The sequence below is a fragment of the Xenopus laevis genome, chromosome 8S, assembly GCF_017654675.1.
Source record: "Xenopus laevis strain J_2021 chromosome 8S, Xenopus_laevis_v10.1, whole genome shotgun sequence".
Lineage (NCBI taxonomy): Eukaryota > Metazoa > Chordata > Amphibia > Anura > Pipidae > Xenopus > Xenopus laevis.
Window position 1 is genome coordinate 2,746,092 of NC_054386.1, and position 144,179 is coordinate 2,890,270.

The 144,179-nt window shown below is 40.7% G+C and overlaps 3 protein-coding genes across 8 annotated transcripts; all 3 read left to right on the top strand.

The window, feature by feature from the left end:
- The first annotated feature begins 935 nt into the window (after nt 1–935).
- Nucleotides 936–74,409, top strand: actn1.S (actinin alpha 1 S homeolog). Of its 4 annotated transcripts, XM_018231947.2 has the most exons (22): nt 936–1,194; nt 32,932–33,046; nt 34,501–34,620; nt 35,817–35,903; nt 37,877–37,964; nt 38,096–38,174; nt 39,048–39,129; nt 41,918–42,003; nt 54,052–54,144; nt 54,522–54,752; nt 55,453–55,600; nt 57,929–58,079; nt 58,349–58,457; nt 60,432–60,572; nt 62,829–63,011; nt 64,510–64,644; nt 65,087–65,266; nt 65,411–65,557; nt 68,639–68,719; nt 69,049–69,114; nt 71,613–71,771; nt 73,451–74,409. In XM_018231947.2, the coding sequence occupies exons 1-22, from the start codon at nt 1,096–1,098 to the stop codon at nt 73,607–73,609; spliced, it is 2,739 nt and encodes a 912-aa protein (XP_018087436.1). In that variant the 5' UTR covers nt 936–1,095; the 3' UTR covers nt 73,610–74,409.
- A 3,544-nt stretch (nt 74,410–77,953) lies between these two features.
- srsf5a.S (serine/arginine-rich splicing factor 5 alpha S homeolog) lies at nt 77,954–98,525 on the top strand. 3 transcript variants are annotated; one of them, XM_041575260.1, is made up of 8 exons: nt 77,954–78,111; nt 83,060–83,196; nt 85,288–85,358; nt 86,755–86,868; nt 88,799–88,871; nt 93,427–93,500; nt 95,539–95,649; nt 98,181–98,525. In XM_041575260.1, the coding sequence occupies exons 2-8, from the start codon at nt 83,071–83,073 to the stop codon at nt 98,392–98,394; spliced, it is 783 nt and encodes a 260-aa protein (XP_041431194.1). In that variant the 5' UTR covers nt 77,954–78,111; nt 83,060–83,070; the 3' UTR covers nt 98,395–98,525. The 3 variants fall into 3 exon arrangements, with proteins under 3 accessions (XP_041431194.1, XP_041431193.1, XP_041431192.1); XM_041575259.1 differs by having other exon boundaries at nt 88,802–88,871; nt 98,178–98,525; XM_041575258.1 differs by having other exon boundaries at nt 77,955–78,111; nt 98,178–98,525.
- Nucleotides 98,526–124,014: 25,489 nt separating this feature from the next.
- nfkbia.S (NFKB inhibitor alpha S homeolog) lies at nt 124,015–131,275 on the top strand (the record flags this gene model as incomplete). Its single annotated transcript, NM_001095781.1, is given in 6 exon segments — nt 124,015–124,322; nt 126,768–126,876; nt 127,498–127,705; nt 127,813–127,901; nt 129,559–129,819; nt 130,833–131,275. Coding segments are annotated over 6 exon segments (939 nt in total). The 3' UTR covers nt 130,878–131,275.
- Between the last annotated feature and the right edge of the window lie 12,904 nt (nt 131,276–144,179).

Consider the following 144,179-nt stretch of genomic DNA (forward strand, 5'->3'; position numbering starts at 1 on the left):
CACTTGCAAAGATCACTCCTCCAAGCAGACTTGTCAAAAATTAGGCAACTTTATTCTGGTATACAAGGTGTCAGCCTTACTTGTTTCATATCACACTGATACTTAATAATAGGCACAGGTTTTGTAGCCGATTTAGGCTGGTTGTGTAGCCGACTTGGACTGGTTTTGACTTCGACTGGTTTTGTAGCCGACTTGGGCTGGTTGTGTAGCCGACTTGGGCTGGTTTGTAGCCGACTTGGGCTGGTTTTGTAGCCGACTTGGGCTGGTTTGTAGCCGACTTGGGCTGGTTTGTAGCCGACTTGGGCTGGTTTTGACTTCGACTGGTTTTGTAGCCGACTTGGGCTGGTTTTGTAGCCGACTTGTGCTGGTTTGTAGCCGACTTGGGCTGGTTTTGACTTGGGCTGGTTTTGTAGCCGACTTGGGCTGGTTTTGACTTGGGCTGGTTTTGGCTTCTTTTGAAAACTAGACCTGACAGCCCTGCAGTAAGTTTACCACACGCAGGTAATACAGTAGCAGTGACACGCCCCCAGCCTCGCTTTGGATTTCCATAAACTCTGACGAGGCCGAACAGAATGTCGCTGTGGAGCCGGTAACTAATATTTACCTGAGTGTGTGGGAAAAAAACGTATCTAATTGGCAATGGAAAGACTTAATAAAGGTGAATTGTAGAGAGAGGAAGCGATTGCGTTGATATAATTCTCACACGTGTAAATACCGATAAGTTATCTCATTAAAGATCCTTTGAATGAAGCCGATGCCGCTGAAGGCCACGTTTCTGTCTAATAAACGAATCCGACACCTCAGGCTCAGACTCGGCTTCGCCCTCCCCACGGGCGCGAACTGTAAGTTGTTAGTGATTGACGGCTCCCACAGCCAATAGCTGAACTCACAGCCATTCTGGGGCCGCAGCCAATCGGGTTAATGGTTGAGATGGGCGGGACCGTCCCTTCCCCAGTCAGTGAGCGATTTCTCGCTGGTTCCACTGTAGCGTTCTGCCCGCTCGGCTCTTACACTCTGCTGCTCTGGGCGACACTGGGGGACTCACAGCTACAAGGAGAGCGATTGCGGCGGGAATAAGACGGGCAGCAGCGGAGGATGGATCATTATGAGGAGCACAATAAGTATATGCCGCAGGAGGATGATTGGGACAGGGACCTCCTACTGGATCCAGCCTGGGAGAAACAGCAGAGAAAGGTAAGATCTGGATTCAGCAGCCACTTACTATCACCTCTCACACTTCAGCATCAGGTGGGGCACACCCAGCAGCTAAAGGGTCACACTGCTTGCGACAGACGCACAGACTCAGCGACAAACGCACAGGGGTCAGGGGGAGCCTCATTTGCTTCTTGCCAAATCCTGCTACAGATGTAACCTGAATGCTACAAAGTAAAAACAAATAAATACTATTACTGTGGTTCTACCTTGGGGCAATGGCCATGAATCCAGTTAAAAGTCCAAAAATGTTCCTCAATTAAGTCAAAATTGTACTCCGTGATCCTATCCCAGAAAAGCCCCAGTCCAAGGCTTATTCAGCATTTGGTAGTCGGTAGAGACCTACAGTTTGGTGAAAAAGTAGCCCAAGTATTTTTTAGGGCAGAGACAGGGAGATTAGTCACCCAGGGACAAATCTCTTCTTCTTTGGGGCGACTAATCTCCCCGAACTGCAAATTTACATTCTTGGCTTGATAAAGGGCCCAGGTGGCCCGAAACTTTGCCCTTTTTGAATGATACAATAAACTTCACATTATCTTCAAATCGCCAGTGTGCTGCCGATATCTGTCTTATCTCCCCGAACTGTCTCCCCTCGGCTAAAATGTAAATCATTGGCGGGTACGCACGGCACTCGGAGCGATTTGTTTTCTGTTGCCTCACAAGGAAACTTCGGACAACAAATCGCGCAAAGTGCCATCCTGCTGGTGATTTACATTTTAGCGGCAGTAGGCAGTTCAGGGATATTAAGTCGCCCCGAAAGAGAGATTTGTCACCGGGCAACTAATCTCCTTGAATCTGCCTGCGGGCCCTGACCCTTAAGGGCAGAGACACACTCAGATTCGGGGAGATTTAGTTTCCCAGTGAAAAATCGCCTCTTCTTTGGGGCAACTAATCTCCCCGAACTGCCTCCTGCCCGCTAGAATTGAAATTGCCAGCGGGATGGCACTTGGATCGCTTGGTTTTCTCGTGAGGCGACTTTGGAAAATGAAACACACCGATTGCTATCCCGCCAGCGATTTACAAAAAAAAAAAATCGTTATTAGGACATGTATTAGCCTAACGCTTTTCATGCCAAGGTGGGCACTTGCTCATAGGCTGTCGGGTCTCCCCTCCATACAGCTGTGTGGAGAAACGCGTTAGGCTAATGCATGTCCTGATAACAATTTTGTACTTTTAAAAAATACTTTGGCTAATTTTTTGCCAAACCGTAGGTCTTTCCCGAATTTTGATTTGCCTACCAAAGTAAAGAAACGCTCTCCCTACCTGACCCATTTCTACCTATGCATCACAACGCACGCTCCGTATAAAGCTTCTTGTCAGGCTTGTGCTCGTTCAGCTGGAAACTCTTAGGACAGACGCCAAGATTCAAGGAGATTTAGTCGCCCGGCGATAAATTGCCTCTTCTTTGGGGCGACTAATCTCCCCGAACTTCCTCCTACCGGCTAGAATCTAAATCGCCTGCGAAATGGCACTTGGAGTGCTTCGTTTTTCGAAGTCGCCAGAAATTTCCTCGTGATGCGACTTCGGACAATGAAGCTCTGTGAGTGCCATTCCTCCAGCAATTTACATTCTAGAGTTCGGGGAGATTAGTCGCCCCGAAGAAGAGGAGATTTGTCGATGGGCGACTGATCTCCCCGAATCTGAGCGTGTCTCCGCCCTTAACATCTTTTGGCAGCTTTAGGGTTGGGCAACCAATTCTACAAATCGATTTTGTTCATAGCAGCTGTGGAAAGGTATTACAAGACCTGGCCTATTGAGTGTAGCAGCAGAACTAGTTGCCTTGATTCTCCTCATTCGTTACATTGTATCTTTTTATTTCATTCTGAATAACCACTGAAAGTATATGTTGTGGTTCTGAAAGATATAGAAATTGTCACTGGCAGCTCCAAAGTACAGCTACAAGGTTTTACTGACACAAATGCATTCATTCCTATAAACTAGTCAGTCTAACAGGCACTAGACTCGGGAAAAACACATTTCTGGGCCTTCTGCTGTTGTTGAATATAAGCCAATATCTGAATGGTGTTGGGGAGCCCTGAGAACCCCTACAATGGCTTCAGGGCTGTAGGTTGGACTCTAGACTGACTAGTCCTTGACTATAGGTTATTGCCCTTCGGTGCTTTTTCACCTGTGTCAGGTAACCAGCCTCAGAGTCTATTAAGCAGACAACTGAGACAATCAAACCTTGGTGTGCAAAGACTTGTCTCCAGTCAGTCCCACTCTAGGCAGGTTATTAAGGACACGCTGGCTTACACCTACTGACTGGTGGCTTAAGCCTTTAAGCTGGTTGCCAGCGCTCAGTTAGTGATGAACTTTAACCCTACACTGTTAAGGCTGCTGAATGAGGCTGGGTGGGTGGATGAGATGTAGTTACCTGGAACTGTACCTTGGAACAACTTCACTGCAGCAAGATTAACTCTGTGTGTCGCATGTATGACTTAATCTATTATTCATATCTCCTGTGTATTAGTGCTGTGTGTATATAGGGTGCCTTATATATAGATTTGTTACTGAGACTGTGCAGTGTGTGAGATACAAGCCCAGGGGCCAAATACAGCTCACGAGAGCCACGCCTTGCTTGTAGCACTGGGGTAATTGAATTAAACAGTGAAATGAGCCCTGAGGGCAGCCATTAATATATTAAACTGATTAGTTGCAATTCAGCACACACGTTACCAGAAAAAAGTTGCCATGATCAGGGGCTAGAAGCGGCAGGCCCGGACTGGCAATCTGTGGCTTCAGGGGCTGCTATAAGGTCCCATAGAAAGTCACTATTTTGTGGGCTGTTTGGGCCTCTATGTGGGCTGATTGGGCCTCTATGTACCTGAAATGCCAGGGCCTATTTTAATTCTCAGTCCAGCCCTGAGGAGGGGTGCTCCAGTCTCTTCTATCATTGCATCGCCCCAGTTCCTGATGGTTTTGCATTTAACATTATGTGATGTATTTGTAATTAAAGCAGCAGCCCATGCCTGTTATTACATTGGAGTAAAAACGACTTGGCTATCTCTTTCCTGATATGCGAGTGCAACTTACAAATCCTATTTCACTATTGCTTGTAGGAAGCTCCGTATAATCCATTGGAATGTTAATGAAAGATGCAAGGAACCAATCAGAATTCATGTGTATTTAAAAGACAAAATAACGTAACAACCCTGTCCGTTTAGAAAGTAATAAGGGCGTCCCTGCCAAGGTAGTTAAATAAAGTTGTTACAGGACTGCCCGGCTTGTTCACCTGTGGGAAATGCACGGGACAGGGTGTGTCTGTGTTAATTCACTAACAAAGAATACAAAGAAGTCTAGAGAAGCATTAGGGCCATCAGGGGACAATACAAATCCCCACAATATTCACATCTTGTCCACAGGCCTCCAGTAGCACAACACTGATTTAATCCTATTTACATAGGAAATGCACAGTAGAAGAACAGTCCCCGTCTGTGCAGAGATCCCATGTGATACTAATGAAAACCAGAATGAGCTTTATTACTTATATGCCTGCAGGTTGGAACGTTGCTTATATCATATAATATCGACTGGGGTACAGCACTTTATACGGCCTGGCTGGGAAAGTAGGAATTGGCACCATTCTGTCCTTAAAGGAGAACTAAAGCCTAACTAAAGAAGTAGCTAGAAATGTTGTACGTGGTGTTTTGTGCTTCTGTATCAGCCCAAGGCAACCACAGCCCTTTAGCAGTAAAGATTTGTGTCTCCAAAGATGCCCCAGTAGCTCCCCATCTTCTTTTCTGCTGATTCACTGCACATGCTCTGTGCTGCTGTCACTTACTGAGCTTAGGGAGCCACTCACAATATACAGTACACATAGAATAGAAATGTCACAATATAAGGCTGATTAGTAATTAATACACATAATTACTACATGGCAGCACAGAAACCAGTGCAATTAGCATCAGAATTGAATAATCAGCAAACCTGTAGCATCAGCTTATATTACAGCCAGGGAAGCTCATTTTCTGCTGGATAATTAGTGACGAGCCCTAAGCTTAGCTTCTCAACAGCCAATCAGAGCCCACTGAGCATGTGAGTGTCACAGACACTTTCCAAGATGGTGACCCCCTGTGTGACAAGTTTGAAGCCCTGGATCATTGCTGCTATTGACAAGCTCAAACTTTAGCCTCCTGCAATAAGTTCACTATAGAAAATAGGCCATTTTAAGCCACATTCATTTTTAGGCTTTAGTTCTCCTTTGAAGGGGTTGCTCACCTTCAAATACTTTTTCCAATTACTTTCTAATTTCTTCTTCTGTTATTGAAGTGTAAAGTTTAATTTCTCGCCTTCTAAAGCAGCTCTGTTAGGGAGGGGTCACCGACTCTCTAATTGTTTTAAATTGATACATTTAGCTGTTAGAATTGATACAATAGTTGCTAATACTCCACAGATACTGCTGAGAAATGTATCGACTAAATGTATCAACTAATTGTATCGACTAATTGTATGAAATTGTAACAGTTCAGATGCTCCTGGATCACAGAACTGCCAGACTGAGACACTAGAGGCAGGAACATTAAACTTTAAACGTAAATTTTGGGAATACGGTGAAAAAATTAAAAGATGGAAATCAATTGTAAAAAGTCTTTGTTTATGGTGAACAATCTGAAAACAACTAAACTAAAGTGATCTTTTTAAACTACAGCTCTGAGTCCCCCCATGGCATGATTTTAAACCAACAGAACCCAACATTCCTTCCAAAACTTTTTGTCTTGCTACAAACTACTTACAATAATACGATTTAAATGCAAACGTATGAAACTATATACAAATCTGGGAAATAAATGAGTCGGAATTTAAAACTTAAGGAGGGTCTCCCTATCACCCTTTATTAAATTGAAATATCCTATTACAATGGAAAATAGTAACTAGAATAAGACATTGGATCACAAAGCCGACTTCAAGGGGTTTATTTATCAAAGAGTGAAGTTAGAGATCTCCACAGTCCGCAGAGTAAAATACCGTCTCTCTCTCTCCATTCATTTCTATGGGATTTTTAAAGGCGTATTTATCAAATGGTGAACTTTCACTATCACCCTTTGATAAATACGCCTTTTAAAAATCCCATAGAAATGAATGGAGAGAAAGACGGTATTTCATTCTGCGGACCGTGGAGATCTCTAACTTCACTCTTTGATAAATATACCCCCAAGACTTTAACATGTAAACTCTTGTGAGTGGAACCTTCTGGTTAATCTGTAACTCTAGTTTGTTAAAATACTGTAAGACCCCTATTTGTTAAACAGGAGCGCTGCTGCCTTGAGGTAAGTTGAAAAACAGCAGCTCACAAGTTACCAGGGGTGGCCAAAAACTGCTCCTGGTAACTTTAAGAGCCAAACTTCTGGGATCTCCGCTCTTCTAGTGTAGAAAGCACAATTTCTGTAGGGCCCCTTTACTCACAGAAGCTCAAAACATTCGGTGCGGGAGGCTGGCTTTGCAAATTTTGGCTGAACGAGTCACCCCTGGTTATAAATTCATGTAGGAGCAGCATAACTTTCTGATGTTGTATAAATAAATGACTATAATCATCACATCTTTTCCCCTGATAAATGTAATGGTTTTAGTCCATGAACTGTTGTGTAGTAAGCACAGGGACCACCAGGGGGCAACCTTTTTCATGATGGATCAAAGATTGCATTATTTTACAGAAGGGTAGCTGTATATTTGAATATCTGAAATGAGTGGTTGGTTAGCAAGGGTACCTATTAGAGAAGAGAGGTTTGGCTTAAACAAGAGTAAAGGTGGCCATAGAAGTGCAGATTTACCTTCATATTGGACGAACTATAATTGCCCATTAGTTGTCTATTTATATTTGTGGTGGAACAGCTATGAGGGGTGATAGGCTTACAAGCAGTTTGGTTTCATGCTGAACCCTGGTCAGATCCAAGAAACTGAATGTTTTGTGTCTGAGCAATACATAGGCAGATAAAGGAACTACAAGTCCCAGAATCCTATTGGTAGTCAAGGGTTGCTAGCAGTTCTAATTTTGCAGTATCTGGTGGACCAACACTTGTCTGTTTTTGTTAGAAGGTTCTCCAAAGTTGCACGCTGAAGATCGTACCGCTCAACATTCAAAAGATAAAAAGAGGGACAAAAAGTTGTGCTGCGTGCATTGTGGCATTGTGACCACGCCCTTTTTATAGCCACACCCCCTAATTACCATGTCTGTTTTACAAAATGTGGCAGTTTATGACAGTTTAAACAATTTATGGGAGTTTTAGTGCAATGTTTTATGTGTTATAACAGTTTTGCTAATGAAAGTGAATTGCCCTTTAAACTGTGAGTCTCAGTTCTCCCAAGAGGCCTGCTTATCTTAAATAATTGTATATTTGCTTATCTTAAATTGTTACAAAAGTATCTAAGTGCGGGTGCTGAGTGTTCTAGGCTCTATTTTAATTAAGTTTCAGAAACTTTTTCTGCAGCCAATGCAGGAGATCAGAGGGAAAGTCGGGACATTTCAGTTACATTTCAGGGACTTCGGGCTGTCAAAATCGGGACTGTCCTGCAGAAAACAGGAGAGTTGGGAGGGATGGAAGATTATGGTTCCTATTGTGTGATGTTTATGTGATTAATGTTGAGTAAACTTCTATGCTTTATTCACTATTTATAACTGAGCCGTAAAATGTCCATTGTAAATCGATCATAGTTGTGACAGGAAGTGATGTCAGCTTCTAACATGTGATAGACAGGAAGTAATGCATAGTGAGGATTTAGTGTGTAATGTACTTGTGTTGTTAGCAGGGTGCGTTAGGTAATATTTATTCTTGACATGGAATGAAAAGCATTAAATGAAAAACTATGACCGAAGTATAGACGCCCCTATGTTATTTGTACAAAGGCGTCGGTTTTCTGGGCATCTGAAGTGCATGTGATGCGTCACACCCCGAGGCTCGACATTATACGCTGCTATTGGGGAAGGTTGTGTGAAAGTAGCACAAAGCTAACTGGGACAGAGGGTGTCCATGGAAAACAATCGTGGCTCTATTTGTGGGAAGCCCCTTCTGACTGTAAAGGGCTACAGAATGCAGCATATGGCTGTGAATTTGTCTTATGATGTGCAGCAGTCTGAGCAGGATGGCTACTAAATTCAGTCACTGATATGGCTATATATTGGGCTACTGACAGGGTCGGACTGGGGGGCCCAGGGCTGCTGTCCCAGTCCCCCACCGCTGCTTTGCACCACTAGGGTTGTCACCTTTAATGAAAAAAATAACCGGCCGATGGGGGGCGGGTACAAAAAGGAGGTGGTCCATGATACAAAAGGGGCGGGGCTATGCAGTGTGCCGCAAAAATGGACGGAGCAACATTGCGGCGATGCGAAGAAGACTACAAAAAAGGTAAGTTCTGCGCAAATGGGGGCAGGCCGAGGGCTTTTTTTTTTAAAGGATATTACAAATTACCGGCAAATGCATTACCCGTAAATTTGTAATACCGGCCCCGGCCTTGGCAGGTGTTTTACCGGCTAGGCCGGTAAAATACCGGCCGGGTGGCAACCCTATGCACCACGCATGTGCACATGCGAGTGTTGTTTGGATACTTGTTATTCACCCACAACCAGTTCATTGCACCCACCATTCTACTGCCAGTTGCTAAAGGTCCTGAGCAGGAGACACAGAAGTCCGTTAGAATGAGGTGACCCTGTTCCTGCTCATAGTCAGTCTCTCTTGTTACTGGTGGCCCAGGCCCTCCCCATCCACTTTCCAGAGGCGCTAACTTACTTCTGTCTGCACATGCACAATAAATTCTCTTGGGCAGGCTGGGAGGACATTGCGTCCAGGACCAGGAGGTCAGACGCAGAACACGCTGGCGCCACACACATATCTGGCCGGGTGACCTGTGTGAGTGAAGAGGAGAGTGGATGGGCAGGCTGGCAACTGGGCGAATGGGATCCAAGGTAGTGGGCCCACTGGTATTCACAGACTGGCTGGCTGTGCCGCCAATGTAATTAGAGGGACTTGGGCCCACCAGTGCTGGGGCCCACTGGGTTCTTACCCGGTGCCCCGGCAAGCCAGTCCGACCCTGGCTACTGTCATACCAAGAGTTTCTCTGTCAGTCTGTATTTCCGCAAAGAAATGCCTGAAACTGCCCTTCAAGAAAAGAAGAATGCCAATACCTGTACTTGCAGCAAACGGGGTGATCCCAAATTTATTCAATTGTATAGCACCATTGAATAAATTTGGGATCACCCCATTTGCTGCAAGTACAGGTATTGGCATTCTTCTTTACTTGGATTTACTACTGGCGAGTGGCTAGGCCAGTGCCATATATACCTGTATCCCCTGAATTGACTTTGTCTGAAACTGCCCTTTCCACCTGACATTGCAGTCACCGCTGGAGCAGTCAGCCAGACAAACATCCATTTTTGAAACCAAAAAAAACCAACTGTACCAGGTAATTTCTATTAAGCTCAATGACATGTAGCAAAGTCAGGTTTGGACATTCCCTGCTATTATAGAGAAACCGGCCAATCTGACATTAGCTTTATTTAAAGAGAAGAGTTTTCCTTTAATGCAGGTGTTAATGTGTAATCTCCTAGGGCCAAGGACAAATGGTTCAGCTTATAATAGTATCTTTAACATCTGCTTATCTGTGTGCAATGTATCCTGGCAACTGAACTGTTAAGTCTATTGCTGTTGTTATCATGGGGCAGGGAAAGGGTAATGAAACATGAATCACTTTCTGTATGTGCTAATTCCATAGGTCAGAGAAACACTGCAGGGCCAGTATATGGCTCTCCCTATCTTCTAACACAACAGTCATCTCTGTTCTGCTGATATCAATGTGAGAGGCAGAGGAGAACAGAGTCTGTGAGTTGTTTACGACACACTGAGGAGGATGGGGTGCAGCTTGTCACCCTAGAGGTAGCGCCGTCCTTTTTTCAATTATGACATTTATATAAAGAAGTGCTTATTGTGCGCCTACGTTTCTGGAGTGTATTGTGAATGCACGAGGAACCTTACAGCATTTAATCCTTCATAAATTAAAGAAAATTGCAGTCTGTTAACATTCAATAGGTGCAGTGAATAAGGTTTTATACGTCCCATTAATCATTTCTAATAATGCCTCGAGTTTTAGGGTGGTAGATGTTTACTGGATAGCATTACACACTGGTATTACATAGGTCTACATAGGAGTTGAAGAAATCCTACTAGAAATTATATACAGGTATGGGACCTGTTATCCAGAATGCTTGGGACCTGGGGTTTTCCGGATAACGGATCTTTCCGTAATTTGGGTCTTCATGCCTTAAGTCTACTAGAAATTCATTTAAACATTGAATAAACCCAATAGGCTGGTTTTGCTTCCAATAAGGATTAATTATATCTTAGTTGGGATCAAGTACACACTACTGTTATATTATTACAGAAAAAGGAAATCATTTTTAAAATTTGGATTTGGATAAAATGGAGTCTATGGGAGACAGCCATTCCGTAATTCGGGGCATTCTGGATATCGGGTTTCCGGATAAGGGATCTTATACCTGTATCTGTAGTTTGTAAATGGTTTAATGTGTAATATGAGTGGCTCTTTGTTGCTAAACAATCAGGCTCAGCCCTTGTGGTGTTTGAGTCTAGGTGGCAACCAAGTACATGGAGCCACCAATTGATTCCTTTTTCATCCTATATGTACAGTTGAAACACACAGTGCTAGGCCTGTTTAGATTGGTCCCTAGGGATCGATACCTTACAGTAAAGTGGTTATCATATAGATATAGTACTTAATTAGGCAGTAATGATAGTAGCATGTGTCATTTAGTTGTAGGTTCAAGAAATAAAATACTGGAAAGCTTTGTCTACACCCTCTGTTTTCACTTATCATTTTGGTTTTTAAGACATAAATAGGCTATAGACTATAATCATTTTTACAGCTACTTAAACATCCTACCAGTGCCAACTTGCATGTTGGCATTAGGGTTGCCACCCTAGCCGGTAAAACACCTGCCGGGGCCGGTATTACAAATTTACCGGCAATGTAACTGCAAAATTTGTAATACCCTTAAAAAGACCCCCTCGGCCAGCCCCCAATCCCCTTTGCGGCATAACTGCGCCCCTTTGACGTCACATCCACTTTTTGTACACGCCCCCCACCTGCCGGAATTTTTTTTGGGAAAAGGTGGCAACCCTAGTTGGCATTTACATTTCCCAGCTGCTCCTGGTCATGTGACTTGTGCCTGCACTTTAGGAGAGAAATGCTTTCTGGCAGGCTGCTGTTTTTCCTTCTCAATGTAACTGAATGTGTCTCAGTGGGACCTGGATTTTACTATTGAGTGTTGTTCTTAGATCTACCAGGCAGCTGTTATCTTGTGTTAGGGAGCTGCTATCTGGTTACCTTCCCATTGTTCTGTTGTTTGGCTGCTGGGGGGGAAAGGGAGGGGGCTGATATCAGTCCAACTTGCAGTACAGCAGTAAAGAGTGATTGAAGTTTATCAGAGCACAAGTCACATGACTGGGGGCAGCTGGGAAATTGACAATAAGTCTAGCCCCATGTCAGATTTCAAAATTGAATATAAAAAAATCAGTTTGCTCTTTTGAGAAATGGATTTCACTGCAGAATTCTTCTGGAGCAGCACTATTAACTGATTCATTTTGAAAAAAAATTTTTTTTTCCCATGACAGTATCCCTTTAAGTTGATGTCAGCTCTATGTAGCTTCAATTTGATAAGGATTAAATAAAGTTACCCGTATGCTTTAGGTGTGTGTGGCAGGAAAGCGCAGTACCTAGAGAAAACCTACACCAATGTTCAGATCATCTTATAAGTGTTTGCTGCAGTGCAGTTGTATTTGTAGAAAGGTATTGCTTTAAGGAGAGACCAAGCACTACATTCATATAGAGCAGATACAAACAGTCTTGGCTTTGCCAGATGTTGTTCAACTACCAGCATCCGCCTTACAGTTAGTATGTGTTATGCAACATGAGTCTGTGCCAATACCCAATAGAGTTACAGTGCCGGAGCATTCATTGCTTCTCATCTCTCCGCTTCATTTCATACCTCTTCCACCTCCCCTTTTATTACTTCCTTTTAGCTGATCACAGCAGCCTTGTGGGTTCTGTCCCTGTCTGAGTCTGTGGTTTAGGGCAGGACTTCAGCAGCTCCCTTATGTCCAAATATGGAAATCTTCGACTTTTTTCTTCGTCTATTCAACTTTAGGGGAGGGAGTTATAGGAGGAGTGTTCTACTTACAAAGCCAAAGGAATCCTGTATTAGATCACTCTTTGGAATTCTAAGCCCTGAAACGCAATGCCTTGAGTCACAATATTCAACAATTCATTCTTACATTGCAGTGTACAAACGCCATGAGTGCTAGTTCAAACATACGTACTTCATGCGGATCAAAGGCAGCTTTGTAGCTTAGGGTTTTTTAAGAGACTGCTGGAAAAAGTTGATTTTTTTGACTGAATAACGAGATTAAACTATTTTCTCTTTGAGGCTTTTTTTTTTTATCTCATTAAGATGTTTTTCTAGAATTTTGTATGGGATACAAAAATATACAATAGACAAAGAAAAACGAAACACAGAGTGAAATAGATTACACTATGTCATGATGTCAGTGTTACTCATATGACTTTGGTTCAATTGACCGTTTAGGCTATTTTAATTATAGTAATCCACACCCTGTACATTAATATTGTCATGGAATTCCTCGATGGCTTCCCGTATACTTCCATTATTTCCCACAGTTTTAATTCGTCCGTTCCCAAATTATAAGGTTACATTAGGACAATGGTAAAATTAGCCAATGGTGCTGATTTCAGCAGTACTGTCCTCAAATCTTGCACCCAAAAAGGGCATGATACTAATGGCTTTTGGCTGAAGCTGCTTTACGGAACATTTATCTGCAACCAAACCCTGAATGCAGCATCTTCCAGAAATATCATCCCTTATTTTGTATCTGCTGCTATAGCTCCATAGAATATCTGCCTCTTCTCTGTTGGGTATGACCAGTGAATAGGGATTGTGTTTGAATTTATGTTCTGCACAGTTTTCATACAGCTGCAATATTGCATTTTTTAGCAGTGACAGAGCTGCAATTTGCCTTCATAAATGAGCTGTACGTTTGTAGCTTGACCACGCTCCCAAGTGCAATTTAAGGTGGCCATACACGGATAGATCCGCTCGTTTGGCGATGTCGCCAAACGAGCGGATCTCCCTCCGATATGCCCACCTTGAGGTGGGCAATATCGGGCTGATCCGATCGTGGGCCCTAGGGCCCAACGATCGGATCCTAGCGTTCGCCAAACGGGCGGTCGGATCGCGGGACCGCATCACCAACAGATGCGGCCGCGATCCGACGGGATTTTTAACCCCATCCGATCGAGATCTGGCCAACTTTCGGCCAGATCTCGATCGGGGAAGCCCGTCGGGGGCCCCCATACACGGGCCAATAAGCTGCCGACTCGGTCTGTCGGCAGCTTTTATCGGCCCGTGTATGGCCACCTTAAGTGTCTGAGAGCTCAGGCAGTACAGAAGGGTAGTGATGGGCGAATAAATTCACCAGCAGGGCCGGATTCACACAGTAGGTGCCCCTAGGCCCACTGTCGTTCTTCGCCCCTGTCCCCTCCCCTTTTATCATCTGGACCTGAGCAATGGGGATTGGCGCATGGGAAACTTAAAAAAAAAATGGTTGTATCTCCAGTGCATCCCCACTGTTTTTGAACCAATGTGGGTGTGGTTGGGCAGCATGCCGCCCCCCTAAAACCCTGCCCCCCTAGGCCCGGGCCTAGGTGGCCTTTACACAAATACGGGACTGTTCGCCAGGCGCGAATTCATGGCCAATTTACACGTTTTGGCGCTGGCGAATAAATTTGCAAAACTCCTGCAAAAATTCGCCAGCATCAAAATATTTTGGAAGCACATCGGAAAAGTAGCTCACATCAAAACCATCGTGCGGCAACACTATTCGGATGCCCATTGACTTTAACGCTGCAGTCAAAATTGATGTGGGCGGCAATTTTCGATTTGTGCAAATCTTCTGCCGTTTCGGGGGTTTCAAGGGAGAAATTCGCCCGTCAATGCTATTTGCACTGGGAAAGACCGTTGAAATCCATGCCCAATGTTCAAATTACACAAATGATTTGTTAAAAAAAAAAAACCCCCATACATTCCTTTATAATCCATCTTTAACATTCCGTATAAATCTATACTGGCTTCTAAATTTGTGATTGCCACACTGTGGTTCTAAGCAGCCCAAGTCTGGTAGACTTACTAAGTCTGAGGGAGAGAGAGAAATCTGGTTAGTTTTTTAGAACAAATAACATATTTGGGTTTAAGCAGAAAAAAATGGGTTCCAGTTAGGGTTGCCACCTTTTCTTGAAAAAAATACCGGCCTTCCTATATATTGCTTTTTTCCCTATTAATAACATTGGGATCGACCATTATTTTTACCAGCCAGGTCAGTAAAATACTGGCCAGGTGGCAACCGTAGTTCTAGTGGTAAAATGTTGTGTCCTGTAACTGTAGTTGCCATGGCAGCATTTATTAAAGTGGTCCATAGAAGGCGGTATATCGATTCCAAACACTATATCGTCACTAGGACGCAGGCATAATATAGTGAATAAAGTACCCCCTCTTGTAAAATATAAGGATATTATAAGTTACCGAGGAGTTTCATGACCATATAAAAGTACGAGGCCGAAGGCTGAATGTTTTTATACAGGTCATGGAACTCCGAGGTAACTTCTAATATCCTCATATTTTGCAACTGGGGGTACTTTATTTATTATAATACACAAGTTTCAGTGAGTCATGTGACAGAAATGACATCAGAACTCACCGTTTATAACTGATGACATCAGAACTCACCGTTTATAACTGATGACATCAGAACTCACCGTTTATAAGGATATCATTTACAAGATATTCATGGCTTTTGTGTATTATAAGGTTTTATTGCACGTGAGCCCATATCATATAGTCCTGCTGCAGTCCTGGACTCCGTATACAAAGCAAGAACTGATCTGTATATTAAAGCCGTTAATATTCCGCTAGCAGCTTTATTCAGCGCCCACGCTTTCAGTAAATATCATGAGTTCCGTTGGTTTGACCCGATAAATTCCCTAAAGGAAAACATGGTCATTAATAAGAGTGCGTGTGACATTGGGAATTCTCTTGTTTACACTTGTTTCTTTTTCAATTCCCGCCAGTACAAATGTAAAGTTTAGATTGCAGCGATGTGGAGGGGTCATGAGATAAACACAGGATAAAGGAGTCTGGTCGCTGCTTTTAGGACGTCCTTCCTTGGGTGACCTTGGAATTTACAAATTGAGGGAAAATAGCTTTTTTTTAAAAAAATTTTTTAGGCACTAGCCCAAATTTGGATAATCTTCTTGTTGTTGGGGTCATTTCTCTTTGACAGTCATGTAGTACTCCGTTAGTAACTACAACCCTACAGGTCCAGGGCCAAAAGTTTTTTACCCACACCAGCATTCTCTCATATCAGGTTGTACAGTGTAACTCGCTATCTTTCACAGGCCCCATTATTATTTATAAAACACTTTTTTATTTTATTTACTATGTTCAAGGCACTTGGCAAAGCCAGAATGCTCGGGACCTGGGGTTTTCTGGATAACGGATCTTTCCGTAATTTGGATCTTCATACCTTAAAGGGATACTGTCATGGGGAAAAAAATTTTTTCCAAAATGAATTAGTTAATAGTGCTGCTCCAGCAGAATTCTGCACTGAAATCCATTTCTCAAAAGAGCAAACAGATTTTTTTATATTCAATTTTGAAATCTGACACGAGGCTAGACATTTTGTCAATTTCCCAGCTGCCCAAAGTCATGTGACTTGTGCTCTGATAAACTTCAATCACTCTTTACTGCTGTACTGCAAGTTGGAGTGATATCACCCCCCTTCCTTTTTCCCCCAGCAGCCAAACAAAAGAACAATGGGAAGGTAACCAGATAGCAGCTCCCTAACACAAGATAACAGCTGCCTGGTAGATCTAAGAACAACACTCAATAGTAAAATCCAGGTCCCACTGAGACACATTCAGTTACATTGAGAAGGAAAAACAGCAACCTGCCAGAAAGCATTTCTCTCCTAAAGTGCAGGCACAAGTCACATGACCAGGGGCAGCTGGGAAATTGACAATATGTCTAGCCCCATGTCAGATTTCAAAATTGAATAAAAAAAAATCTGTTTGCTCTTTTGAGAAATGGATTTCAGTGCAGAATTCTGCTGGAGCAGCACTATTAACTGATGTGTTTTGAAAAAAACATGTTTTCCGATGACAGGATCCCTTTAAGTCTACTAGAAAATCATATAAACATGAAATAAACCCAATAGGCTGGTTTTGCTTCCAATAAGGATTAATTATGTCTTAGTTGGGATCAAGTACAAGCGACTATTTTATTATTAAAGAGAAAAAAGGAACACATTTTTTAAAAATATTTGATTAATTAGATAAAATGGAGTCTATGGGAGACAGCCTTTCGGTAATTAAGAGCTTTCTGGTTAACAGATCCCATAGCTGTACAAAGAATTGGCACAATCCACTATGCTTGGGTGGGATGTATGTAGACATTCCCATCCCTTATTGATCACCTTACACATATACACACACACACCCCTTTTAATTTATTAATATTAAAGCTCCAGATACTTTCTAAGATACTGTCCCTTTAATGGTTAGCAACAGCTGGACAGATATATATATAAATATATTTGCAGAACCATGTCATAAATGATCAGCTCAGATGATGTTTGTCTTTCCTTGGTTGAGTTTGGGGTCACATGCTTAATAATATAACCAGAGCACTCAATAAAAATACAGCTGTTGGCCTGTTTGCTGTAGTTCAACTGTAGCACATCTTTTATTGTATGCTGTATATTGTATACTCCAGTATCATTAGGAATTCCAAACTGGGCTCTCTTTAATAGTGTTGGTCCCTGGCAGTGTTCCCTCTAAGCTGTGTGCTAGTGCATATGCACAAAATTTAGGACACCCGCTTACACAAATTTTGCAGTGCCCAGAATATTTTTTATGCCCATTCAGTACTTAGATGGACCTGAACCCTGCACATACTGTGTTTATATTTGCACACAACCTACAAGAAATAGTAGAAACATTAGTCACTTTGTGGAACCCCATTATTTATGTGAAGTAGGACAGATATCTAGATGTCCTTGCAAGAAAGCATGACAATGGAAATATCTGGTGTGACCAATCCGTATACCTATCCACTCTTAAGCCAGTATCATACCTCCCAAATGTCCCGTTTTTCGAGGGACAGTCCCGATTTTGACAGCTCAATCCGTAGTCCTGGATTGTTACTGTCCCGACTTTCTCTTTGATCCACCTGCACTGAATGGCCAGAAAAAGATACAATGTTTCTAACTTAATTGGCTTTTGGCAGAGAGCCCAGAATAGATACTTGATACTCTAACAATTTAAGCTAAGCAAAGAATCTATTGTAACAATTTAAGATAAGCAGGTTTCTTGGGGAAACACTGACATGCAGCATAAAGAGCAATTCCCTTCATTAGCAAAACTGTAATAACAGATAATAAGCACAGAAATGTGTTCAGACTTTCATAACCTGCCAAATTTTGTAAAATGGACATGGTAATTAGGGGGTGTGGCCACATATGGGCGTGGTCAAAGAAATTTGCCGCACGCCAAGGGGCCCATTTGCTTAGCTCGAGTGAAGGAATAGAGGAAAAAAACTTTGAATTTCGAATGTTTTTTTTGGCTACTTCTACCATCGAATGGGCTACTTCGACTCCGAATCGAACGATTCAAACTAAAAATCTTTCGACCATTCGATAGTCGAAGTACTGTCTCTTTAAGAAAAAACTTCGACCCCCTAGTTCGCCACCTAAAAGCTACCGAAGTCAATGTTAGCCTATGGGAAAGGTCCCCATAAGCTTTCTAAGTATTTTTTGGTCGAAGGATTTAATCATTCGATCGATTGATTTTTCCTCGAATATCGCTAAATCCTTCGACTTCGATATTTGAAGTCGAAGGATTTAACTTCGACAGTCGAATATCGAGGGTTAATTAACCCTCGATATTCAACCCTATGTAATTCTGCCCCCAAATCTTTTTGTCCCTCTTTCTATTTCCAAAATGTTGGGAGGGATGGCCAGTATACCTATTCAGTTTGACTACCCAGATATTTAGCTGTTAATCAAAAGGAAGAACATTTCAAAAACAAAATCCATTCCTTAATTTGGGTGGAGGAAAAGGAATTCTAAAATGGAGACATGGCGATCCGATATTATCCCTGGATCAGCGTTCCTCTTCGTTAATTATCCCTGGATCAGTGGGTTTCTTTGTTTAATTATACATCATAATCCTAAATGATTTCCAGCCTCTCTTTAAAGAGCAGTACTAAATGCCTTGGCAGTGCATTGTACTCTATGTAACGAGTATATGTTGTCACTGATGAGGCACATGGGGCTAAATGTCTTCTTTTTTAATGAAATTCTCTGCACTTACCTTATTGAAATGCAATTGCAATGAATGCTAAGAAATTATTATATTTTATTTTAAGTGCATACGCTGAACATCGGACTGATCTGGGCAATGGTTTCTTCATGTGTGGGTGCTGACTTATTTGGCCAATCAAACTAGAGCAGATTTATAGAATTAGCCAATCCACTACTGGGAACTTTTTTTTTTTTCCTTGCATGTTTGGGATCTACCATTGTCCTGCAGTTGTAGGTGTAGTTTGCTTGAATGGATCTGTGTTATCTGATATTTGTCCCTGAGGAATCTGGCAGAGTATGGGCCACCTCTCGTTTCCTACATTCTAACATCAGTCTGTACTTTGGGCCTTGCTATAGTGACTCAAAAGGATGCAGGAAAGCAAAATCCCTGGTCTATAATAAGCTGGATGATGCAGCTGGCTCTATCCACAGGAATACAATTATATTTTCCTATTATGACATTGCAGCTGGACTGGTATTGGAGAGGATTTAAAGGGACACTACATCAATCAACTGTCCTATCCAGCCAGCCTAACTGCAATCAAATATGTGTTAAGTTGAGCGGCTCGATCCAATCATGCATGGACAGTTTTGCAGGATAGTCTATGCCCCACAAAATTGCATGTGCCAACATTATCAACAAATGAAAGGGTTCAGGCATTTGTAAACAACCCAAGGGATTTCTGGCTGGTTGGATCAAAATGGGCAGCTACGTCTTGCTTGCACATGGCCTTAGGGCAGAGACAGACATGGAGATTCGGGGAGATTTAGTTGCCAAATCGCCTCTTCTTCGGTCCGACTAATCTCCCCGAAAAGCCTTCCCACCGGCTAGAATCTAAATCACCGACGGGATGGCACTCCTGCCTCATGAGGAAACTTCGGGCAACTTCGGAAAACGAAGCGATCCAATTGCCATCCCGCTGGTGATTTAGATTCTATCCGGCAGGAAGGCTTTTCCCCAGAAGAAGAGTTGATTAGTCGCCGTGTGACTTCGCGCGTGTCCTTACCCTAAAAGTGACTATAAAGTAAAAGTAGTCATAATTAATGTTCCCTTGACATTTCTTGAATAATATGTAATTTGTTATTGAGAAGCTGAGGTCCAGGGACCATTGGCTAGAGTCCTGCGCAGGTCCATTTTTTTGGAACCCTGACCTGTACCTGCAATCAACAAACTGGACCCGCAACCCTCATTCTTACCCGCTTGGCCCCGTTACCCGACCCACAAGTACCTGACCATCAAGAATCAGGAAGTGCTGTCATTGTAAACCGGAAGTGACATCATCGGCAGTAGGCGTGATCAGAAAAAAAGGAGTAAAAATCGCTATTGAGAAGACAGAACCGCCGACCCATGTCTATACCCGCACCCAGAACTTCAACCCGCAGGGTACCCGACCCGGTGCAGGACTCTACCATTGGCTGCCCAATACATCTGCTGTCTCTGTGTCTTCCAGGATCTTTATCTTATGTTAATACCCCACTGAAACCGTAATACAGGTTACACCCAACTTTCTGAGTGGTCTGGTGTGGTTAAATGGAAGTCTAACAAAAACAGAAGCCATAACATGAGCGGCATTGTGTGCTGTCATTTTTTGCGCTCTGTGTGTGGGTGAAATAACTTTAGTCTGCTTTTGGAATTGTTCAAAAGAATATTTGCTTTACTCACATTTCTTGTACAAACTGACACTAGGACCAGTTTGGAGGATGGGGGCACATCTGTTTGTGAGCAAGGTTGAGTCCATGTTACACATGGGGGACGGCTGCTTCTGGGACACATCTTTGTTTTATTTGGAGAATCGGTGGGGGTTATTTGTTAGGGAGGCTCACCTTTTTAAAAATGTGCAAAAATCCTTTGACTGTAGCATTCTTCAGAAAGGTGCTGGAAGTATTTAGAGTATTGTTTGTCAAGCACGTTCATGATGTAATGCAATGGTTGTTGCATTACAGTCAAACATTTTGTATGGTTCTCCCCTTTGATTATAACAAGATTCCATATCTATGAAAACATTACTGTATCAGCCATGAATATCTAGAACAGGAATGCTTTACCGAAAATCCCATGCTATGTCACCCTCAGGCTGGGCTTTCAAGACTATCTAGGAGAGTAAACGGGCATTGTCCCCAAACCTTACCCAAAATAACCTTTAGGCATATCCCAAGCCAGCCTTTACTACAGACCTTCCAGAGGGGGCAGGCCTCACAGTTTGGGTACAACTATTGTAATTGGATGTGTAAAGCTGGCCATACACATGCAGATTTTACTCTTGTATGGACGTCACAAGCAAACGACCAATTGCTATGGTATGAAAAATGTTGGGACGATACACACGCGGTCCAAAAATCGTACAATACTTTGATTCGTACAACTTTGACTTTGTGTCTATGTCCAGCTTAAAGGGATACTGTCATGGGGAAAAAAAAATTTCAAAATGAATCAGTTAATAGTGCTGCTCCAGCAGAATTCTGCACTGAAATCCATTTCTCAAAAGAGCAAACAGATTTTTTTTATATTCAATTTTGAAATCTGACATGGGGCTAGACATTTTGTCAGTTTCCCAGCTGCCCCAAGTCATGTGACTTGTGCTCTGATAAATTTCAATCACTCTTTACTGCTGTACTGCAAGTTGGAGTGATATCACCCCCTCCCTTTCCCCCCCCCCAGCAGCTAAACAAAAAGAACAATGGGAAGGTAACCAGATAGCAGCTCCCTAACACAAGATAACAGCTGCCTGGTAGATTTAAGAACAACACTCAATAGTAAAATCCAGGTCCCACTGAGACACATTCAGTTACATTGAGAAGGAAAAACAGCAGCCTGCCAGAAAGCATTTCTCTCCTAAAGTGCAGGCACAAGTCACATGACCAGAGGCAGCTGGGAAATTGACTATGTCTAGCCCCATGTCAGATTTCAAAATTGAATATAAAAAAATCTGTTTGCTCTTTTGAGAAATGGATTTCAGTGCAGAATTCTGCTGGAGTAACACTATTAACTGATGTGTTTTGAAAAAAACATGTTTTCCGATGACAGGATCCCTTTAACATTGTTCTGATGCACATATTCATTGCACTCCTGTTGAATAAGGGTTGTTCATTTTGGATGAACCACAATAGTCTGTTTAACCTAAATAACTATACAAGTATGTGACACGTCCTGGCAGATCCAATTACTCACATCCGTTATTGACGTCCATTCCATGAGTGATATCAGCCTGTGCTTTGGAAGGGAAACCTCTAACCTCCAGTCAGTTGCACAAATGTAAATCCCATCTCTTTGCCATAACTGGGTTACTTTAGATTAATTGCCTATAGGCTTCTCTCTGCCTGTATATTCTCTGAAACTGACCTTTGTGTGTGTTAATGTAAAAGGCATGTTAGTTGGTTAGTCCCCTGGTAAAAGTACTCAAGTGGTGCTATATAAACATTTGGCGTCATTCAAATATGTCAAAATTGCACTTTTCCATATGTGTTGTTAAAGACAGTTTTCCATATGGCCCATACACAGGGAATGGCTTGAATGGCTAAGAAATGAGTCGTTAAGAGAATCAGAATGATCTGTCCCTTTATAAAAAGCAATAGTTTGGTCGTGAAAAATGAATGAATCAAGAACCTGCTCTGTCTTTTAATTTCTAAAAGGGTATGGAGAATAGATGTGCATAATACCCAAAAAAAAAAATTCTTTAAAATGGTTGTTGGTAGAAGATTAAAAGCATTTTGTTTTGGGGCAAGTAACTTTTACAATGACCATCCATCAGTGTACAGGTGGCCATACACGGAGAGATCCGATCGTTTGGCGATGTCGCCAAATGAGTGGATCTCTCCCCGATATGCCCACCTTGAGGTGGGCAATATCGGGCTGATCCGATCGTGGGCCCTAGGGCCCAACGATCGGATCCTAACGAATAGCAATGGCTGGTCGGATCGCGGGACCGCATCAACAAATAGATACGGCCGCGATCCGATGGGATTTTTCGTCCCATCCAATCGAGATATGGCCGACTTTCGGCCAGATCTCGATCGGTGAAGCCCGTTGGGGGGCCCCATACATGGTCTGTCGGCAGCTTTTATCGGCCCGTGTACGGCCACCGACCTTACCATAGTTGTTAAATCCAGATATTGTAGTGCCACCCACTGTAACCTGCAGCACATACATAGTAGTCTCCTGTGTGTATCTATATGTTATCCTCCCACTTAGATAGTAAGCTCCTAATCTTTAATGCATCTGTACTTTGTATTTACTATAGTGCCAACCCCTGTTTGTGCCATTAAATGGTAATGTGAAATAATGTGATGCACAAGAGTGTATCATTATTGCCCTAATGACATAGGGTTGATACTTTTCTGTGTAGTTTGTAATATGCTGTTGCTAGTAGGAAGCATTTTATACAAGAATGTGTCGTTTATAACGGTGTAACATGGCTTTTGCAGTGCCAACATACAGTAGAAGCTGGAAGATAATGTAGTGTGAAATTTTGTTGGTAGAACCCAGATTTACTACAGATGATGCTCTCCAAGCAGCTCCATAGTAAATATTTGTCAACATATATGCCCATAGTTTATTAAAGTGAAAAATGCCACAGCTTTATATTGTGACTTCTGCTGTCATCCATATCATCCATATCATCCATATCATCCATATCATCCATATCATCCATATCATCCATATCATCCATATCATCCATATCCAGTACCGCCGTGTGTCTGCACATGAAATGCTATGGCAGGTTAAAGTCCTTGTAGTAATATTGTGCAGTAACAAAAGCTACATATGATGGTGGGAACGCATTACGAGATAGATTAGGGACATGCAGTAGAAGAGACAAAAGCAAAGACATAGGATGGGGCATCATGGATTGTACTAAGTGGCATTTTTTTCAGAGGAGGGGAATCGTATATAGACGAACAGTTGAAGAAAATAAAATATATAAAGACCACACACACCGTTCAGTCTAAAAAGAGCTCCAGACCAAACTGGTTATAATTTCATTCTATACACAACATAAAGCTGTCTAAGTGAATAGAAGCCCAAACTGTACAGACCCCATTGTTTAGACGTAAGTCAAACAATTTATTCAGTGGTGGCCGCATGCGAAATAGCTGGAGGATTACGACATGCATAAGATCATCAGTTGAGCACAATATGGAGCTAACAGAATTATATGCGAATTTTGCTAACATATATATAAATATCGTTATTAACCAATCTCATAAATGTCATTTCTGCCAGCAGTCAATATTGCTGGAACGTTTGTACTAGGAAATGTACTTTTATGAAAAGATGGTTCTTCCAAGTACATTGCCAAAATGTTAGGAGAATGTATAAAGCTAATAAAACATGGTCATATGCAAGGCTGATCAAATCATTTGGCCCTGGGGCCAAAATTTAAATAGCATGGGGGCCTGTCTGCTGAGGACTTTATCCACTACCCTATGGCTGGAAAGATTCTCCACCTAGACTTAAGCTGGTCTTCCATACAGAGATCTGCTCGTTTGGCGACCTTTGGGTGGGCGATATCAGACCGATGCGATCGTGGGTCCAACGATGGGCTCACAATGAGGAGAATACCGACAGTATCCAGTTGGAACGAGGACCTCATCAGTTTGTTGATGCAGTCCTCGATTCGACTGGAATTGCTGTAAGTGGGCCCTATACACTGCCCAATAAGCTGCCCATTTAGTCTGTCGGCAGTTTATATCGGCCCGTGTTTGGGGAACTTTATATGTATCGGATATTTGTTGTGACAGGTTTTGGAGCCATCACAATACAATAATCTGACAGCTAGGTCAAATGTGTTTGTGAGTCTAGAGCAGTGATCCCCAACCAGTAGCTCGTGAGTAACATGTTGCTCTCCAACCCCTTGGATGTTGCTCTCAGTGGCCTCAAACAGGAGATTATTTTTGAATTCCAGGCTTGGAGGCAAGTTTTGGTTGTATTAAAACCAAATGCACTGCCAAACAGAGCCTCAATGTAGGCTGACAATTCACATAGGGGCTACTAAATGGCCAATGGCCAATCACATCCCTAATTTGGCACCCCAATAACATTTTTAATGCTAGTGTTGCTCCCCAACTCCTTTTACTACTGAATGTTGCTCACAGGTTCTAAAGGTTGGGGATCCCTGGTCTATAGCCAAGATCTGCCAGTTTATGGGTGCAGATACAGTAGATTGTTCAGCTTTTCTCCCCAGACCATATAACTGGAGCATTGGCCATTTTTTTTTTTTGTAGGCCATCAATCATTCCTCCCATGTCAACACCTGGAACCATCCACATTATATGGCAATTTCTTAAAGATCAGTGTACTTATATGCATGTTGGCTGTCCTGCCTGCAGAACCTACACCACCAACGTACCTTCACTCCACTGGTGCTAGTTGCAGTTTTGCAACATTAAAATAAATCTGCTTCTTTGCAATATTTATCATCAAATCTAAAGCCTCCCTGTGGCTGGGGATCCAGGAAGTTTTTGTTCAAAGAAGCTGGAGGGCGACGGTGTTGATATCTCTGACCTGATAGGAATAAATGCAGGAATAAATGCAGGAATAAATGCAGGAATAAATGCAGGAATAAATGCAGGAATAAAAGGTGCATTTCCGTGAATGGCATGTTGGAACATTCCTGAATGTGTTGTAACAGATTAGCTTGTAAATGAGCCAATGAGGGGATATTTCAGTCCCAAGAATTACCTTACAAGGAAGAGCTTCCTGGAATAGTAAAAAGATGTGATAATACTTTTATGATCATGGTGCAAAAGTACTGGGCAGGGGATTGGTATTTCCCTTAGTGATATATTAGAGTAAAGGTTCTTTAGATTACTGTCTATTGGGCCGATTGTTCTGCTTCTTGCTGTTTAGTTGCTTGTGCCAATTGAATCCAATGCCACGGCCACGATTGATATCTGCTGTCCTGCCCTAATGCACATACAGGGGCCTTATTGGGTGGACAGACTTCTTTAAACCCCACTGCATCACAGTTGGTCTGTCTGGACAAATTATTTGATTTACTTTATTTGATTCAGTAATTGGGTAGACGCAGGGGCAATCTATTAGATTAGGAGGCATGAAGTTAAAGGCTTGCCTTGTCCTTTAAGCATAAAGTTGGCCATAGACGCAAAGATCTGATCGTACGAATCGAGGATTTGTATGATTTTCAGACCGGGTGTGGAGAGTCCCGACATTTTTAGTCCGGTGGAGATCGGTCTTTAAAAGATTTCTGTCGGCTGCGGATAATATCTCTGTATGTATTGCCGATCGTACGTTTTTCAGTGGGTGACTGTCACTAGATTTGGTCGGACATAACTTTCCTACGATTGCTGTCGGGCAGAACATCGGCTCATCTGTTCTTTTGTACTTTATTTAATCGGAATGATTAGTGGCAGGTCGGGAGATGGGAAAGTCCAATCGTACGATGATTCTTCAGCTTTTACTGTTCCTTTAAATGTTCAGTGTTCTTTTACTTTGCTCTCAGTAATACCGTGTTGGGCAGAATTAAGGCTTTGTAGCCATGACATTGTTCTGTTGCATTTCATATTATCTACAGGTCTTTGTAAAACAAACATTTGTGGTTCCTTTCCCCTCACCCTGGAGTTTATGATGAAGTGTACACATGGAATATAGTTATGTAAATATCATAGTTATAGTGGGAATATATAAGTTAGGAAGCTAGGGACTTGCCCTTTGGTATATTTTTATAGTAATAAATGTACTGAATGCAGATCTTTTATAGACCGTGTGCTCAGAGTGAAATCCAGCCGGTGGAGCACATGGATTGCACAATCTTCTGAATTTCAGCTCCCAGTAGCCCCAGATCATTATAATAATAATAAATAAAGCACAACTCCCATATAACACAGCCCTCCGTATTGTCTGCAGTGTGAACTCTTGTTAGAACAGTGTTTCATTAAAAGGTATTGCTCACCTTCCAAACACTTTGTTTTAGTTCAGTTGTTTTCATATTGTTCACCAGAAACAGACTTTTCTCATTTACTTTCCATCTTTTAATTTTACGAAAAATCTAAAGTTTTAAGTTGAATTTTCCTGTCTCTTGTGTCTGTCTGTCTGGCAGCTCAGTGATCCAGGAGCATCTGAACTGTTACAATTTACAAAATTGAGTTGATACGTTGAGTACTTATAACCACTGAGTTGGTTATAAGAGGAGATTGTAAATACTCAACTGTGGCAACCCCCGTAATACAGTAATGTCCGATATCTCAGAGGACCAGTATTAAATTCAGTTATTAACTAGGGATGCATCTAATCCAGGATTCGGTTCGGGATTCGGCCTTTTTCAGCAGGATTCGTCTGAACTGAATCTGAATCCTAATTTGCATATGCAAATTAGGGGCAGGAATGAAATCGTTGGACTTTTTGTCACAAGACAAGGAAGTAAAAAATGTTTTCCCCTTCCCAGCCCTAATCGTACATATGCAAATTAGGATTCGGAATTCGGTTCAGTATTCGGCCTAATCTTTTGAGAAGGATTCGGGGGTTCAGCCGAATCCAAAATCCCTACTATTAACACAATTGCTGGATATACACACCACTAAATTCCACAGTTTATTTTTTTGGGGCACAAAGTGCATAATATATACTGATATATACAGCAGCACCAATGCTCTCATCACTAGGCACTCATATAAACTTTGGTATCTATAACACATCATATTATATCCCCATTCATTTAAATATAAATGGCAACAATCAGTCTACTTACAAAAACTCTCCGTACACTCATGGGACAGATTTCAGCCATGCAAATGTGCATTTTCAGACCAAAAGATGTCCTGTGTGCAAGGGGGACAGACAGTTGTCATTTAAGTAAATGAGGAAGTTCAACAGAGCACAAGTAACATGACCAGGGGCAGCTGGGAAACTGACAAAATGTCTAGCCCCATGTCAGATTTCAAAATTGAATATAAAAAAATCTGTTTGCTCTTTTGAGAAATGGATTTCAGTGCAGAATTCTGCTGGAGCAGCACTATTAACTGATGTGTTTTTTTTTACCATGACCGTATACCTTTAAAAGTCCCAAGGTTATGTGTCCGAGATACATCTGAGCTTCCATAGCAGGTATGCCAAAACAGAAAAAGCAAAAAAGGGTTTATTCATAATACAACATGCTTGGGAAGCCCCGTGTAAGCACTTAGCACTGCCCTAGTAGCACATCATTGGGCCCATTGAGTGTGAAATTATTTGGAGAAAGGCCAAAGATATATTTTTATGACAGATCTTAAATTATTTTATTATGCAAATAACAGTAAACTGTAGCCTGTACATTAGGGAGGTTTGTCTTTCACCTTTGCCTCTTTTAGAGAGAAAAGCTACTGCATCCCTCGCCATTTCTAGGCATTTTCTGTAGAATGTTAATCGCTTGTGTTTGTATTATTTTTTGTTTTTTTTGTCTGCTTGCCAAGAGCAGGAACCACATATACTGATCCTTTATTCCAAAAAATCCCATTTTTTTACATTTTATTTTCAAATGCAGATTTTGCCGACCTAGATGATGCAATTGGTCTTCTTGTGCTCTAAATTGCTGTGGTCACATTTCTCTCTCTCTCTCTCTCTCTCTCTCTCTCTCTCTCTCTCTCTCTCTCTCGCCCTTCTTCCTTGTGCTGTTGAGCAGTTGGCACCCTAATCTTTAAGTATTTTGATGACTCTGGCATATTTACAAGGCAGCAGTGAAGCTTCTGGCTGTAGCTCGGAGCTATTGTTCTCACTATGTAACACAAATTGTTTTATTTCAATTTATTAGATATTTGCTTCTCACTGCAAAGTGAGCCTAGTTCAGAGCTGGAGGATCCCCGTGCCTCAGCCAATTGTTCCACCTAAAAATGACAAGACATTAAAATATTCTCCTATTTCATATTCAGTTACTGCAATTTTTACTTTGCAGTAAAATGTGATCTTGCACGTCCATTTCTAAAGGATTCTCAAAATCTGATTTTTATTTCTTTTTTTATTTATGAGGCTGAAAATACCTGTTATTGTATGAGGTGAAGCAACATTCTCTCGTGCTCAGTTTATACTTAAACCACTTACTTGTTTAGGCTGATGGTTCTTTGTATCTGGCTAAAAATAGCCCAAAAAAGAATATTTTGATCAGAGAGTTTTCTGGGTTAGAAGCATTCAGCATAGTCAGTGTTTATCTTTCAAGTCAAGGGAACATGAAACCGGATGATACCAGGTCCTTCTTTTACCATTCGCCCTTATTTACCCATGTTTTTCTCCAGCATTTCCTTTTCTATAAACCTTATCCAGGCAACCGTCAGCTCTCCACATTTTGATTTACAACTCACCTTATCTGACTAGTGGTCAAAGACTGTCAATACAATGCTGGAGTTAGTTCAACATGATCATTAATATTAGAAATGATTTGTATAGTGCTGACCTATTCTGCAGCAATTTACACAGTTTATGCATCATTCACATCAGTCTCTGCCCCAGTAAGGCTTGCAATCTAATTCCCTCAGCGCAGACATGAGGAGAACATACAAACTTTCAGAGAGTACCCGTGTTAGATTAAATATATGACCCCAGAACTGCAAGTACCAACATTTGCAGGGTCTTCTGTAACTAGAAGATGGCGTCCCAATTTGAGTCTAGAGGTAGGGCACTCTAAACGTATTGACTGGGTCGCTAAAAAGTTTGTTCTAATTACTGAGACAATTTTTTAGAGAAATGGCACAGAAAGCATTGCCGGTATGTTACTAAAACCTTGTGGGCATACCTCCCAACTGTCCCTTTTTCGGAGGGACAGTCCCTCTTTTGACAGCTCAACCCGCAGTCCCTCATTTGTACTGGAAAGTCCCTCTTTTCTCTGCACTGAACAGCCAGAAAAAGAAACAAAGTTTGTCACTTAATTGGCTTTTAGCAGAGAGCCCAGAACAGCTAACAGGTGCAAATAAGATACTTTGTAACAATTTTGAGACACAAAAACACAGTTTAGATAAGGAGAAATATTTTCAAACTTTTGTAACCTGCCAAATTTTGTAAAACAAACATGGTAATTAGGGGGTGTGGCCACAAAAAGGGGTGTGGTCAAAAATTGCTGCACTACGTGCGGGAAAAAATTTTTTGTCCCTCTTTTTACTTCCAAAATGTTGGGAGTTATGTTGTGGGTATATTACTAAAACATTGTCGGTATGTTACTAAAACATTGTGGGTATGTTACTAAAGAGACGGTTGCACATGTACAGGAAATGTGGTCAACTGTAACTGTTACAAACAAGGGTTTTCGTGGTTGAACATCATCTTTATTTCTAGACTGAAAATGTACCTTTACGTTTACAGCTTTCTCAGTTTCAATGCAATAAACATATATTTGTGCAGCAAATCGACACTAAAAGTAATATTGTGTGACTTTTGTGCCATCGTTTTTGCGCTACATTTAACAAAGGAATTAGTAATAATAATATAATTAAATTGTAGCTACAAAGAGTGTCTGGAGGAAATGAGATTTCACCATTGGCACAGCATGTTTCTTTACTATATTGTCTGTGCATTTACGTAATCCCCAGCTAATGGCCATACACAGAGAGAAGTCGCCAAATGAACGCATCTCTCCCTGATATGCCTACATTGAGGTGGCCGATATTGGGCTGATCTGATCGTGGGCTCTAGGGCCCAACAACTGGATCATAGTGAAAGGTATACGGGCAGTCGGATTGCGGGACCTCAACGAACTGATGCGGTCCGCGATCCGATGAGATTTTTACCCCTGTCCGATCGATATCTGGTCGACTCTCAGCCAGATATTGATAGGGAAGCCCGTTGGAGGGCCCCATACATGGGCCAATAAACCTTGACTGTCTGTCTGCAGCTTTTATTGGCCCGTGTATGGCCACACAGATAATGAGTGATTGGTTTGCAGGGTTCATAATAGATTGCATTTGTTTATTTCCATATGCTGACCGTGGACTCTACCAGAGATTGCAGAGAACTAGTGAGTGAATTAAACCGCTAGATTCCCAATCAAGTGTTGCAGCTGACTCATAGCGTAGAACTCTGCAAGCGTTTTTCATCGGATCAAAGCCCGGCGACAAGCCGGAAGGAGAAGCACGCGTCAAGATATAATTGGACTGAATGAAAAGTCGGAGGCAAAAACTACACAGTTCGACTGTCAGATGAAGACGCTGCTTTCTGCAGCCACATCCGACAGTTGTCGGGTCAGATGTAACGTAGTTTTTACCTGTGACTTTTCATTCAGACCAATTAGAATCTTGACGACTGCGTCTCCATCCGACTTGTCGCGTACGTTTTGTCGGCGGCCCTAGGGCCTACGATCGGATCAGCCTTAGATCGCCCACCTAAAGATGGGCATGTCGTGGAGAGATCCGCTCGTATGGCGACATCGCTAAACGAGCAGATCTCCCCGTGTATGGCCACCTTTAAGAAATATTGATAGAACAAGACACATTGTAATTACAGAGACCTTCTCTGTAGTTGGAATGTATTATTGTCTGTGTATTCTCCCCTATGCATATCTATAACATTTTATTTATATTTCAATACCCTTTTAAAGCACTATGTAAGTTTTGTCAAACCATCTACCTGCAGATTATATGTGGCCAGTACAAGATCTCTAGAGTTTTGAATAAAGCCTTTTTCTTCCCATTAAATTCTTTCTTATTGGCCTATAACAAACCTTTGTCACTTGACGGACACTTTTTATTTTTTTTGTGGCCAACTTAAATAGCTGTCTATGTAAACCGTCTCTAGGGATCTTGGTATTGATCCGTTTTAATAGTATTTACCAATGGCTGTTTTTGGATTGAAATCAAAACAAGATTACATTTTCTTTAGCCATGATACAACGAGAGTCGGCAAGTTAAATGTAAATAATATATAAATGTATGAAGTAATACCGTTGTAATTGACTGAGGCTGTAAGAGAACGTATAGATGGTGTATGGGAGGAAAAACAGAAATATCCATTGGCGAGAGAAAGAAAACAGGTTTATGAGATAAAGGCTGAAAGACTACTTTGTAAGGGTTGCCATGTTTTCTGGATAAAATTCCTGCGTTCATATGTTTAACCTTCTTCCTTGTTAATAACTATGGAATCATTCATAACTTTTACTGGCTGGGCCGGTTCAATTCTGGTCAGGTGGCAACACTGTGTTCTGTATATAGAGTTGAAAGAGTTGGAGGTCCAGAAATTAAATGGTAGTCACCTAAATAGCCTCCCCTCTCCGCGCTGCCAGTGGTCTCATAGACTTTTTACTTTATACTTAAAGGAAAACTATACCCCCCAAGCAATGTAGGTCTCTATAAAAAGATATTGCATAAAACAGTTCATATGTAAAACCCTGTTTCATGTAAAAAAAAAAAAACTATTTTCATAATAATATAATTTTCTAGTTGTATGTGCCATTGGATAATCATAAATAGAAAATTGCCATTCTAAAAAACAAGGGCTGCCCCCTGGGATCATACGATTCACTGTGCACACAAACATACCAACAAACCATACATGTTAGGTCACATGAGCCAATTAACAGACAGAGAGTCTTTTGCTTCCACACTTCTTTCTGTTACAGTTAGAGCTGCAGTATTTCTGGTCAGGTGATCTCTTCCTGTTACAGTTAGAGCTGCAGTATTTCTGGTCAGGTGATCTCTTCCTGTTACAGTTAGAGCTGCAGTATTTCTGGTCAGGTGATCTCTTCCTGTTATAGTTAGAGCTGCAGTATTTCTGGTCAGGTGATCTCTTCCTGTTACAGTTAGAGCTGCAGTATTTCGGGTCAGGTGATCTCTTCCTGTTACAGTTAGAGCTGCAGTATTTCTGGTCAGGTGATCTCTTCCTGTTACAGTTAGAGCTGCAGTGTTTCTGGTCAGGTGATCTCTTCCTGTTACAGTTAGAGCTGCAGTATTTCTGGTCAGGTGATCTCTTCCTGTTACAGTTAGAGCTGCAGTATTTCTGGTCAGGTGATCTCTGAGGCAGCACAGAGACCATCACGAAATGGTGGCTCACTGGGGGTCTGACTGGGGGTCTGGGTCCACCAGCGTTCCCCCATGGGCCGACCTGTTTTTTTCTTATTATGTTTTGGTCAGAGGCTGGTGGGGGAAATCCGTGTGCAGAGCATAGGGTCACCAGTGGGGTGTGGGTCTGGGTTGGCAGAGTCCACAAGGGCCGGGGCCCACCATATTTTTCCCGGTGTCCCACCAGCCCAGTCCGATCCTGCTCACTAATGACAGTTTACTGTGTATGTTGTGTCATACCCTTTGCAGACCAGGCTGCCTGGCAAACCTGAGTGTGAACTGTCACTCATAACAACTCCTTATTTCTCTCCTGCAGACTTTCACAGCATGGTGCAACTCACATCTCCGGAAAGCTGGGACACAGATTGAGAACATAGATGAGGATTTCAGAGATGGCCTTAAACTCATGTTATTACTTGAAGTCATTTCAGGTGAGCAGCAACAGCGTAAATAAAATAATCACCAATTATGTCAATTATAGTCAAAGGAACATTAACACAAAAAAATGGAAGTGTTTTAAGGTAATGAAAATATCATGTACTGTTGCCCAGCACTGGTAAAACTGATGTTTGTTTCAGAAACTATACTATAGTTTAGTTTATATAAACAAGCTGCTGTGTAGCCATGGGGGCAGCCATTCAAGCACAGGATACACAGTAGATAACAGATAAGTACTACTATAGTTTATATAAACAAGCTGCTGTGTAGCCATGGGGGCAGCCATTCAAGCACAGAATACACAGTAGATAACAGATAAGAACTACTATAGTTTATATAAACAAGCTGCTGTGTAGCCATGGGGGCAGCCATTCAAGCACAGGATACACAGTAGATAACAGATAAGTACTACTATAGTTTATATAAACAAGCTGCTGTGTAGCCATGGGGGAAGCCATTCAAGCACAGGATACACAGTAGATAACAGATAAGTACTACTATAGTTTATATAAACAAGCTGCTGTGTAGCCATGGGGGCAGCCATTCAAGCACAGAATACACAGTAGATAACAGATAAGAACTACTATAGTTTATATAAACAAGCTGCTGTGTAGCCATGGGGGCAGCCATTCAAGCACAGGATACACAGTAGATAACAGATAAGTACTACTATAGTTTCTATAAACAAGCTGCTGTGTAGCAATGGTAAAAATTGAAAAAGGCTATATGGCACAGGTTAAATAGTGGATAACGGATAACACCATTATGTTCTACAGAGATAATCTATCTGCTGTGTAACCTGAGCCTTCTTTGAAAAGCTGCCCCCCATTGCCAGGGCGACTAATCTCCCCGAATCTGCCCGTGTGTCCTTACCCTAAAGGCCAGGGCACACAGGCAGATTGGGGGAGATTAGTCACCCGGCGACAAATCTCCACTTCTTCGTGGCAACTAATCTCCCAGAACTGCCTCCCCTGCCTTCCCGCCGGCTAAAATGTAAATTGCCGGCGGGATGGCACTCGGAGCAATTCATTTTCTGAAGTCGCCTGAAGTTGCCTGACGAAGGAAACTTCGGGTGACTTCGGAAAACGAATCGCTCTGAGTGCCGGCGATTTACATTTTATCCGGTGGGAAGTTCAGGGAAATTAGTCGCCCTGAAGAAGAGGAGATTTGCCGCTGGGCGACTAATCTTCCCCAATCGGCTTGTGTCCCCTGGCCCTTATACAAAGGGGAAATAAATAATGATTGCATAGTGGCCCTTTTGTTTATAGGTACATAAAAAACTTTCTGGTATGAACATGTCACATGATTTATCTCTGTGGTTTTATGTGTTTATTATGTTTTTCATTAAAAGCCCATTGTTAGACAGTGGGGAATATTTAGCATAATGCTGCCTGTACTTCACTGTGACACGTCAGGGGCTCCAGGTAACAAGTGTTTGTCTTTGTAGGTGAGCGTTTGCCCAAACCTGAACGAGGCAAGATGCGTGTACACAAAATCTCTAACGTCAACAAAGCCCTGAATTTTATTGCCAGTAAAGGTGTAAAACTGATATCCATTGGAGCTGAAGGTAAGAATTGAAATTATTTATTACGTGTTGTGTTCCATGTAATTATTTCCTTGGTCAGTAACGTGTAATGTTTGGATACTGTTAATTCACATCAAGGTTCCACCAACAGCCACACAATTAGGAATGTAACCAATAAAGTACAGGACTGTGCAATGAAAGGGGTCAGAAATAAAGACTTAATATTTGTCACCAGTTCAGATGCTCTTGGATCACTGGACTGAAACGCCAGAGACACAAACATTCAACTTTAAAATTACATTTTGGGTAAACTGTAAAAAAAATAAAAGATGGAAAGCAATTGAACAAAAAACATGTGTTTATGGCTAACAATGGCTACTCCAGCAGAATTCTGCACTGAAATCCATTTCTCAAAAGATTTTTTTATATTCAATTTTGAAATCTGACATGGGGCTAGACATTTTGTCAATTTCCCAGCTGCCCCTGGTCATGTGACTTGTGCCTGCACTTTAGGAGAGAAATGCTTTCTGACAGGCTGCTGTTTTTCCTTCTCAATGTAACTGAATGTGTCTCAGTGGGACATGGATTTTACCATTGAGTGTTGTTCTTAGATCTTCCAGGCAGCTGTTATCTTGTGTTAGGGAGCTGCTATCTGGTTACCTTCCCATTGTTCTTTTGTTTGGCTGCTGGGGGGGGGGTGATATCAGTCCAACTTGCAGTACAGCAGTAAAGAGAGACTGAAGTTTATCAGAGCACAAGTCACATGACCAGGGGCAGCTGGGAAAATGACAAAATGTCTAGTCCCATGTCAGATTTCAGAATTAAATATAAAAAAATCTGTTTGCTCTTTTGAGAAATGGATTTTAGTGCAGAATTCTGCTGACGTAGCACTATTAACTGATTTATTTTGAAAAAACATTTGCTTCCCATGACAGTATCCCTTTAATTATAGTCCACAAAAAAGTACTTTTCAGTAAATGCATAAGTGTTATTATAATATTTTCTGTTTTAATCCTCGGTGCCTTATTTCTTTATTGATGCAAAAGTGCAGAGGAGCAAAGGCTATAGATGATTTCCAAGAATATCTAATTAGGATACATTTTTGCAACTAAACCAAGTCCGTGGGGCTCGTTTGCATAAGATTAAGGCCCACAATTCAACTTGTATATTATACAATGAAAAATAAAGAGCCTGATGATGATGTGACAGTGATGATTCTCTCTTCACGTGTTCCACAGAAATTGTAGATGGCAATGCAAAGATGACATTAGGAATGATCTGGACAATTATCCTTCGTTTTGCTATCCAAGACATTTCCGTTGAAGGTAAGATTTTGAGCCGTAGGTGCAGTTCTTTCCACTCCCAGAATGGAGTCTGCCCTTACTAAATTAGCCTTCTTGTGTGTTACCCTAACAATTAAAGGAGAAGGAAAGGTTAAAAAGGTAAGCCTTATCACAAAGGTCTATATAAACACACCAGTAACCCCTCAAAGTAATGAGTCCTCTGTCAAAAGAAACAGCACATTTCTTTCCTTCTATTGTGTACTCATGGGCTTCTGTATCAGACTAACTGTTTTCAGCTTAAACCTCCAGGGCTAGGGCTTGAGCATGCTCAGTTTGCTCCTCCCCTCCCTGCTGTAATCTGAGCCCAGAGCTATAAGTGAGCAGGGAGAGACTCCGGCAGGAAGTGATGTCACACCAAGCTAATATGGCAGCTGCTATCCTAAACAAACAGAGAGCTTCTAGAGCTTTTTACTGAGGTATGGTAAAGCATTCTACATTCTAGCTTACACTATTGCAGCTAATCTATTGGCAATAAACTGCCTTTGTAGCTTTCCTTCTCCTTTTAGGCACACATGTCCTTTCCTAGCTTGGAATTGGTATCAAAATAACTCAATATATCATCCACACACATTTTAGTCTAGTGCATATGTGCTCTTTTGTATGGGTATTGCTGTTTGTGTACCTCATTGCGTGTTTGTGTACAAAAAACAGACACATCCTGATGTCTCCCACCAGACAATGTTTCCTAGTAGAGCTGTAACAAACAAGGGAATGTTTCCTAGTAGAGCTGCCCTGCTCCCGGGGTAATAGGACTATATACAAAATGTTTTATTTATTCAAAACAGAGCAGAGTGCAGGCCCCTCATTGCTACAATAACCCGTACAAAGCTTTTTTTGGAGAGATGTCGGCACTTGGCTACTACCCTGCAGAGAATCTGAACATTATGCACCAACTATATGTTCAATATTTGAAATGGGCAGGAATTCTGAAAAGTACTTCATTATGGGGTAGGGGATTTAAGGTCATTGTTACTTATAATGATATCAAGTAACCACATAATAGCTTCCAGTGTCTCCCTTTCAGTAGAGAGAGAAAATGCAGCACCGAAACATTGCCACTCTTTCAAGGGGAACTATCGCTAAAATTCAAATGTAATATAAGCTTCCTCATACTGAAATAAGAAACTTTCTAAATACAATCAATTAAAAATGATGTGCCGTTTCTAAAATAATCTAATTTATCTTTACTATTCCTCTCTCAGCATCTGTTTCTCTTCATTCTCTCTTCATGCAGCAGTTGGGTGTCAGATATTCACTGACAGTTAGATCCAATATATCTTATAGGGGGGCTCCTTTTGCCTAGAAGATGTATTAGAGGTCACTCTATTAAACTCACCAGACATCATGTCTCTCTACATGCAGAATTTGTGCAAAAGGCAGTTATTTTGTTACATTTTGTTTGTACTGGAATCAGTTATTTGAGTGACCTCTAATACATCTGCTAGGAAAGGAGCCCCCCTATAAGATATATTGGATCTAACTGTCAGTGAATATCTGACACCCAACTGCTGCATGAAGACAGAATGAAGAGAAACAGATGCTGAGAGAGGAATAGTGAAGATAAACTTGATTATTTCAGAAACGGTACAGAATTTTTAATTGATTGTACTTAGAAAGTTTCAGTATGACGAAGCTTATATTAAATTTTCACGATCGTTCCCCTTTTTCATTTTTTAAAATAGTTTATCTTTAACGCATGGTTTATGTCTCACTGTATGACACCACTTTTTTATATGAAAATTTGGGAACTTGTATGTGTGTGTTGGTGAATGTTACAATATATGTCTGTGTGTGTGTAGACATATATAAGACATTCATACTTTCTTGAACCCACCATAGACATGTAGGTAGGGGATATATAATAAATTGGATACCATTATACATTTGGAATTTTGGGGCTTATGACAGTTAGAGAGTTCATTGTCTAACCAGTCTGCTTTTATATCTTCATACAGAAACATCTGCCAAAGAAGGTTTATTGCTGTGGTGTCAAAGAAAGACTGCACCCTACAAAAATGTGAATATCCAAAACTTCCACATAAGGTCAGTAGCATTATCCTCTGTGACCCACCTAATCGTGCTGGACACCTTTTAGCCTCTTGCCAAAACGTAGCAGCCATATTGCTGTAGCATTAACCCTGATTGTTTGCTAACTGTCAGCTTGTTTCTTTTAGTTGGAAGGATGGTCTTGGTTTCTGCGCCCTTATACATCGCCATCGCCCGGAACTTATAGACTATGGCAAATTACGCAAGGTAACTATTTCCACACAAATGTATAATATGTATTTATTTCTAATAAATATGTAACAAAAATAGTTGTTATAGTTTACTGTGCCCTTGGTGTATAGTAGTGATGTGTGGGTACGACCCGCACCCGACCCTAACCCGCCCTTCCTCATTCCGTGCCTGGCTTTCGGGTTCCATTTATAGACCCATGGCCAACTTTCGGGTTCCATTTATAGACCCTCACCCGACTTCCGCGTTCCATTTATAGACCTGCGCCCAACTTCCGGTTTCCATTTATAGACCCACGGCCAACTTTCGGGTTCCATTTATAGACCCGCGCCCGATTTCAGGTTCCCTTTATAGACCTGCGCCCAACTTCCGGTCCCATTAATAAACCCGCGCCCGACTTCCGGATTCCATTTATAGACCCACGGCCAACTTTCAGGTTCCATTTATAGACCCGCGCCCGACTTCCGGGTTCCATTTATAGACCCGCGCCCAACTTCCGGTTCCATTTATAGACCCGCTCCCGACTTCCGGATTACATTTATAGACCCACGGCAAACTTTCGGGTTCCATTTATAGACCCGCGCCCGATTTCGGGTTACCTTTATAGACCCATGCCCGACCTGCCCGGCTGATGACTTCACAAAAGGGACGGGGCAAGCAGGTGCGCGTCTATAAAAATGGAAGCTGGAAGCCGGCAGTGCAAATGGGGGAGTGAGGTCGGCTGGAACCTCCCCGGCCCACTGGTAAACGGCCGACCCGCAAATCACTAATGTACAGATACACACATACAGTTTTATGCTAAATGATCTGTTTTTAATTAGTTATTAGACCTACAATGCATCTACCTAATCATGCGTTTTATAGTAAGTTGCTTTCTTTCTTTTTTTGTAGGATGATCCCTTCACAAATCTAAATACCGCTTTCGATGTTGCCGAGCGTTTCCTGGACATCCCTAAGATGTTGGATGCCGAAGGTAATTCTAATTTTTCTGAACTAATCTGTTTCAAAATGAACATTTAGGGGCAGATTAATCAAGGGTCGAAGTGAATTCGAGGGAAGTAAAAAAAAAAAAAAAAAAAAAAAAAAAATCGAAATTCAAAGTAATTTTTTGGATACTTCAACTTTGAATTCGATTTGAAGTAAAATCGCTCGAATATTCGACCATTTGATAATCAAAGTACTGTCTCTTTAAAAAAACGTTGACTTAAATACTTTGCCAAATAAAACTGCCAAAGTGATATGTTAGCCTATGGGGACCATCTACAGCATTTTTCTAAGTTTTTTGAAGTCGAAGTAAAATCGTACGATAAAATCGAACGATTTTACTTCGACCGCAGAATACCCAAATTCGATGAAAAAGTTTGAATTCGATATTCGCAGTATTTCAATTCGATGGTCGAATTTCAAAGTATTTTTTACTTCGAAATTCTACCCATGATAAATCTGCCCCTTAGGTTGTTTGGGGCTTACCAAAATTTTTTGTACATACCAGCACAAGTACTAAATCAGCTTTTGTACAGCGTATTTAATGACCTCTTTGTTTACGCCAGAGGCTTTAAATTCTTGAGAAAATTGGAATTGTTGAAATGAAAGGGGAAAATCTATTCCCTTTATAATCTCTGCCTATAACGGAGGGATTAGATTTCCTTTAAACAGCAGCGGTTTAAGGGTACGTAGGTGATGTGAGCGATTTGTTACTATTAATCTCCGCACAAGTGGAGCCTAGTGTAACAATTACAATCTTTCTTGGAAAAGACGTGTAGAGCTGAATGGTCAGATATACAATAGAAACAATAGAATTCTACCTGTATCTGATGATTCAGCACTAACAATGGCCCATGTTTGGGTCCCTTCAAAGGCGCCTGATGATTTTCCGAATCACGAGCCGACCGATCTCCAAGTCTTTTGCCGATATCGCTCGGCTCTTTTCCCACCATACACACACTGAATATTGTATGAAAATTTGTTTCGTACAATTTTATCTGTGTGTCTATGGCCACCTTAGAGGTCTCTTAACTTTCACACAACCCAGACTAGGGTGGAGATTATCAGGAGCCAATTAGCCTGCCTGTAACATTTTGGAGTGTGTGTGGGACCTTATTACCCAGAGGAAACCCATGTAGACAAAAGTAGCTTTTGAATTTATGAGGAATGTACATACAGGTATGGGATCCGTTATCCGGAAACCCGTTATCCAGAAAGTTACAAATATAGGCTGCTCCTATAGACTCCATTATAATAAATGAATCCAAATTTTAAAAATGATTTCCTTTTTCTGTGTAATAATAAAACAGTCGCTTGTACTTGATCCCAACTAAGATATAATTAATCCTTATTGGAGGCAAAACCAGCCTATTGGATTTATTTAAGGTTTATATGATTTTCTAGTAGACTTAAGATCCAAATTACGGAAAGATCCATTATCTGGAAAACCCCAGGTTCCGAGCATTCTGGATAACAGGTCCCATGTCTGTATAATAATGCTGTGCATTGTACAGTATATACGTTGATGCCTAAGCTTTAATATGGTCCATGTAATGGTTAACTGTAATTGAATAAGGTTTGGAACACTTGGACATAATTGGAACTCTCATAGGACAACGTTTCTGTTGTTTGTGAACCATGATTTCCATTACTCTCCTTCATTTCCTCTAGTCATTGTGTTAAAGGAACAGTAACACAAAAAACAAAGTGTTTTAAAGTAATGAAAATATCATGTAGTGTTGCCCTTCGCTGGTAAAACTGATGTGTTTGCTTCAGAAACACTACTATAGTTCATATAAACAAGCTGCTGAGTAGCAATGGCGGAAATTGAAAAACGACTATATGGCACAGGATAAATAATGGATAACAGATAACACCATTATGTTCTACAGAGCTTATCTGCTATCTGTTGTGTAACTTGAGCCTTTTCTCCTTTGAATGGCTGCCCCTATTGCTACACATCCGCTTGTTTATATTAACTATAGTAGTACTTATCTGTTATCTACTGTGTATATTGTGCTTGAATGGCTGCCCCCTTGGCTACACAGCAGCTTGTTTCTATAAACTATAGTAGTACTTATCTGTTATCTACTGTGTATCCTGTGCTTGAATGGCTGCCCCCATGGCTACACAGCAGCTTGTTTATATAAACTATAGTAGTACTTATCTGTTATCTACTGTGTATCCTGTGCTTGAATGGCTGCCCCCATGGCTACACAGCAGCTTGTTTATATAAACTATAGTAGTACTTATCTGTTATCTACTGTGTATCCTGTGCTTGAATGGCTGCCCCCATGGCTACACAGCAGCTTGTTTATATAAACAATAGTCATTTTTCTAAAGCAAACACAGCAGTTTTACTAGTGCAGGGCAACACTGCATTATATTTTCATTACTTTAAAACAATTAAATTTTTTGATGTTACTGGTCCTTTAAATCTTCATCCATTTAAAGGGGCAGAAATGTTTGAACTCAATTTACTTTATATTCAAAATGCCGAGTTGTTCATGCACCGTTGGTTTCTCTGCAGAAATGGTATAATTGGGGGAATACTGTCCGTCTGTAATGTTTTATTTGAATTCATCTATAATGAAACTGTATTAACAATAAGACATTTAATAAATGTAATGAAGGCATGGAAATATAGGCTGGACGTGTGTGTAATACAACGTGGCCTTTTGTATAGGAGTGACTTGTTATATGAAATCTCATCCCTGCCCTTTTACTCATTTCATCTCATTGAGTATATGAACATTCTTTAACCCTTCTCTCGACAGACATTGTTGGAACAGCGCGTCCCGACCAGAAGGCCATCATGACCTATGTCTCTAGCTTCTACCACGCCTTTTCAGGAGCCCAGAAGGTATCCCAGGGTCCCAACATATCTGCACCCACTTTATTTGCCCTGTTTCTAATGCGCAAAACTTTCTCTCCCTTTCTCAGTTTTAGCAACCGGATATTTATTCTTTTTGTTCCAAATACCTTCTCTCATTTATCAACCTTATGTTGCTCATCACTGTATCATGTAGTGATACAATTACTGTAATTCGATTTTTATTTCCTAGGCGTGTTCTAAACGCTCCTGGCCTAGAATGTCATCTTTAGAGATGCACTGAATCCACTATTTTGGATTTGGCTGAACCCCGAATCCTTTGCAACCCCTAATTTGCATATGCAAATCAGTGAGGGTAAAAGAGAGCTGCACACGAAGTGTGACAAAAAGTCACATGAATTTAAAGGGATACTGTCATGGGGAAAAAAACATTTTTCAAAATGAATCAGTTAATAGTGCTGATCCAGAAGACTTTTGCACTGAAATCCATTTCTCAAAAGAGCAAACATATTTTTTTTATATTTAATTTTGAAATCTGACATATTGTCAGTTTCCCAAATGCCCCTGGTCATGTGACTTGTGCCTGCACTTTAGGAGAGAAATGCTTTCTGGCAGGCTGCTCTTTTTCCTTCTCGATGTAACTGAATGTGTCTCAGTGGGACATGGATTTTACTATTGAGTGTTGTTCTTAAATCTACCAGGCAGCTGTTATCTTGTGTTAGGGAGCAGTTATCTGGTTACCTTCCCATTGTTCTGTTTTTAGGCTGCTGGGGGGGGGGGGTGATATCACTCGAATTTGCAGTACAGTAGTAAAGAGTGACTGAAGTTTATCAGAGCACAAGTCACAAGCACAAAGGTCAATGAAACACTTAGGGGCAGATTTAATAAGGGTCAAATTGAAAATTCAGTTTTTTTATGGTCAAAACTCTTAAATTCGAATTGGGAATTATCCAAACTCCATTCTGTTTTTAAATCGAATTTCAAGATTTATAATGGTCTGGCCCTTTAAAGGGATACTGTCATGGGAAAACATTTTTTTCAAAACACATCAGTTAATAGTGCTGCTCCAGCAGAATTCTGCACTGAAATCCATTTCTCAAAAGAGCAAACAGATTTTTTTTATATTTAATTTTGAAATCTGACATGGGGCTAGACATTTTGTCAGTTTCCCAGCTGCCCCAAGTCATGTGACTTGTGCTCTGATAAACTTCAATCACTCTTTACTGCTGTACTGCAAGTTGGAGTGATATCACCCCCTCCCCCCCCAGCAGCCTAACAACAGAACAATGGAAAGGTAACCAGATAGCAGCTCCCTACCTGGTAGAACAACACTCAATAGTAAAATCCATGTCCCACTGAGACACATTCAGTTACATTGAGTAGGAGAAACAACAATCTGCCAGAAAGTAATTCCATCCTAAAGTGCAGGCACAAGTCACATGACTGGGGGCACCTGGGAAAACTGACAAAATGTCTAGCCACATGTCAGATTTCAAAATTGAATATAAAAAAAAAATCTGTTTGCTCTTTTGAGAAATGGATTTCAGTGCAGAATTCTGCTGGAGCAGCACTATTAACTGAAAAAAACATGTTTTCCCATGACAGTATCCCTTTAACTAACCACATGGTGCTGTTTAACTAAATTTTGTAGGCAAAGTGCAAAATTAGTTGAGTGTCATTCAATGTATTTAGCACTGCAGACATCTCCTTACATTCTTTGCCTCACCGGGCAGCAAAGTGACAACAGCATTAGACTTGTTATAAAGCAGAATTCTACAGTAAATGGTGCAACTTTGTACCCGTCCATTCATTTCCCAGAAATCCATGAGATGTTACCTTTCAGTATTCTGTCTGCATTACACTCATCAAAGCTAATGTCCTATTGGTGTGTGTGCTGGACTGTTGCAAATTCATACCATGTTACTCCATACTCCTGTGAGTGTTTTATAGTTAGTCAATAAAAAAAACCTTTTTAAAGGACCAGTAACGTCAATTTTTTTTTATTTTTTTTTTAAATCGTTAGTATACATCGAAAAAAACCCACCAAGACAAATTAAACTTTAAAATCTCAAAGTCTTTATTAAGAAATAACTTGCCGAAACTCCTTGCTTGCGCTCCTCTTCAGAAAGTGATTGGGCGACGATCCATCGTGCGGCGCTCGATTTCCTCCCTGCCTTACTTATAGGAGATGGCCAGGGAGGAGAAATCGAGCGCCGCATGATGGATCGTTGCCATGTTGTCTTTTCTGAAGAGGAGCAGAAGCCAAATTTCAGTAAGTTATTTCTTAATAAAGGCGTTGCGATTTTAAAGTTTAATTTGCCTTGGTGTTTTTTTTTTTTTTTCTATGTATACTAACGATTTTTCTAAAAAAAAATTTTGATGTTACTGGTCCTTTAAAATGTATTTCCTCTTTTTTTTTACTTTATACAAATTAGTAAGGCTCTGTGTTCACTAGTGATTTTGTAACGGCTAAAGATTTGCTGCAATATAACTGCGGTTTGAGGTTAAAAACAAATATTTCAGCTGTAGTTCTGATATGACGAAACTAGAACTAGAACAACTAGAACAATGTAGTTGTGTCAGCTTCTAATAGCAATAAGTGCGTTTATAGTGGGAGGGATTTCAATGAATGTTCGAGTATTTGGGAGATCTCCTGCATATAATTAACTGTACCTGGTTCACAAAGCTCTACATCATTTTAAAAAATATTTCTTTTAATTCTTTTGTTTCTTGTATCTGCGAGAAACACTTTATTCTTGTAGCTGATCCTGGAACATCAAATAATCATATGGTAATGGAGCCAACCTGGACTCCCATAATCCTTCCATAATCCTTCCATCTCCCACCTTTGTCCTGTCTCTGGATCACTGATTTTCTGGGCTGGTTTTAGGGAAGGGGCATCATGGCCAGGAAATATTGTTGGGCAAATTACAGAAATAATTTTTTTAAATAATATTTATCAAGAATCGAATTTGCAACATAAACTTGCAATTTGAAAAAAACTTGAATGTCTGCTTATTTATGAAAAAAATTGAGAGTTGATGTAAAAACTCAAAACTTGTGATTTTATAAATTTCGAATTAAAACTTGAAAACTCGAATTCAGAAAATGGCTTGAATTTTGCCTAGGACAATTCCCATTGACTTCTACATGAACACGCCAGATTTTTTTTACAATTGAATTTTTACATTTTTTTTGCTTAAAGGAGAAGGAAAGTCGTCTTCCTACATTTGGGGGTACCAAATGTTCGGCACCCCAATTGATTGTATTGTGAATTATCAATGTTCGAATTTGGATTATTGTCATGATTTGAATTAGTTTGCACAAAAACTCACAAATTCAAATTATATTTTCAAAAAAGGAAAGTCTTCTTCCAATTGGGGGTGCCAAATGTTAGGTACCCCCAAGTGATTGTATTGACTTACCTGAAGCCCCGGGCTGGTGCTCCTATCGGCAATAAATTGCACCGGCCCAGGGTTATACCAGTGAGCACCACAGGGTGACCCTCTTCCACCTTCTTCTTTCTTCAAATTTCCCGGGGCAGACGCATGCGCAGTAGAACGAAATAGCGACTTTTTTTGTTAAAGTTCAGCTTTTCACTCTAATGCGCAGTCGCAGCCACGAGAAGACAGAGGAAGACGGAAGAGGCACCCCCAATTGGAAGAAGACTTTCCTTCTCCTTTGGTAAATACCAGACATTTGAGTTTTTGAAAATATAATTTGAATTTGTGAGTTTTTGTGCAAACTAATTCGAATCATGACAATAATTCAAATTCGAACATTGATAAATCACCCCCTTAGGGTAAGAGCACACGCTAAGATTCGGGGAGATTTTGTCGCCCGGCAACAAATCGACTCTTCTTCGGGCGACTGATCTCTCTGAACTGCCTTTCCGCCAGCTAGAATGTAAATCGCCTGCGGGATGGCACTCGGAGAGCTTTGTTTTCTGAAGTTGCCTCATGATGAAACTTCGGGCGACTTTGGGAAACAAAGCAATCTGAGTGCCATCCCGTCAGCGATTTAGATTCGGGCGACAAAATCTCCCTGAATCTTAGCGTGTGTCTCTGCCCTTAATGTTAAAGACTTGGGGGCAGATTTATCAAGGGTTGAAGTGAATTCGAGGGAATTTAGTTAGTGTACAGCAGTGGATCCCCAACCAGTAGCCTATGAGTAACATGTTGCTCTCCAACCCCTTGGATGTTGCTCCCAGTGGCCTCAAAGCAGGTGATTATTTTTGAATTCCAGGCTTGGAGACAAGTTTTGGTTGTATAAAGCCCAGGTGCACTGCCAAACAGAGTCTCCTGTAGGCTTCCAGTCCTCATAGGGGCTACCAAACAGCCAATCACAGCCATTATTTGGCACCCCATGGATATTGTCCATACTTGTGTTGTTCTCCAACTCTTTTTTTTACATTTAAATGGGGCTCACTGGTGAAAAAAAGGTTGGTGACCCCTGTTGTACAGGAATTATTTTCCTTTTGCTTCCCTCCCACCATTGTCAAATAGGCAAATACAAAGGGGAAAAAGGAAGGTATAGTATATAGTATAACTCCGCCGCTGCTGTTTTTGTCTTTAGGATCACAGAAACATTTTGGATGTTTTTGTCTGTTGTTCCCGTTATGTGGTGCCTGCGCTTTCCTTTTGTCTTTGGTCGTGGTTTTGCTAAATGAAAGGAAGTATTTAATTTGTGTTAATGAAAACATGAGTTAGTTCTGTCAGTGCAAAGCGCATCTCTTCCAGTTCTTTTCCTTTGGTGAAGACCATTAAAAGGGATGTTCTAAATCTAAATCAAGGGGCTGCCATTTTAAATTCCGAGCCATCAAGTTGATGTAACTTGTACAACTATTCTCTTATTGGTTCCTCCTGCAGTGCATGCTGGGATACCCTATTCTCACTATCCTGCTCTTCCCCCATGTGATATGTTGTGTATTCTGCACACTTTTCACTTTCAATCCTTTCAACTTCTTCTTTTCCTTCTCTGTACAGATATTATAGGGACGCTCAGGCCGGATTTGAAGGCTATAATGACCTATGTGTCAAGTTATTACCAGGCCTTCTCAGGTGCGCAGAAGGTGAGCTTTCCCGTGTAAATGACTTGCCTCTGTTCTACGACGCATAATAAACTATTTGCTGTCTATATACAATACACCTACATCTATTTAGTGTGGGTATTATCCCTAGTTGAAATGTAATCACCATAAAATATACTGGTATTATTATATCTGTATAACCCCACAAGTACTACACTTAAAGGAGAACTAAAGCCTAACTAAAGAAGTAGGTAGAAATGTTGTACTTTGTGTTTTGTGCTTCTGTAGCAGCCCAAGGCAACCACAGTCCTTTAGCAGTAAAGATCTGTGTCTCCAAAGATGCCCCAGTAGCTCCCCATCTTCTTTTCTGCTGATTCACTGATTCACATGCTCTGTGCTGCTGTCACTTACTGAGCTTAGGGAGCCACTCACAATATACAGTACACATAGAATAGAAATGTCACAATATAAGGCTGATTAGTAATTAATACACATAATTACTACATGGCAGCACAGAAACCAGTGCAATTAGCATCAGAATTGAATAATCAGCAAACCTGTAGCATCAGCTTATATTACAGCCAGGGAAGCTCATTTTCTGCTGGATAATTAGTGACGAGCCCTAAGCTTAGCTTCTCAACAGCCAATCAGAGCCCACTGAGCATGTGAGTGTCACAGACACTTTCCAAGATGGTGACCCCCTGTGACAAGTTTGAAGTCCTGGATCATTGCTGCTATTGACAAGCTCAATCTTTAGCCTCGTGCAATAAGTTCACTATAGAAAATAGGACATTTTTAGCCATATTTATTTAAGGGTTTCGTTTTGCTTTAATTTGGATAAAGCACAATAAATACTGCTCTATAGACGTTACAGTCTAGTTCATGTTATTGCCTTAGGATCAGGAAGCTTCGCCCTAGGCCACAATGAAAGCCACAGGCATAATCACTGCCATTTTAAGACAGATCTGCAGCAGAACCACTGAATGTTCCATGATTATTTAGAAATAAGAGTATGTTTTGGGAGCATGTTGATTCCCACTGTGTTTTATAGCCCTTTAAATGGATAGTTCTGGTTTTCTTAAAGGGATACTGTCATGGGAAAAAACATTTTTTTCAAAATGAATCAGTTAATAGTGCTGCTCCAGCAGAATTCTGCACTGAAATCCATTTCTCAAAAGAGCAAACAGATTTTTTTATATTCAATTTTAAAATCTGACATGGGGCTAGACATATTGTCAGTTTCCCAGCTGCCCCTGGTCATGTGACGTGTGCTCTGATAGACTTCAATCACTCTTTACTGCTGTACTGCAAGTTGGAGTGATATCACCCCCTTCCTTTTCCCCCCAGCAGCCAAACAAAAGAACAATGGGAAGGTAACCAGATAGCAGCTCCCTAACACAAGATAACAGCTGCCTGGTAGATCTAAGAACAACACTCAATAGTAAAATCCAGGTCCCACTGAGACATAATCAGTTACATTGAGATGGAAAAACAGCAGCCTGCCAGAAAGCATTTCTCTCCTAAAGTGCAGGCACAAGTCACATGACCAGGGGCAGCTGGGAAATTGACAATATGTCTAGCCCCATGTCAGATTTCAAAATTAAATATAAAAAAATCTGTTTTCTCTTTTGAGAAATGGATTTCAGAGCAGAATTCTGCTGGAGTAGCACTATTAACTGATGTGTTTGAAGAAAAAAAAAACATGTTTTCCCATGACAGTTTCCCTTTACACATAAATTAGTGTTTGTCCATGTTCCTTTTTTTCATGGTGTAGTGAGAAAAATAAAATCTACAAACTCCTAAATGACTTTTCATGAGCGGTGGAAAGTGATTGGCCAAATTAGCATTGCTACTTTATTTAGTTGGTACATTATTTAGTGGTTTTAGACTAGATAAGGTTTCCATTGTATCTCTATCCTACTTCTTCTTCAGTCTGATGCTCAATCCATTGTCTGGCCAGTGGTGAGTTGCAGTCATTGAGGGCTGTAGGGAATCCAACGTGGGCTGATAGTCTAACCTCTGAGAGGTCACAATTCCTTTAATACACATGAACAGAACACGTCATAGAAATATGAAACCCTAAAGTGTCTCTTTTACATCAGATTCCAGCAGTAAATATTCTTGCAGAAAAAACGAAGTCTCTGGCCGCATCATTTTTCACAAAATATCAGCCAAACAGGCAAGTGATAGGGTTTCCAAAAAGGCTGGCAAAGGTGTTTCATTGTATCTCTGTATCATATCAGGACATAAATAATGTATAGGTCATGTGGCTTTAATCGTGTTGTTACTGCAACTCCCAACACCTCAGTGTCAATGGAATGGAAGGAATTGTTGGTCAAAAACAATTTGCTGCAAGTTCCCAATCTCTGGCATAGAGTGGTGATGTCATAGTATTTTTAAGAATTTTATTTGAAGAATATCAGTTTCTATTTCCACCTAAAACGTATATATCGCCTTTTTCCTATGCTGCATTCTAGGACAGACATTTTGGCTCCAGATTTCCGTACTGGAAGGTAAACTATAGGCCCGTGGGCTCACTGTTTGTGGGTTACATCTCGTCCGCGTTCCTAACTGAGGCTGCATGATTTTGAAGTTTGTATTGTGGAGACCATTCCCAAACAATAACATTGGTGTGATTTATTTGATACTAACCAGTATATAACAAGCGCACGGTTTACTGAAGTTTTTGTGACCCGCAACAACTAATCGAGTGCATTTAAAACCATCACATTGGTTTGTTGATGTGAGATACTAAACCTGGAGCAAGTTATAGATCAGTTATTACATTACCCCAAAGAGTCTCTCTGGATTATTAACCATATCTTGCCTTTCTGGATACCTTATTGCCTGTATTTTATATGGATACGATTTTATTATAAGCACATATAGAAAGTGGAAATGTTCTCAGCCTCGTTGGGCGCATTAAATTTGTGTGCAGGTGTGCATTTCAATATTATTTTAAAGGGATACTGTCATGGGAAAAAAACATTTTTCAAAATGAATCAGTTAATAGTGCTGCTCCAGCAGAATTCTGCACCGAAATCCATTTCTCAAAAGAGCAAACAGATTTTTTTATATTCAATTTTGAAATCTGACATGGGGCTAGACATTTTGTCAATTTCCCAGCTGCCCCCAGTCATGTGACTTGTTCCTGTACTTTAGGAGAGAAATGCTTTCTGGCAGGCTGCTGTTTTTCCTTCTCAATGTAACTAAATGTGTCTCAGTGGGACCTGGATTTTACTATTGAGTGTTGTTCTTAGATCTACCAGGCAGCTGTTATCTTGTGTTAGGGAGCTGCTATCTGGTTACCTTCCCATTGTTCTTTTGTTTGGCTGCTGAGGGGGGGGAAGGGAGGGGGGTGATATCACTCCAACCTGCAGTACAGCAGTAAAGAGTGACTGAAGTTTATCAGAGCACAAGTCACATGACTTGGGGCAGCTGGGAAATTGACAATATGTCTAGCCCCATGTCAGATTTCAAAATTGAATATAAAAAAATCTGTTTGCTCTTTTGAGATATGGATTTCAGTGCAGAATTCTGCTGGAGCAGCACTATTAACTGATTCATTTTGAAAAACATTTTTTTCCCATGACAGTATCCCTTTAAAGGTGAAAAGCCGGCAAGACATTTAAGGAGATATTTTTCAGCTGCATCTGTAAGTCATAGTTTGAGGAATATAGAATTGTCTTTAGCAGAATGCATTATACTGTATAGATTTTACATTTTTTGCTTTCCGGTGGAATCTTATTTCCTACAGGTAACTGTATACGGCTCTGTACCAATTGGGTATTTCAGCTTGTGTTGGCTGTGCAGCGCCTTTTTATATGTTCCATCAAACCACAATAGAGTTGTTAAGTGAATTAATTCAGTTCAGAGCGTATGTAAGATTGGGATCACACACCAGTGCTAAACTCTGATACAAACATATCCTAAAGAGCCTAAAGAAAATGTTAAAGGATAAGTAAACCTTTAAAATAAGTGAATGTAAAATTGATGAGGGTGTTATTATAAGCACTTTTGCAATGTACATTGATTATTTATTTTGTTTTTATTTCAAGATATTAAAGGATACATGTACTGTTAATATGAATGAATTTTGTTACAACAGCGCCACCTGCTGGTCAGTTTCCCACCAGTCTGACCAGCAAGTAGTCAAGGAAGTTGTCAGGAGAAAGAAAGAGGCTGATGTTCTTCTGCTTAGGAAAGATGTGAGAAAGGTTTCTAATTTTATTCCTAAGCAGAAGAACATCAGTCTCTTTCTTTCTCCTGACAACTTCCTTGACTACTTGCTGGTCAGACTGGTGGGAAACTGACCAGCAGGTGGCGCTGTTGTAACAAAATTCATTCATATTAATAGTACATGTATCCCTTAATATCTTAGAATCAAAAGAAGATAAATAATGAATGTAAATTACAAATGTGCTTAGAATAGCATCCCCATCAATTTTACATTCACTTATTTTAAAGGTTTACTTATCCTTTAAAGAAGACTGTTCTTGAAACTCACTTGTACTTATGAAACCACCAAGCCGGTAAAAAAAGTAACAAACAGGAACGGTGATATTTTTTTCTAAATAATTGCCATTTACATTAATTGCAATCTTACAAAATTATTCAAGCCTCTAATCTTCCCAGTAAGTAAAGGTGGCCATACATGGGCCGATAAAAGCTGGAGACAGACCAAGTCGGCAGCTTATTGGCCAGTGTATGGGGCCCCCCGATCGAGATCTGGCCGAAAGTCGGCCAGATCTCGATCGGATGGGACAAAAAATCCCGTTGGATCGCGGCCGCATCTGTTCGTTGATGTGGTCCCGCGATCTGATCGCCCGTTCCCCATGCATTAGGATCCGATCGTTGGGCCCTAGGGCCCACGATCGGATAAACCCTATATTGCCCACGAGGTGGGCATATCGGAGAGAGATCTGCTCATTTGGCGACATCGTGTATGGCCACCTTAAGTTTATAAAGATGGTCATCAGCAAGTGTTAGCAGGTCATTGGATAAACTGTTAAACTCAACCATGCTCTGATTGGTTAGTGATGTTGGACTGATATTATTCTGAACACAACTGTAAGTCCTGTAACATTCAGAATAAATTTCCATGCGACGTTTCTTACCGGCTGTCATATTCCAAATGTTTCCCACTTCTTTGCAACAAGTGTGTAGATAAAGTTGTTCATCTATTTTAGGCAGCCACAAAGTTAAAGGATAGTAACGTTTTATATTTTATTAATATATAATACACAAGCCATGAATATCTTGTAAATGATATCCTTATAAACGGTGAGTTCTGATGTCATCAGTTATAAACGGTGAGTTCTGATGTCATTTCTGTCACATGACTCACTGAAACTTGTGTATTATAATAAATAAAGTACCCCCAGTTGTAAAATATGTGGATATTAGAAGTTACCTCGGAGTTCCATGACCTGTATAAAAACACTCGGCCTTCGGCCTCGTACTTTTATATGGTCATGAAACTCCTCGGTAACTTATAATATCCTTATATTTTACAAGAGGGGGTACTTTATTCACTATATATTTATTTATGGTAGATCACACAATTTGCGTGAAGTTAAAAACATGGTCGTTCATGAATTTTTTTTAACCGCAAAAAAAAAACGATGTGGTGAAGTTAAAGTCATTTCTCCCCATTCCTCTTCCTCGTTTTACTTCCTTGTGGGCAGCAGAGACAGTAGCCGTGTTCATGGGAAAGACGGTAAAGTAAAACTGTCACATGCATCTATGTGAATGCATCCGCTGTACATATTCCCAGGCCTCGTATTGTTTGTTTAGGACATTCTGAAATGTCTATTGACTGATGTTAGAACTGTTGCCATGGACACCGTACGGGAACTGCAGGGAATCAAACAAAACAAAAAAGCAAAGTTGTCCATATTTGAGCGTGACTTATTTCAGTTAAGGGCAGAGACACACGCTGCTATTTCGGGAGTTTAGTCGCCCAGAGACAAATCGCTTCTTCTTCTGCCTCACGAGGAAACTTCAGACGACTTTGTAAAACTAAGCGTTCCGAGTGTCATCCAGCCAGCGATTGTCATTCTAGCCGGCAGGAAGGTAATTTGGGGTGATTAGTCGCCCACAGTGTCGGACTGGGACACCAGGGGCCCACCCAAAAACCTTAGACCAGGGGCCCACTCAGTATTATTTTTCTTCCTCTCCTCACTCAATCTCTATTCTTCTAGTCTCTATTCTTTACATACTATAAACTATTATTCCATCTATTTAGCTTCATAGAAATAGGTAATGGCCATGAAATAGGCCAAATGTTTAGCAGCATGAGGGGCCACTGACACCTGGGCCCACCGGGAGTTTTCCTGGTATCCCTGTGGGCCAGTCCGACACTGGTCGCCCGAAGAAGAAGCAATTTGACGCTGGCCAATTAATCTCCCGAAATAGCAACATGTGTCTCAGCCCTTACACAACATGTAATGGTGGCCATACACTTAGGGATCCACTCGTTTGGTGATTTTGCCAAACGAGTGGATCTTGCACTGATGTGCCCACATTGAGGTGGGCGATATTGGCCCAATGATCGGATAATAATTCAGGCAATACAGGTGGTCGTATCACGGGACTGCATCAACAGATGCCGTCGCGATCCTGCGAGATTTTTAACCCTGCCTGATTGACATCTGGCTGACTTTGATTGGGGACTCGGCCTGTCGGCAGCTTTTATCGGGCCGTGTATGGCCAGCTTAAGGCAACCGACAGAATCTGCATAAGTGGATGGAGCCTGTTTATAACATAATGGCAGGCAGCCAAAGGAGTGGCCACAGTAGCCAACGTATGGTGGGGAAGGGGAGATTGGCTTGGTTTGCTTTTGGCGTACAAAATGGCCGAAATTATTCTTAACCCAAATACTGTTGTGAGCTTTAATTAATTTATGTGTGGAAACTGTTTTCAAGCCGTGTGCTTACAGAAAAATACATAATTCCATTTTTTAGGAGAGGGAAACCTCAGGTAACGCCTACCGGTCCTGCCTTTATATACAACTCACCTGCGGCTTGTTTCTCTCTCGTCTCATTCAGGCGGAAACCGCTGCCAACCGTATCTGCAAAGTGTTGGCCGTCAATCAGGAAAATGAGCAGCTCATGGAAGATTATGAAAAACTGGCCAGTGATGTAAGTTGTGATCTATCAGGAGACCAGAGTACGTCTAGTTAGAACAGATATATATATATATACAGCCTTCATGTTCCAGTTATTTTGTAACTAAAATAGGACCCCCCCAAACTCCCAAGTTCTGCAGTTCTGAAATTCTTTATAAATATAGGCATTAGAATTGGGGTTAACAATGTGTAAAATTTCTATTTACCCTTTGATAACTACATGTGGCAGTTTTACAGTACAGGTCAGACGTGCTTAAACTATAAAAAGTTTGCTCCACATCTAGTAATCCTTAGAAGTTTGCTTTCAGACAGACACCAATAAATTCTACTGGTAATTGACTATTATGGGTTTACTCTTGCCATATCCATTACTTTCTGGTTCTACTGCAGCTGCTGGAGTGGATCCGTCGCACAATCCCTTGGCTAGAAAACAGAGCCCCAGAAAACACCATGCAAGCCATGCAGCAAAAGCTGGAGGATTTCCGGGACTACCGTCGCTTGCATAAACCCCCTAAGGTTCAAGAGAAGTGTCAATTGGAGATCAACTTTAACACCCTTCAGACCAAGCTGAGGCTCAGCAACCGGCCCGCATTCATGCCTTCAGAGGGGAAGATGGTCTCGGTCAGTATCCTTCTTCTTATATTTGTGCAGATATATGGCTTTTGTATTGGCCTTTCCGATATCCACATTCACGCGTGTTGAACAAAGCCGAAATGCATTCTTACGAGATGGATTAAACACAAGTATAGGCGTTTCATTGATAATCCTCATTATCTTGAAGAAACAGAAGAGAATCAGATCATTTGTAGACGACTGATCAAAATTGAATTCTTATGTCTACTTGCAACCCAGGTCTGTCTCTGATCGTTATTGTCAGAACAACTTCCTTGATTTGTGCTAGAGTACTGTATGGATAATGTAGAGTACTGTATGGATAATGTAGAGTACTGTATGGATAATTTCATATTATATCATCTGATCTTGGGTTATTATTAAATAACGGTACTGTTTAATATGTTATGGAAGCCCTAGGCTGTGAGTCCTACAAATCTGTTTAAGAGTCACATCTGGCTCACTTGCCTCCAGTTGGACAGACCTGTTTTATCCCTGTTGTACTATGTCATTATTATTAATATTATTATTATGTATTTATAGAGCGCCAACATATGTTGTACTAGGGAAGAACTTGTGTTATTTGAGCCTGGCTGATCTGATACATGAATTACCAAAGAAGGGATAGTGTGTTGGTTCTCTTGGATTGTTAATGGATTGTTTTGTTTAGAAAGGGATTACGCTTATATTGCCTATTTTCCCCATTCAGGACATAAATAATGCATGGGGAGGACTAGAGCAAGCCGAGAAGGGGTATGAGGAGTGGATGTTGAATGAAATCCGGAGGTTGGAAAGACTAGACCATTTAGCAGAGAAGTTCCGCCAGAAAGCATCTATTCATGAAGCTTGGACTGATGGTAAGTAATGTAACCACAAACACTTTATCAATTTATATAGACTTGTTCATTCTGTGTGTAGTTTAAGTTACCGTATATACTCGAGTATAAGCCGAGGTTTTTCAGCCCCCAAAATATGCTGAAAAACTCTACCTCGGCTTATATTTGGGTCAAGCGCAAAAACGGTCGCCGGCGCCTAAAAATAGTCGCCCGCGCCTAAGAATAGTCGCCAGTGCCTAAGAATAGTCTCCAAGAATATTCGCCGGCATCCAAGAATGGTCGCCGGCATCTCCAATGGGAGCAGAAACCCTCAATTTTTTGATTGAAACTTACCAGAAGCTGCTGCATTTCTCACCCTAGGCTTATACTCGAGTCAATTAGCTTTCCCAGTTTTTGGAGGTAAAATTAGGTACCTCGGCTTATACTCGGGACGGCTTATACTCGAGTATATACGGTACTTTGATTTTAGGTTCTTTCCCAATGTCCTGTCTGCTGTCTGGTGCCTGAAACATGAACTAGTTCCTTGGCTCTCAGTCTATTGTACTTTCCATTGAATAATGCCCTTGGCACTCTCAGTGCGTTTGGCGGTGCCAGCTGCTCTTTATCTTTACATTTTTTCTTTAATAGATAGGGGAAGAATTTTATAAGGTCGCTTTTAAAAGGTCAAATTTTGAAGTCTTGAAATTTTTTTAACTTTAATAAATATGAATGTACTCGCAAATCAAATGGGAGGTTATTTGTGAAAAAACTCAAACGTCTAATATTCGATCGAATACAAATGACCCGGAAATTCGAATCAAATTCCTCCGAATAAAAACTCGAATATCAGGAAGGCAATTAACATCTTCAAATGGTTCAACAGACCTCTGCCATCGACTTCTACATGAACTCGGCACGTTTTAGCTGGCGAATAGTCGAATTTGAACCGTAGAAGGAGCTATTCGTTTTTGACTACATTATATGGATGTCATTATTCAAACAAAAAACACTAATAAATACTTATATTAATATTTCCCTTAACTAGACAGTGAATTATAAGACTGAAGCTTGCTGTGTACCCCAAATTTGCATTGGTCGAATTGAGCAACATGGGAACTCCAACTTATATATATATATATAAGTTTAAATATTCTTACAAAGGAGTGTTCTTTTCATACAGTAAACGGATAGTTGTGCATGTGCTTTAAGGCCCTCACACACGGCAGATAAAAGCTGCAGACAGACTGAGTCGGCAGCTTATTGGTCCGTGTGTTGGGTCATCCGATGGGCTTCCCTGATCGATATCTGGCTGAAAGTCGGCCAGATCTCGATCGGGCAGGTTAAAAAAATCCAGTTGGATGGCGGCCACATCTGTACGTTTATCCGACTTTTCTTATCGGATGCATTATGATCGGATAGTTGGGCCCAAGATCGTATCAGTCCGATATCACCCACCTCAATGTGGGCATTTCGGGGAGAGATGGCACCAAACAAGTTGATCTCTACCTCTATGGCAACCTTAAGTTGTAGTGATTGTTATTCAGTATAAGGGGAAGAAACTTGTGGAAATGGCCACTTTTTATCTTTAACATGTAAAGCTGGAGTGACAACACATAATGGAGGGATGGGGAGAAGAATACTTATTTGTAATCTCAACTGTCCACTACTACCTTGCCCTGCTTAATGCTTACAAAGCACTCAGAGTTCAATGGTCCTATCAGCCTGATCAGATTGTATTGTGTCTTATTCTGGGGTTTTTTTTTTTTTTTGAGCAATGAGATTGTGGGTTAATTACAGGATATGCCCATTTCCTCCCCTTTTTTTCTTTTCTCTCTACCCCTGTCCTCATCCTCACTAACAGCCGTCCTCTCTCTTTCCCAACGGTATACTCGGCAATTCATAGTGGAAACTGTTGAATGAAAATATGTTGTATACCAAACCTGCTTTACTTTTCTCTTTGGAAAATAATAAAGAATATTTGGAAATTAATGCTTACAAAGACATACGGAATGCAAACGTGGCTCTTTTGTGTACCTGAAGCAATTTAAATGTTTAAATCTATAGGAATGTTCTTAATGGGCAATATATCCACTTGGTCAACATGAGTTTAATGTATAGGGCTAGTGCTAAACTTACTTTTTCCTATTGTTTTTATTCATTAATGTGCATAGTTATTTTCTGCCCTAAACAGGGCAACAAAAACTGAAAGTAAAAGTGACATTTTATTTCTTGTCCTTATAAACACAATCAAAATAAATTGTGCACAAAGGGAAGATAAAGCACAATTATTCTATCTTAGTAATACCATGAAATAGTTTAGAATATAGTAATGGATAAGTATGTTTACATGCCACCTTGTGCTTTCTGTAGGTAAAGAAGACATGCTGCAGAAGAAGGACTATGAGGCTGCTACTTTGTCTGATATCAAGGCTCTTCTGAAGAAACATGAGGCCTTTGAAAGTGACTTGGCTGCTCACCAAGACAGAGTGGAGCAGATTGCAGCAATAGCGCAGGAGCTTAAGTACGTGTGGGTCAGACCAGGGCTCCCCATCCTTTTACCCATGAGCCACATAGAAATGTAAAAAGATTTCGGGAGCAACACAAGCATAAAAAAGTCCCTGTGGATGCCAAATAAGGGCTGTGGTTGGCTATTTGGTGCACTGGCAGTCTACCAGAGGCTTACTAGGCAGTATACTTAGTTTTATACAACTAAAATTAACATTAGCGCATGTCATCTGCCACAGAAGATTTCTTTTCTTGCTAAACTTGTGTTTGTATATTTTCTTACAGTGAGCTGGACTACTACGACTCGCCAAGTGTTAATGCCCGGTGCCAAAGAATCTGTGATCAGTGGGATAACCTTGGAGCTCTGACACAGACACGAAGGGAAGCGTTGGAGGTAGGTTTCGTTTTTTTCTTTGCCATAGGGGCCTTTGGTGCAAGTTTTTACATGAAGAGTCGTATTCCACTGGAATTTGGAATAAAAAGTTGCAGCACAGTACTGCGGATGTTTGTGGCCTCCTTCATACTAAGTGAATGGGAGATAGCTCATAGTACAAGTTGATCCAGGGACTGGTCTCAGTGACATTTTGGAGTCAGGAAGGAATTTTTCCCCTCTGAGGCAAATTGGAGAGACTTCAGATGGGTTTTTGTGTCTTCCTCTGGATCAACTGGCAGTTAGGCAGTCTAAAATAGAGTTCAAAGGTTGAACTTGATGGACGTGTGTCTTTTTTCAACCTAACTTCTATTGGCCAGATGTGGGTGTCCATTGGTACGTCCTTATCCTGCATATTATTTATGATGTGAAGAGCCAGGAATTGTGAGGTGCAAGGGAATCCTGTATTTAACACTTGCTGCACTAAAAGTGGGCTGGGGTGCAAGTGCTAAGTATTGGGGAGAAGCTTTGCACCCCTTAGCGCAGGAGAACTTGTGCCCCTGGCCTATAGTAAATGAGTCTTTTGGTGTCGGCTACATAAACATTTGCTGCTTTCCATAAAGAGCTACCAAACTCAGATGTGTTACTGACACTGTTCTAGGACTATATATGTACTTGGGTTTTAGGTTTTTGTTGTACCCCGCTGCTGAATAATATTTTGACATGCTCCCAAGTTATCCTTTGTTTACTTCTAAGGGCAATGGCATTTTTGACTGGCTCCCTAACATGCTTTTTAGCAGCTCAGAATTGTCCTACGTTGCCTCAGTCTCTCTGCCAGTTTTCTTTGGGAAAGTCACCAGGACAAAATGCCCAATTGCCAGATTGAAATTGTGATTATTTTCATGTCTTTATTTTGGGCAACTAATATATTGTAACATTTATAATTTTATATATATCTATCATCTATCTATCGGCACCCAGGTAGTTATGTTTTTGGTGCATACCCTTTTAACTATGGTAGAGAGAGAGCTAGAGAAAGAGAGCTAGAGAGAGAGAAGGAGAGCTAGAGAGAGAGGGAGAGCTAGAGAGAGAGAATGAGAGCTAGAGAGAGAGTGAGAGAGGAGAGAAACCGAGCTAGAGAGAGAGAGAGAGCTAGAGAGAGAGGGAGAGCTAGAGAGAGGGAGAGCTAGAGAGAGAGAGAGAAGGAGAGCTAGAGAGAGAGAGCTAGAGAGAGAGAGAAGGAGAGCTAGAGAGAGAGGAGAGAAACAGAGCTATAGAGAGAGAGAGAGCGAGAGCTAGAGAGGGAGAGCGAGAGGAGAGATAGAGAGCGAGAGAGAGCAAGAGAGAGGAGAGAAACAGAGCTATAGAGAGAGAGCTAGAGAGAGAGAGAGAGCTAGAGAGAGGAGAGAAACAGAGCTATAGAGAGAGAGCGCTAGAGAGCGAGAGCTAGAGAGAGAGAGCTAGAGAGAGAGGGAGAGCTAGAGAGAGAGAAGGAGAGCTAGAGAGAGAGCGAGAGAGGAGAGAAACAGAGCTAGAGAGAGAGCGAGAGCTAGAGAGAGAGCGAGAGCTAGAGAGAGAGCGAGAGCTAGAAAGAGAGAGGGAGAGCTAGAGAGAGAGAGAGAGAGAGGAGAGAAACAGAGCTATAGAGAGAGAGCTAGAGAGAGAGAGAGGGAGAGCTAGAGAGAGAGAGGGAGAGCTAGAGAGAGAGAGGGAGAGCTAGAGAGAGAGAGAGAGAGAGAGAGAGAGAGGAGAGAAACAGAGCTATAGAGAGAGAGAGAGCTAGAGAGAGAGAGAGGGAGAGCTAGAGAGGGAGAGCTAGAGAGAGGGAGAGCTAGAGAGAGGGAGAGCTAGAGAGAGGGAGAGCTAGAGAGAGGGAGAGCTAGAGAGAGAGAGAGAGAGAGGGAGAGCTAGAGAGAGAGCTATAGAGAGAGATAGATATAGATATATCATATATTATTTTACTGGTATTACATCCAACTAATCTGTGATTTATTACAGAGAACTGAGAAGTTGTTAGAAACCATTGATCAGTTGTACTTGGAATATGCCAAGCGAGCGGCTCCCTTCAACAACTGGATGGAAGGAGCAATGGAAGACTTGCAGGACACTTTTATTGTTCATACTATAGAGGAGATCCAGGTATGATCACATTTCTTCATTTTTCATTAAAGCTGAATTAACCCTTTGCTGAGATCATAGTGACTCTCCAGTTACAGTAAGTCAGTGGTTTGTCTATGATTTACACTTCACTGTCCAGCACTTGGGTTGATCTACATTTGGTTAAAGTGAACTCGCTCTCTTACTTTATTGAGTTTGGGAAGTGATTCATTTGTAACGGAAAAAACACCCCCAGTGATTCAGAATCATCAGTTTGTCATTTTCTATTAATAGTAAGTTTATTGTGTCACTAACTGGTAACATCCTGAATTTATATCCTAGAACTCTTCATTTTTACTATATATATATATATATATATGTGTGTGTGTATTTAAACATTAACTGAAGTCAACTACAGACTTTATTTCACAATCTGATGTGTCATTTTATTAGTGGGCAGAAGAAAGTAGAGACGAGGAGGAAGTTACAGAATGTTACTGATAAATGAAACAAACGCAAAGTGCAGCCCTTGTGCAACTGTCAAAGTGACAGTTAGAGGCTTTTCACACTTCACTGACAGCGCAACCAATAAATAAGCCCAGTTGTTAAACTGATACTGACACTAAAAATGTATTTTCAAAATATTACCACCTGGTTCTCTCTTGTGCTCAAATGTAAATGTTGATGTTGTAGTGATCCGTGTGTAACTACATCACATTCATCCCTGTGTGTGTGTGTCTGTTGTACTACTGGCCTGTAGCAATAAAGTTGCTGCTGACTATTATACTGTACATTATAGGGTTTAATTATGTAGGACCCCAGACTCAGGCTTCACAAGTGCCTATTAGGGTAGAACTTCACGGCCGATTTCCATGCGTATCCGGCGCGCTGTGCCAAAACGCAGGTGTCAAATTGGATGCGACCGAGAATAAGGTAAGAAATACAAATGTCGGATCTTGTCGCAGACACAGCATGCAGCATCTGCAGCTCACAGTCGCGTCGGATGAACGCTGCGACACCATCCTTCATTGCTATTGCTTTCTAATTCTCTGTCGCATCCGATTTGATGCCTGCGTTCTGGCGTAGCACGTCGGATCCGCCAGAAATGCGTGGAAATCGGCCATGTAGTTCTACCCTAGAGGTGGCCATATACAGAGAGGTCCACTCTTTTGGCGATGTTGCTGAACGAGCGGATCCAGGGTCGGACTGGCACATTTGAGGCCCACAGGTTCCAAACCTCGGGGGGGCCCTGTACACATGCGCAAAAAAACGGTGCACATTTTTTTTTGTTTCGCTGGACCAGGGAGCGGGTCTGGGCCTGAGTGGATCTCTCCCCGGTATGTCCACCTTGAGATGGGAGATATCGAACGGATCCAATCGTGGGCCCAATGATCGGATCATAATGCAGGAGTATGGGTGGTCAGATTGCAGGAACGCATCAACAAACAAATGCAATTTGCGATCCGACTGGCTTTTTATCCCTGCCTGATCAACATCTGGACGATTTTTCTGGCCAGAAATTGACCGGCAAGCCCGTCGGAGGGCCCCATACACCAGGGCCAATAAGCCTCTGACTGTTGGCAGCTTTTATCGGCCGTGTATGGCCTTTAGGCTTATGTCCCATGGGATGTAACTTACAATACACAAAAGTCCTCTATGGGGCAAAGCACATGTCTAAGGGTACAACTCTACGAGCGTTTTCGTCGGATCAACGGCCGCCGGCAAAACGAACGCGACAAGTCAGATGGAGACGCAGGCGTCAAGACTCTAACTGGACTGAATGAAAAGTCACAGGTAAAAACTACATCACATCCGACCCGATAACTGTCGGATGTGGATGCAGAAAGCAGCGTCTTCATCCGACAGTTGGACTGTGTGGTTGTTTCCTCCGACTTTTCATTCAGTCCAATTATATCTGTCGGCAGTTTTATCGGCCCGTGTATGACCGGCTTTAGAGATATTATGATGGGATATATCTCCTGCTGTACTGCTGACTTAGAGCTACACATAATGTTACTGTAAAACAATGGTAAATATTCTTTTTGGCAGTGAATGACTTAAGCTGTGACTTCATGATTATATAATAGTAGTTTTGTCAGAGATGCTTTGTCACTAAAAGAATCCCGTGCTCTTGGCTGATTTATCTGCTCTGAATCCATAAATGTCTCTACTGGTTTTATTGTTACTTTATACTCAGGAAGGGCTTTTTCCCGTCTGCAGGAAATTGTAGCCACTTTTAGGGTTTTTTTTTTCTTCCACCTTCTATTATTTAATCAAAACTCCTGTGTCTAATTGAAGGGATTAACTGCAGCTCATGAGCAGTTCAAGGCAACGTTACCTGAGGCTGACAAGGAGCGCCAAGCAATTCTAGGAATTCAGAGTGAGATTGCCAAAATCATGCAGACGTATCATATCAATATATCTGGCTCGAACCCCTACACCAGCATCACCCCTCAAGAAATCAACAACAAATGGGACCACGTAAGTGCTTCGAATATCATGTGAATAAATGGAGAAATTGAAAGGAAAGCCGAGCTGCAAAAGACGCAACTTTTGTTCTAACTTGTTACATATGTACCAAGTGGATTTTGTATCTGAATGTTTTTGTGTGGTATAAGGATTGGTTATAAGAATGTAAAATGTGCACAAAAATTGGAAGGGAAACAGATTGGGGAAGTTTGCACACACCTAGTAACCCATAGCAACCAACCAGATGACCAATAAATGCTACTAATTTGGTTGCATTCCATATGTATTCTATACATTTCATTAAAGGAGAAGGAAAGTCTTTTTTCACTTGGGGGTGCCAAATGTTAGGCACCAACAGGTATTTGGTAGGGATGCACCGAATCCACTATTTGGGATTCGCCCATATCCCCGAATCCTTGGTGAAAGATTCGGCTGAATACTGAAACGAATCTGAATCGTAATTTGCATATGTAAATTAGGGTCAGGATTCGGATTTGGTTCGGCCAGACACAAGGATTCTGCCGAATCAGAATCCTGCTGAAAAAGGCTGAATCCAAAACCGAATCCTGGATTCGGTGCATCCCTAGTATTTGGTCAGCACTTATACCATCTCATTCACTCCAGTCTGGTGCAAGTCCCACAGTTTCCACCGCCAACTTGTTTGCCAAACTTTGTGTTATAGACGGCACCATTCACGGATTTCTTTTTTTTAAAACTCTTTTATTGAGACATGTGCTCTGACCCAAACAATCGACAACATTTAAGACCACCATCGGTCTTTTATCAAGCCAAATGTTAGGCATTTTTACCTACCTGAAACACCGGGCCGGTGCACCTATCAGCAGAAAACTGCACCGGCCCAGGGTTATACCAGTGAGCACCTCGGAGGGATCCTCTTCCGGCTTCTTCTTTCTTCAAATTTCCCAGGGCAGACGCATGCGCAGTTGAAGGAAATAGCGACTTTTTAGTTAAAGTTTGGCTTTTTGCTCCACTGCGCATGCACAACCGCCCAAAGAAACAGGAGGATGGAAGAGGATGGCTCTGTGATGCTCACTAGAAGAACCTCGGGCCGGTGCAGTTTTCTGCTGATAGGAGCCCAGGGTTTCAGGTAAGTAAATACAATCACTTGGGGTGCCCAACATTCAGTCCCCTAAGTGCAAAAAGACTTTACTTCTCCTTTAACACCCATGAAACTTCACACACAGGAAGGAGCAGTTTCAACGCTGTAACATGGACTTTTTATTTTTTTTACAAAAACAAAATACATTTAATGGAGTTTTAAAAACAAACCTCTTCAGTCTCTATTGATACATGCGCAAAGCTTTCATGTTGGGAAGGGAAAGCTCACTCATATCTTCATGTACAAATTATGGGGTCAAACTTGGCAAAAAAGTTCAATTCAGACCAGCTGTAACTGTCAACACTTAATTACATTACCATTTAACTCCACAAATTCAAAATCAATGGTCTATAGCAGCCAAGCTTACTTTGCTTTTCCCTTTGTGTTTAGGTTAGACAGCTGGTCCCCCGTCGGGATCAGGCACTTACAGAGGAACACGCCCGACAGCAGCAGAATGAACGACTGCGGAAATCGTTTGCTGCGCAGGCCAATGTCATTGGGCCATGGATACAAACAAAGATGCCGGTGCGTAAAATGGACTTTCTAACTCCTCCCGTCAATATTTGGAGGCCACAAGTTGAACGCCCCCGTTCCTCTAACTGTTCACAGAATTTCGATTGCAGGCAGGCACCAATCCGGAACACCAGAAGAAAAAATAGTAGAATCTAGAAGCCCAAAATTTCATTAATACAAAAAGTCTTTATTTTATATTATGTATAAAAAATATAAGCCTTACGCGTTTCGTGTCACCCAAGGACACTTAATCACAGGCTCCAACTGTTGGTCAGCCTGACCTGACCGCATTTGATCGTTCATTCTGTGAGTTGTAGTTAATCATTTGCAGAGCTGCAGGTTAGACATGTACAAGGGAAAATGCTCGGTGCTGCATGTGTCCCCTAAACGGTTTAGATACACGGTTCCTTATTATTAGGTGCTCAAAATGTTTCTGCTATATCATTGCCTGTAGGAGATTGGACGCATTGCTATAGAAATGCATGGGACCCTGGAGGACCAACTGAATCATCTGCGGCAGTATGAGAAAAGCATTGTAAACTATAAACCAAAGATTGACCAGTTAGAAAGCGATCACCAACAGATTCAAGAAGCGCTTATCTTTGACAACAAACACACCAACTACACCATGGAGGTAAGTGGCAATTTCAGAAGAATAAATCAAGGTGACTTGCATCAAGAATATGTGAGTTTATTTTTTATTGCAGTAAAGTTGCAAATGTGCATAAAGAGCAAAGTCCACAGATGTAATCGTGATCCACTGATGTTTTTATTTCAGCATATTCGCGTGGGCTGGGAGCAGCTTCTAACCACTATTGCCAGGACCATCAATGAGGTGGAAAATCAGGTCCTCACACGAGATGCCAAAGGCATTAGCCAAGAGCAAATGAATGAATTCAGGAATTCTTTCAATCATTTTGATAAAGTAAGTAATCAAGTGCCCACATTGACATTGCTGTGACTGGTGTTGGGGTAACTGCATGGGTGCTTGGATACAGTTAGGGTAGACATGGGAAATCTGTACCCACCAGATGACTAGGGTCATAAATACTATTTAAAGGTAGTTTTGTAGTGAAGCAGAGACTTAAAACCTGAGCAATAATTATACCACATGCACCAGTTCAGCAGTGTGTGTCCAACCTGCAAGATTAAACTTGGTTCCATAGAAAACCTGCAAGTTGGTCGTGTGAAGAACTGAGTATTCGTTACTTTATTTAAAAAATTGTAAAAAGTTGCACAGTCTAGATCTCCCACTCATGGGGAAAAATACTGAGAAGCTTTAAACGTACCATCGACTCTTCTTTAGTGCTCCCTGGTATCCCCCAGGGGCACATGCATAGCTCAGATATTTTTAAGAGATACTGTCATGGGAAAAAACATTTTTTTCAAAATGAATCAGTTAATAGTGCTGCTCCAGCAGAATTCTGCACTGAAATCCATTTCTCAAAAGAGCAAACAGATTTTTTTATATTTAATTTTGAAATCTGACATGGGGCTAGACATATTGTCAATTTCCCAGCTGCCCCCAGTCATGCGACTGATAAACTTCAGTCACTCTTTACTGCTGTACTGCAAGTTGGAGTGATATCACCCCCTCCCCTTCCCCCCAGCAGCCAAACAAAAGAACAATGGGAAGGTAACCAGATAACAGCTCCCTAACACAAGATAACAGCTGCCTGGTAGATCTAAGAACAACACTCAATAGTAAAAACCCATGTCCCACTGAGACACATTCAGTTACATTGAGAAGGAAAAACAGCAGCCTGCCAGAAAGCATTTCTCTCCTAAAGTGCAGGCACAAGTCACATGACCAGGGGCAGCTGGGAAATTGACATGTCTAGCCCCATGTCAGATTTTTTTTTCCCCATGACAGTATCCCTTTATTAATGACACACTCTGCACCAAAGTATCCCAGACCAGTAAGATGCAACTATTATAGAACTGGCCACAAATCTTGAGGCCCAATGTCTGATAGTCCAATGCTTCTCAGCCACTGAGATTGCCCCTGCTGCTTCCTCTCCCCCTTCCTAATGGTTTCTGCTGGCTCCTTTTAGCCAATAATGTTCTAATGTGGCAGTTTGAGGCTTTTCAGATGTTAGTGCCATCTTCTTCCATCAGTCTAAAACTGCAGTCAATATAAAAAATCGAATATATTTGAAATTCACATGGTGTCTGTTATTAACAATAAGTGATTGTTGCACCTCTTCACTTTTTTACTTTAAAAGGGGTAGTTCACCTTTATGTTCACTTTTAGCATGATATAGACTGGCCAAATCTAAGCAACTTTTTTGATTAGCCTTCTTTTTTTTTTTTATAGTTTTTGAAACATTTGCCTCCTTCTTCTGACTTTTTCCATCTTTCAAATGGGGGTCACTGACCCCCATCTGTAAGGCTGAAAAAATATTACTATTATTATTATTTTTACTATTATTCCTAACTCTTCTATGTTTCTATTCAGACCCTCTATTATAGATATTCCAGTCTCTTATTGAAATTGATGCATGGATGCTAGGGGAATTTTGCACCTAGCAACCAGAATTCTGGAGAGCTAGAGGATAAAAAGTTGAATAACTCAAAAACCACAAATAATAAAAAAAAAAAATGAAGCCATTGCTTTACATGATACTAAAAGTTAGCTCAAAGGTGAACCCCAACACAATGTATTACACAATACAATAACGCTTATGGCCTTAAAATAAAAGATACTAAAAAACATAGAAAAACATAGCAAATATTACTCATGTGCCTTTCAGATATGATTTATTAATTTATGAATGTTATTACTAGAAACCATTTCAAATAAGAGCAAAATATATACTTTTTTACATTAAAAGAAAAGTTATTTACAGACCAAGCCTTTTGTCAGCTTTAAACAAATCTCTTCCGGTATTTTCGTGAATGAAAACTTGGCCCTTGTGCTGGCAGATTCCTGCTTTTCTCTATAGATCACCTGTGTGACGTTCAGTGAAATGCTTTGTTATTGTACTGCTAGACCAGTAGCCCACATATCTGCTAGACCAGTATCCTACGTATCTGCTGGATCAGTAGCCCACATATCTGCTAGAGCAGTAGCCCACGTATCTGCTAGACCAGTATCCTATGTATCTGCTAGACCAGTATCCTACGTATCTGCTAGATCAGTAGCCCACGTATCTGCTAGATCAGTAGCCCACGTATCTGCTAGAGCAGTAGCCCACGTATCTGCTAGAGCAGTAGCCCACGTATCTGCTAGGCCAGTAGCCCACGTATCTGCTAGAGCATTAACCCACGTATCTGCTAGACCTGTATCCTATGTATCTGCTAGACCAGTATCCTACGTATCTGCTAGACCAGTATCCTACGTATCTGCTAGACAAGTAGCCCACGTATCTGCTAGACCAGTATCCTATGTATCTGCTAGACCAGTAGCCCACGTATCTGCTAGACCAGTATCCTACGTATCTGCTAGACCAGTATCCTACGTATCTGCTAGACCAGTATCCTACGTATCTGCTAGACAAGTAGCCCACGTATCTGCTAGACCAGTATCCTATGTATCTGCTAGACCAGTAGCCCACGTATCTGCTAGACCAGTATCCTATGTATCTGCTAGACCAGTAGCCCACGTATCTGCTAGACCAGTATCCTATGTATCTGCTAGACCAGTAGCCCACGTATCTGCTAGACCAGTATCCTATGTATCTGCTAGACCAGTAGCCCACGTATCTGCTAGACCAGTATCCTACGTATCTGCTAGACAAGTAGCCCACGTATCCGGCTATGAGAGCTCACAGACACTGTGCATCTAGCAGTGAAGCTATTAAAGCATTACATGCCTACAAGCCACTGTATGATATCTAACGTTGTCTTTTTTGGCTCCTGTTCCCTGCACCTGCACATTCCTGTTGCTTCCACTGCATGATCCACCTTTCACAACCAATCCCATCACTCTGCATTGCCAACACTTTTGCGCTGTCACCTACTCACTGGTTCCTTGGCATGTCCTGGACACCCGGCACCCACAAAGGATCACTCTGGCAGGCTTGGCCCGGAGGAGTTTAAAGCTTGTCTCATCAGCTTGGGTTACGATATTGGAAACGATCCTCAGGTACTGGAAATTGCTTTTTACAATGTAGGTCAGGGATTGGAATATTGTGTGTGTTTGTTTGTTTGATCCAGGTACTGAGCGTTGATGCTGCCGTTCCTGCACATTAAGAAGAAATAATGTTGTTTTTCTTCCCCTTCCATTTTCTTTTACTCATTGTTATCTCTTTCAACATTCATTATATCTCGCCCCCCATTTTATGGGTATTTTCAATTTTTACCCTATATCTATTAAATCCATCATTATGTCCTTTCCTGCCCAATTCCATCTGTGCTCTTTCTCAACTCCTTTGCTCTTTTCTATCTGAACATTTCTCCTTGGACAATACGCAGAAGAAGAGCGGTTTCATGGAGAGTGATGATTTCCGCGCCTGTCTCATCTCCATGGGTTACAATATGGTAACGTAGACTCGTCTGCTTGTGTATGGTCTTCTAATGTGGTTTATTTATGTATAATAGAATATACTGTGTGTGTATGTCTATGTATAGAGGGAGCAACACTCAAAGTACTTTATATTTATTGGATTTGTCTCATTTCAGATGACATGGACCCATGAAAAAATAGTAATAATACCAATAAATATAAGCGGCTGCGTTGAGTGTTCCCTCCATACTTTTTCTATTTTGATGACATATGGGTCTGATATGGGGAGACTTTGTGGGAATTTGGGCTTTTATATTGAATTAAGAGACCTTGGGGGGGGGGGGTTGGAGGTTTTTAAACAAAATTAGGAATGTACCATAAATATGAAATAATGTGATTGTACCGGCCACACAGTGAGTAGAACGGTGACAGAATAGCTTAATTGTATTTTGCACGGCAAAGAACCAAAGCAACCGCTAACTTATGTAACAAGTGCAAAGCCCATTGCATTTTGGGAGACTGGGTGGAGACAAGAATTTAAATTGACATATGTTCATATCTTTCTTCATTGAGCCCAAAAGCTATTTATTTTTTTCATAAGCAACAACAGTAAGGGAGTAACTGAATGAAAAACGGTAGACATTTTTTAATTCAAGTATATCGGACATAGGGTTTCTTTTTCATTAAAGAAAGTAAAAATGGGATTTTATTTTTTTTTTGCCTTTACATGCCTTTTAACTTGACTGGGATATGTGTCGAAATGGAACTAGTTACTGTTGAAGGTGCTATTTTAAAATATTCCTTTAAAAATAGAAGAGCAGCAGATAATAAGCACATGACATAAGTATCTGTCGATGTTGTCAGGCAGCTGCTTTATTTGTACACATTCGTAACAAAACCATCCATAAAGCCTTTAAATTAAAATGTGCCGTTAATAGATCTAAATAGATGTTTCCCGTAGTTAAAGGGATCCTGTCATCGGAAAACATGTTTTTTTTAAAATGCATCAGTTAATAGTGCTACTCCAGCAGAATTCTGCACTGAAATCCATTTCTCAAAAGAGCAAACAGATTTTTTTATATTCAATTTTGAAATCTGACATGGGGCTAGACATATTGTCAATTTCCCAGCTGCCCCCAGTCATGTGACTTGTGCCTGCACTTTAGGAGAGAAATGCTTTCTGGCAGGCTTCTGTTTTTCCTTCTCAATGTAACTGAATGTGTCTGAGTGGGACCTGGATTTTACTATTGAGTGTTGTTCTTAGATCTACCAGGCAGCTGTTATCTTGTGTTAGGGAGCTGTTATCTGGTTACCTTCCCATTGTTCTGTTGTTTGGCTGCTGGGGGGGGGAAAGGGAGGGGGTGATATCAGTCCAACTTGCAGTACAGCAGTAAAGAGTGACTGAAGTTTATCAGAGCACAAGTCACATGACCAGGGGCAGCTGGGAAACTGACAATATGTCTAGCCCCATGTCAGATTTCAAAATTGAATATAAAAAAATCTGTTTGCTCTTTTGAGAAATGGATTTCAGTGCAGAATTCTGCTGGAGCAGCACTACTAACTGATTCATTTTGAAAAAAAAAAATATTTTTCCCATGACAGTATCCCTTTAAAGTGGACCTGTCATCCAGACACAAAAATCTGTATAATAAAAGTATTTTTCAAATTAAACATGAAATCCAATTTCTATTTTTTATTAAAGCATTCATAGCTGTTGTAAGCTCATTTAAAAATCTCAGCTGTCAATCAAATATTGTCTGCCCCTCCTCTATGCCAGTGGCATAGAGGCGGGGCAGACAATTACTTTCACTTTCCATTCAGCACTTCCTACATGTCACTGCTCTCCTTATATTCCCCCCGTTCTTTTTACCATTTAATTGTGTAGCCAGGACATGGAAATGGACATCAGGTCCCCCATTCTGGTGCACAAACAAGATTCTGAGATGATACAAGGCTTGTCTTAATAACAGTGTCCACAAAATGGCTGTTGCCTACTTGTTATAATGATGAATTCCCAGACTGAAGGAAACAAAATTCAAATAATTTATATAGTGTAATTAAAGTTCATTTTGCTTGACTAATGTGATAAAATAGAATTTGGAATATTGTTTTTGGGTGACGGGTCCCCTTTAAGATCTATACATTGTTTCTTCAGGGTTAGTGGAGGCAGATAATACTTTTATTGTTATATATATATTGTGTTTTTTTCATCCAAAATCAACCCAAACTTTCATGCTGTTGAGACATATGATGCATCAATTACCTCAGTATATCTTCTGGTCGTATTGATGTACAGTCCTATACATATTAATGATGCACATAACTTGTATTTTGTAGTCCATTATCCCTTGTGCCCAGTTGCTGGCAGTGCCCTCACACATACAGAAATCATTTTTTGTTTTTTATATTGAACTGACGGCTACACCAAGAATTAATTTCTTTCCTTGAAAAGCCGTTTGACAAGAATAAACCTGTCTATTGTATTTCTTATACCCGTCATTGGATAACTGGTGGTTGTTGTTTTGATTTCTAGGGAGAAGCAGAATTTGCTCGAATTATGAGCATCGTCGATCCCAACAGACTTGGCCTTGTAACATTTCAGGCCTTTATTGACTTCATGTCCCGTGAGACTCAAGACACTGATACAGCAGATCAAGTCATGGCTTCTTTCAAGATTCTTGCTGGAGATAAGGTTTGTGTGAAGCTCTTTACATATAAAGGGGTGGCTCACTTTTAATTTACTTTTCGGATGTTACAGAATGCTCTTTATAGTTTTTGAATTATTTGTCTTCCTCTTTTTTCATTTTGCAAATGGGGAGGTCGCTGACCCTGGCAACCAAAACTATTATTCTGAGAGTATATACATTTATATAGCTATTATTTTTTATTCCATTTCTATGCAGACCCTCTTCTATTAATATTGCTGTCCAGTGTCGGACTGGCCCACCAGGATACCAGGAAAACTCCCATTGGGTGTCAGTGGCCCCTTATGCTGCTAAACATTTGGTCTATTTCATGGCTATTCCCTATTTCTATGAGAACAAAGAGGCTAAATAGATGGAATAATAGATTATAGTCTGTAAAGAAAAGAGAACAGAGGTTGAGTGAGGAGAGGAACAATAATAGTATTGAGAGTGGCCCCTGGTCTAAGGTTTTTGGGTGGCCCCTGGTGTCCCAGTCTGACACTGTTGCTGTCTCTTGTTAAAACTTGTTGATAGGGTAATTTGCACCCTAGCAACCAGATAGCAGCTGAAAACACCAAACTGAAGAGCTGCTAAACAAAAAGCTAAATAACTGGAAAATCGTTCAAAATCAATAGATGAATTGCAAATTCTGTCAGAATGTCAATGTCTACATCATACTAAAAATTTACTGTCATGGGAAAAAATGTTTTTTTCAGTTAATAGTGCTGCTCCAGCAGAATTCTGCATTGGAATCCATTTTCCAAAAGAGCAAATAGATTTTTGTATATTTAATTGTGAAATCTGACATGGGGCTAGATATATTGTCAGTTTCCCAGCTGCCCCTGGTCATGTGACTTGTGCTCCGATGAACTTCAGTCACTCTTTACTGCTGTACTGCAAGTTGGAGTGATATCACCCCCTCCCTTTCCCCCCAGCAGCCAAACAAAAGAACAATGGGAAGGTAACCAGATAGCAGCTCCCTAACACAAGATAACAGCTGCCTGGTAGATCTAAGAACAACACTCAGTAGTAAAATCCAGGTCCCACTGAGACACATTCAGTTACATTGAGTAGGAGAAACAACAGGCTGCCAGAAAGCAGTTCCATCCTAAAGTGCTGGCTCTTTCTGAAATCACATGACCAGGCAAAATGAGCTGAGATGCACCTACACACCAATATTACAACTAAATACACTTGCTGCTTCAGGAATGACATTTTATATTGTACAGTGAATTATTTGCAGTGTAAACAGTGTCATTTAGAAATAAAAACTACATCATAAAAATCATGTCAATCTTGTTTAGTGTAAAAATAAAATCTGGGTAAACAGATCTAATATAGTTAGTTAGCCAAAATGTAATGTATAAAGGCTGGAGTGAGTAGATGTGTAACATAATAGCCAGAACACTACTTAACACGACTATAAGGGAGGCCACATGGGACATAACTGTTGCTTTTGAATCTGAGCTGAATGCTGAGGATCAATTACAAACTCACTGAACAGTTATGTCCCATGTGGCCCCCCTTATAGTCACTGACTATTCAGAGTTAGATCAGGTATGATAAATCATTCTACATAATAAATATAGAGTTATAAATTGCAAAATTGTGGCTGATCTATTGGCAACAAAAACGCTTTGCGAACCTTCCTTGTCCTTAAATGTAACTTTCATTTCTTACCCTGTAGAATTACATCACTGCAGATGAACTGCGCCGGGAACTGCCCCCTGATCAAGCCGAATACTGCATTGCCAGAATGGCTCCATACATGGGACCTGGCGCTGTTCCTGGAGCCCTGGACTACATGTCTTTCTCAACAGCACTATACGGAGAAAGTGACCTTTAACCCTTCCCTCCCCACTCACGTGTCACCGCAGCAGCGCTTTTTCTCTCTCTCCCATGTGCTTTCAGCGTTCACGCCTCTTGTGTGTCATTTCTTAGTTCACCAGAAGATAAAAATCACGTTCTCCCCCCCCCCGTTTTTGTTTTGTGCTGGGAACTCTGTCTGGCACTGCAAGGGTTAATACCTGTTCAGAAAGCGAGAGTTTACAAATAAAAACAAAAAAAAAAAATAGAAATTTTTACAGAAGACATTTAAAATGCATATTTTATTATTGAAAAGAATTTGATGCTGTATTTTTTCTGCCAAAAAAAAAAATTCCAAGGTGTTGCGTTTCCTTTGGTTACGGCATTATGGAGATCTAACAGGTTTAGCACGAGTTACTTGTTTTCCTTTAAAAAAAATAAAATAAACATATTTTTATTATTATTTTTTTTTATATATATATATAAATATATTTTTGTGGCAAATTGGCAAGATAGAGCTGCGATGCAAATGTTGTTGAACTAAATGTCCCAGCCAGTCGCCTGTGAGGTCGATAGTTAAAGGAGGAATATCCCAGATAAAGTCTCATGTTCAGTCTTCTACACCTGGGAGTAAAACCTTCTTTGCTACTTCATCATATTTGTCAAAGGAAAAGCAAACTCTGTGTCTTCAATATTTAATTTAAAGTACAAAACTGCAATCCAACGTTGCTGAACATGGTTTATTATTATTATTTGGTTTTTGTTTGGAATTATTAAGCTTAAATAATTTGTTCTCAATATTGCTTGTCACGGGCCATATTAAAGAAATTCTTGTTTAAATACCAAGACTTTTTATTTTGGCTTAGATTGGGCATTTGTCAAAGCTGGAATACCCCCAACGAAGGCTAATTAGACAATTAGATTCTCGTTCCATGGCAGTATAGAAACCAGTGCAGTCTGCTTGAGAATTAAAAATCAGCCTGGTTAGAATCCGTTACTATGATGAACCCCAAGTTTCTCAACAGCAGCTTTGATCACACTGAGCATGTGCAGAGCCACTGACACTACCAGAATGTAAGATTGACCTGAACACTTATCCCTGGGCTACAATAGTTACATCACTACAGGGCTGCCATCAGAAATCAAGGGGTCCCGCACAACAACATTTTCTGGGCCCCCTTGCCACCCCTCCCCCATCAGTAGAAAGGCCACACGAGTTAAAACATTAAGTTCCCACCCTAAAAGTTTTAAAAAAAGCTTTGGTGCCTAGGGCCCCTACAAGTTATTGTACGGAGTTCCATGACCTGTATAAAAACACTCGGCCTTCGGCCTCGTACTTTTATATGGTCATGAAACTCCTCGGTGACTTATAATATCCTTATATTTTACAAGAGGGGGTACTTTATTCACTATATAAATGAATAAAATGAATCAATATAGCCAGTAATCCAGAAAAATAGAACTTTAAAAAGGTAAACTCACCACTTCACACAGTGTGTCCTGATGCTCGAGCCCCAGACCTTCAGCCACGGACAGACCAGGAAAAAACAAGCTGGACCACAGTCAATAGCCGCTGCTACAATCGTTTACTTTTAAGGTTGAGCGCAAACAAAAAAAAAAGCCTTGCGCGTTTTGTGCCTTCATGGGGCACTATGAAAAAAAAATCTTTGTTAAATATACTGAGGCTCATTTATAAACACTGGGCAAATTTGCACCTGGGCAGTTACCCATAGCAACCAATCAGGTGATTTCTTTTAGTGTTCACCCTGCAGCTGACAGTAAAAAGCTAATCACTGATTGGTTGCTATGGGTTGCTGCCCAGGTGCAAATTTGCCCAGTGTTTATAAATGAGCCCCACTGTATCTTTTGGTCCTAACTAGAGCAGAAAAAAATTGATATCCAAGGTAATGGTGAGTGGTAATTTGTATTAATAATAATACAGGTATGGGATCCGTTATCCAGAAACCCATTATCCAGAAAGCTCTGAATTATGGAATGGCCTTCTCCCATAGACTCCATTATAACAAATAATCCAAATGTTTAAAAACGATTTCCTTTTTCTGTGTAATAATAAAACAGTAACTTGTACTTGATCCCAACTAAGATATAATTAATCCTTATTGGAGGAAAAACCAACCTATTGGGTTTATTTAATGTTTACATGATTTTCTAGTAGATTTAAGGCATAAAGATCCAAATTACTGAAAGATCCATTATCCGGAACATTCTGGATAACAAATCTCATACGTGTAATTGTTGGCCTGTTGTTCGGTTGCTAAATTTATAGACATAGTATTATGTGTGTGTGTTTCCTTACTTGCGAGGGTTAGAGTTTTACGGGGTTAATTACTAAACAACTAATGCAAAAATCATGATTTTGTGATTTTTTTTTTTCTAAAATTGGATTTTAAAAAAAAAAACCTGTCGAGGTTGCATATAAATCAATGGGAGAAGTCCCAACGATTTTTTGATGTGCGCTGGGTGCGCTGGGTGCGCTGGGTTTCATGCAATACCCTTCAGGCAAAAACTAAAGGTTTTAGTGAAAAATCCGAAAAAATTTCGAAAATCAGATTTTTTTTCCCCGCAGATTTTCAGGAAAATGTAATAATAAATAAGCGCAAAAGTCCTGAGTTTGTAGCAAAAAATATTGAGATAAAATTGGACTTTGATAAATAACCCCCTAAAGGTCCCCATAGATGCAAAGATTTCTCTTGCCGAATGACCGATTTTAGCGAACTCCAACCAATCATTTGAAATTATCGTGCGGTTAGTGGGATTCGAAACGATCGAATATATTACGATTTTTCGGCCGACATCTGTCAGAAAATTGATCGGCCAGGTTAAAAAATCTTTGTCATTCCCAGTGCAACCGAGAAAAAGTGAAAATGCAGAAGCAACTGCATGAAGATTTCTAAGCTAATGGAATAAATCCAAATGCTTTGTTAGACCTTTACCTCAAAACAATTGCAAGTCTGGCCGTATATCTCAGGATCTCATTTATCTTTGTGTCACAGTAGCTACAGTGGATTCACAAGAAACCCCTACCATTGCAATTTAAATGTTTCAAGTTGCCTCCCTGAGCTGAAGGTCTGGGGCTTGAGCACCTGGACCCCCTGTTGATATTGGTAAGAGTACCGTACCTCCTATAAGTCTTTGCAACTACTGGATAGTATTCCTTTTTCCTGTATCCCATGTTTTCTTTGTAAATTTCTATAATTTTTACTGGCCAGGCCAGTAAAATACCGGCCATGTGGCAACCGTACCCAGGAAGCAGGGCCAGAAGAAGGTGTAGGCAGAATAGGACCTGCTAGAGTCCTGCATGGGTCCAACTGAGCAAACCCCGGCCCAACCAGGACCAACTACCCGACTCAGCTGGCAAACGGCTTGCTTAACCCACGACCCGGCACCCGAACCGGAAGTGACATCACACGGGACCCTATTCTGCTTACCACAAACTCAGGAGAGACCAGTTTTGCAACATAGCCGGGTACCTGCAGATTATCCGCACGATCAGGCACTCGGAAATAGTGATGTGCGGGCCGGCCCGCGGGTCGGGTAGGTTCGGGTCGACCACGCACTGATCCTCGCGGGTGCGGGTTGAGCTCTTCTCCTGCTCTCCCTGCCCGCCACCTTCAAATGCCGGCATCCGACTTCTGGTTTTATAGTCTCTCGTCTGCTCGCCCCGCCCCATTGTGACGTCATTGGCGGGGCAGCGCGGGTCTGTAGCGCGGATGGCAGCAGGGCGGATTAGGGTCGGGTGTGGGTCAGGGAAACCCTGACTCACACATCACTACTGGTGAAAGAGGGAACGTTCTATATAATACACATCTTAGCGAATTTGCGGAGTAACAATCATTTGCCTGAGAGAAAATTCACCTGACGATAGGGCGTGAAACTGCGCTAATGACGGTCTCTTTCACTAGTGAATTGTCTCTACGCCTGTTAGTAAATTCGCAATGTCCCTGCGATTGGTTTTCTGGTGAATTTTCACTAGTGACGGCCATTTTGCCTCTAGTAAATCTGTCCCTATAATAATAATAATATTTGCTGTAGGGTGAGCACATCACTGTGACAAGGAATTATCTGAGGTGGTTGTGTCTAAAATAAACACTGATTTGTAAGATTGAGTGAAGAATCTGTGATTAAATCAGCACACAGTGTTGTGAGCAGCAGGTTATATCATATATATATAATAAATGTTCTTCTCCTGCTTCACTGCCTCAAACACATGATCCTATAGGGAGAAATAATCAATAAAAATAGGAAAGCAGCGCAGGTTCAGTTCTAGTTCTGAGACAAAACAATGAATTGGCCAAACATTTTCTCCACACACACAAGTAGTAGGAAAACAAGCACAGAGCGCGACACTGACCCCAATCGTCACTTCCGGCTAATCACAGCTTCCCTGCCCTCGTGTCCATGCGCCGTGACGTCACACTCGCGCGAGATGAAACCTGTGACGTCGGGATTATCTCTCCGGTAGGAGTCTTGGCGCTGGACGTTCACGTCGCTGCAATTCGGAGCTGTGGAGATCGTCGGACGGTAAGATACGTGTCTAATCGTCTTGTTTTACATTGTGGGTCGTGTGTAGAGAGAAATGTCGGACAGAGAGAGAGTCTGTGCGTCTCGCGACAAACAAACAGCCCCAGTTATTCCACTGCGGATATTTATTTCTGGAACAAGAGAAGCGAAACGTGTGAGAGTTGAATGCGGAGGCCGGAAGTGATTTCAGCCAAACAAACACGTTACACAATGGCGCCTTCCTGAGGGATAAAGAGACAAACTCTGCGTCTTAATCCTGCATCTAAATCCCCCTTTTAAATCCTGCGTCTAAATCGTGTGTAAATCCTGCACCCAAATCCTGCGTTTACATCCCCCTTTTAAATCCTGCGTTTAAATCCTCCCATCTAAATATTGCATGTAAATCCTGTCTGTAAATCTTGCCTGTAAATCATCCATCTAAACCCTGCGTGTAAAGCCCCCTTTTAAATCCTGCCTCTAAATCACGCCTGTAAATCCTGTTAAATCCTCCATCTAAATCCTGTGTTTAAATCCTGCGTGTAAACTCTGTGTAAATCTTGCGTTTAAATCCCCATTTTAAATCCTGTGTGTAAATCAAGTGTAAATTCTGCATGTAAACCCTGCCTGTAAATCCAGTTAAATCCTCCATCTAAATCCTGCGTGTAAACTGTGTAAATCCTGCGTCTAAATCCTGCGTGTAAACCGTGTCTAAACCCTGCCTGTAAATCCTATGTTTAAATCCTCCCATTTAAATCCTTCCTACCTGTAAACCCTGCCTGTAAATCCTGTTCAATGCAGGGTTTACACACAATTTACACGCAGGATTTAAATCCTCCCATCTAAATATTGCATGTAAATTCTGTGTGTAAACCCTGCATGTAAATCGCGTGTAAATTCTGCATCTAAATCCCCCTTTTTTAAATCCTGCATGTAAACCGTGTGTAAATCCTGTGTTTAAATCATCCGTGTAAATTCTGCATGTAAACCCTGCCTGTAAATCCAGTTAAATCCTCCATCTAAATCCTGCGTGTAAACTCTGTGTAAATCCTGCATCTAAATCCTGTGTTTAAATCCTGCGTGTAAACCGTGTCTAAACCCTGCCTGTAAATCCTATGTTTAAATCCTCCCATTTAAATCCTTCCTGCCTGTAAACCCTGCGTGTAAATCCCGCCTGTAAATCCTGTGTTTAAATCCTGCGTGTAAATTGTGTGTAAACCCTGCATTTAGATCCTCCCATCTAAATATTGCATGTTAATTCTGCGTGTAAACCCTGTGTGAATTCTGCGTCTAAATCCTGTGTAAAATGTGTGTGTCCTGCCATTGATGCTGTACCTGTGACAGAGGAGTTGGGCGGGTGACAGACACAATCTCTCATAGACATTCAGTATATTCACATGGAATTCACTTCCAGCTCTTCATGTTCCTTTTTGTATCAATAGTCCCTGATCCAACAACAGTCAGTGATCCATGAGTTCAATATTATGATCCCAGTGCGGAGTTCAAGGAGTTGTTACTGCAGAAGAAAAGGACTTTTGTGTAATCTTTGGTGGGCTGGGTATTTAAAGGGATATAGTCATGGGAAAACATGTTTTTTTTCAAAATGAATCAGTTAATAGAGCTGCTCCAGCAGAATTCTGCACTGAAATCCATTTCGCAAAAGAGCAAACAGATTTTTTTATATTTAATTTTGAAATCTGACATGGGGTTAGACATATTGTCAGTTTCTCAGCTGCCCCCAGTCATGCGACTTGTGCTCTGATAAACTTAAGTCTCTCTTTACTGCTGTACTGTAAGTTGGAGTGATTTCCCCCCCAGCAGCCAAACAGAACAATGGAAAGGTAACCAGATAGCAGCTCCCTAACACAAGATAACAGCTGCCCGGTAGATCTAAGAACAACACTCAATAGTAAAACCCCATGTCTCACTGAGACACATTCAGTTACATTGAGAATGAAAAAACAACAGGCTGCCAGAAAGCAGTTCCATCCTAAAGTGCTGGCTCTTTCTGAAATCACATGACCAGGCAAAATGAGCTGAGATGCACCTACACACCAATATTACAACTAAATACACTTGCTGGTTCGGGAATGACATTAATATTGTAGAGTCAATTATTTGCAGTGTAAACAGTCATTTAGAGATAAAAACTACACCGTAAAAATACCTTAAAAGGGGTTGTTCACCTTTAAGTAAACTTGCACTATGTTTTAGAATGGCTAATTCCAGGCAACTTTTCAGTTTTAATATTTATTAGGTTTTTTTTTTTTTTTAATTATTTGCTTTTTCCTTCTGACTCTTTCTAACTTTGAAATGGGGGTCACTGACCCCATCTAGAAAAGTAAATGGCCTGTAAGGCTATGCATGTGTTATTAGGGATGCACCGAATCCACTATTTTGGATTCGGCCGCACCCCCAAATCCTTTGTGAAAGATTCGGACAAATACAGAACCAAATCCTAATTTGCAAATGCAAATTAGGGGTGGGAAGGGGAAACCATTTTTTTCCACCCTACCCCTTATTTGCATATGCAAATTAGAATTACGTTCAGACAGGAATAAGGATTTGGCCAAATCTGAATCCTGCTGAAAAAGCCCAAATTGCGTACCCAATCCTGGTTTCGGTGCATCCCTAATTGCTATTGCTACTTGTTATTACTCATCTCTCTATTCAGGCCTCTCTTATTCATATTCCAGTCTCTTATTCAAATCAGTGCATGGTTGCTAGGGTAATTTGGGCCTAGCAACCAGATTACTAAAATTGCAAACTGGAAAGCTGATAAATAACTGAAAATTAGGGATGCACCAAATCCAGGATTTGGCATTTTTCTGCTTTTGTGGCTAATGTATGTATCCAGTTACGCTGATATCCCACCTGGTGTGATTTTCACCCAATTAGAGAATAAGCCAGAGACCAATGTGCTCTGATGCAGATGGTTTTGGGCTGAAAATTACTTGTATTAGGGGTGAGAGGCAGTCGGCATTAAACCGAGTGACAGGCAGTTTTGGGTAAGAAAGGAACCACCTCTGTGTGACAGTTTCCTAAAGATAAGGTCTATGATCAACCCCACTCACTTGCATCAGGGACTTGGGGCATTGACAGGTCTATTCTTTGAGGAATAAAAACTGAGACCGTTCTGGTAAAGATAAATAATATACAGAATTGAGTCCTCTTCGTCTCATGGGAGGAGAGACACAATTATTACACATTTTAGAGCTCTAATTCAATTTGCTCAGAATTAATTTGAAAAATCATCTACCAATACATTGTGCACTGGCCAACGTGATGCTTCAGCAAATATTTTCAAATCTGTCCCATTTCTGAGCTGACTGATATCCAGGGTACAGGTACTAGTTGAGATGGGTGGGCCACCATACACTTACTATTAATTGTACAAAACAATTTGCACTAATATTGGTGCGTGTATTGCTTAGGAACACTTAATGATATATACATACATACATACATACATGTAGGTCATTTAGGTTGAATGAGACCCATTCAAATGTAAAAAGATTTCGGGAGCAACACAAGCATGACAAAGGTTCCTGGGTGGTGCAAATTAAATGCTGTGATTGGCTATTGGTAGCCCATGTGTGGACTGGTAGCCTACAGGAGACTGTTTGGCAGTACATCTGGTTTTTATGCAACTAAAACTTGCCTCCAAGACAGGAATTCAAAATTAAGAACCTGATTTAAGGCCACTGAGAGCAACATCAAAGGGGTCAGTGGGCAACATGTATTACAGAGCCACTGGTTGGGGACCACTGAGTTAGGTGAAGTAGGACTTCTAGAATATACTTGGGTCAAAGCCAAGAAGCTGGCAGTAAGTAAGTGTTTTGATGTCAGCTGTGCTCCCTGGAGTAATATAATCTGTTTCCAACAGTGATGCTTATCCTTGAGGGGCATCTTCATTGGCACGCACATGTGATTAAATATATAAATGCCCATGAGGATAAACCTGGAGGATAACGTGGCACTGAGCAATTTGGGAAAGGAAACAAGCAGCAGTGGAAATGCAGGCAGTTGCTGATGATTATATTCTAGAGGTGCAGCATTGTAGCGCTCATAGGGGTGTGACCTGCTAATGATCACATGCCCATATGCAGGTATTTTTGGGTTGAGTCAAATGATAGGCATTTTCTGGAATTTCCAGTTGCCATGGTTGTTCCTGTAAATTATAATAGTAGCATCCCTGTAGGGTCACAAGCAAACACATAATTATCTGTTTAAAAGGGAAGTAAAGTGTAAAATAGAATAAGGCTAGAAATGCTGTATTTTGTATACTAAACATAAACATGAACTTACTGCACCACAAGCCTAATCAAACAAATGATTTATGCTTTCAAAGTTGGCCACAGGGGGTCACCATCTTGTAACTTTGTTATACATCTTTGCAAGACCAAGACTGTGCACATGCTCAGTGTGATCTGGGCTGCTTAGGGATCGTCATAAACAAAGCTGCTTGAGTTCTGCATGGCTGGGAAGTAAGGCGGGGGCTCCCCCTGCTGTTCATAAGTATGATTGTTTCCCTGCAGAGCAGTTAGGGACCGTCTGACAATTCCTATCCACAGCAGTAAATGAAGGGAGAATTTCACTGCATACAGTCAGTTATATTATAAAAACAAAATTAAAGTATATTGTAGATAGGTTTTTTTTCTCATTAAAGTAAGTAAAAATTGGATTTTATTTTTTTTCCTTTAATAGCTATCTTTGATTTTTTTGAATTTAAAATTAGGAGTTTTAAGAGGAGAACATATATCACTTTCTTTGCGTATTTTTGCTCAGTACAAGGAAGTTTTTTATGGTTTTCTGTAGTTTTTGGGTAGTGGCCTCCTATCCGTTATTGCATTTGGGCTACTGGATCAGTTAGTTCTTGTGTAATGTTGCCATGCAGGTATGGACAAATTGTACTTCTTGCATACTAGTTAATGGGACGTCTGTAATTAACCTATAGTTTTTTTTTTTTTAGGACTAGACAAGATGAGCGGCAGCCGTGTTTTCATTGGGAGACTGAGTCCTCATGCCAGAGAGAGGGATGTGGAGAAATTCTTTAAAGGATATGGACGCATCAGGGAAATAAATCTGAAGAATGGATTTGGATTTGTGGTAAGTGCACTAAAATGGATACACAAGGTACAAACCTCAAACAATGAACTAAACTAGATATGGTTTTCTCATCTGTATTCTGTCATCATACACAGTAAAACATTCTTCAGGGTTTTCACACAATTCATGGGGATAGTGTTGTGAATTTCAGATGACTAATGTTAGGTTGCATTGTACTCCCATAACTAGTGTTCCTTATATATTTGCATGCATGCTGCTACTCTGGTTTTTGTCATGAATATTAAGCCTCCATCTGATGAGCCTTTTTCAGCTTCATAGAAAAAGCAGCGACATCCAGTTTTACTCCCAAGTCTTGGGTAGTGAGCTGTATCTGTGGAGTTGAAGATAAAATTGCCACTTTAGACTCCATTAAGGTCTGTGTAGCAATGTGAGGGGCAGGAAATACTCATGAATTGTAAGAAGTCAAGTTGAGGTTGACCTCAAGAGTCTGAAGATCACTGGTGTCGCCCAATTTACGGAAGTGAGTGCAGACTGAAATATCAGCATTTTGCCCACCCCATATGTTCTTCTCTGCATTAGAACCCATCCCTTCCACATAGAATGTTAGAAGTAACCCTGCATACGACCAACCTCACTCCTTATTTGCTGAACTCACTGAGAACTTTCCATCTGCTCTCTGTAAACTTGAGAAAAATTCAAGTACTAGAAAACAACCATTCAGGTGAATTAGAGGGGACCTGTCACCCTAATGAATCCAAATTATTTTTTATCATGTTAGTTGAGCAAAACAAAACTTACTTACACTACATTTATTATTTAAATTTTGTTTCCTTTAGTCTTGGAATTACACAATCACAGCAAGCAGGCAGGAGCCATTTATTGGACACAGATTAAGTTGTGTATCACCCCAAAATCTTATGTTTGCACCCGAATGGGGAAATAATGGCCATGCACAATGCCCTACACAATTCTAGTACTTCCTGGCCGTGACGTCGGAAGTCTTGAGAGACGAAACTTATGGGCAAAGTAGAGCGGCCCATGGTACCTGTTCTCGATTAAAAGGTGGTCCATTAATAAAGTTATTACCTTCAGCATTCTGTGTATTGCCCCCCAATAACCCTCACCCTAAGTCTTTGTCCAGCCCTTGGGTACATGAAGGGGCTGCTGAGTGTAATGCCCCCGCACTTTACTGCCCCCTCTGCCACGCATTGCCTTGCTAGTTGCTGCCATAGCAACAGCCAATCACGTTTAGCAACTGCCCTGAGAAACACGAGGTGCTCACAGATCCCCAGAAATGTCAGGCTCATTGGCAGACGGTGGATCGTGTAGTTCAATCCCTTCCTATTTCTGAACACGGCGCTCACTGACTGAATTAGGGGGTGTGGCCACAAAAACGGGCGTGGTCAAGAAATTTGCTGCGCACTATCAAGTTAGATCTCCTGATGGGGGGGGGGCAATCATCGAGAGTAGATCCCAGTGTAACAAAGTCTGGGCATCCCTGATGTACAGCATTTCTAACCACAGCTTTTGTTTTTAAAGGAACTGTCTAAAATAGATACATTTAGTTTTCCAAAAAATTTAATCTATAAGGCTTGAGTGAACAGACATCCAACATAACTAGAACACCCCTTGCTCCATGCCTCCCAACTGTCCGGCTTTCTGCGGGACAGTCCCGCTTTTGACAGCTCAGCCCACAGTCCCGAGTTTCTGACTTAAATGTCCCAACTTTCTCTATGATCTTCTGCACTTCTGACTCGAGAAAAAGATACAAAGTTTCTTAAAAGTAATTAAAATAAGCGCCTTTTTGGCAGAGCCCAGAACAGCCAGTTGTTGCACTTGGATAGTTTTGTAACATTTTAAGATAAGCAAAGATACAATTGTAACTATTTAAGATAAGCAGGTCTCTTGGAAGAACGGAGACTTGCAGCTTAAGGGCAATGTTGGCTTCATTAGCAAAACTGTTCTAACACATAAAATATTGCACTAAAACTCCCAGAAATGTGTTCAAACTTTAATAACCTGCCAAATTTTGAAAAATGGACATGGTTATTAGGGGTGTGGCCATAAAAACAGATTCTCACTTGTGAAAAAAACAGTGGTAGATTTGTCTGTGTTTTTTCTCTGTTATAGGAGTTTGATGATCACAGAGATGCTGACGATGCTGTATATGAACTGAATGGCAAAGTACTGTGCAATGAAAGGTAATACGAGCGGAGGTGTGTAATTAGTATGGCTACACAGCAGCTTGTTTATATAAACTATAGTAGTACTTATCTGTTATCTACTGTGTATCCTGTGCTTGAATGGCTGCCCCCATGGCTACACAGCAGCTTGTTTATATAAACTATAGTAGTACTTATCTGTTATCTACTGTGTATCCTGTGCTTGAATGACTGCCCCCATGGCTACACAGCAGCTTGTTTATATAAACTATAGTAGTACTTATCTGTTATCTACTGTGTATCCTGTGCTTGAATGACTGCCCCCATGGCTACACAGCAGCTTGTTTATATAAACTATAGTAGTACTTATCTGTTATCTACTGTGTATCCTGTGCTTGAATGGGTGCCCCCGTGGCTACACAGCAGCTTGTTTATATAAACTATAGTAGTACTTATCTGTTATCTACTGTGTATCCTGTGCTTGAATGGCTGCCCCCATGGCTACACAGCAGCTTGTTTATATAAACTATAGTAGTACTTATCTGTTATCTACTGTGTATCCTGTGCTTGAATGGCTGCCCCCATGGCTACACAGCAGCTTGTTTATATAAACTATAGTAGTACTTATCTGTTATCTACTGTGTATCCTGTGCTTGAATGGCTGCCCCCATGGCTACACAGCAGCTTGTTTATATAAACTATAGTAATATTTATCTGTTTTCTACTGTGTATTCTGTGCTTGAATGGCTGCCCCCATGGCTACACAGCAGCTTGTTTATATAAACTATAGCAGTACTTATCTGTTATCTACTGTGTATCCTGTGCTTGAATGGCTGCCCCCATGGCTACACAGCAGCTTGTTTATATAAACTATAGTAGTACTTATCTGTTATCTACTGTGTATCCTGTCCTTGAATGGCTGCCATTTCTGAAGCAAATACACCCTGTTTTACCAGCACAGAGCAAAACTACATTATATTGCCATTTCTTTAAAACACTTTTTTTGATGTTACTGTTCCTTTAAGTACCTTTAATTATTAATGTGAATATACTTTCCATAAACCTAATTGGTTGCAAATTAATTTTAATACAGCTAAGAGACCGGTTATCGAAAATGCTTGGGATCTGCAGTTTTCCAGATAAGGGGTCTTGCTGTTATTTGTAACTACATACCTTAAATCTGCCAAATATCATTTAAACATTAAATAAACCCAATAGGATTGATTTGTCTCGCATAAGGATTCATTGAAGTTTAGATGGGATCAAGTAAAAGGTGCTGTTTAATTATTACAAATAAATGGAGTGTATGCAAGATGATTTTCTGTAATTAAGGGCCTTCTGGATAACTGGGTTCCCGATAACAGATCCCATACCTGTATATATAAAAGAAACTTGTTTCCATAGTAACATTTTTTTTTCCTTGCCTTTTATTAAGGGTGACAATTGAGCTTGCAAGGAACCGCAGAGGAAGAGGTGGAATGATGGGAGGTGGAGGCGGGAGGTATCCAAATCGCTTTGCTTATCGCCAGTCCAATAGTGGTGGGCCCAGGTAAGTTTTTTTTTTTTTTTGGTCAAAACTCACAAATTTGAATTAAAAAGCACCAACTTGAATTTGCATGTTAGATTTATCAAACCTCGACCCTGGAAACCGTTTTAATTCGACTATTCGCCACCCAAAACCTGCCGAGTTCATGCAGAGGTCCATTTGTAGATTAATTGTCTTCCTTGAGTTTTTTTTGTTTTTTTTTTTTAAAGAAAAATCAATACAAATTATTAGATTCGAATTTTTCGGGTCGTTCCTATTCGATAAAATATTAGACGTTCGAGTTTTTTCATAAATAACCTCCCATTCGAGTTGTGATTACATTCAAAGTTAATAGAGTTAAAAAAAATAATTCACGTAACTTCAAAATTCGACCTTGGATAAATAAACCCACATAGTGCCTGGCTCATTTAGCCTGACGAGATCTTTTCATTGCTGCAAACTGGATCCATTGTGAATATAGTAGAGGAAAGGAACATGCTCATTTAATCACGTCGTTTCTGACCTTACAGTTAGGTCCATATATCTTTGGACGGAGACAACTTTTTTTTCTAATTTTGGTTCTGTACATGATCACAATGAATTTTAAATGAAACAACTCAGATGCAGTTGAACTGCAGACTTTCAGCTTTAATTCAGTGGGTTGAACAAAAAGATTGTATAAAAATGTGACTGACTAAATCCTTTTTTTTGGGGGGGTTTTTTTACACAATCATTTCATTTCAGGGGCTCAAAAGCAATTGGACAAATTAAAAAACTGAAAATTAAATGTTCATTTCTAATAGTTGGTGGAAAAGCCTTTGCTGGCAATGACAGGCTGAAGTGTTGAACTCATGGACATCACCAGATTCAACAATATTCCACTTCTTTGCTTTAATAAACTCCTGGGCTGCTTTGGCTCTATGTTTTGGCTCATTATGAGACGCCTCCCAATCAATGTGAGTGCATTTAGCTGGATTTGAGCAGACTGTGTCTCTGAAGAGCTCACAATTCATTCTTGTGCTTCTGTGTCACATGATGGATAAACACTAGTGTCCCACTGGCAGCCATGCACCCCAAGCCATCACACTGCCCCCCAAATGTTTTATACACAACTGTGCTATGCTTTGGATCATCAGCTCTTCCCAAGCCTTCTCCACACTTTTTTACTCTTGCCATCATTCTGCTAGAGCTTCATCTTGGTTTCATCTGTCCAAACAATGTTTTTCCACAACTGTGCTGGATTTTTTAGATGTTTTTTTAGCAAAGTCCAATGTAGCCTTTGTATTGTTGATGCTTATGAGTGGCTTGTACCTTGCAGTGCTCCCTCTGTTTTTGCAGCTTAAGGAGGACTTGTTTCACCTGCATGGAGAGCTCCTTTGTTCTCATGTTGTCTGTTCCACCTACACCCCCCCCTCAAATCAACTCCAGGGCTTTTATCTGCTTCATTGATAATGACATAACCAAGGAATTGCCCCCACCTGCCATTGAAATAGCCTTTGACTCAATTGCCCAATTACTTGTGAGCCCCTGAAATGGTGATTGTGTTAAAAAAAAAGGCTTTAGTTCTTCACATTTTTATACAATCTTTTTGTTCAACCCACTGAATTAAAGCTGAAAGTCTGCAGTTCAACTGCATCTGAGTTGTTTCATGTAAAATTCATTGTGGTCATGTACAGAACCAAAATTAGAAATACATTCTCTGTCCAAAGATTTATATACCTAACTGTATATATTATATATTGTCTTGCTCAGTCCATAGACACCATTTTATTATTCGCATTCCCAAGCAACACCCAGGTCAATGATATTGTGGCGCTTTACTTGCTTTAAAAACACACTCTCTTTTCCACTTTCTGTCGGGTCTCACCTATTCCATAAGGCTCTGGAGGTTGTGTGTTTTTTTATCTGCACCAGTCGGCCCTTTTTAAATAATGTTTCTGTTTGCCTCTTTCAGTAGATATGGACCACCTGTTCGTACTGAGCACAGAATTATAGTAGAAAACCTCTCGTCCCGTGTCAGTTGGCAGGTGAGCAGAGCATCATTTCATTTGTATTTCTGTCGATTTATAAACATTTGAAGTTGCCAAATATGTTGCCTCTGATGTCATTTTAGCTGTACTCCTAACCGCCTCTTTATTGGGCAAGTTTTTTATATGTGATCTAGAATGCACTGTAACTCTGTATGTGGGATTTGTATTCTCACCTGTAAGACAGGTTACTTTGGGCACCATGCAAGCTCATTGACTCAGAGATAGGAGTGAGCACTCAGACCAAGACTTCACTCACTCACTTGCATACTGACATTGGGTAAAAACATTGGACAAGCCTATTCAACTAGACTCGGTCTGATGTAAGTTTTCATTATTCCAACTGCTCATTGTTTGCCATTTTTTTTTCTGCAGAAACCAAATCTTTATATTAGTCTATATTCAATATTTATCAGTATTGTTTTTTCTGCTGTAGCGATCTTTTTTTTTTTTTTAAGCGTCTTGATAGCTTGGGAAGCAGCATTTACATCCTGTTGCATTTTATTCATGGGAAGGTTGTGGCCAATATAATTATTATATTTGTCATACGTATTTTTATACTGCAGGACAGGCATCAGTACAGCTTCAACAAGTGAGCTGTAAAGTTCACACAAATACTGGTATTATGTCATATTAATATTAGAAATAAGACCAAATTGACATTCTCTATACAATTACAGTAGAACAACCCATTTTACATTTTTCAGGAGATCATGGAAAAAAAACCACTGTGAAATGTAAAATTGGAGAAATTTATAATACGTAATATATTAGGACCGGAGAAAATGATGTAAAATGAGGGAAAACTTAAAATCAGTAGGGATGCACCAAATCCTTCGTGAAAGATTTGGGCAAATACCCAATTCTAATTTGCATATGCAAATTAGGGGTGGGAAGAGGAAAACATTTTTAACTTCCTTGTTTTCCCCACCCCTAAGTTGCATATGCAAATTAGGATTCGGTTCGGTCGGACAGAAGTATTCGGCTGAATCCAAATCCTGCTGGAAAAGGCCAAATACATCCTGGTGCACTTTGATAGCCATATTTTTTTCTGTTGGGGAAAAACGTCGGTATTCGCTGCAGTATCTGCAGTTTAGATAGAACAAATGCGTGGTGTTTTTTTTTTTGTGTTTTAATTTTTCCATGTCTCCCATTACTTCCTTATGTGCCAGGACACACACACACACACACACACACACACACACACACACACACACACACACACACACACACACACACACACACACACACACACACACACACACACACACACACACACACACACACACACACACACACACACACACACACACACACACACACACACACACACACACACACACACACACACTAGCTCATATGATCCCTGTACATTATGTGCCTTTTGATTGGTCCTCGGTGGTGAAAGTTAAGACACAAGTTTGCTGTGCGCCTCTAATCTAGAAGGTTTTTTTTTATCCGTTATATGCAGGGCTTCCAAATCTTGTGAAACCAATAAAACAATGTTGGCTTTGCAAAGGAGATTGTAAGCAATCCGGTTGACTTTTTTGGGTTTTTTTCTGCTGGGATATTAAAACTACAGATGAAGGAGTTATTTTTATGCATATTGTGTTTGTTAAACAGGACATTGCATTATACTTTGGCATTAGCAGCACAAATGCATTTTAAGATGTAAAAGGTTTTTTTTTTATGTGTTTGAATCTTTTTCACACACATTTCATTCCTGTTCCAAAGAGCTGACATTCTAGTGAGGGCAGTACAGATGATTCTCTCTGAGCTTGAGACTTTGCTGTGTTATTGTGCATTCACTTCACATGTCACTTTTTAATCTTTTTTTCTATTTGTTGGGTATAAGGGAACCAAAGTCTGTTTGCAAGTACAGGGATGGGATCCGTTATCCAGAAAACCAGAATTACGGAGGGATTTTAGCGCCGAAGGGGTTGAATTCCCCTTTTAGGTGTCAAGAACCAAATTACAGAGAGATCTGTTATCCAGAAAGCTCCAGGTTCCGTGCATTCTGGATAATAGGTCCCATAGCTGTACTTAGTCACCGCATTAAAGGGTACGATTTTCTTCAGGAACCACATCTTCCTCCCTAAAATGGGCACATGTGTATTGGAAATACGTAGAAGTTCATAGCTCACTATTTTATTAACATATATGTTCCCTTCTACAGAACGTGTATGTCCCTTAGGCTGCCCATAGTTGTCTGACATAAGCCAAGCTGGAGTCCAAGAGTATGATAAAATGATTATCCGATAACTCTTATTACATTATGAAAATCAATGTATTACATTATGATTGTGTTTTAAAGGGTTATGGATTTAAAATATTCCCTTTTTATGAAAGCATGAACAGAATTTAGGATACAGCATTCCTGACCTTAAACTTAATGATCCTGTAAAAGCAGTGTCATTATTCTTTTATTCATGCGAAGCACCTCACTCTAATTGCCGGCACTGGCTTTAAAATAAAAGATTTGTTCTGGTAGTGGCAATGGAAAGGTTCATGTAATTGTCTTGATTTTCTAACCATGATTATTAAAATCTAGCCCAATGTTTCCAGATGTGCTTCAAGAGATAAGCCTTCAATTTAAACTGAACATACTCTATATTTTAACATCTACAGCTAGAAAATAAGCCCACTACTTAAATTGGTGGTTCACCTTTAGGGTAACTTTTATTATCTTATAGAACGGTCAATTCTAAGCAACTTTTCCATTGGTTTTCATTATTTACCGTATATACTCGAGTATAAGCCGAGTTTTTCAGCCCCCAAAATATGCGGAAAAACTCTACCTCGGCTTTTACTCGGGTCAAACGGTCGCCGGTGTCCAAGAATAGTCTCCAAGAATATTCACCGGTGTCCAAGAATGGTCGCCGGCATCCAAAAACGAGACGCCGGCACCTCCAATGGGAGCAGAAACCCTCAATTTTTTGATTGAAATTTACCAGAAGCTGCTGCATTTCTTACGCTCGGCTTATACTCGAGTCAATAAGCTTTCCCAGTTTTTGGAGGTAAAATAAGGTACCTCGGCTTATACTCGGGACGGCTTATACTCTAGTATATACAGTGTGTATTTTAGTTGTTTTTTTTTTCTTTTTCCGACTCTTTGCAGCTTTCAAATGGGCGTCGCTGACCCCTTTGAAAAAAAACATGCTACAAATGTATTATTTTTTATTAATCATTTTTCTATTCAGGCCTCTCCTATTCATATTCCAGTCTCTTATTTAAATCAATGATTAGTTGCTAGGGGAATTCGGACATTAGTTACCAGATTGCTTAAGATGCAAGTTGAAGAGCTGCTGAATGAAAAGCTCATTAACTCAAAAACGATAATGAAAACAAATTGCAAATTCTCTCGGAATATCACTCTCTACATCATACTAAAATATATCTCAAAGGTGAACAACCCCTTTAATTCACAGCGCTCCTTTGATGCAGTAGAAATTCTGCAAATATTGACTTTATAGTGGAATTGCTACCGTTCCAAATTGCCATTTAATTTTTTTTTTTTGCACATTCTTCATGCCCTTTCCAAGTATTGTACAAATATATATATATATATATAATTTCTTTACACCAGACCGTTCCTAAAATATACCTGTTTTTATGTTAAAATGACTTTTTAGAAAAAGAAACTCCAAATCTGCACATTGAATGTTGGGAATAATGTATGAACCGTTTCTATGTTGTTGTATTATTCAAATGGTTTTCTGCACCACATTCGGTGTACAAAACTCGTATAAGACCATCATCCATTGTTGTAGAAAGTACTTTTTTTCCAGACATATCTAACTACGTGCATTTTTGAACCTCTTTTAACAGCCTTTCTTTGGGTTAAGCCTCGTTTCTCTTGTGTGGAGGAGAGCCCAAGAATTTTTGGTTTGCTAATGGCTGAAATTCTAGGGCTGGGCCTGTTCTGAAGTTTCCTTTTGGTTCCTATGCTCCCGCTTTGCCGATCTAGATCTCTTGGGTTGTCCAGATTTGAGCAAGAGTGGCTAGCTAAGGTCAGCTTCAGGTTCTGTAGCCACTTCCAGGGATTCCAGTGGTTTCAGGGTTAACCTCAATCATTTAAGGCTGTGGTGCTGTCCTGCCGCCTTCCACCCTTCTCTTGTAAGCGTTTCTGACTTGGTCAACTAGGTTTTGGACAAGAGACCCTTTGCTTAAGGTACCACCGGGGACTGGTGTTTTGTCTTGGTAAGTAAACCGGGATTAAAATAATCTCATACCAAGTAATTTACATCTTAACTCGGCAAATGTGTAACTGTAGAAATGAGCTGTGGCATATCCGTTTTATTTCACCAAAAGAATATACTGGTGTGCGTAATGTAGATTTATCAGCTACGTTACATTGCAGCGTTACTGACTGCACTTATATGACATTTAACTAATATTCTTTAGATCTATCACAGTTCTCATACATGGCACTAACATTGCTTTGTTTTAGGAGATAAAATTTCACCGTTAAGTTTGCACATATTTTATTTTAAAGAAAAAAAAAAGTCATTTGAGGCACTTGCACCTACAGTCTGTCCTTTGTTATTTCTTGTAGGATCTAAAGGATTTCATGAGGAAGGCCGGAGAGGTAACTTATGTGGATGCCCATCGAAGTAACAGAAATGAGGGGTAGGACTATTATTTTAATACTAATATCATGTCTCCTTGCTTCCTAATAAAAACCAAGATGGCAATAATATGGTCATTTATTTCTTTTACCGCGTCAATTATCCCTTCCTAGAGAATATTTATATTAATGACCTGGAGGTGGCCATTGAAAGTACTGTTTCTATTTGTGCAGGTGAGACTAAATTGTGCAGAACTATAGGTTCCATGCAGGATGCTGCCACTTTGCACAGTGATTTGTCTAAACTGGAAAACTGGGCAGCAAACTGGAAAATGAGGTTCAATGTTGATAAATGCAGGTTATGCACTTTGGCAAAAATAATATAAATGCAAGTTATACACTAAATGGCAGTGTGTTGGGAGTTTCCTTAAATGAGAAGGATCTTGGGGTCTTTGTAGATAACAAGTTGTCTAATTCTGGGCAGTGTCATTCTGTGGCTACTAAAGCAAATAAAGTTCTTGTATAAAAAAGGGCATTAACTCAAGGGATGAAACATAATTGTGTCTCTTTATAGGTCCCTGGTGAGGCCTCATCTGGAGTATGGGGGCAGTTTTGGACTCCAGTCCTTAAGAGGGATATAAATGAGCTGGAGAGAGTGCAGAGACTAAGTGCAACTAAACTGGTTAGAGGGAGGGAAGAGTTAAATTATGAGGGGAGACTGACAAGGTTGGGGTTGTTTTCTCTGGGGGAAAAAAGGCGCTTGTGAGGGGACATGATTAGACTTTACAAGTACATTAGAGGACATTATATAGTGAATAAAGTAGCCCCTCTTTTAAAATATAAGGATATTATAAGTTACCGAGGAGTTTCATGAACATATAAAAGTACGAGGCCGAAGGCCGAGTGTTTTTATACAGGTCATGGAACTCCGAGGTAACTTCTAATATCCTCATATTTTGCAACTGGGGGTATTTTATTTATTATAATACACACGTTTCAGTGAGTCATGTGACAGAAATGACATCAGAACTCACAGTTTATAACTGATGACATCAGAACTCACCGTTTATAAGGATATAATTTACAAGATATTCATGGCTCTTGTGTATTATAGACAAATAGCAGGGGACATTAGGGTAAGGGCACACGCTAAGATTCGGGGAGATTTAGTCGCCTGGCAACAAATCGCCTCATCTTTGGGCGACTAATGTCCCCGAAAAGCCTTCCTGTCGACTAGAATCTAAATCGCTGGCAGGATGACACTCGGAGCTCTTCTTTCTCTGAAGATGCCTCACGCGGAAACTTCGGAAAACAAAAGCGCTCTGAGTGCTTTCCCCCGGGGATTTAGATTCTAGCCAGAGGGAAGGCTTTTTGGGGAGATTAGTCGCCCGATGAAGAGGAGGCAACTAAATCTCCCCGAATCTTAGCGTGCGCCCTTACCTTAAAGAGAATCACGTACCAGAGGCCTCCCCTTCAGACTACAAGAAAAGAAGTTTCATTTAAAGGAACAGAGTAGGGGGTTCATCACAGTGAGGACAGTGAGGTTGGGGAATGCACTGCCGGGTGATGATTCAGTTAATGACTATAAGAGGGACTTGGATGATTTCTTGGACAGACATAATACAAAGGCTATTGTGATACTAAACTCTATAGTTAGTATAGATATGGGGATATATCATTTATGTGACAGTAGGGAGGGGTGTGTGTATGGGGCTGGGTTTTCATTTGGAGGGGTTGAACTTGATGGACTTTGTCTTTTTTCAACCCGATTTAACTATGTAACTATTTGGAATTGCACTGCCTGTTGTGGTTTATAAATTGTCCATATCAAAGGCTGGATCTAAAGGGCAGTACACTGCTAAATGGCTGGCATAGTGTCTAAGGGTGAATACTTTGGTCGTTCTTATGGTTAAATCACTCCAGTGGTCCCAATGCAGAGGGAGGACAAACACATTTAAGGCTTGTGAGGAGACAAGATCTCCATAGCAGTCCACTCCCTTGTGGGATGAAGGAATGATAGAATTTCCAGTGCTTCTGAAACAGATTCATTCATTCAGTACAGATTGAAACATGCTAACATGGAGTTTGTTTTATTTTCAGGGTTGTGGAATTCGCATCTTATTCTGATATGAAGAGTGCTTTAGATAAACTGGATGGTGTAGAACTGAGTGGGCGCAAAATTAAACTTACTGAGGATAGTAAGAAACACAGGTAACGTCTATTATTTGGCAAAGTCATTCCCTAGATAATGTATATGCACTTTGTCTAACTTAAATTTGAAGTTTTCCCTGAGCCTGCAAAAAATAGTTGTAAATTCCAAGACAGAAACAGCATCTTAACAGCATGGGACTGAGAGAAAACTGGATCATCACAGAAAAAGTTGTATCCAGCCACATAAAATAAAGGTTCAAGTTTATTTTGAAGTTGTCTGTGGGTCAGCATCCTATGCTGAAATACACTAAAGCAATTAAGTATTTGGTCTGAAGGTGGCCATACATGAGCTGATATAAGCTGTGGACCGACCAAGTCAACAGTGTGTGGGGCCCTCCGATAGGGCAGGTTCAAAAGTCCCATCGGATCAAGGATCAGATTGGTTTGTTGGTTGTTGTTCCTCAGTTCAATCGCCTGTATTCTCGGCATTGTGATGAGATTGTTGGGCCCAATATCAGCCACCTCAAGGTGGCGAGGTCAACAAACGAGCTGATCTCTGCATAAACGGCCACCTTTAGATACTCTTAAGGTGGCCATACACGGGCCAATAAAAGCTGCCAACAAACAGAGTCAGCAGCTTATTGGCCCGTGTATGGGGGCCCCCGACGGGCTTCCCCGATCGAGATCATGCCGAAAGTCGGCCAGATCTCGATCGGGTGGGACTAAAAATCTTGTCGGATCGCGGCCGCATCTGTTCGTTGATGCGGTCCCGCGATCCGACTTCGCGTTCGCTAGGATCCGATCGTTGGGCCCTAGGCCCCCAGCCCGATATTGCCCACCTCAAGGTGGGCATATCTGAGAGAGAACCGCTCGTTTGGCGACATCGCCAAACAAGCGGATCTCTCCGTGTATGGCCACCTTTAAAGGGGCTATTCTTCCACAACATTTTTTGCAAAATTAAAGCAATTGTAATTTCAAGCAAACTTCCAATATACAGCAATTACATTTTTTAAAAATCCGTAAATGTACAGTAATTGAAAGTGGTGTTTATCCCTTTCTGTTCTCTGGGTTTGACTCTTAAAACAGTGTAACAGAAGTCAGGATCTGTTCATCAGCTGGATTGTTTCAGGAGTCAGATCAGGGAGTGCAGAGTATATAAGCAGTCCGAAAGATACTTTGTGCAGTAGCCAGTGCAGTTACAGATCACTTTAAAAGCACTGAAAATATTTAATGTCATTTAATTGCAAAGTTGCTTAGAATTGCATTTTCTTTTGTGGAAGACCTACTCCAAACTGTAGTGGTTTTAGAATTCAAATAAAGCCTATATGTGCAGTCAATATATACACACCCATATTATATGTGTGTGTGTATGTTCCCTTTGTGTTTGTAAATGTTTTCAAAGCATTTGAATGTACATTTTGCTTTAGACTGTAATTCTTGCTTTAATAATTGATATGTTGGGCTTTCCTGTAAATCCTTGGATACACATAAGGCGCATACACCAACTGTATAATCCTTTTAGGGGGAAATGTAATACAATTTGCAAAGACCTAATCAGTGCTAATAAAAATTCTCCTGTCGCAATGTAATATTCTTCATTAGGCTTTTATTGCACTGCAAACCTTAAAGGGATATTGTCATGGGAAAAAAAAATTTTTTCAAAATGAATCGGTTAATAGTGCTGCTCCAGCAGAATTCTGCGCTGAAATCCATTTCTCAAAAGAGCAAACAGATTTTTTTTATATTCAGTTTTGAAATCTGACATGGGGCTAGACATAGTCAAGTTCCCAGCTGCCCCTGGTCATGTGACTTCTGCCTGCACTTCAGGAGAGAAATGCTTTCTGGCAGGCTGCTGTTTTTCCTTCTCAATGTAACTGAATGTGTCTCAGTGGGACCTGGATTTTACTATTGAGTGTTGTTCTTATATCTACCAGGCAGCTGTTATCTTGTGTTAGGAGCTGCTATCTGGTTACCTTCCCATTGTTCTTTTGTTTGGCTGCTGGGGGGGAAAGGGAGGGGGGTGATATCACTCCAACTTGCAGTAAAGCGTGAGTGAAGTTTATCAGAGCACAAGTCAAATGACTGGGGGCAGCTGGGAAATTGACAATATGTCTAGCCCCATGTCAGATTTCAAAATTGAATATAAAAAAATCTGTTTGCTCTTTTGAGAAATGGATTTCAGTGCAGAATTCTGCTGGAGCAGCACTATTAACTGATTCATTTTCCCATGACAGTATCCCTTTAAAATTTTATTCACAAAAAAATGTTTTGCAATAGGCAAATTTTATTACAGACACTGCGAACATTCTAGGGATGCACTGAATCCAGGATTCAGTTCGGGATTTGGCCTTTTTCAGCCGGATTCGGATTGTGCCTAGCCGAACTGAATCTGAATCCTAATTTGCATATGTAAATTAAGGGCGGTAGAGAAATAACTTTTTCATCACAAAAGGAGAATTTTTTTCCTGTCCCTAATTTGCATATGCAAATTCAGATTCGTTTTGGTATTCGGCCGAATCCCAAATAGTGAATCTGATGCATCCGTTTTATGTACCCCCTTATAATCCTCCTTTTTCTTTTCGTTCCAGAAGTAGATCAAGATCAAGATCACGAAGTCGCTCAAGGTCTCGCAGCAAGTCTAAATCTCGCGGGTCCTCCAAATCTGCAAGTCGATCCAGATCCAAAAGCCGTACACCTGAGAGAAAATACTCACAGAAAAATAACTCTGCGGAGCCAGCGCAGGGCTCCCCACCACCACGCTCCAAGCGCCAATCCAGATCAAGTTCGGCAGATAGTCGTAATTAATGGCAGGTCTGTGTTGTGTACGAAAGATGAGAAATACAAAGGGTGATTTCCACTGTAAAGTGTAACCAAAGTGCTTGCGTAATGATAATAATATAGCACTTCCGTGCTTTTCACATAAACATGAACAAAACAATAACGGGTGAAAAAAACCCAGCAATTTTTTTTTTTTTTTTTTTTTTTTTAGTTTTGATTTGCAATCGATGTTTTCAGTTTCACAGTGAAAGTTTCTATATTAATGTCGAGTTTTATATAAAGCCCTTACATGACATTTACAGTGTGAATTAAAACTGCATATTTAGTATTGGGGGTCTGATGTGTGCGTTACGTTTCAGATTCCAAACTCGTTGCCTATTTAGGTCAGGCATCCAATCGACTATTGAGAATGATGGGACTTGAATCTGTTTTATAGAATACACACATTTGCTGGCAGTCATATGGCCTTGTTTATTGATCCATCCCAAGATCATGTGTTTCTGTTGGCTTAAAGGACTAGTATAGTAACATCAATGTTTTTATTAAAAATTTTGTTGGTGTAGAACAAAAAAGACATATTAAAATTTTAAATTGAAGTCTTTATTGAGAAATAACTTGCAGAAACTCCGATCCGGCAATCCATTGTGCGGCGCTTGATTTCTCCTCCCTGCCTTCCTTATAGAAGATAGCCAGGGAGGAGAAATTGAGCGCCGCATGATGGATCGCCTTTTCTGAAGAGGAGCGCAAGCGGAGTTTCGTTAAGTTATTTCTTAAAGGGATACTGTCATGGGAAAAGGCATCAGTTAATAGTGCTGCTCCAGCAGAATTCTGCACTGAAATCCATTTCTCAAAAGAGCAAACAGATCTTTTTATATTCAATTTTGAAATCTGACATGGGGCTAGACATATTGTCAATTTCCCAGTAAAGCGTGAGGGAAGGTTATCAGAGCACAAGTCACATGACCAGGGGCAGCTGGGAAATTGACAATATGTCTAGCACCATGTCAGATTTCAAAATTGAATATAAAAAAATCTGTTTGTTTTTTTCAAAACGCATCAGTTAATAGTGCTGCTCCAGCAGAATTCTGCACTGAAATCCATTTCTCAAAAGAGCAAACAGATTTTTTTATATTCAATTTTGAAATCTGACATGGGGCTAGACATATTGTCAATTTCCCAGCTGCCCCTGGTCATGTGACTTGTGCTCTGATAACCTTCACTCACGCTTTACTGGGAAATTGACAATATGTCTAGCCCCATGTCAGATTTCAAAATTGAATATAAAAAAAATCTGTTTGCTCTTTTGAGAAATGGATTTCAGTGCAGAATTCTGCTGGAGCAGCACTATTAACTGATTCATTTTGAAAAAAACAAACATGTTTTCTGATGACAGGATCCCTTTAATAAAGACTTAGCGATTCAAAAGTGTAATATGTCTTTGGTGGGGGTTTTTTTTCATTCTACACAAAGAAATTTTTTAATAAAAAAAAGTGTTACTGATCCTTTAAATGTTCATAAAATGACACCCAAATCACAGTATACAAATTTGCCTCTATGAATTTCCTACGAGCTCCAGTGAGCGGGTGATTGGATCTTTCATTAATTCAACCTTTTTGTTCTTTTGAAGTAGATTAGCTATAAATACATTAAACGTATAGAAAAAAAGTTATTTTTGTCTAATTCTTGTGCAATTCACATTTAAAGTTACATTTTACAGTCCGTGCATTTTCCCATTGTGTAACCTTTAGCTATGGGGAGTTTCTCCCTCCCATAATAAGTTTCATTTTTCTGTTTTTAAGATAGTTTAGGCCACAGTAATTGGATTTTATTAAACACAAAATATCTATAAAAGTATCTGTTTGTGTTTTTCATGGACCTGTGTGTTTGCGTCGGCTTCTTTTTCCCAATGGCGAATTTAGCCGGATGTATAGAAGCAACGGGGAAGCGATTATATTTGATTTTGATAAAAAGATGGGATTCTCTTTGTATCTACTCAAATACAACTTTAATATTGGAGCAATGTTTAAAACTGATACAGATATCCTCATAAAAAGTATTTCCTTGTGTAAAAATGTAGTATGGGGTGTAAAATAATTCACAACATAAAGATGTTGTCTTTAAAGAAAAACTGTACCCCCAGAATGAACACTTAAAGGAACACCACTAAATGAAAGTGTTTTAAAGTAATCAAAATATAATGTACTTTTGCCCTGCACTGGTAAAACTGATCTGTTTGCTTCAGAAACACTACTATAGTTTATATAAACAAGCTGCTGTGTAGCCATGGGGGCAGCCATTCAAGCACAGGATACACAGTAGATAACATAAGTACTACTATAGTTTATATAAACAAGCTGCTGTGTAGCCATGGGGGCAGCCATTCAAGCACAGGATACACAGTAGATAACAGATAAGTACTACTATAGTTTATATAAACAAGCTGCTGTGTAGCCATGGGGGCAGCCATTCAAGCACAGGATACACAGTAGATAACAGATAAGTACTACTATAGTTTATATAAACAAGCTGTTGTGTAGCCATGGAGGCAGCCATTCAAGCGCAGGATACACAGTGGATAACAGATAAGTACTACTATAGTTTATATAAACAAGCTGCTGTGTAGCCGTGGGGCAGCCATTCAAGCACAGGATACACAGTAGATAACAGATAAGTACTACTATAGTTTATATAAACAAGCTGCTGTGTAGCCATGGGGGCAGCCATTCAAGCACAGGATACACAGTAGATAACAGATAAGTACTACTATAGTTTATATAAACAAGCTGCTGTGTAGCCATGGGGGCAGCCATTCAAGCACAGGATACACAGTAGAGAACAGATAAGTACTACTATAGTTTATATAAACAAGCTGCTGTGTAGCCATGGGGGCAGCCATTCAAGCACAGGATACACAGTAGATAACAGATAAGTACTACTATAGTTTATATAAACAAGCTGCTGTGTAGCCATGGGGGCAGCCATTCAAGCACAGGATACACAGTAGATAACAGATAAGTTATGAAGAATCCCATTGTATACTACAGAGCTTAGCTGTTACCTTATATTTTTATATATTTTTATTACTTTCATTTTTTGGTGTTTTTGTTCCTCTAATCACACCTGAGGAAGGGATTGAGTTACACAACACCCATGGGGAAGGGTCTACTAACTTAGCCGTATGGAATACTGATGGTGGCCCCGAGGACAAATCTTCCTTTTAGTAGATAAACCCTGTGACCCATATAAAGTCAATTCTGGGTTGTAGAAATAAAGTTCACACATTCCAAACATGGCTCTGTTGGCTCCTATATCCCACTGACCTCACATGAAACCACTGACACAGATTCTATTTGGATGTTTATATCACAAGGGAAACTCATTATCCTATTCATATGCCACAAGGAACACTGGTGTCTGTAGAACAAAGAATGTTTTCTGGAATAACAGATACAATGACACAGGTTTTCTTAAGCAGCACCATATGTACTGTTGCACACAGGTATCATGTATTAAAGGAGAACTACTCCCTAAAAATGAATGTGGCTAAAAGTGTCATATTTTCTATAGTGAACTTACTGCACGAGGCTAAAGTTTGAGCTTGTCAATAGCAGCAATGATCCAGGACTTCAAACTTGTCACAGGGGGTCACCATCTTGGAAAGTGTCTGTGACACTCACATGCTCAGTGGGCTCTGATTGGCTGTTGAGAAGCTAAGCTTAGGGCTCGTCACTAATTATCCAGCAGAAAATGAGCTTCCCTGGCTGTAATATAAGCTGATGCTACAGGTTTGCTGATTATTCAATTCTGATGCTAATTGCACTGGTTTCTGTGCTGCCATGTAGTAATTATGTGTATTAATTACTAATCAGCCTTATATTGTGACATTTCTATTCTATGTGTACTGTATATTGTGAGTGGCTCCCTAAGCTCAGTAAGTGACAGCAGCACAGAGCATGTGAATCAGTGAATCAGCAGAAAAGAAGATGGGGAGCTACTGGGGCATCTTTGGAGACACAGATCGTTACTGCTAAAGGGCTGTGGTTGCCTTGGGCTGGTACAGAAGCACAAAACATCATGTACAACATTTCTAGCTACTTCTTTAGTTTAACTTTACTTGTCCTTTAATGCCCCCCATACATGGGCCAATAAAAGCTCCCAAAGGACCGAGTTGGTTCCCGATCGTAAAGTCTGCCAGATGTCGATCGGGCAGGGTAAAGAAACCCATTGGATCGCAGTCGCATCTGTTTGTTGATACAGTCCCGCGATCTGACCACCTGTATTACCTCCATTCTGATCCGATCGTTGGGCCCTAGGGCCCACGATCGGATCCATCCGATATCGCCCACCTCAATGTGGGCATATCGGGGAAAGATCGGCACGTTTGGTGACCTGTGTATGGCCACCTTTACCCCAATATGATCTCCCATTGAATCTTTATGCAGCCCGTGGCAGCGAGATAATCCACCTGGGATGTTGCCACGTAAATATAATCAGCCATGTAAAGTCCGAAAGGGGAAATAAAAAACAAAATACTAACCAGACATAACAAGGCAAAGCACAAAAACACGCACCTTCTAAAAGGGAATTTAAATTCCATAAAAATAGAAGAGCCTCAGCAATATAAATAATCTGTGTGTAATCTTAACCCCATCTTGGCACCTCTGTGATTGAAGCGCTTCTCTGCGACTCTTCCTCTTGGCTTTGTTGTGCCGTCACATTAGTGTTTTTGGGATGTTTGTGTCATTTGTTTCAGCGTGTTCAAATCATTCCACAGACGTGTCTTTCTTAGAATTGTACTGTAGTTTGGTTAGTGCTGTGGCTTTGCCCTGTCAAACATCCTGTGTGTATTTGTTTTTACATAAATATATAAATACTACATATACCGAGAATACTATATACCACCAGGGGTCCCCAACCTTTTTTACCCGTGAGCTGCATTCAAATGCAAAAAGAGTTGGGGAGCAACACAAACATGAAAATGTCCATTGGAATGTCAAATAAGGGCTGTGATTGGCTATTTGGTAGCCCCTGTATGGACTGGCAGCCAATAGGAGGCTCTGTTTGGCAGTGCACCTGGTTTTTATACAACTAAAACTTGCCTCCAAGCCTGGAATTCAAAAATAATCACCTGCTTTGAGGCCACTGAGAGCAACATCCAAGGGGTTGGAGAGTAACATGTTGTACCTGAGCCACTGATTGGGGATAATTGCTTTATACTAGAGCCCTGTGAGGGTCCATTTTTTGGAACCCGTACCCGCAACCCGCATTCTTACCGGCTACCCGGCCCGCAAGTACCTTATCCGCAACCCGGACCCTGAACAGCTTAATTTCTTCTCCCTGCCTTCCTTATAGGAGACCGCCAGGGAGGAGAAATCGACCGCATGATGGATCGTCGCCCTGACGCCTGTTCTGAAGAGGAAGTGGAGTTTTCGTTATTATTTCTTAATCTGTGCGACTTTAAAGGGATCCTGTCATTGGAAAACATGTTTTTTTCAAAACGCATCAGTTAATAGCGCTGCTCCAGCAGAATTCTGCACTGAAATCCATTTCTCAAAAGAGCAAACAGATTTTTTTATATTCAATTTTGAAATCTGACATGGGACTAGACATTTTGTCAATTTCCCAACTGCCCCCAGTCATGTGACTTGTGCCTGCACTTTAGGAGAGAAATGCTTTCTGGCAGGCTGCTGTTTTTCCTTCTCAATGTAACTGAATGTGTCTCAGTGGGACATTGATTTTATTATTGAGTGTTGTTCTTAGATCTACCAGGCAGCTGTTATCTTGTGTTAGGGAGCTGCTATCTGGTTACCTTCCCATTGTTCTGTTGTTTGGCTGCTGGGGGGGTGATATCACTCCAACTTGCAGTACAGCAGTAAAGAGTGATTGAAGTTTATCAGAGCACAAGTCACATGACTTGGGGCAGCTGGGAAATTGACAAAATGTCTAGCCCCATGTCAGATTTCAAAATTGAATATAAAAAAATCTGTTTGCTCTTTTGAGAATTGGATTTCAGTGCAGAATTCTGCTGGAGCAGCACTATTAACTGATTCATTTTGAAAAAAAAATTTTTTCCCATGACAGTATCACTTTAAAGTTTAATTAGTCTTGGTGGGTTTTTTTGTGGTATACTAACAAATTTTTTTTTTTAAAAAAAATAAATTTTTATGTTAGCTAAAAATGCATCAGAAATCGATGTTTTTCAGCGGAATCGGCTGCAAAAGTCCTAACAAACTTTTTTTGGGGAACCGTTTTTCTCCAGACATAAGGTTCCCTGGACATGTGTAACAAAAAGTGGTAACTTCAAGCATTTGCACCAACATTAATAATACAGACGTCCATACAACTTTATATTACCCGCCATATGCAAATTGACCTGAGCGCAAGATCACTAGCGAATTTTCGCTAGGCACAAATGAATTCTAGCGCATCTTCGTTATGATATGCTCACACTGCGGAAAAGTCGCCAGAGCTCGGTGACCAGGAAGAAACTCTGAATATTAGTGAATTGGCGTAGTCTGAACATATTTACGCCTGGCGAAGTGTTGTGATGGGTGTGAAGCTGACGCTGGCAAAAATTCGCCGTTTAATAAGTCTGACCTTTTGTTCTGAGAACTGAACTGAAAAAACGATTTAGAAGGTGAACAACCCCACTTTAGCAAAACTGTTATAACACATAAAACACGGCCCTAAAACTCCCAGAAATCGTTTTTTTGGGTTTTTTTTCCATAACCCGCCACATTTTGTAAAATGGATAAGGTAATTAGGGGCGTGTCCATAACTAGGCGTGGTTTTCACCGCACGTACCGCAGCCAATGTTTTTGTCCTTTACGTATATTCAAATGCAGGGAGCACGGAGTATTAGAAGTGGAAACAATCGAAACGGAAAACAACAAAAATACAAATGGCAAAGCTGCAATACAAACGCATTTACAGTTTTTACTTTCCTGCTCAGCCGCCATCTTTGCTGCATGGTAAGTGTTAAAGGGCTGTTGAAGAATGATGGTAAGTTTATCGGCCGCTGTGTTTGATATTTTGAATAAAATGTCTCCTGCGTTACTGTTATTCTTGCAAAGAAACCAACGGACTTCTATTTAACCAAAGCCACAAGCAAGCGTGGGAGCAACACAGTGGAAATATCACTCGCGGTTTGATTGAGATCAAATATTTCCTCCCCGATTAGCACATTCATTCTAAAATGAACAGGGTGGGAGTACCAGGGATCTCCCTTTAATTCAGAGGGAAAAAAAGGTTTTTTTTGGAATCCCCCTCCTTGTATCTGGGACTTAGCACAGATGTCATCTTTTTTTTTTTTTTAAAACATTGAACTTATGAATTATCCTACTGCTTCTAAATCTTTACTTACCCCTCGGTGCAGATTCAGGGCATCACAGTTCACGGGCACCATCTTCTTCTCTTCTGTAATCTTCTGCTTGCCACCAGGCCGGAATTTCATAAGCCTTCATTTTCTTAAAGGGATACTGTCATGGGGAAAAAAAAATTTCAAAATGAATCAGTTAATAGTGCTGCTCCAGCAGAATTCTGCACTGAAATCCATTTCTCAAAAGAGCAAACAGATTTTTTTATATTCAATTTTGAAATTTGACATGGGGCTAGACATTTTGTCAGTTTCCCAGCTGCCCCTGGTCATGTGACTTGTGCCTGCACTTTAGGAGAGAAATGCTTTCTGGCAGGCTGCTGTTTTTCCTTCTCAATGTAACTGAATGTGTCTCAGTGGGACCTGGATTTTACTATTGAGTGTTGTTCTTAGATCTACCAGGCAGCTGTTATCTTGTGTTAGGGAGCTGTTATCTGGTTACCTTCCCATTGTTCTTTTGTTTGGCTGCTGGGGGGAAAAAGGGAGGGGGTGATATCACTCCAACTTGCAGTACAGCAGTAAAGAGTGATTGAAGTTTATCAGAGCACAAGTCACATGACCAGGGGCAGCTGGGAAATTGACAATATGTCTAGCCCCATGTCAGATTTCAAAATTGAATATTAAAAAATCTGTTTGCTCTTTTGAGAAATGGATTTCAGTGCAGAATTCTGCTGGAGCAGCACTATTAACTGATTCATTTAAAAAAAAAAAAAAAAAGTTTTTTCCCATGACAGTATCCCTTTAAAACAAAATTTCACTTTTTCTGTCCTAGATATTCTTGAACCATGGAATTATCCAGGAGTAATGTGTCTAATGGGCATAGGCTTAGCCACCAGGCCAGTATTTCAGAAGCCTAGCAGCTAAATCATTTGCTATAAGAAAGGCAGTGGAGGATTTATGGTGCTTTTCTATGGTGTTGGGTAAGTGAAATTAGGGTCAAAATTCTGTCAGGGAGTGAAACAGTGAGAAGGCTCCAAATCAGAGTAAGTCCTAAAAATGAGGGTGAGTTGACGTCTGTCCTTACTGAGCAAACTTAAGGAGTTGGAAAACGCTGCTCCTACAAAAATTGTGAATATTCCCTTCCAGGTCAGAAACTGATGTAAATTGCTGGAGGTTGCCCAGAGAAATTCAATGCCATGCGGGATACCTGGCTTGACTTCCAAAATATTTGATAGAATCCTGAACATTCACAATCCGGGGGTTTCCCTCCCTTCTCTTTCTGTTTTTCTGTTTGTTTGTAATTGAGAAATTTTGCAAAATAAAATCTTTAAATAAAAATGTAATCGGCAAAGTAAATGAAACTTCCCAGCAAATGGGACTTCCCAGATATAACAATGTTTTTAGGGAATATTGCATGAAGGTGAAATTACTATTTTGCCTGTTAAATTCCTGGCTGGAGAAACCCTGCCCCCAGTAGCACCATTTCTCCATAGACTAAGTGCGACTAAGAAAACAACCTGTGGCTGAACGATGGGGAAATTAAATAGAACTAATTATTGGCTTAGGAGCAATGACTTTGCAGGGATCACAGTGCAAGTCATTTCTATTTATTACTTATGGAAAGAGAAAGCCTCTGGTCAGTGTTTGCCAAAACTAAGTGTGAGATACAAGTGTAACCACTAGAAGGAACACAAGAAACCAAAACCCCCAAATATACTCATTATGCCACATGCTTCCCCTTCATAGGGACTGTTGCTCTTTATATATTGGATATTCCTGTTGTCAGTTCCAGATTTTTTTTATGAGCAAGTCACATGTGAGCAGGTATATTTTTCAGCAGATGAATCATTGTGACACGTAACCTTTACCTGTAACCATGTGAGGCTTTCTCAGAACCTGCAATCTTGGGGATACCTATGGGTGTGAGCTAAGAGATCTTGTTCTCAGAGGTGCAAGTGCTACTTACCTTCAGTTTCCCATAAAGTATTAACATCAGCTCTGGTGGGCTCCAACATTACTTCCTCCTTATTGGAAGCTGAGCCATTAACATGCAGAATTATGATCCTACTGGCACAATCATTAGCACACATGGGGGAATATATCACCATTATGATGTTATCAATAGCACAGAGAATGTCATTGGCATTAATTATCTTTGATTGGGTCATTGGGTGCCATTATAGCACTGATGCTCCCTCCTTGGCTCACTGGCTCCAATCAGTTTCCTATATATTTATCTTTATTCCCTATTAATAACATTGGGATCACTGACCTTCCTATATATTTATCTTTATTCCCTATTAATAACATTGGGATCACTGACCTTCCTATATATTTATCTTTATTCCCTATTAATAACATTGGGATCACTGGCCTTCCTATATATTTATCTTTATTCCCTATTAATAACATTGGGATCACTGACCTTCCTATATATTTATCTTTATTCCCTATTAATAACATTGGGATCACTGACCTTCCTATATATTTATCTTTATTCCCTATTAATAACATTGGGATCACTGACCTTCCTATATATTTATCTTTATTCCCTATTAATAACATTCGGATCACTGACCTTCCTATATATTTATCTTTATTCCCTATTAATAACATTGGGATCACTGGCCTTCCTATATATTTATCTTTATTCCCTATTAATAACATTGGGATCACTGACCTTCCTATATATTTATCTTTATTCCCTATTAATAACATTGGGATCACTGACCTTCCTATATATTTATCTTTATTCCCTATTAATAACATTGGGATCACTGACCTTCCTATATATTTATCTTTATTCCCTATTAATAACATTCGGATCACTGACCTTCCTATATATTTATCTTTATTCCCTATTAATAACATTGGGATCACTGGCCTTCCTATATATTTATCTTTATTCCCTATTAATAACATTGGGATCACTGACCTTCCTATATATTTATCTTTATTCCCTATTAATAACATTGGGATCACTGACCTTCCTATATATTTATCTTTATTCCCTATTAATAACATTGGGATCACTGACCTTCCTATATATTTATCTTTATTCCCTATTAATAACATTCGGATCACTGACCTTCCTATATATTTATCTTTATTCCCTATTAATAACATTGGGATCACTGACCTTCCTATATATTTATCTTTATTCCCTATTAATAACATTGGGATCAACCATCATTTTTTAGCCGGCCAGGTGGCAACCTTAGCTACAAACATGGGTTACAAATAAAAGCCTTATTTCAAATTGCAATGACATTTGTGCAATTTAGCACCTCTGTGTCTCAGCCCTGTGGCAATTGTTTTAAAATAGGTGCTAAGGTGCAGTTGCAAAGTGCAAGATGCAAATTTTGGATGCAAATTGCCATTATTTTTACCCAGAATGCAGTGGTTTCGCAGCAGTCCGGCATCATTGCCGGCACCGATATGAAAGCAAAGTAGTGGCCATTTGGATAAACTGTACACAAGTTGCACAAAATACTCCAGTATGTCCCCAGATTGGACATGGGTTGGAATAGATTCACTTTATCAACCCAATGGACCAGGAAGTTTAAGATTATTTTACCTTCCTCCAGTATCTTTTCTGAACGTCCAGGTCTGAAGGCAAGCGAATAGATTAGGCAAACATTCCCACACTTTCCACTATTGGATACGGAGAACAAGATCACTTTTGGTTTCTAGATCATTGTAAATAGTAAAATGTATGTAGTTAATCAGTGCTTACGTGTGTAAGGAATAGGAGCTTCTTTAAAAAAAAAAACGAATTCCTAGAATGGAGCAAGAACACTAAAAATGCCTTGAAATATACAGAAATCCCAGGCTGCAGGAATCACCCCACTGACTTCTCTGGGATTTTCTCCGGCTCATTTTCTCTCAGTTGTACATTGACGTTATCTGTAGAACAAGTCACTGGAATTGCAAGTTTCACCGTTTAGCATAATTTGTTTTTTTACTAAAATTTGAAACTATACTTTGAAGGAAACCAAATGACAATAAAAAAAGAACAATGATGAACTATGTGCGTGTTGTCAAAGTGAAGTTTTCACTTTTAAGATGCCCTAAATGGCCGGATAAGGTTAGGTATTTTGGCTGATTTCAACCATATTCCCAACTGTGTGGTCATGTATGGCAAATTAAAGGGGCATTTCCTTTGATCACGGTGGATGTGAGATTATCTGTCTTGATGGAATATCAATTGGCCATAAAGAAGAGAAGAGCTGCAGTTTCTTTTAACTTCCTGCTTTGTTTGGGTGGTCAACTCAGTGACCAGAAAAATACTAAACTTGATACTGTTAGGGGCCGATTCACTAAGGGTCGAATATCGAGGGTTAATTAACCCTCGATATTCGACTAGGAATTAAAATCCTTCGACTTCGAATATCGAAGTCGAAGGATTTAGCGCAGATAGTTCGATCGAACGATCGAAGGATAATTCCTTCGATCGAACGATTTGAAGGATTTTAATCCAACGATCGAAGGATTATCCTTCGATCAAAAAAAGTTAGGCAAGCCTATGGGGACCTTCCCCATAGGCTAACATTGACTTCGGTAGCTTTTAGATGGCGAACTAGGGGGTCGAAGTTTTTTTTAAAGAGACAGTACTTCGACTATCAAATGGTCGAATAGTCATATGATTTTTACTTTGAATCCTTCGATTTGAAGTCGTAGACGTGGTCGAAGTAGCTCATTCGATGGTCGAAGTAGCCCAAAAAAAACTTCGAAATTCTAAGTTTCTTAACCTTCGAATCCTTCACTCGAAGTTAGTGAATCGGCCCCTCTAATTCTGGAGAAAAATAACAAATTACCCCATATATCTTTTATGATAAAATCACCTATAATGACCCTTTCCCTTAGCCATCTTATGCTGTAAGGGCAGAGACACACGCTGCTATTTCGGGAGATTAATCCCAACAAACCGCTTCTTCTTCGGGCGACTAATCTCCCTGAACTGCCTTCCCATCGGCTAGAATGTAAATCGCCAGCGGGATGGCCCTTGGATTGCTTCAGCTTTCCCAAGTCGCCCGAAGTTTCCTCGTCTGGCAACTTCGGAAAACGAAGTACAACTGAAAATCAAGCAAAGGTGTTTACTTAAAGGGATACTGTCATGGGAAAAAAGTTTTTTTACAAAATAAATCAGTTAATAGTGCTGCTCCAGCAGAATTCTGCACTGAAATCCATTTCTCAAAAGAGCAAACAGATTTTTTTATATTCAATTTTGAAATCTGATATGGGGCTAGACATATTGTCAATTTCCCAGCTGCCCCTGGTCATGTGACTTGTGCTCTGATAACCTTCAATCACTCTTTACTGCTGTACTGCAAGTTGGACTGATATCACCCCCTCCCTTTCCCCCCCCCCAGCAGCCAAACAACAGAACAATGGGAAGGTAACCAGATAGCAGCTCCCTAACACAAGATAACAGCTGCCTGGTAGATCTAAGAACAACACTCAATAGTAAAATCCAGGTCCCACTGAGACACATTCAGTTACATTGAGAAGGAAAAACAGCAGCCTGCCAGAAAGCATTTCTCTCCTAAAGTGCAGGCACAAGTCACATGACTGGGGGCAGCTGGGAAATTCATAAAATGTCTAGCCCCATGTCAGATTTCAAAATTGAATATAAAAAAATCTGTTTGCTCTTTTGAGAAATGGATTTCAGTGCAGAATTCTGCTGGAGCAGCACTATTAACTGATGTGTTTTGAAAAAAAAAATTTCCCATGACAGTATCCCTTTAATTATAAGGGTAGACTAAAAGAGTAGTAAAAAAATCCAAGCAGTCAGCCCAGACCTAGCAATCTTTAGCATCTCAAGGTCACAGATCTCTTATTTCTCAGTTTGAAGCTATAATCAATTTTATGACTCATTTTCCGAACTGAATTTTAGACGTTCGCGTGTCACATGGTTTCTTTACTCAACACGAGCTGTGGGACTATGGAGCTTTCACTATGAACACTCTTTTCTCCCCCTTAACTTTTTTACCCTTCCGCATTACCAGTGTAAAAGGAAATATTTTTTTGTTAGGTTTTACACCTACTTTCGCAAAAAACGAATTTCAGCAAAAAATGATCACCAATCGTACCTATAATCAGCAGATCTCAAGGTTTTCTATATTAAGGCCTCACATGCCCACCATGTAGTAGGAAGCCTCATATGGCCACCGAATGCATCAGGAATTGCTTCATATTGTGATTTAACCATCATGATTGAGGAACCAAGGGTTTAGTCCAGTGATCCCCAATCAGTGGCTCATGAGCAACATGTTGATCTCCCCTTGGATGTTGCTCCCAGCGGCCCTTTACCTTTTTGAATTCCTGGCAAGATTTAGTTGCATACAAACTGGGTGTACTGCCAAACAGAGTCTCCTGTAGGATGTCAGTCTATATAGAGGCTTCCAATTCCCAGCTCATATTTGGCACCTCCAGAAACTCTTTTCATGCTTATGTTGCTTTCTGACATTTTTACATTTGAATGTGGTTCATGGGTAAAAAAAGGTTGGGGACCCCTGGTTTAGTCTAATCCTCAAGAAACCATATTAAGCTAAACAATGAAGGTAATATGAAATCCTAACAGTGATGTAGAGAAGGAAGCCTACCACTGAGTATGGGCAGAGAGTAGTGTATGTGTGAGCCAGGTCTAGTGTGGAGAAACACAAGAACCATGTGTAAAACAAAGAAGGTTGCACAACCAGGCTGAAACATTGACTGATTAGGTGAAAAGACAACACAAAACTTGCAGACAGAGGGGCAAATTTACTAAGATTCGTAGTTGCGCCAGGCGTAGTTTCGCTAGCGCTCCGCAAATTCACTAAAATCCGAAGTTGCGCTCAGGGGTAGCGTAGGGTTGCGAAGTTGCGCTAGCGTTGATTCGCTAAGCGAAGCGAAGTTACGCTAGCGATGGTTAATTTGCATACGGCGCCAAATTCAAATTTTAATGGAGGAATACGTACAATCACTACAAATGCCTGGGAAACCTTCAAAACGTCAAATAAAATGTTTATTTTGCCCTACACATGTGCCCACTGTATAGTTAAGTTGCCATGAGTTAGGAAATGTAGGGGGGAAGGAGGGGAGCCCCAAAAATTTTTTCGATCTTTTTCAGCCTATCACCCATAATATAGAAATAACGCCAGCGTTTTTTGGGACTTAGAAAAAATGTGAACTTTTTTTGAAGCAATCCCTATCTACTCTATTGCGCTTCGCCTGGTCTGAGGTGGCGAAGGAAGTCTGGCGTAAAGGGTAGCGTTCAGTACAATGCGCGCGTTACTGAATTTGCGTAGTTACGTCCGTTGCACAAATTCGCCAGGCGTAAGGGTGCAAAGTAACACTAGCGAATGTACGCCAGCGTTCGTTAGTGAATTTGCGAAGTAACGAAAATGACCAACGCTAGCGAATTGACGCTAGCGTTAGGCGCTTCGGCGCTTAGTGAATTTGCCCCAGAGTCTCCATTAGTAAGAAGCAATGGCATTGAACTGGAAAATGAGGTTATGACCAAAAGCTGCCTCTCACGTAATGTGTAGAAACTGCGGAACAGTAATCCAAACACACATTTTATGTCTATAGATCTGGTGATATTGGCATAAGAAAAAAATGTCAGGTATAGGATATCTTATCTGGAAATCCAATATCCAAAAATAACCAGAAGTCCATCTTCCATAGATCTCCCTTGTTCTTATTCAAGGCGGGTGCAAGCGCAGTACAGTGGCCGGTGTAGCACTAAGATACCCAAGAGTGGGGGGATAGTGGAGGTGTGGTGGTCTGTAGAGGAAACTACCCAAGGTCAGCACAGTTTTTAAACAAGAAATAAACCCTAACGGGAAAAGTCCTATCCACTACCCTTAGGGTTGCCACCTTTTCTGGAAAAAAATATCGGACTTTCTATATATTTATAGTTTTTCCCCTATTAAAAAACATTGGGATCAGCCATTATTTTTACTGGCCAGGCCAGTAACCCCAACTACCCTCCATTGTCATTCCTTCCTGTTTGCTCCCCGCAATAAACCATTACAGCAAATAGTGTCCCTGAATGTGACTTATCCATGCAGTGAAGTGCAGCAGATCTCATGGGCACCGTCTTCCACATCTTTGACATCTTCAGAAAGCTTTACGGAGCTTTCCAGCGCCTGCACAGTTGGCGTGATGCGTAAATACCGGACTGGCTCCGACAGCAAATGCGCCAAATAGCTCAGTGTCGCCAGTCCCTTTCCGAAGAAATCCTAAAATGCGGAAGATGGCGCCCATGAGCTTCGCTGCTTAGGCTTTCATTCTCTTTTAAGGCCTTTTCTTACAATAATCAGTCAATAGTCAATATACTGAAATGTGGTGCTTGAAAAACTAAATTCTGAGTTCAGATAAAGCAGGAAATAAACAGAGGTCACATGATTTATTGTAAATATGTGACCCAAGAGAATAAACAGTTGACATTTTACACTGCAATGGTTAAATCTCTGTTCAGCAAGATTTGCATTGTTTCCCATACCTTCCTTAATGCTCACAGAAAGTATAGAAAACCTTTTTGTTCATTTTTAAAGAATTTCCTCTTCGAGGCCAAGCTGTTCAGTTGCTTGTTTTTTATCAGAACGTCAGTGTTTTGCAGGTACGTTTGTGCAAAAGGTAATGTAGTCAGGCTTCTTGTATTATAGGGACAATTGGGGGCACATTTACTTGGGGTCGAATATTGAGGGTTAATTAACCCTGGATATTCGACTGTCGAAGTTAAATCCTTCGTATATCGAAGTCAAAGGATTTACCGCAATTCGTTCGAATCCATCGATCGAACGATTTTCCTTCGACCAGAAATTTGTAAAGAAAGCCTATGGGGACCTTCCCCATAGGCTAACATTGATGTTTGGTAGGTTTTACTTGGCGAAGTAGGGGGTCGAAGTTTTTTTTAAAGAGACAGTACTTGGACTATCGAATAGTCAAATGATTTTTAGTTCGAATCATTCGATTCGAAGGTCGAAGTAGCCAATTCGATGGTCGAAGTAGCCAAAAAAACTTTCGAAATTCATAGTATTTTTTCTTCTGTTCCTTCACTCGAGCTAAGTAAATGTGCCCCTTGATGTCTTCTTTTCTTATAATTGCACATGAGAAACAAGAAATAGAAGCTACTCATCAGAGACAGAAGCAGTTCAACACCACTGCATTGTACTGCTGTTCTAAGCAACTGCAGCTCTAGGCCTAATTTAGGTGGCTCCCTAAATGATTTTAGGGGCAGCAGCTTTATCCTAAAATATACATTAGCCGTCATTTTATGCTTTTACATCAATGTGCACAAACTTTCCCTTTTAAATCAGTTCACCGCCTATTTTTTGCTCAGTGAAAGATATAATCTGACTTTTTATATTCTTGACACCACAAGTTCTCACTCCTGAAAGATGATGCAGCAGAAGCCAGACAAGTGACTTCTGCTGTATTGCTAAAGGAGTTAGAAGCAGGCAGGAATCAACAAATAACAATTACATTTATGAATAACATTAAAATAATTAATGGATATTAATTAATAAAAAAAAACATTAATAGGTGAGCTTCACCTTTAATGTCCAGGGTACCACTAACATCTGTCACTACTGCAGTTGACAATAGGGGAATATTTTTCTTGTAATATATTAATGATTTCCTTATTGCCCTAATGGGACAAGATTTGCATTTCCCTTTTGGAAAAAAAGCCTGTAACTGTTTTTCTTTTACTTTCTCTTTAAAAAATGGTTAATATGTGACAAGCTGACTCTGGGTGCAGCCAGTTTGCTTCTTAATTTGCTGAAACAAAAACACATTTTATTGCAGGAAAGGGTGACCTCTCAGCTGCCCTTATGAATGCGCTGCTGCTGCTGCTGATAACACTGTACTTGGGGGAATGCAGGTGCTTCATTCTGGAATTTAAAGAATTGCATTTAGAGATGCATCTAAATCAGTCAGTTATGGGGGAAATGGGGAAATAGGATAAAAGGTAAAATCTTCTCCTTATTTGGTAATAATACGAAGCATCCAACAAGCAGCCGATATTTACTGGTCTGCTATAAGAAAGTAACATTTGATTGGTCAGAATATAGGATTTTATGGAGCAAAAGCTGCAAAGTTGCTACACTGTTCCAAACCATTAAAAATCATGAAAATTCTGCATATTTTTTAATTGATGTATATTGCAAAGTTGCTTGAAATTGTGTTTACTTTTCAAACAGCTTAAGTTAGGTTTGTGTGGAGTTCCCCTTTAAATATACTTTAATTTTCTTGTTTAGAGCAGGGCGGCTCCTGCCATAAGGTAAAGTGACAGTTACAAAGGGCAGCGAAATTTTGCCTCTTGTACTAGCGATGCTGCCCCCATTGATCCGTTCCAACTCTGATTTTTTACCGTGGAGCGGGACAGCAGCAGCCCCAGAATTGCCCCTGGTTTTGAGTTGAATTTACGGATTTCAAACTGGAAATTTGGCTCTTCTAGAGCAGAGAGGGCAATTATGCTCTCTGTACTAGAATCCAGGCCCCCCTGAACCCTTCCACCGTCTTCGTGGACCCTTTCTCAACCCTCTCCGGCACAAAAAGGTGATCGCACGTGGTAGGGGAGCGGCAGCAGCAGCAAGCTGCCTCAGGCAGCAAAGCCATTTAAAGGGATACTGTCATGGGAAAAAAACATTTTTTCAAAATGAATCAGTTAATAGTGCTGCTCCCGCAGAATTCTGCACTGAAATCCATTTCTCAAAAGAGCAAACAGATTTTTTTATATTCAATTTTGAAATCTGACATGGGGCTAGACATATTGTTAATTTCCCAGCTGCCCCAAGTCATGTGACTTGTGCTCTGATAAACTTCAATCACTCCCTAACACAAGGTAACAGCTGCCTGGTAGATCTAAGAACAACACTCAATAGTAAAATCCATGTCTCACTGAGACACATTCAGTTACATTGAGAAGGAAAAACAGCAGCCTGCCAGAAAGCATTTCTCTCCTAAAGTGCAGGCACAAGTCACATGACCAGGGGCAGCTGGGAAATTGACAAAATGTCTAGCCCCATGTCAGATTTCAAAATTGAATATAAAAAAATTTCTGTTTGCTCTTTTGAGAAATGGATTTCAGTGCAGAATTCTGCTGGAGCAGCACTATTAACTGATGTGTTTTGAAAAAAAACTTGTTTTCCGATGACAGGATCCCTTTAAGGCCCAACAACAAAATCATTTAAGGGACCCATAAACTTTGGGAATAAGAGAGTTCTCATAAACTCATATTGCAAGTTTTTCAGTTTGTGGGTCCCTATATCTCCTGTTCTGGTTAGTGCTTTGCTTGCACTTTTTTTACTGTCCACGTCCAAAACAATACGACTTTGACCAGCTCCTGTGTTATGGTTGTTTGCAGACTGTGCTCAGGACTGTAGTCATAGATAGATATATGGGTTGTACTATATTTCACTATAGTTCCTCTACTACACACCACATAGTTTGGTAAATCAATGCATATTGGGCTGTTCTGCAGAGCCCTGAAACTCATAGTTGGGATGCTTTATGTTGGTGCATTAGGCTATGTGGGGCATGTGTGGGGTAAAATGCAGGATTCAAAACGATGTTCAGAAATTTCATAAAAATTGCTACATTTAGCATAGCTTTGAAATTTGGTGATTTGAAGCAAAAGAATAGTTGCCCATTTTCATTTCAGCAGAATCAGTACTTTACAAAAAATATATAGTTTTCTAAGATCAACGTGTTTTTATGGCTTTATCCGACAGTAAGGGGCCGATTCACTAAGGGTCGAATATCGAGGGTTAATTAACCCTTGATATTCGACTGGGAATTAAAATCCTTAGACTTCGAATATCGAACTTGAAGGATTTAGTGCAGATAGTTCGATCGAATGATCGAAGGATAATTCCTTCGATCGAACGATTAAATGCTTCGAATCGAACGATTCGAAGGATTTAAATCCAACGATCGAAGGAATACCCTTTGATCAAAAAAAGTTAGCCAAGCCTATGGGGACCTTCCCTATAGACTAACATTGACTTCGGTAGCTTTTAGATAGCGAACTAGGGGGTCGAAGTTTTTTTTAAAGAGACAGTACTTCGACTATCGAATAGTCGAACGATTTTTACTTCGAATCCTTCGATTCGAAATCGTAGTCGAAGGTCGAAGTAGCCCATTCGATGGTCGAAGTAGCCCAAAAAAAAACTTCGAAATTCAAAGTTTTTTAACTTCGAATCCTTCAATCGAAGTTAGTGAATCGGCCCCTAAATGTATTGATTTTGCAATAGCTGAAGTGATCTCTACATGCCAGAAACGTTGGCACTTGTATGCACATGACACTGCCCATATAACTGTTCAATGTGACTGGGCCCCACAGCAAATTAATTATAGGGATTCCAACGTATCCTGTTTTAGCAATATATATTGTAATTGCTCATTAAATAAGGCCTTGTGGAGCCTGTATACCTCTTGGGCCCCCCTTGCTCATTCTGCTTTTGGCTGAACGTGTACTGAATTCTGTGGCAGTGCTTTTGAAAATGTGTCCGTCTACTACTGGGAACCTTTTATCTGTAGTCAAAAATCTCCATAAAACTGTACTTTTTTGGTATTGGTGCACTCAGGCAACACAGGACTTTCCAAACCAGTTAGATTTTTGCACTTGTTTCTGATATAAATCCCTTTATTATGAAAAATAATAGAATAGAAATGGAATTACACAAAAAGTGTGAGAGAGCCCAGATTGTCCTGAAAAAACCCCACATCATTTCATAGTTTTCCTAGGTAACATAAAATTCCCCAAAAGTGAGAAACCACTAAATATTCAAAAAACATCTGGTACTGAATGAAAATTGAAATGTGAAATGTGAAATACCGCTTGCACTCAATGGGTTACATGAAATCGATCATGCCATAGCAACCTGTTATTCACGGGTCTGCTTTAGAAATTTGGTACTGGGATTAGGAAGAACTGGATGGTCCAACTGGAGGCCTGTGGGGTTTCTAAGGGATATTAATGATGAACAGTATGTTTGAGTTTTCCATAGACATCTTTGTATAGCATCATTATTTTTATTTAATCTACCCTAAAACTCTTAGTATAAGGAATACTCGCTCCACATGTAAAGAGTTGCACAGCCTTGAGTTGGAATTTTTCATAGGCAGCATGATTCCTCTTCAAAGAGTCCAAAGACTGCATTTATTACACCATATCATCTGTTTTAGGCTTTGTAACCATAATCTGAGATGCAATGTTATTGTTCCACTGTAAAGCTAAGCACTTCGCTATGGGTCTATACCCTTGGACAGTGATCCCCAACCAGTAGCTCGTGAGTAACATGTTGCTCTCCAACCCCTTGGATGTTGCTCTCAGTGGCCTCAAAAGCAGGAGCTTATTTTTGAATTACAGGCTTGAAAGCGAGTTTTAATTGCATAAAAACAAAGTGTAGAGCCAAGTAGAGCCTCCTGTAGGCTGCCAGCCCACATAGGGGCTACCAAATAGCCAATCACAGCCATTATTTGGCACCTCAAGAAACTTTTTCATGCTTGTGTTGCTCCCCAAATATTTTACATTTGAATGTGGCTCATGGGTAAAAAAGGTTGGGGACCCCTGCCCTAGGGAATGGACTGCATTGCAGAAAAAATGGCCTGAATTTAATTTTGTGTTCAACATTAGTAATGCAATCAGTGTCGGACTGGGGGGCCCGGGGCCCACTGGGACTGCTGGCTGTCCAGGGCCCCCCTCCCCCTACTGTGATGCGCCGGCTCAGCTTGAATTCTTCATGGAGCCGATTGACACGCATGTTCAATGGCGTCTCTCGGCACGTAAGCGCAATGGCGTTCCTTCGCGTGCATGCACAGATGGCGCTGCGCAGAGCCTGATTTTTTTCTCAAATCCCGATATCTGTAGAGGGGGTCTGGCCCGGTGGGGGCCCATGAGGGTCGGGGCCCATGAGGGTCGGAGCCCACCGGGTTTTTTCCCGGTGTCCCGCTGGGTCAGTCCGACACTGAATGCAACGTGTCCCCTCCATACCCCAGTTTGGGCAGGTTTTAAAATCTCATCATACAAGGACTGAGTTGACATGATTGTCAGATGGGTCTCTATTTGCCCAATGATTGATCACCCTGAATTAGCTCAGGCCTATTTGGGCAGAGATCTGCACATTTGGAGTCCACTGCCGGATACAGTTGGGTCACACCTACATCCCAAGGTGTTTATCAGTAACCAGGATTTCCAACCTTGCTCAAGCCTGTGTGGCACACATGGTGTATCGTCTGCTGTTGGGTGGTGGCAAACCATGGGGTGAATAATAACCAACCTACTCTGAACTGCTTGTCAATGAATGCACATGGTGTATTTTGGGCAGTAAATTATATTTTTCTGAGTGAAATGTACCACATGTGCCTATTGGCAGGTTGATGCCATTCCTGTCACTGCTTACCTCCATGAGGCAGTTAGGAACAGTCATGCTCAAGCCCAAATCAGATAATGATTGGAACTGGCCTGATTTTAGTCAATTCATGGGACAAAGCATCAGTGCAGTAACCCACAGCAACCATTCATCAGTTACCTTTATTATTCTAGCACTGCTAAAATAATGATTGAATGAGAAGGATTAAAAATTCTGCCACTCGTATCTATTGGAAATGTAAATAATGTATTCTCTTACCAATTAAGGCACTTAAATGCTTCACATGGGATGAGTTATAATAACTTGTAATCTGGCATCTGAAAGGAAAAAAAACAAACTTTTATCACTTTTCTTGCAGTTCCCCATGTGCCCAGCAGAGACGTAAGAACTCAAGTTATACATCAGGAAATCTCCAGTTAAACCCAGTTTGCTGCCAAATTACTGCTGGGATTTTTTTTAAAGTGGCCAAACTGTAAAATCCCCAATGTTCTATTAACGTGCTGAAATCTGTGAATCACATAATTTCACTTTCAAAACCTTTCCGATGTTATGCCCCATTAACTATATTTGCTAAAGAAACGTTGAGTTATTTAGGGGGGTGTCAGAGGTACTTTCAGGCTACACGGAGTCAAACATGGCATCATCCAAAGCAGCAGGGCAGAACTATAGCTCCACCAATGCTGTGCCAGCCATACAGGCTTATTAAGGTAATACAAGGACTTTTTGGTGAGTCCTAGAGTCTGTGCTCCACCTGCAAATCCCCTTTATCTAAAGCATCTGATTGAACTCGAATAAACCTTATATCCACATACCACAACTAAATGATGGGGAAATCCCTGGCACTGGTCAGGAATGCACAAGATATTGTTGTGTTTTTTACATAACAAGGGCAAAACAATCTAAGCATCCAATCAAAGCAAACTCGACGTAGATCCTTGTTTTAAGTGCTTTTTAGGGTGCACTGAAATGCGTATGAGTTGCTATATACATTAATTACAATATATTAATACGGACTAATGTATGTGCAGTAGCAGAGCTATAAGTAGCACTACAGCAGAATCTTTTTAAGCCTCCTGTATCCAAGGCCATTAGAAAGACTATAGGGTTCATCTATCAGAGCGATGGATGAAATGGGCACAACTGTTTTATGGTCATTGAGGACTGTTTTATGGTAGTTATGCCTCTGCCCAACAGATGTAAGCGAGAGGGACAAGATGGCTCTTCTCATGTCTGCATCTGTCAGTGGCCTATTTTCAACTTGTGGAGTTCACTTGAAGCGCATTCAGATGGCTTTGCAGGTTGGTGACAATATGGCCCTGGCCATGGAAATAAAGGGGGTATCTGTTTGATTAGTTGCCTCGTCAGGGTCGGACTGGGCTGGTGGGATACCAGGAAAAAACCCAGTGGGTGTCCTGGGCCTTGTGGGCTCCACAGACCCACTCCTTGTAGAAACTCTGAGGGCTCCCCCAGAACTCACCTCATTCACGTCCGCAAATAAAAAAAGTTAAAGGTACACATTGGGGGTTTGTAGCAGCAGGTAGAGCCTCTGAAGGACCTCATGACTGGGGCAGGCAGGCCTTGAGGGTTTGTGGGGGCCAATAATGTAATTATGTGCCGCAGGGCCTGGATACAGGCAGTGCAGCAAGGCCCCCCACACCCCCTGAGACAATTTTCGCAGCGGTTTCACTAGCAAACTGCTGGTGGGCCCAGAGTAGAGTTGCTACTTGGCTGGTATTTTACTGGCCTGGCTGGTAAAAATGATGCCAATGTTATTAATAGGAAAAAACTGCAAGAATATAGGAAGGCTGGTATTTTTTTCCAGAAAAGGTGGCAACCCTGGCCCTGAGAGGCCCTGATGCAGTTGCACCTTCTGCACCCCCAGTAGTCAACCACTGGTGGGGGCCCCTGAGATGGCAGCCCCAATGGGCCCCAGACCAATCTTGAGCCTCACAGTAAAAGGCTAAAAGCAGTGAGGCCAATGGTGCTGAGGTAAATGAGCCCAGGGAGATTCAATTTGCATCCTTTTTGGAAAATCTTTAGGGATGCAAGGAATCCTGAACTTGTGCAAACCTGAGCCTTTTTCAGCAGAAAGTGTGTGGGTGTGTTGTGTGTGTTGTGTGCGTAGTGCTGCAAATTGCACAGAATGCCCTGAATGTAACCAGGCCCGGACTGGCAAATGCCAGAGGGGCTGCTTTAAGTCACTATTTCGTGGGCTGGTGAGGGGCTGATTGGGCCTCTGTGTACGTGAAATGTCAGGGCCTATTTTAATTGTCAGTCCAGACTAGGGTTGCCACCTGGACGGTAAAAATTATGGTTGATCCCAATGTTATTAATAGGGAATAAAGATAAATATATAGGAAGGTCAGTGATATGATCCCAATGTTATTAATAGGGAATAAAGATAATATTATAGGAAGGTCCAGTGATCCCAATGTTATTAATAGGGAATAAAGATAAATATATAGGAAGTCAGTGATCCCAATGTTATTAATAGGAATAAAGATAAATATATAGGAAGGTCAGTGATCCAATGTTTATTAATAGGGAATAAAGATAAAATATATAGGAAGGTCAGTGATCCCAATGTTATTAATAGGGAATAAAGATAAATATATAGGAAGGTCAGTGATCCCAATGTTATTAATAGGGAATAAAGATAAATATATAGGAAGGTCAGTGATCCCAATGTTATTAATAGGGAATAAAGATAAATATATAGGAAGGTCAGTGATCCCAATGTTATTAATAGGGAATAAAGATAAATTATAGGAAAAAATGGTCAGTGATCCCAATGTATTAATAGGGAATAAAGATAAATATATAGGAAGGTCAGTGATCCCAATGTTATTAATAGGGAATAAAGATAAATATATAGGAAGGTCAGTGATCCCAATGTTATTAATAGGGAATAAAGATAAATATATAGGAAGGCCAGTGATATGATCCCAATGTTATTAATAGGGAATAAAGATAAATATATAGGAAGGCCAGTGATCCCAATGTTATTAATAGGGAATAAAGATAAATATATAGGAAGGCCAGTGAAAATGTTATTAATAGGGAATAAAGAGAAATATATAGGAAGGTCAGTGATCCCAATGTTATTAATAGGGAATAAAGATAAATATATAGGAAGGTCAGTGACCCCAATGTTATTAATAGGGAATAAAGATAAATATATAGGAAGGCCAGTGAAAATGTTATTAATAGGGAATAAAGATAAATATATAGGAAGGTCAGTGATCCCAATGTTATTAATAGGGAATAAAGATAAATATATAGGAAGGTCAGTGATCCCAATGTTATTAATAGGGAATAAAGATAAATATATAGGAAGGCCAGTGATCCCAATGTTATTAATAGGGAATAAAGATAAATATATAGGAAGGCCAGTGATCCCAATGTTATTAATAGGGAATAAAGATAAATATATAGGAAGGTCAGTATTACATTATAGAGGTGCTGGTGTGTTTATAAGTAACATTTGTGTCTGTATTTCTGTCAGACTAATGTAAGAAGTTCTGTGTAAGAAATGTTTGTGGGAAAAGGCGGGAAATGAATGTGTAGTTTTTGTCTGAATCCCCCTCAGCGAGTCCCAGGAATGTGCTGAGAGGAATAAACAGAACACAAATAAGATACAAACAGACAAACAGACAGACAGACACGGCTGAAAAAAAGGGAATTTCTGAGTCTTGTACATTCAGTGATTTCGTGCTGAATATTTGATTGTTCTTCCTTGTATTGTACCACAGAAGTGGATGAGCAGGTTCATTGTGTTCCTCCTTACACTTCTTGGAATTTCCCACAGAACAAGTAGGAAACTCAGCTCCGCCCACAAAAAAAAACCCGTCTGTTTATGTAAAAGCAGCGAGTGGGGGAGGGAAGTGGCAGATCTGGAGTAGAAGTCGATGTGAGCGGACGGAACAGAAGGGACCTGAGATAATAATAATAATAATAATAATAATAATAATAATAATAATAATAATACAGAAGCTGCACAGGATTGTCGCGCTCGTTGTGAGGAGATTTCAGTGACACGAGGCCGCCATGTCTCGTCATTATCAGGGGGATGTGAGTGAGGGAGACGCCGGGGATGTGAGGAAAGACAAACTGCAGCAGGACGAGCGGATGGACAGTGGCCTGGACTCCCTGAAGGAGGAAGAATACTCGGCTATAATCAGCGACATCAACAACCTCAGACTCCACGTCTCCCCCGACCCCCAGAGCTGCGACCCCGAACCCTGGAAGACTGAGGTGAACGAAGACGGAGACTCGTAAGTGATAGAGACTGGGGTTAATGTGGGGTTAATGTGAGGCTGGAGTTAAAGGAACAGTAACATCAAAAAAATTAAAGCGCTTTAAAGTAATAAAAATAAAATGTAGTGTTGCCCTGCACTGGTAATACTGGTTTGTTTGCTTCAGAAACACTATTATAGTTCAAGCACAGGATACACAGTAGATAAATATAACAGATAAGTACTACTATAGTTTATATAAACAAGCTGCTGTGTAGCCATGGGGGCAGCCATTCAAGCACAGGATACACAGTAGATAACAGATAAGTACTACTATAGTTTATATAAACAAGCTGCTGTGTAGCCATGGGGGCAGCCATTCAAGCACAGGATACACAGTAGATAACAGATAAGTACTACTATAGTTTATATAAACAAGCTGCTGTGTAGCCATGGGGGCAGCCATTCAAGCACAGGATACACAGTAGATAACAGATAAGTACTACTATAGTTTATATAAACAAGCTGCTGTGTAGCCATGGGGGCAGCCATTCAAGCACAGGATACACAGTAGATAACAGATAAGTACTACTATAGTTTATATAAACAAGCTGCTGTGTAGCCATGGGGGCAGCCATTCAAGATGGGAAAAATGAGAAAAGGCACTGGATACACAGCAGATGCGCTCTATAGTAAACAAGGGGATTCTTTAGAACTTATCTGATATCTACTGTGTATCCTGTGCTTCAATGGCTGCCCCCAATGGCTACACAGCAACTTTTTTATATATAAAAACCTATAGTAGTACTTATCTGTTATCTGCTGTGTATCCTGTGCTTGAATGGCTGCCCCCATGGCTACACAGCAGCTTGTTTATATAAACTATAGTAGTACATATCTGTTATCTACTGTGTATCCTGTGCTTGAATGGCTGCCCCCATGGCTACACAGCAGCTTGTTTATATAAACTATAGTAGTACTTATCTGTTATCTACTGTGTATCCTGTGCTTGAATGGCTGCCCCCATGGCTACACAGCAGCTTGTTTATATAAACTATAGTAGTACTTATCTGTTATCTACTGTGTATCCTGTGCTTGAATGGCCGCCCTCATGGCTACACAGGTTCTAAACTATAGTAGTGTTTCTGAAGCAAACACATCAGTTTTACCAGTGCAGGGCAACACTTCATGATATTTTCATTAATTTCAAACACTTTTAAAAAATTTTGTGTTACTGTTCCTGTAATGCAAGGCTTGGAATCGGCTCAATACCTACACATTTGTGGGATGCAGAAATAGCCGCATGTCAGGCTGCATTCCTTATTAGCACACACACCGCAACTCTGTGCTGCAGCTTCTGCATGCAAACATAAAATGCAGTTGTGCAAGCAGTAATGCGATTTCCTGTGATGCATTGTCATTTGCAAACATGCAGGGAGGCTAGAGCAGCTGTCGGAGGCTCACTAGCAGCAGCGCATTATTGTTTTGGGCTGGTGCACAAGAGACGCAATATCTGTCTGGGATTTCCCTTCTTCATGGGAGGACACCTTGTTCTCTGACTTGTTGTCTCACATGGGTGGGGGCTGCTGGCAGGCACCCAGGGGCAGGACTCTGGCTTTGGAAAGTCCCTGGCCACTAGCCAAAAACACAAGTGCACACACACACACAGACACACAGACACACAGACACACAACTCACATTCACACAATAGAAAGTGGGAAACAACAGACAGATTTAGAGACAGAAGAAAATCCCCAGTGTTACACAATGGAGTACATGGCTGGGGGAGGGGGGAGTACACTCTTGCGAGTAACTCAACTCACCCAATAATACTCCGATTATGAATAATTTATTTCCTTTGGCTTAGTTTCTAATTTTAGGCAGTTTTATTCAGCCCCGTCCTTCCCACACGCTGAACCTTTACCCGACTTCACTTGCCGGTTCCTGGATGGGGGTCGGTTTTATACTGATGAAATAGTAAATACAGAAATGACGTTTTGTAATAAGGTGATCAGACCACAAAGCTATTTTGTAATTTCCAATAAACCCTCATCTTTTTCTTTTAATGATTAAACGGCTCGATTTGGCTTTTCCATTTTAAAGGACCAGTAACATTAAATTTTTTTTTTTCAAAAACATTCATTAGTATAAAGTACAAAGGCAAATGAAACTTTGAAATTGCTTAGTCTTTATTAAGAAATAACTTATTGAAACTCCGCTTGCGCTCCTCTTCAGAAAAGGCGATCCATTGTGCGGCGCTCGATTTCTCCTCCCTGCCTTCTTTATAGGAGATAGCCAGGGAGGAGAAATCGAGCCCCGCATGATGGATAGAACAGAGTTTTGGTAAGTTATTTCTTAATAAAGAAAATTTCAAAGTTTAATTTGCCTTTGTGGGTTTTTTTTTAATTGTATACGAATTAATGTTTTTAAAAATAATTTGATGCTACTGGTCCTTTAACGTGTCTGCTTTATGTTCTCTTTTAGGCTTCTCCATTTGGCCATTATCCATGAAGAGAAAGCCCTGGTCAAGGAGGTTATTCGCCGTTCATACAGAGACCATTGCTACCTGAACAAGCACAATCATCTGCACCAGGTAATTCACCCCTTTTTTTTCTCCCGCTGAATTAATTTAATTTAAATCCGCCCAATAAATGTACCACCTCTGTATCAAGGTATTAAAGGGGTTCTTCACCTGTGAGATAACTGTTAGTATGATGTAGGCCGTGATATTCTGAGATTTATATTATTTGTGGTTATTTAGCTTTTTATTCAGCAGCTCTTCAATTTGCATTTTAAGCAATCTGGTAGTAACTAGGGCCAGAATTCCCCTAGCAACCATGCATTGATTTCAATAAGACACAGGAATATGAATAGAAAGAGGAGTAATAAAAAGTAACAATACATTTGTAGCCTTATTGAGCATTTGTTTTTGGAAGGGGACAGCGAAGCCCATTTGAAAGCTCCAAAGAATCAGAAGAAAAAGACAAATAACTAGAAAACTATAAAAAATAAATAATGAAAACCGATTGAAAAGTTGCTTAGAATTGGTTGTTCTATAACATAATAAAAGTCACCTTTAAAGGGAACCACCCCTTTAATAGCCTGTATATTCACACAAGTGCATGGAATATGGTTCAAGCCTCTCCTGCAAGTTCCGTTGTTTAATGAAAATAATTTGACTAATTTTTCTCTCTTTTTTTTGCCTCTCCTGCAGACAGCGCTACATCTTGCTGTAATCACCGAGCAACACGATATCAGCCTGTTGCTTCTCCAGGCTGGTTGTGATGCTGAAATCCAAGACTTCCGCGGTAATACCGCCTTGCACATTGCCTGCAAACAGGGCTCGCTGCGGGGAGTTGCTGTCCTCGTCCAACATTGTGACAAACAGCTGCCGGCACTACTGAAATCTGTAAACTACGATGGTACGTATTGAACTACATCAATAAACCTTTACTAATGCGTCGTTATGGGGCTGGACAAAGTAGAAATTGAGTCGTCTCACTAATATCTTCTCGTATTTCTCATGCAGGTCACACATGCCTCCACCTCGCATCGATCAATGGCTTTCTTGCCCTTGTGGAAATTTTGATTACTAAGGGGGCTGATATAAACGCACAGGTCAGTATTGTGCCGGCTCCATTTTGACTGATGTTTTTTCTTCAAGTTATAGGTTCAAGTCTCCAGAACGTTGAATTCCCAGTCCAGCAATCACTAGGGTTCTCCTCTGCCCGTATAAAGGACACTGTTCAGAATTGGATTACTCTATACCTCAAAAACCACCGATTATTGAGGGGAAAAAAATAAAAACAGAAAAAATATGTAGTGTAGTAATTTTTAAAAAAAATTTGCACCCTTAGTGTTCTTTTTACATTTCAATTTACGTGTATCAACTTAAGGGATACTGTCATGGGAAAAAACATTTTTTTCAAAATGAATCAGTTAATAGTGCTGCTCCAGCAGAATTCTGCACTGAAATCCATTTTTCAAAAGAGCAAACAGATTTTTTTATATTCAATTTTGAAATCTGACATGGGGCTAGACATATTGTCAATTTCCCAGCTGCCCCTGGTCATGTGACTTGTGCCTGCACTTTAGGAGAGAAATGCTTTCTGGCAGGCTGTTGTTTTTCCTTCTCAATGTAACTGAATGTGTCTCAGTGGGACCTGGATTTTACTATTGAGTGTTGTTCTTAGATCTACCAGGCAACTGTTATCTTGTGTTAGGGAGCTGCTATCTGGTTACCTTCCCATTGTTCTTTTGTTTGGCTGCTGGGGGGGAAAGGGAAGAGGTGATATCACTCCAACTTGCAGTACAGCAGTAAAGAGTGATTGAAGTTTATCAGAGCACAAGTCACATGACTGGGGGCAGCTGGGAAATTGACAATATGTCTAGCCCCATGTCAGATTTCAAAATTGAATATAAAAAAATCTGTTTGCTCTTTTGAGAAATGAGAGAAGAATTCTGCTGGAGCAGCTCTATTAACTGATTCATTTTGAAAATATTTTGTTTCCCATGACAGTATCCCTTTAGAAGTGTTTTTTATTAGTGATAAAATATCAAATTAACTTTTGGAGATATTTAAGTGAAATAAAATAAAAATAGAGAATAAATTATAGTTGTGTAGATCCTACACTTTAAATCACAGTGAATTCCACATTGTTGCAGATGGCATATAGTTGTAGTGAAGTGGGAATTAAACTTTTAGGACCACACTACTCCCGGTGGTATATTATTCTCACAGACAAGAGTTAATGCAGGCATTGAATATAATAGGAGATCTAGTCTGCTTCCGATTTTCTTTTATCCTTACTTTGGCAAAAACAAAGTTACATTTAATTGAATAAATATTTAAAATTACACTACGTTCTCGATAAAACAGCATGTAAAAGTTTCCATATATTGCTCCCGGTTCCTCAGCGCCCTTTAAAGTCCACTGCGCATGTTCGCCGCACGCTTCTGTCTCAAGACACAGTTTTCCTCGCTAACCCGTTTTGCCGACTGGCGATGACGTCTTCTGCTCGTCACTTTTTTTTTATTTATTTTTTTTGCCCACGATAAATTGAAATGTAAAGCGAGCACTAAGGGTGTAACAAATACTTTTTAAAAATTGCTACACCATATATTTTTTCTGTTTTTTATTTTTTCGCCCTCAATAATCTGTGTTTTTTGAGGTATACAGTAATCGAATTCTGAACAGTGATGTTTTTTCTTGCCTGTTGTCTATTCGTTTGGATTTTGCTTCAATTTCTAAAAGAAAATGTTTCTTTTGTCACAGGAGCCTTGCAATGGCCGCACTGCTCTGCACATGGCTGTGGACTTGCAGAACTACGATCTGATGTCACTTCTTCTTAAGTTCGGAGCTGATGTTAACAGGGTCACCTACCAAGGTTATTCTCCGTGTCAGCTCACATGGGGAAGGAATAACCTGCGGATTCAACAACAGCTCGTGGCGGTGACACAAAATAATTTGCAGCACCTTCCAGAGAGTGAAGAGGAAGACGGTTCTGACTCCGAATATGAATACAGCGATGACGAGGTGAGGCCTAGAGACAAGTTCATTATAATAATCACATGGGGATGGAATGCTGAACCAGTATTAATTAAAGGCACACTGAAGCATTTTTATAAATCATCATGACTTGCAGTTTGGACAACTGTCCTTCTGAAATAGGGCAATTGAGCTGCAATGTCAGGGGTGAGGTTCAAGGGGGGGGGGGTTACTGACATTGATTATTGTGAAAACAATAGAAAAAGTAATTTTAGGTTAGTGATCCAGTTAGAAAATGATCACCCCTGATTTATCATATCTTGTTGGACATGTCCCAAGCAATTCAGGGGCGTTTGCAATAAAGTTTGAGGTTTTTCTTAAAGGGCAACTAAAGTGTAAAATAGAATAATGTTAGAAATGCTGTATTTTGTATACTAAACATAAACATGAACTTACTGCACCACAAACCTAATCAAACAAATGATTTATGCTTTCAAAGTTGGCCACAGGGGGTCACCATCTTGTAACTTTGTTAAGCATCTTTGCAAGACCAAGACTGTGCAGATGCTCAGTGTGATCTGGGCTGCTTAGGGATCGTCATAAATGATCAAAACAGCACAAGTCAAATAATATCTGCCAGAAGCCGATACAACAAGACTGATTAATAATCAGAATATACAGACTGCACTGGGTCTGAGAATACAAATCTCTACACAGTCGCCGGCTGCTTTACAGGGAAACAAACAAAGGTGCTTAAGGTCAGGGAAGTAAAGTGGGGCTCCCCTTGCTGTTTGAAAGTATGATTGTTTCCCTGCAGAGCAGTTAGGGACCGTCTGAAGTTTCCTATCTCCAGCAGTCAGAGCAAGTAAAACGAAGGGGGAATTTCAGTGCATACAGTCAGGTTTCTTATAAAAAACAGTGCACATTTTTTAATTAAAATATATTGGAGATAGATTTCTTTTTTCATTAAAGAAAGTAAAAATGGGATTTTATTTTTTTGCCTTTACATCCCCTTTAATATGTGTTTCTAAACAGTTTTTCCTTCTCTCTTTGTCGCACAGCTTATGTATGATGACTGCGTAATTGGGGGAGTGCCGCTGCATTAGACTGCTGTGTATGGGAACTAAAAACAAACTGCAAGGACAGACTCTCATTACTGGAGGACAGTACCGGGCCAGTGATTTCAAAAAAGGAATTCTCTGAAAAGCTGAGGAATGAAGGTGCTTGTGCTGTTCCTCGGTGACGGATATGAGAAGTTTCCCGTGTTGCTGCTGCTGCCTTGAGACCACAGCCTGGGAGCCTTGGGGCTTTATTTCTGAGCAGCTGGAGAGGACTCAAATATTTTATAATTCTCTTGTGAGGCAGAGCGACCAGTTCCACGAGACTGACAGTGACCTGATTTATTATAGTCAGAGACTCTTCTAATAAACTACACGTTGTATATGGTGTAAATAATGTACAGAGATTTTATATGAAAAGTTTATATTTTATAAAAAAAAAAAAAGCAAAAAATAAACACTTAATTGTTTCCATATCTACTCTGCAGATTTTTGTTTTCCTGCCTTCACCCTTCCCTAATGGTTATGGGTTTCTGTATAAGAGATCCCACTCCTCGTTTTTTTTCTCCTGTAAAGTAGTTTATAATAGAATGGCAGTGTCAGGCAGGAAACTCTCATGAGGCTTCATGGCTACAACGTAACCCCTGTTGTGCTTTCACAGAAAAGCCACACCCCTGGGGCTCCATAACTCTATTCGAGTCCTGCAGAGGGTCGGGTAACCCACAAAAACCTGCGGTGCCCTGTGGGTTGCGGGTAGAAGTTCCAGGTGTGGGTATAGACGCGGTTCTGCGGGCCGCGGGTCTTCTCAATAACGATTTTACTCCTTTTTTCTGATCACGCCTTCCGATGATGCAACTTCCGGTTTACAATGACCACTTCCTGATTCTTGATGGTCAGCAGGTTGCGGATAAGGTACTTGCGGGTCGGGTAGCAGGTCCAAGCGGGCAAGAATGCAGGTCCGGGTTGCAGATTGCAGGTTGCGGAATACGTGTCCCAAAAAATGGACCTGCGCAGGACTCTAACCTGTATCTCTAAAGATTGCAAGTGTTTAGAAACCATTCATTTTTTTTTTAATGACATTTCTATTCATCTATAACCCAGATTTAAAAATTTATTGTAGGAGTCATTTGAAGGATTTGGGTTTCCTATTGTTGTCATGTACCCATGTTGTTTACAGATCTATCTTATTGCCAGCGCCATTGCCTTTAATGTGTTGAAGTAAGTCAAGTACAGGAAATGAATTTCCGGAGTAAAAGGGAAATGTTTTATCTTCGTGTCCCTTATTTAGCATGTGTTGGTTTTATGTTAAAGACTTTGGCCTCGATACATTTTATCCTTGGAATGTTTGTCATTGACAGAGCAATTTGTATTCAATGGATTCTCTTAAACAAAAACGTAGTATCTTTACTAGATAACAGACTCAAAGTAAAAGCCCATAGGGTGCAATAAGCTATACTGAGCCGGGCCCATTTTATGTCTTATATATTTATTTGTAATAGTACAGAGCTGAGGAATAAGTTTACTTTATATACCATAGACGCAAAGATCCGATTTTCGGACCATGTGTGGAGAGTCCCGACATTTCGGAAGAGATCGGTCATTTGGTCGATCGGGCAGGTTAAAAAATTTCTGTGTGTATTGCCGATCGTACGATTTTCATTGGGAGACTGTCACTAACTTTGTCGGACATAACCATCGTACGATTACTGTCAGGGGCAGAACATTGGCTGATCTATTCTTTTATTACTTTATTTGATTAGAATGGTTAGTGGCAGGTCGGGAGTTGGGGAAGTTCCAGTATTTGAACGATTAGATCTTTGCGTCTATGGCCAGCTTCAGATACCTGCCTGATATACTGGAGGTAGTACTGCCACCTCCAAGCTGTAAGTTTGCAGCACTTTCTATTAGGGATGCAGCAAATCCAGGAATCGGCATATGCAGATTCGGTTCGCTATTCCGTCAAATCTTTCGCGAAGGATTCAGGGTTTCGGCCGATTCCAAAATAGTGGATTCAGTGTATCCCTACTTTCTATATCAGTGGGGTTGTTGGACTTTTTTTTTTTTTTTTTCTAGCTCCCTCGGAGGTCGATGCATTGGTTAGGGCCACCTTCACTCACAACAAGAAAAGCTATAGAAAAGCATTGCTATATCAGTCATTCTTCCAAAAACATCAGATGTGTTCACTCCAAAACTCTTCTGGGCTGGGCTTCCAGGTGTATCTAGGAAATAAAATACTATTCCCAGCATGCTTTGATAATATATTAGACAGGGGCGATCCTGGCCCCTCCGCCGCCTGAGGCAGCTGCTGCCCCCCCTCCCCCGGAAATTCGCTCTTAAAGTAACAGGAGCCTCAACTTGCCTCATTGGTGAAGCACCCCTGATATTAGATAATGCTGGAAGTTGTAGTCCAGAAAGTTAAAGTGGAGCAACTCTCTCTAAACTAAAAGAGGTTCCCAGACTGGGATATGGGGGTGGTCTGGAGTGGGGACTCTGGTGAGATTTCAGAAACAAAAGTATAGTAAAGGTGGCCATACATGGAGAGATCCGCTCGTTTGGCAATGTCGCCAAATGAGCGGATCTCCCACCGATATGCCCACCTTTTATTTGGGCAATATCGGGCTGATCCGATCGTTGGGCCCAAGGGCCCAACAATCGGATCCTAACGATGCTTAACAGGCGGTTGGATCCGACGGGATTTTAAGTCCCTTCTGATCGAGATCTGGCCGACTCTCTTAAAGCGACCCGTCTATGTGTGCCGTGTAGAGAAATGTCAACAGGGCCAGTGCCTCTAGGGATGACATCACCATATTCTGAAGTCGCCTTTGGTTTCACCCTTGTGCCGAATTCTCCAAACTGTCGGGCTAAAGGCCAACTTGGGTGTGATTCGGCTAGCTATTGCTCTCCTACATACGGAAAGACAAGATTGAAGGTTGTAGATTTAGGTGAACGTCAATTTGCTGCCCTTGATATTATCGAAGCAATGATTTCATATACCTATAACCTTGTCCTCTGCCACGATCCATTGTTAGATCTCAACATGAGAGAAGTCTGTGACCACTACTCCAGTGCAATGGTGTTTCCCACTGCTGATCCTCCCTTTTAATATCTAATTACTGAGTAATATTGAACAACTGCATCTGTAATTAAGTTTTCAACTAAGTGGTGTAAATTCTATTAGTAAAAATGTGTTACTTTGTGTGGGGCAAGGGAGGCCTTGATGAAGACCACAGTTTTGCACTGGCAGTTCTTCAATTCTTCATAGGAAATCAATTTCCCCTGAGGAATCTGAACATCATTTCTGATGCCCCATGTAAAATAAATTGCACCTTTCCTCCCAGTCTTTCCATGACTCAATGATACTGGCCCTAAAATATTTCATGTCATGTTTTTTGGCTGACCTGCTCCACCACATTCTTCTCTGAGTACTCAACTTCCCGACTCCTTGCCTCCTTCTTCTTCATCGTGTCTGACAAACCGATTACTTTCCCAAATCTCACACTTTAACAAATGACATTCTAGTGATGTCAGAGTCTTTACCTATCCCTGGATGGAGCAAAGCCAGTATTCCCAATATACCTTTTTTGGGAGGGTTTCTTGCTCTATACTCTCATTAGAACTTGTCAGAACACTGCACAAAAAAGGGCAGACTTACTAACCGGCGAAAATTCGTCAGAGTCCACTTCACACCCACAGCAACACTTCGCCCAGACTACGCTAATTCACCAAATGCGAAGTTTTGTCATGGGCACCAGACGCTGTCTATAAAATGCATTAGATGGGACCTGTGCTATAAGCCTCCCTATTAAAGAAGGCTAAACCCATATAGAAATTCTTTATTTTATCTACTAAACTTATTGAACCAGCCTGAAGATTCCGCATCTCTATATTAATAATGACCGTGACAGTTAAGGGGCAGATTTATCAAAGGTCGAGGTGAATTTTGAAATAAATAAAATTTGAAGTTCGAGCTATTTTTTGTGTACGTCGACTAGGCAATAGTCCAAATTCGATTTGAATTTGAAAAAATTTGAATATCGAAATTTATTATGTACTGTCTCTTTAAAAATTCGACTTCGACCATTCGCCATCCCAATTTTTGGGAAAAACTTTGAATTGAATTTGATCGAATTTGCTATTCCTTCGATTCATATGATTCGAATTTGGCCGAATACAGACCTATTCGATCGATAAACTGACCTATTCGACCAAAAAAAAACTTCTGCTTAATTTGGGTTGGTCTTTTTGAATTCAAATTTTGAAGTTTTTTCAATTTGGAATTCAACCCTTGATAAATAGGCCCCTTAAAGTTGTCACAGGAGTGTCCCATCTTTAGATTTTAATAGGAGTGTCAGTGACACTGCACATGCTCAGTAAACAGCTGTTGAGAAGCTCAGCTTGGGGGTCGTCATGAATAGTGAAGGACGACTCTGTGCCCAAAATTCACAAAGTGCATTGAAGTCAATGGGCGTCAAAATTATTTTTTTTAAGACATTTTTCAAAAGAGCAAACAGATTTTTTTATATTCAATTTTGAAATCTGACATGGGGCTAGACATTTTGTCAATTTCCCAGCTGCCCCAAGTCATGTGACTTGTGCCTGCACTTTAGGATGGAACTGCTTTCTGGCAGGCTGTTATTTCTTCCACTCTATGTAACTGAATGTGTCTCAGTGGAACCTGGATTTTACTATTGAGTGTTGTTCTTAGATCTACCAGGCAGCTGTTATCTTGTGTTAGGGAGCTGCTATCTGGTTACCTTCCCATTGTTCTGTTGTTTGGCTGCTGGGGGGGGGAAGAGGGAGGGGGTGATATCAGTCCAACTTGCAGTACAGCAGTAAAGAGTGACTGAAGTTTATCAGAGCACAAGTCACAAGACTGGGGTCAGCTGGGAAATTTCAGTGCAGAATTCTGCTGGAGCAGCAATATTAACTGATTCATTTTGAAAAAAACATGTTTTCCCATGACAGTATCCCTTTAAATGCTGTGTATTATAGGACCACTAACATCAAAAAAAATTTTTTAAAAAAAATTCGTTAGTATGCCATGAAAAAAACCCACCAAGACTAATTAAACTTTTAAATCGCACAGCCTTTATTAAGAAATAACTTACTGAAACGCCGCTTGTGCTTCTCTTCAGAAAAGGCGAGACGGCGACGATCCATCGTGCGTTGCTCGATTTCTCCTACCTGGCTATCTCCTTTAAGGAAGGCAGGGAGGAGAAATCGAGCGACGCACAATGGATCACCTTTTCTGAAGAGGAGCGGCGTTTCAGTAAGTTATTTCTTAATAAAAACTGTGCGATTTTAAAGTTTAATTAGTCTTGGTGGTTTTTTTCGTGGTATACTAACGAATTTTTAAAAAAATGTTTTTGATGTTACTGGACCTTTAAGCTTCTTTTTTTATTCTAACGATGCTGCAAACCTGGATAAACATTATCATTCTACAGGAAACCCCCGAAACAAAAAGAAAACTATTTTTCTACCTAACTAGAAATATATTTTTAAACAAAAGGAATAAATATACATCATGAATAAATGAAGAAATAAATCATGAATAAATAGACATCATGAATCAATATAGGGTTCAAACATCATTAGTATTTTATTGTTGCGCGGCCTCTACTTAAGTCACATAAAGAATAAAAAAAGCCAGCCTGCCACAATATAAAAAGGAAACAGTGGGAGGAAGAATCTAAAAATAACCGCACAAGTGGCGCCTGCTTAACTCAAACAACCAAGCGAAACCCTTTGTATTTTCTATACTGGACACTTTAAAGGGATTTTTATGATGTTGTTTTAATGACACTGTTTACACTGCAAATAATTCCCTGTACAATATAAAATGTCATTCCTGAACCAGCAAGTGTATTTAGTTGTAATATTGGTGTGTAGGTGCATCTCAGGTCATTTTGCCTGGTCATGTGATTTCAGAAAGAGCCTGCACTTTAGGATGGAACTGCTTTCTGGCAGCCTGTTGTTTCTCCTACTCAATGTAACTGAATGTGTCTCAGTGGGACCTGGATTTTACTATTGAGTGTTGTTCTTAGATCTACCAGGCAGCTGTTATCTTGTGTTAGGGAGCTGCTATCTGGTTACCTTCCCATTGTTCTGTTGTAAAGGTGGCCATAGACGCAAAGACCCGCTCGTTTGGCAACATCGCCATACGAGCGGTTTTTTTCCTGATATGCCATTAACAAGCATGGCTATATTGGGGGTAATCTGATTGTTCGGCCGTATGGCCGAACGATCCGATTACGATGTGCCATGGGCTCCGGCGGGATTGGTCGGGTCAAAATCAAACCTGACTGATCGACCAAACGACTGATCTCCGCCGGACGAAAGATGTCGGCACACGCCACACACAATCCGAAAATCGTACAAATCCTTGATTCGTATGATAGGATCTGTGTGTCTATGGCCACCTTTAGGCTGCTGGGGGGAAAGGAAGGGGGTTATAATCACTCCAACTTGCAGTACAGCAGTAAAGAGTGACTGATGTTTATCAGAGCACAAGTCACATTACTGGGGGCAGCTGGGAAATTGACAATATGTCTAGCACCATGTCAGATTTCAAAATTGAATATAAAAATATCTGTTTGCTCTTTTGAGAAATGGATTTCAGTGCAGAATTCTGCTGGAGCAGCACTATTAACTGATGTGTTTTGAAACATTTTTTTTTCCCCATGACAGTATCCGTTTAATCCTGCTGGAAGAATTCAGATTGTGTTACAATTTGTATCAATACTTTAGGTCTTGGCTACTTTGTGCCCCCGTGGGAACAGATCCCTTGTGTCAGTATAGAGACTGTGTCATGTATAAAGCTCACTCCCAAATGCATTTGAGCTTCAGACCAAAACGCACATGAACATTCTTTAGTGACCCCGATTAGGGCCGTCTCGCTCCTCTGCACAAAGCCACTACTTTGACTCAGGAGGCCACAAGGACAAGGGATTCAAGGGGAAATACGTGGTGGTTTTGCAGAGATATCAGCAGCACAACCTCGTGTCAGTTACATTCTGCATCGAACTCAAGTTGTTCATCTTTTATAACTGCTAAATAAAGCCTGTCTATTCAGCATTACGTACTAAGGATATTAGCTGTTACAAAACTACATTTCCCAGCATCCCCTGTTCTCACAGAGCTCATCCCTGTTCTGCACAACAAGGATTGTGTTGTTGTTGGTTAGTGGAGGCGATGGTGTTTGGCAGGACATCTTGCGCCTGTGATGGGAATTTCCCTGCAGATATAAATGGTCACACAGAGGTTACCATGGCAACTCTCTTTAGGAACAACACAGGTGTGCGCTCAGGTGTGTCTCTCCCGTGTGCTTTACACAAATACACAACATGCTTCTAATATTAGTCACTGGCGTTCATGCAGTTCACAAATACACCAGATTATTAGGGAAGCAAATGAGGGACTCGTGAGTGAAGCTCGGAGGTTCCCTTATTCAGTACAATGAAGTGTGAAGTTGCAGGTCCCGACTGTGCCCCATGTCAGCAGCGCAGAATTATTTCCTAGTCAGTGATGACACAGGTGGGGCAAATAAATTGAATTTGAGTCACACATGTTTGCAGAGGGCTGTGTATAACTAATAACAGATGATTAGATGTGAATATACTGGGCCATATGGCAATCAATCCTGTGCCTTCAATCCCATAATTGCAACAGATTAATGATTCTCTCCTCTTAACTGAACAGGTTAGTTCTTCCCACCCCATAACGACAACAGGTTAGTTCCTCCCACCCCATAACGGCAACAGGTTAGTTCCTCCCACCCCAAAACGGCAACAGGTTATTTCCTCCCACCCCATAACGGCAACAGGTTAGTTCCTCCCCCCCATAACGGCAACAGGTTAGTTCTTCCCACCCCATAACGGCAACAGGTTAGTTCTTCCCACCCCATAACGGCAACAGGTTAGTTCTTCCCACCCCATAACGGCAACAGGTTAGTTCCTCCCACCCCATAACATCAACAGGTTAGTTCCTCCCACCCAATTACTGCAACAGATTAGTTCCTCCCACCCCATAACATCAACAGGTTAGTTCCTCCCACCCCATAACATCAACAGGTTAGTTCCTCCCACCCCATAACGGCAATAGGTTAGTTCCTCCCACTCCATAACGGCAACAGGTTAGTTCTTCCCACCCTGTAACATCAACAGATTACCCCCTCCCACCCATAACAGCAGTAGGTTAGTTCCTCCCACCCCATAACGGCAACAGGTTAGTTCTTCCCACCCCGTAACTGCAACAGGTTAGTTCCTCCCACCCCATAACGGCAACAGGTTAGTTCCTTCCACCACATAACATCAACAGGTTAGTTCCTCCCACCCCATAACATCAACAGGTTAGTTCCTCCCACCCCATAACGGCAACAGGTTAGTTCCTCCCACCACATAACATCAACAGGTTAGTTCCTCCCACCCCATAACGGCAACAGGTTAGTTCCTCCCACCCCATAACGACAACAGGTTAGTTCCTCCCACCCCATAACTGCAACAGTTTAGTTCCTCCCACCCCATAACTGCAACAGGTTAGTTGCTCCCACCCCATAACTGCAACAGGTTAGTTCCTCCCACCCCATAACTGCAACAGGTTAGTTCCTCCCACCCCGTAACTGCAACAGGTTAGTTCTTCCCACCCCGTAACTGCAACAGGTTAGTTCCTCCCACCCCATAACAGCAACAGGTTAGTTCCTCCCACCCCAGTTAGTTCCTCCCACCCCATAACTGCAACAGGTTAGTTCTTCCCACCCCGTAACTGCAACAAGTTAGTTCCTCCCACCCCATAACTGCAACAGGTTAGTTCCTCCCACCCCATAACTGCAACAGGTTAGTTCCTCCCACCCCGTAACTGCAACAGGTTAGTTCCTCCCACCCCATAACTGCAACAGGTTAGTTCCTCCCACCCCGTAACTGCAACAGGTTAGTTCCTCCCACCCCGTAACTGCAACAGGTTAGTTCCTCCCACCCCATAACTGCAACAGGTTAGTTCCTCCCACCCCATAACTGCAACAGGTTAGTTCCTCCCACCCCGTAACTGCAACAGGTTAGTTCCTCCCACCCCATAACTGCAACATGTTAGTTCCTCCCACCCCGTAACTGCAACAGGTTAGTTCTTCCCACCCCGTAACTGCAACAGGTTAGTTCCTCCCACCCCGTAACTGCAATATGTTAGTTGTTCCCACCCCATAACTGCAACCGGTTATTTAGGGACCCTTTTAGCTGGGAAAGGCCCTGTGTTATGGTTTGGGGTGTCTAGAAAATATCATCCGTGAAAGTAAGACTTTATTAAATAATACCACAAATGTTTGTGACATACAGTCAATTTTAGGATTATCAACCAACTTGCAGACCTTCATATATTGTTTAACTGCAACTCCCTGCACCCTCTAATCATGTGATGATTCTGCAGAAGCCTCGTCTAATGTTTCTCAGGCTGCTGACGTGTAAATTCAAGTGAAGTGTGAGGGATGCAGAGGCTATAAATATATATATATTTGTGTGTGTACAAACCAAACACTTAGTTGCTGTTCCTAGGGGGGATTATATCCTTTATTAAGGTTATTCTGCCCATAGAATCAAATCACAGGCGTTTGTTTTTCACATCAAGGTCACACTCAGCTGATCTCTCCCTTAAATTGGTTCTCCCAGGAATTTCCAAGAAAACTAGTTGCACATTGTTCCCTCGGGAACCACGAGGAGCGAGATTTTTCGGTGGGATCCCAGGGCCTGTCATCCGATTCTTCTTCTGTTCGAATCTAAATATTCCTGTACTTTCCGTAACTTTGTGAGTGGGTTATTTTCTGTTTAACTTTCCAGGCTGGGAAATTCCAAACTTCACTTTCTCTTATTTTCATCAGCTCACAATGGGGCAAGTGATTCACAAGCTTATTAGGCAAGTCAATGAGATTATTATGTGGCTCTCACACAGTCACATGGCCACATTTACAACATGATCATTAATAGGACTGGGATTTTCCAAACAATCCTGAGCAACAGAATTAACAGGTATTTTTAGAGGTCCTAAGATTCCACAATTAATTAATATTTGTGAATTTATATTCTCCTGTAATTTCGGCTGTGTATAACCTGAGCCATATAGGCACATAGTGGACCGTGACTCGGGCCGCCCTATTCAGGGGAAAAACGATTTACCCTCACGTTTTTGCCAAATCTCTCAGTCCCCACCAGATACTTTACTTGCTGTCAAATTTAGTCTCAGAATAAATCTTCTGTTGCCGGACATCACTGACCCTGCCAAATACTCTCGTATTCGTGTATTCGAAATACTATAACGTTCCAAAATAGAGTGACCAATTGCATGTATTGTTGTCTACTAAAAGTATATTCTAAGGCAAACTACCATTTGAAGGCTGGGAATGTATGGGCAACTTGAGAAGTATCCACACACCAACCTGGGACACTACAGTTGTTTTCAAAATAATAGCAGTGTGTTTAAAAAAGTGAATAAAGCTGAAAATCCTTATAATAACTTTTATTTCCATACACGTAAATGCATCGGGAACACTGCACATTCTATTCCACAGCAAAACATGAAGAAAACTCTATAACGTTGGTGTTATTCCTTTACAGAAAGTGAAGAAAAGGGAATATTAGGCTGTCCCTAAAAATAACAGTGTCTGCATTCTTCTTTACAAACTCATTCACTGTATAAACTGAAAAATGTGTCAAGATTTTGCTTTCCTCTGAATGACTGAACTAATATTTAGTTGTATAATAATCAGTGTTTCTGAGAACTGCTGCACATCTGTGTTACATGGAGTCCACCAACTTCCAACAACCTCTTACATTCCACAATTCTTCTGCATTTCTTGCTTTTGCCTCACAAACACCATTTTTCATGTCACCCCACAAGTTTTCTATTGGATTAAGGTCCAGGGATTGGGCTGGTCACTCCATAACATCAATCTTGTTGGTCTGGAACCAAGATGTTGCTCATTTACTGGTGTGTTTGGGGTCGTTGTCTTGTTGTAACACCATTTCAAGGACATTTCCTCTTCAGCATAAGGCAACATGATCTCTTCAAGTATTTCATGTATTGAAACTGATCCATGATCCCTGGTATGTGATAAATAGACCCAACACCACAGTATGAGAAACATCCCCATATCATGATACTTGTGCCCCCGGCTTCACTGTCTTCACTCTGTACTGGGGCTTCAATGCAACTGACAAACTATCTGTGGCCCCTCGACCCAAAAAGAACAATCTTACTTTCATCAGTCCACAAAATGTTGCGCCATTTCTCTTTAGGCCAGTCAATGTGTTCTTTGGCAAATTGTAAGCTCTTCTTTTTTCCAACAATGGGACTTTGCAGGGGCTTCTTGCCGATAACTTGGCTTCACATAGTCTTCTAATTGTAACAGTATCACAGGTCACTTTACATCTTCTTTGATCTGATCATTGAGTTGTTGCCATTTTGGTGATTCTTCTATCTCTTCGAATGGTAGTTTGCCGTTTTCTTCCATGTCTTTCAGGTTTTGGTTGCCATTTTGAAAACATTTGAGATCATTTTACTGGAGCAGCCTATCGTTTTCTACACTTCCTTATCCAATGGGGAACACATCAATGTTTTTCACAGTAAATATATTTCTAATAGGGCTACGGACAATTTGCACCAGATGTCGGTAACAACCTACCAACCAACAACTTAAAACAAATAAATTCATCAATTGAGTTATGTGTAATAAAGTGGAATGACACAGGGAACACATGAAGAAAAGTTGGAGCAAAAAGGCATGGAAAGCCAAGAAACTTCAGGATTTAGAAGGCAATCTTCCCCCTATCAGTGCAAATCAACTGGTTTAGTCCTAACTGATGGGCTATAAAAAGGTTTCTCATTCCCAACGTTTCACACAAGAAGCATCTCATGATGGGGAAAAGCAAAGAGCTCTCTCAAGCCCTTGAGAAATAGATTTACTGAGAAAAATGTTGACGTGTTTAATACTTATTTTCCCCACTGTATGTGTAAGGATACAGGAATGGGATCAGTTATCTGGAAACCCATTATCCAGAAAGCTCCGAATTATGGAAAGGCCGTCTCCCATAGACTCTATGTTATCTAAATAAACCAAATATTTAAAAAGATTTCCCTTTTCTGTGTAATAATAAAACAGTCGCTTGTACTTGATCCCAACTAAGATATAATTAATCCTTATTGGAAGCAGAACCAGCTTATTGGCTTTATTTCATGTTTATATGATTTTATAGTATTAAGGTATGAAGATTCGTTATCGGAAAGCGCTAGGTTCCAATCATTCTGGATAACAGGTTCCATACCTATATATATTATATATAAAAACAGCTGTGGCGGGTTTGGTTTGAAATTCAGGCAACCCTTGCAGGTTAGGATTGGTCAGAATGGGAAAGTAAATACATCCTCTGCCCCCTAAGATTCTCTGTACTGAAACCAGAGGCACACACAGAATTAGTGGGTTATTTACTAAACTCCGAATGCAAAAATCCATAAAAATTTGTGATTTTTTTTGTTTTTAAATAAAATCTGCGTTTAAAAAAAAAAAAAAAAAAAAAAAATCACAATTTTCTGAATTTATTAAGCCCCCGAGGATAAAAAAGTCAATCTGAAAATCCGGCATCTCAGACCTGTGGAGGTTGCATATAAGTTAATAGGAGAAGTCCCCATGATTTTTTGATGTGCGCTGGTTTTTTGGCAATACCCCAAAGTTTTCCGGCAAAAAAGCATATGTAACCTGAATTTTCGAGTGAAAAATCCAAAAACGAGACGCCGGAACCTCCCATGGGAGCAGAACCCCTCAATTTTTTTATTGAAATTTACCAGAAGCTGCTGCATTTCTCACCCTAGGCTTATACTCGAGTCAATAAGCTTTCCCAGTTTTTGGAGGTAAAATTAGGTCCCTAGGCTTATACTCGGGACGGCTTATACTCGAGTATATACGGTAAACATAAAAAAACCCGAGCGGATTTGATCAGAGTTTGTAGTTGAAAACGTTGAGATAAAATTGGACTTCGATAAATAACCCCCTTAGTGTACAGATTGAGAAGATTTGGGTATGGATGAGGTCCAGGTCCCACAATGGCAATATTTTGCAGGTTAGGGTCGGGTGCGGGTTAAGGTTTTGTGGTTCACAGTCAGGTGTGGGTTGAGTTTTTCCTGATCCAAACATCACTACCGTTGAACTTATGGTGCTGGTAATACCTATTAAATCACAGTAATAAAAACCTAACCTCAAAAAATCCAGTTCCCAGATTCATTAATAGCAAGTGAAAAAAAAATAAACTAAAAAGTCAAACTTTGGAGATCCAGTGTATTTCAAGGGTGTGTTCATTTTAGATTTCATTTTTTTCC

Coding starts and splice junctions, on each gene's coding strand:
- actn1.S (XM_018231947.2), top strand. CDS start 1,096: ATGGATCATTATGAGGAGCACAATAAGTATATGCCGCAGGAGGATGAT. Junction 39,130..41,917: donor TAAGATGTTGGATGCCGAAG/GTAATTCTAATT, acceptor TTCTCTCGACAG/ACATTGTTGGAACAGCGCGT. Junction 42,004..54,051: donor CCTTTTCAGGAGCCCAGAAG/GTATCCCAGGGT, acceptor CGTCTCATTCAG/GCGGAAACCGCTGCCAACCG.
- srsf5a.S (XM_041575258.1), top strand. CDS start 83,071: ATGAGCGGCAGCCGTGTTTTCATTGGGAGACTGAGTCCTCATGCCAGA. Junction 85,359..86,754: donor AAAGTACTGTGCAATGAAAG/GTAATACGAGCG, acceptor CCTTTTATTAAG/GGTGACAATTGAGCTTGCAA. Junction 86,869..88,798: donor TCCAATAGTGGTGGGCCCAG/GTAAGTTTTTTT, acceptor TGCCTCTTTCAG/TAGATATGGACCACCTGTTC.